The 129,832-nt window shown below is 48.0% G+C and overlaps 1 protein-coding gene across 1 annotated transcript; it reads right to left on the minus strand.

Moving 5' to 3' along the window:
- Positions 1-2,049: 2,049 nt before the first annotated feature.
- On the minus strand, positions 2,050-75,201 carry AMOTL1 (angiomotin like 1). The gene is made up of 14 exons (XM_075140130.1): positions 75,117-75,201; positions 72,562-72,612; positions 50,075-50,221; positions 46,798-47,677; positions 34,366-34,654; positions 28,773-28,917; positions 27,607-27,696; positions 20,823-20,968; positions 13,651-13,800; positions 10,886-11,076; positions 9,447-9,572; positions 7,364-7,590; positions 6,381-6,650; positions 2,050-5,071 (listed from the first exon to the last, which is right to left on the minus strand). Exons 1-14 carry the CDS (start codon positions 75,199-75,201, stop codon positions 4,968-4,970), a joined length of 2,901 nt encoding a protein of 966 aa, XP_074996231.1. The 3' UTR covers positions 2,050-4,967.
- Positions 75,202-129,832: the final 54,631 nt, after the last annotated feature.

Raw genomic sequence — 129,832 nt, forward strand, 5'->3', positions numbered from 1 at the left:
GGTCCATGTGCAGACGGTCTCTCAAGCCCCCATCACTGCAGGCTGCCAGCTGGGAAGGGCAGTCCGGCACAGATCCCACCGGGTACCACCGACCCGCCGGGCTCGCCCACCCCCACACTGTGCGTTTTCTGGGCGAGAAGCTCATCCGCTGCAGGGTACCCAAAAACCTGGCCAAGGGTGGTCCAGAAACACCGTGGGATGCTCAAATCAAGCCTGATTTGTTGGGTTGCATCCAGACCCCAGACTGGGGATCCCAGTGGCAAGTGGACGCTTGGCAGCATCCTTCCTGCTGGCGAGGGATGTCTGCACTTTGCGCATGTTTCACTGCAGCGTGCCTTAAGTCCAGCTCCAAGAAGTATTTAGTGATGCAAGAAGACACAGCTTTTCCCCCAGAACGCACCTCACCGCTGTTTGTACATTTGTTCCTACAATGTAGGGAGGAGAAAGCCCTGAATATGGTAACAAACCAGAGCAGAAGAGACGTCGCAGCTGTATCGTGCACTGAATCCAAGTGAATCCTGAAAAGGTCTCATCATTTTGGGTGGGACTTGACTCGTGATGTTTGAATGCCTCTAAATGGTAATTTTGTTAATATTTTTAGCTCTTCTGAGCTCTCTCCCTGTATGTGGTAGGTAAGGAGATCGCTGTCCAGTACTTACTTTTGGGAACATGCAGTCATCAGGGATTTTAACGTTTAAACAAATTGACTCTGAAGTTTGCTTCTTTCTACTGTTTTTTTCCCTGAGATTAATATGCAAAATTTACTTAACAGTGATGTTCTTTTTTGGCTGGAGCATCCACGGTGAAGACACAACCCAAAAATGAGATAAAACCCCACCTTGTTATACCTGAACACAGCTGGCCACAAGGCTTTCCCCAGCCTAATACTGGTTTTGCCTCTGTTGATTTCTTTTCTCCCATGGCCTTGAAAAACCAAGCTAAGCCCCAAACCTTACTGTCAAATCTTGACTTTAAGAAAGCTGAAAGCCACAATCTCAGTAATCACCAAATTTTTGTTCTTGGTGGTAAGAAGCCAGGGCACTAAAAATACTTCCAGCTGCCATGTCTTGAAGATGGAGTAATCAGATGGGTCAGGCCGACCTGTGCTCGCACAGGGAACACAAGGTGTTGGGATATTGGTGAAGCAAACCGCTGCTCGAGTTTCTGCAAACCCCCTGGGTCTTTGCTGACACACTCCTGCCCAAGAACAAGTTGTTTTTTTAATGTGTGTGAGGATTTGGGGAGAGGAGGTTGGGACAGGCAGAGCAGAGCGCATAGGGGAGAGATGCCCTTAGTGGCTTTCATGCCTTTCATGCCTGCAGCTCCCTGGGACCTGATTCAGGAATTTTCTAACAGACACTTTCAAGAGCATGTGAGAGCCTGCTGAGCAAACCTCCCTTCCTCACAGCCAGACACTTGGGTAACTTTTGCTCCCCTCCCCCAGTTCATTTCAGTTGCATAAGCAAACATACGAGCAGTATTTCCACCGGGCCGGAGCACTCCCTTTGCCCACACAACAACAGCTTGAAATGGGACCTGATCTTTATTCCTTACTGAGGACGTTACAGTAATTCAAGAATATATAGATCAAAAGGTATTTAGGTATCTCACTCACACTGATCCAACACCTGTCAAATAAAGAAGCCCCAGACCCTCAAGAACAACAACAACAACAAAATCAATGGGAATGTTATGCTTAGCGGGAATGTAGAGCTAAATGACCTTCAGATTTTCGCCAAAATGTCTCATTAAGTTTCCACCTCATTTCCTTCAGGTGAAGATGAGCTCGCTAAAATCCTGCTCTTCTTGCTTGGCAAAGCTCTCAGTTTGATCCTCTGCTTTGCAGACCCAATGATTTTGTGTCCACATACACCTACCGATGGCACCTGCTGTGGGGCCCTTCATTAACAGCTATGAGAAACAGAGGAGACGCAACCTTAAAATCCCCAAGGTATCACTTCTTAGTCTTAGCACGTTGTGTGCAAAGCTTAGAGAATTATTTTAAAAGTCCTTTCTTCTTGGGGACTGAATATATTCACACTGGAAAAGTGAGAAAAGAAACATGTTTATACATTTATTATATACAATATTAAGGCACAAGTTTAAACAGCAAAGAATAAGAAATCTTTGGCTGACCAACAATATCAATATTTGCTGTGGGTGACACAAAACGTTCTTCATTTTCCCCCCTATGTACAAATAACGCTCCAGCTGTACAACACTGTACACCAACTTCTCTATACAACCAACGACAATAAAAAATGACAGTATTTTACAACTAGTTACCAACGTTACCTGGAATGGCTACAGCACAGTTTCCCAAAACACAAAACAGTTCAAAGAGCTGGGAAAACCAGCACAAACGGAGTTGCACCGCTCTGCTGAGAGGGGCTGATTTATGGCAGTAGTGCTCCACGCAAGTCCTGCTAGTGCTCGGGCTGGGGGGAGACCCACTGGTCCTCCAGACCTTCCCTCCAGGAAAACTAACATCTCTTGAGTTCAACACAATTGAGGAGAATGAACCTTCGAGTTTATTTGAGCTGGGACTCCAAAAGCAAATGAGAGTTGCCTACACCGTAGTCTCTTAACAAACGGTTTCTTATATGTGACCATGAATCTGGGGCAGCATCGGTTGTAAACACACTTTGGGATACCAGAAACTGGAGGGACTGTGGTCTCCACGAGGAGGAGGAGTGCTGTACTCTAGCCAACTTGGAGAAGCTGAGCTGCACCACTACCAAACATAACTGAAAGCCACATCACACACGGTGATCTGACATTTGTGATGTGGCTGACACCTAGCTGTCTGCCTGTACACAAATTATTAAATAGTTTCATCAAAAGAAATAATACAGCCGGTAATAAAATGCTTATGGACTTCCAAGCACCTGGGTATCCTTATTTCTTGGAGAAAAATGATGAAATGAAATATTCCCCATTGTTTTACTCGTATCCCCTTGTTTTGTCTTCCTCCTGCCCTGCTCCCACCACAGACACTCGGGGAAGGGCCACAGAGGTGGGTCAGCGCTGCTGCCATGCGCAGGCCCGGCTTTTATGCAAACACTTACAATCTTTAAATTAACTTTAGAGAAAAAAAAATTATTTTACAAGGCATATATTAAGCTGCGTAACATCTTCCAAGGGTTTTACACATTTGGTTTCACAATGCAAAGCTGCTAATACTCGAAACACACAGTTCGCTTGCCCACACAACCTACCTACCACTACTTCGTTTAACAAGTGCAAAAATCAAAAGCGGGTGACACCGATATATGTCTAATTCTATGTACATGCAAAAATAAGTGCATAGGTTTAACATAGCAATTTTCTTTTTAAAAAAACAAGCATCAGCCAGGCAGTATTGAGCGCAGGGCTCTGGCCCCTGCAGGCATTGAGGTTGCAAGTACTTCAGTTTTCAGCGAAAGCAAAGTTTAAAGTGCCTGGTGTTTTCACAATCAAGTGCTCTGATCCGATACCTACAGGAAGGGGTGACCTTGAGCCAGCCCTGAGCACGCGATTACTTCCAGCATCCATCAATTTTCCATTCTAGGCAGCTTCACTTAAAATCCCATCACCCTTTTTCCCAAAGCCAAGTTCTTCCTAATGTCGTTACGGTGCACCACAAGGTTCAAGAACAGCAAAGCCACTACAAAAATACCTCCAAGAAGAAAACTGCCTGATCAGCATGTGCAATGCATGAAGAAAAGGGTACGCCATGATTAACACTGCTGGTGAGTTGGCTGTCTTACAAAGACAGTCGCCACTTCTTACAGAAATCAGGGACTAAGCTGAAAATGAGAAATGTTCCACCCTGGGTAAAACAAGGTGAAAAGAAACTGCAGCTCAGCACAGAAACCAGATGATGCTCATGCTTTGCTTTGCAGTTAAACTCTTCCCGGCCTGATCCTACACCCCTTAATGCCCAGCCCCATGTCAGCTTGAACGGCAGGTTTGTATGCTCAAGGAAGGTAGGATTTGGCTGTAGGTATTCAAAAATAAAGAAAAATCCTGTTCTTACCACAAACACACTGATGCTTCCACTACTATGAACCGTGCACAGTTAGAAGCATCTTCTGATCTCACATGCAAGCCCAGCTTAACTCCACTGGTAACGCTCCCATGTGACCCCTCTCTGAATGAGCTTCTGCACTGCACAACCCTTCGGGGAGCTGCCGGGATCTTCCACCGACTTTCCCTCCTGGAACCTTCCCATCCTTACAAAAGGGATTGCTTCAGCAGGGTCCTCCTCCCCCCGCTCTACTTTCATCCTCCATGGGAATTCCAGCCAACAACTGCTCCTACCAAAAACAGAAGTCCCAGCAAGCTCTGAGGTTGCAAGACACGAATATTTGCACTGTAAATCCAGCTCCAAGAGCAACACTTGTCCAGCCAGTAAAGAGGCACCTGACCTGCCTGCCCAGGAAAACCACACCACTTCAAACAAATACTTACAAGAACCTGCTGTGTACATCTACGGACCGAATTTCACCGAAATTAAGCAGTGAATACTTTTGAGAAATGAATTGATATTGAGGGAGATGCAAGTTTCTCCTGGGTTATTCAGAAACTCGCTCAAAAGAGCCAGGATTTCACTCCCTGTTCTGGCTGCAGAGAGGCAGGAAAACAGAGTGGCAGTTTGCACCCAATCTGTAACTTCGCTACCTCCTCTTTACACCAGAAAATGCAGTTTCCTTTTCCCTCAACGATCCCCTTCTCACGCCACATTCTGTTTTCAACGCCCCTTTCTGCTCAGAAAATCCCAGACGTTCATTTCAACCATCATCTTCAGCACTCTTGACTTCTCGCCTGGTCCAAAGTCTCAACATATCAGACTCAAGCTTCGTTTCAGGCACAAACTTTCTCTATCTTTCTTCAAACTCTCAGGGTTAGTTTTTAAGGTTGGCACACCGAGGACCATCTTGGACCTGGCTGTATGCACACAAAACCCCAGAGACGCCATCCTCTGCTCAGATGAGGACTTCCATCATGTCCGTATCTGGAAACTCGGGCTTGTGGAGCAAGCTACTCACTCTGCCTTTGCTGTCGGACAGCTTCCCGTGGCTTGAGTTCTCTGCAACAAGAAGAAGGGAAAGTTGGTCTTCAGCTCAAACCCAACAGCAAATTGTTCAAAGCAAATATAAAACCTTTTTTTTGGGTGGTGGAGCACATCTTAACTGTACGTATGTCCTGCATACTGAAAGCCAAATTTGATCAGGAGGCCGAGAACATGTCATGCTGAATTCCCTGCACAATGAAATAGGTGTATTCGTGTCCACAGACCCCAAGGGCAGGCGAAAGGTGGTTTTTAAGAGATACAGACCAAAGTACCTCTTTAGCTGTGGCCCTAGAGAGAAACAGGCATTTGTGAAAGGTCTACATCACTCTACCAAGTTACTACTTGTCATCTGATCCACAGTATCTCTCCACACGTATGCTCCGATTCTGCATCAGGTACAAAATTTAGGAGTTTAAAACATCACGAAGGCAGTACACAAATAATCAGGTAGGTTGTTTAATCTAAAATGTATTACTTTGCCAGTGGGATGGGCTAAGAGAAGGTATATGGCCGATTATCACAATGTATGATACATGTTGTTAGGTGTTTATCTTCATCACCATAGTTCTCAAAAGTCAAATTCAGGGAGAAGGAGGACTCTAATTTCTTACAAGCAGCTTGAAAGGCTATTTTAAGAGTACCTGGAAACAAATTCCCATCTGGATTGCCCAAAACACAGTAATCCAGAGTTTCAAGGAATCAGTGATATTCAGCCCTATTAATGATACATGGCATATTTTTACAGGGAAGGCTTGCTTTCGAGACAAGATGGATGTGTAGGAAACTGGCATTTTCAAAACAATTTGTGTAAAATATATGTCTCCCTTGCTGCAAACCACCAGTTTCCACCTTCCAAAAATAATTAAAATTGTATTTCTTTACCTCCCCCCCCCAAATCTCCACTTTCTCCTTACTATTTGCCCCCAGGTTTCCTTTAAAAATTAGGCACAAGGTTAATGCCTCCACTAACCATGGTTTAAGTTGAAAAACAGAGAAGGGTCTAAGCACGTGAGCAGGTGTGGAGTGTTTTCAAGGTGTGAAACTCTGTAATTTTATCTCTGGCAGCATGAATAATTGCATTTGTTGGAAACTCTGCCTGCCGCAGGCAAGCGGAGCTTTACAGAAGCTGCCGAGCATGAAGCTCTGCAAAGCCAGACTAGGCAACCTTGGAAAGTTCTCTCCCCACAATTTTAGTTTCCCTGAAGAAACCTCCCCACCACCTTATAAATTGTGAAGGCATCAATGCTGGGGTGTCTCTGGGGATCCGCTGAGAGCCCTGGGGTGCTGGCATTTCGCACCAAAGTGGGGATCTGGCAGAGCTCACCCAGTTTCTCGCCGGCCACTCGTGTCCCTGGGGGCCGTGGGGACGGGCTGTGCGACGGGGTGGTACCCAGCCGTCCACGGCCGGGGAAGGAGGCGGCAGCAGGCCAGAAGAGCTCGGCGCTTTTGTCCGTCTGGGTGCTGCTGTCTTTGCTGCCCGTCTTCGTGTGGGAGGCCACCGGTGCTGGGACGGGCATGCAGGACAAGGAGGGCAGCGGAGGAGGCAGCGAGGGTCCTGGTGGGTGGTCATGGTGCTCCTTCCCCAAGAGCAGGCCTGAAAACACGTGGTGGTCAGTCACACCCCGGCTCAAACGTAAATGCTGTCCCCCTGTCCCACCCCAGAGCTACAAGGCACTGGTCTGGATATGTCTCCAGCCCTTTAGCTCAGCTTAGCTTTTCCCCTCGACACTGCCTGTTGTTCTTCTCCTGACATCTACATAGTACTTTCCTACAAATCAGCCTTTTGAGAGCAGCTGCCCTTTCCTGCATCCCCTTCTGCATGTCCTAGTGGTACCCCCAGCACTGCCTCACACACTCCATATACCCTGTTCCATGTGGCCCCAAACCACAGTCCTGCACTCACTTTCCCATTTAGCTGCCACATCACTCATGCACTCCTACCCAAAGGGATTCTCATCCTCTGGTTTAACCAGGCTTTTTTTCTAGCCCAAATTTGTTATTTACTCCTACAAAGTTGCAAACATCATCTGCTTGTTTCTGGTAGGCTTTCCCCCAACTATGGCTTTCTATAATCAGTGCAGAATGATTTTATATGATTAAAGATATAATTAAGATACAATGCAAGGTAAAAAAATGACTAATTTTTGACTTCAGCACAAGGACACATGTTCTTCCCATGGAAAGTGCTCTGGAAATGAGCCATCAGGGCAATGTGTGCCATGGCCAGGATCACTTTTGCTAAGCTCAAGCAGAAGGATTAGGATGAAGTGATGGATGAGCCAAAGCTTAAGCAGAAACTAAGCTCACCTATGCTTCCCTTCCAGATCTTCTCTTCCTTCTTCTCCTCAGCTATCTGGTTGCTGGTGAGTGAGGTCTGGCGCGAATGCGCACCCGTAGCAGCAGCAATGGAAGGGACGGACCGAGCTGGTCGCAGGCTGGCGCTGTCGGCTTTCCCAGGGTCCTTCCGTGACCGTTGCTGAAGGACCTTGATCATGGCATCCTTCTCAATTATTTTTGCATGGAGATTCTTTATTCTGCCAAAATATGAATGCCTTGCTTATGGGAATGGAATGGGCAGCTCTCCCCACCCTGGGCAGGATGGGTCTCGGGAATGTGCCCTGCTGCTCCGTCCCCTCTGGTTTTGAGTGACTTGGACGAGGCAGCTCCCACCAGCTCCTCTGAGGATAACCATGCACTTCGAAACAGGCAGTTTTTCTAGCTATTAAGCCAAAACTGGGAACTCTTTTCCGCAAGGTTAACTGAACACATCTATTGCTGTGGCTTTACCAACCCAGTGGAAGCAACAAGGGCAGTATCCTGACTGGGCTGCAGATTGCTCCCTTCATCAGAATACAGAGGCAATTTCCACCCCTGTAATACATTGGGGCCAAATCTGGAAACCCTCCTTTGGCAGGCCGAGTTAACCCCACGATTCGGGTCTGTCATCAGCTGGAGTAAAGACTTGCTGAAGCGAGCGGAAAGGTTCCCTTCTAATAGCTCTGCTGGGCTCTTGCTTCTCCCTCACCTGCAGAAACAATCAGCACACGGTGTGCAGAGCCGAGCAAAGCTCGCTACTTCTCTCATACAGACCCCAAAGACTCTCAAATCACAAAAAAATAGGATTATCTGAGACTTTTCTCCAGGAATGATTAACACCAAATCATACCGAAGACTACAAAACCACATTTAAAAAAAAATTATTGTACATGTACGATATGACAGCCAGATGATTATAGCTTGACTGTGATGTACAATACATAGTCCAATGCAGCTGCATTTTGTGAAGCAGTGAAAGCCAAAATGCCGCATCTGGAAAACGTATACGTACAAGGGAGATAGCTAGTAACTTCATGTTGGTGTTAGTTTTCATAATAAGATATCTAATTTGCAATGGAAACACAAGATCCTAATCTATCTTTAATGAAGCCAATGGCAAAATTCCATTACTTCACTGGAAGCAGGATTAGCTTGCATCTGTGAGTAGAAAACAAAAACCAAACCCAGTAAAAACAATCACTGATATTTTCCACAAGCAACAAATATATCTTTTTATAAAAGTGTCTGCAGACCAGTGTTTTTGTGGGGAAGCCAGCATTGAAGCACAGATTTTAAACAGTTTTTCAGTAAAAACCTAGAGGAATACACAAACTTTCTCAAAGGATTTTTACTCATCAAAAGGCCACTTCTCAACAGGAAAAAAGTCTGGATTAAAAATACTGCCCAGGTCTAATGCTGAACTACATGGCCACATGTCCACTTGTGTGCTGAAAATGGAGAAGTATCTGCAACAACGAACGTTACTCTCGCTGACTGGCTGTGCCCAAAAAAGTTTATTTTGTATCTTCTACACTTGTAAATTCATCTTTTTTAGTGGTGCTCGTGGTGCTAAATTTTGCAGGTTTGTTCCTAAATGCCAATGTGACCATCATCAACTTGGATGTGGGAAAATTAGTGTATCTAGAAAGAGCAATAAGCAGGCAAGGAGCGAAGAGCAAGGCAAAGGCAAGCCCTCGCATTGCTGATTACGTAGGAGCGGGATTACAACTTCAGCTTTTACGACCAGACGCTCTTGCTTCCAGAGGGGGATTTTCACCAAGATTAAACAAGCATTCAGCTTCCTCGCATGCCAACCTACTTTTAATAGTGTAAGAGCCTCTGTTTTGTAAGAAGGTCGTTTTTAGCACAGAGAAGGTTTAACGGGAAGGTAGGGAGGAAGTTATCTAATGACAGCAACTCTTTAATCCGTTTTAATGCAGAAGAGCAAAACTACGTCAAAGTGAAGCTAAGCCCATCCTTTGCAGGCGGGCATGAAGGAACAGAAGGCCATCCTGGTTTATGTGAACCCAGCCCAAACCCCACCACGAGCAGGTACGGCACAACGGCCCCTTACGTGTACTCCATGTCCTGGCAGCGCCGGTTGGCTTGCACAATCTCCTCCTCCTCTTGCCAGCCCCGCACCTCCAGCGCGCTCTCGCCGTAGCTGCCGTTGCGTGAGTGGCTCGGGGCTGAGGTGTCCCTGGCAAAGTGGTTCAACACGGTGAGTCGGGCTCCTGAGACTGCAAGGGCAGCTTTTGCAAGTGAGATTGATCCTTGCAAAGAAAACCCCAAACCCACATTCAAAGAGCAAGCTACTGATTGTTGCCTGTCAAGCAGACAGCTATCTTGTGTTGGGTTGCCTTGCTGCGGTCTACTCTTGGCTTGGGTTTAGTCATTAACGCCATTAAATAACCGGGCTGATGGAACAGAGAGCACGCTAAAATTGTGGGCGAACCCCATGGGGCTAACAACCGTCCTGGAGACAGGGTCAGACACCAGACGGACTCACTCACCGAGGAAATGGTCCCAAGTCAACAAGACTACATCACAAATAAGAAACAAAATTGCACACTCTGGAAGGTGAAAAATAGCACAGGAATTGCTGCCTAGACTGGAGCGCAAAAGAAACGGATCATCCTGAGTCGTGCACTCAACCGCATTTCAAAGGTAAATCTCATTTTAGGACATTTTCAGGGGATTTGGCTTCTAAGAAACTGCGGCGAGAAGTTAAATATCCCGTCCTCCTCGTTGCTGGAAAGCCTCACTGCAGTGCCTTATGTGCTTTTGGGCACCACGCTTTGACACAGGCAAACTGGAAACAGTCCAGTCAAATGGAAAGGGGTTTACATCAGGACATGTGAAAAATGGCTGAAGGAAGTAAGTTAGTTCAGCCCAGGGAAGATACAACAGGGGGGATATGTGTCTTCCAATATTTACAAGGCTGTTACAATGTTGACAGTGATCTGTTGTTCATCACATACACCTGGGAAGGACAAGAATCAATCGAGGTAATTTGCAGTAAAGAGGTTTAGCTTAGCGATCAGGAGAACCTTTTTATTTTGAAGCTTAATGAAGCGGTGAAACAGCGGACTTAGGCCACAAAATTTCCCTCAGTACAGGTTTTTAAAACTAGGTTAAACAAACACATTGCAGACCGTGGGACGGATGCAGCCATATACCAACAGTCCCTCCTTGCTCCGTCGGTGCGGCGGGGAGGAGTTGCCTTACCTATGCTGTGCAGTTTGGCAGCCCGAGACTTTACCATTGAGGCCATGGCTTGAAGTCTGGCACCTGGATTTGATAAACCTTTGGATCTGGTCAGAAGGGTAAATCCTGTCTTAACCGACTATTGTATCCCACTGGAATAACACCACGGAGAGGTGCATTAACCCTGGCAGTGCAACTCAGCAGGGAAAGGTACGCAAAATCCAGCCGTAAGAAAATATCCATTCCTTATTATTCCCCCATGCTTTCCGCTGCGAACAGAGCTGCCCGCTTGCAGCAACATCTTACCTCTCCGTTGCAGCTGTGGCTGCAGCATTCATGGCAAAGTGCCTGATCGTACTCTCCTCCAGGTACTTCTGCTCCCACTTGGTCATGTCGGCTTCCAGGGCCAGGATCCTCTCTTCCTTCTCCCGTACCAGCTCCATCAGGGCCGGGGCATTGTGCTCCGGGAGGCTGCTCGCCTGGTAGCTGCCCTGCCTCTGCCGGTGGAAACAGCGAGATATCACCTCCTGCCAAGTATGGGAGCTACTGGCTCTTTTTCCCCACGTCTTCTCTGGAGCTCACAGACATCCCCATGTGTTTTGACAGGGGCAAGGGGAAACCCCAGGCTAAACCCCTTACGGTGCAGGAGGACAGGCAGGTTGACCATGTGCGCAAGCCCAGCACACGCTTCTCCAGACCATGCTGACAGAAGCAGGGATTTGGTTGCTCCCTGGATGTGCAGGGATTTTGTGGGATACCCCAAGCCAAGGAAAAGGTAGGAAAAAAAGCTGATAGGAAAAAGAAGCAATGAAGCTTTAAAAGATACTCTTCTTGCTGGGACTTCATCACATGGCTGGGCAGTACTTGGTATGGACAGGCAGTTATTACCAGAGGGTTTATATATAAAAGCAGGAAAAAAAGTGACATGTAACCTAGCTACATGTAACCTATTTAAAACAGCAGCTGGGAAAATACTGACTGTTCTGCTGACTCCAGTAAAAAGGAGAAAAAAAAGCTCTTTTTTCTCTGTGATGAGAAAATATTTCAGTAGATATAACTTTGATAACTCAGAGAAGACAGCTCTGAAGTAAAAAGTTGGGGCATCTTGAAGCAACATGATTCGTTGCAGGGTTGTGGCTCATAAAACAAAAAGTATAGATAGTAAAAAAAGAAGTCTCCTCTCAAAGCTGATAGATGAGCTGTGAAGTCAGAGCATCTTTCTTCTAAAAACTTGCTAGAGGGAATTGGTGTAGGCATTTGAGAACTATGGCAACCCAAATTACAGTGGCTGATTACAGTGCCAAAAAAAAAAAATTAAAAATGAAGCAGTCTGTAAGTTACAGAGGAATTTTCTGCCAAAATGAGCAGATGTAGCCTGAATTTCCAAGACAAGGACTTTGTCGTTAGTCCATCCCAGTTACTTAATATATTGATTTGTCCCTATATTCCAGCCCAAAGAACAAAACCTTTTCGAGTTCTAGTTTTACCTTCACTTGAATTTCAATTGTATTTTCTCAAATGTTTTTTCATTTACACCAGCATTAGCATGTCATATCCATGTAACTTCTTTTTTAAATTGGAGGAGAGCCAGCTAAGGGACAATTGAGAAGAGTTACTGGAAGAAGACAGGAACAGCAAGCCCATGGTGGACAGGTCAAGAAAGACTTAACGTACTTATATGGCAGCAAGGAAGAGCCAAGACTTATGGGAAGGGTCTCCAGGGAGGAGCAGCGTCAGCGATGCCGTTGGAGGGCTGCTGGGGGACTTGCCCTGCCCTAGGTATGCCAGGGAGAAGGAGATGCTCTCAGGTCCAGCCACCTCATGACTCTGCAAACTGCTGATATTGCCCATAGACCTATTTTGCAGCCGCATCCTGCCAGCAGGATCAGACCCTCTACTTTGGTCTCCACTAATGGCTCATAAATAAGGTAGCAGATACATTTCTTGAGAGAGATATGAGTGGGGCCTTCAAGAGTTACAAGAGCATCATGCTTTGCTTATGTTGCTGGTTTTTCCCCAAGTGAAGGTTTGATACACTCAGCAAATCTGCTTGCTAGTGCCCGTGTATTCAGCACTCGGTGCTGGCTGTAACCTGTAAATCCTCCCTGAAATCTCCCCGTGCTTCTTTTCCCCCTTTTCACAGATGACTGGACTTTGGGACTTGGGGATGGAGGACAATGTGAGAGACCAAGTTATCTATGCAAAGAAATAACTGTGCATAACGCTATCCCTCTGAGGACACAGGGGACAGAAATGCAAAACTATACTTCTAGCCAGTCTGGACTGGACTGATTTGAAATAATTTATTGTCTGAAGATGATGACACCATCAGACTCGATGATCCTTATGGGTCCCTTCCAACTCAATATATTCAATGATTCTATGATTTGTCTCCAGATCTGTTATGGACAGAGGTTTCTGTGAACCAAGTACATCATATTTGTCCAGAATGAATATTGCCCTTGCTCCCACCTAATCCCACATCATCCCACCTTGCTTTTTCAATAAAAGATTGGCCAAATCTGTGGGCTAAATCTCACACCCACGTGTACTGCACCTTTCCTCTCCTCCTTTGGTGTGGAGCTGATCTTGCACAATCTGTGATTGCTGGAAGAACATTCTCCCCTGGCAGGTGTGGGGGGACACGTAGGGGCAGAGCCCTGCCTGCCCTTGAGCAGAGGAGCCAGGACCTTCCAGCCCTGCAGCAGGCAGGGCTCAGCCGCATCCAGCAGCCCCACTGTGGAGCTCCCCCATCCTCTGCTGAAAATCAGGAGTTAGAATCATAGAGTGGTTTAGGTTGGAAGCGACCTTCAAAGATCATCTAAGTCCAACCCCCCTGTCATGGGCAGGGACATCTTTCACTACATCAGGTGGCTCAAACCCCTGTCCAACCTGACCTTGAACACTTCCAACGATGGGGCATCCACAACCCCATCCAAAGGAAAGGCTTAGGTGGAAAGCCCAACGACCTGAACCCACAAGCACCTGGTAGGGCTGCAAGCGACCGTCCTTCTTTAAAAGCAACACCCAAGACCCTGTGCTGGGGTCCCGCATAGACCGCTCCGTCCTACCTGCTGCATCCGCAGCGAGTCCAGCTCCCGCTCCAGGCGCGTGCGCAGCCGCCGCTCCATCTGCTCCCTCTTCTCGCAGGCTGCCTGCAGCTGCGTCAGCGCCTGCTGCAGCTTCTCCACCTTCTCCACGTAGGCCTGCTTCCTGCGCAGCTGCGGGGGACAGGGTGTCAGCAGCACCGGGGGGCACCGCACACCCACCCTGGGCCACCAAGACCCCTGTGCACTTGTAAGTGTGCACTGGGTGCAAGCATGGCTTTGGCCACTTGCTTTGCAGAGTTTCTCCAGGAGAAGGATGGTGCCCCTTTGATGGGCAGGGAAAGGGCACAGCGGGCACCGCTGGGGCAGCTCTACCCCTTTTGGAGGGAATGCTGCCCCAATCTTCCACCCACTGGGGATCCGGTACCCATGAAACCCCCTGGCCATTTCTGAGCAAGAGCCGTCATGTCAGTGGATACTCTTTGGGCAAGCACACAGGCTGGCCTCAGCTAAGAGGAATCCCAGTGGATTTCATCTACTGGCGACACTTGGCACATTGTCTGCACCCAAACAGAGTCTCTTTTTTTCAACTCTGCGTATCTGTGCAATGCAGGTGGAACAAGCGGAGTCCCAGCAGCCAGAAGTGCTCCACCTGCTCTATCCTGCTCACGGGCTTGGCCATGCCAATGTACAGATGTGCTGGCAGCTAAAGGCGGGCCCTCCTTATGTATATAATGCAATTACTGAAGGGCTAAACAAGGATTTTGCAATACAGGGTTTTACGGCCAGAGATTGCTCAAGCAGCATACCCCAAAAGGAATTTGCAAGTGGACTGCAGATGTTCAGGGTGCTTAGTGGCTATCCCCACTTCTTCTGGCCTCCTACCATGCCACTAGGCACTCAGTGACACCACAGGGTATCGCGACTTGGGCTCATGGCAGGAGCTGGCACACTTGAAAGCCCTTGGGGAGAGGAGGCTGCAGACGCTGGACATGCTGGGCATCAGCTGTGCCGGGCACTGGTATGGGCATCAAAGCCCGTGCTGAAACCAGACCCCAGCCAAAATCTGGCACCGAGAAGGGGCGAGTTCACGGGGGGCTAGGCACACCTGGGTGTCTGCGAGCATTCCTCATCTCCGGGGAGCGTGGATGCTGACCCGAAAACTCACTCATGGGGCTGTGGCAGTGGGGTCTGCCTGCTCTCCCCAGGGGCTGCAGTCCCAACCTTGGGAAACCCAGTTCCCCTCTTCTCCCCCAACCTTTTGTTATGAATTTTCTCTTCATGAGCATGAATAAATTTCCCTTTCTAAAGATATCTGCCTTGTAGTAGAGAAAGCAACAGCGCACACAAACTGAAGCTGCGAACCCCAAAAGACCTCGATGAACTCAAAAGACCCTGAAACACCCTCGACTTAACTCCCTGACTCAGAAAGGGAGGGTGAATCGGTCTGAATGCTGGATGACACAGACTTTGCCAAGCCTCGGTCAGACCCCATCTGCAGCTTGGGGGTTAATAGGGGATGCTTGAGGTCATTGCCATGATCACCAAGATCCTCTTTAGGACTTCTGTTCTCCCTCATTTATTTGTACACCTGCTTGAGACCTGAAGTTTTTCAGAAGCAAAACAGGAGGCAGAAAAATACATTAACCCCAGTTGACACTGGGGAACTAGACAAATAAGAAAGGCTGTAGAGGTGCTGTGAGCTAGCAAGGCCAGGGCCAAAACAATATCCTAGTGCCTACCTCTTTTTTAAATACTTAAATCACTATTGAAATTAACTGCAATGATGTGGGTTATGATATAGGAGCTATGGCCACAAAATATCTGTGTCTAAATATATAGGGGATGTAGTGAGAAGTTTGCTGCCTTGTTCCTGGGCATGTGGAGCAAATAAACACCAGCACTGGGTCTCCCTGGCTCTGTGGGGCTCCTCTTCACCCAGAGTCCTCTGCTTAGCCCAGGACTCCCATGCTGCAAAGAAGTTTTTTTTTTTTACTTGTGTGATGCTGGATTCATCTAGGTCCCCTCCCACTGATTACAATGATAATAAAATCATTTTTTCTTGAAATTCCTCTTCTGCCACCCTAAATCCATCCATGTCATAGGTGAAGTGAAATACGGGCTTGTTCACAGCAAAAGCAAAACGTGGCCTAAACAAACCTCCCCAGCCAGCGCTGACGACTGGCAGCATGACCTCCCTAGCCCTGCTGTAATCCAGGCTAATGCTTACGGCTCCCAGGGCTTTCCATGAAAATTAATGAGATTATAATCCCCACTAGTCTCTGGCAGCAGCACAAAGATTGCATTCCTCAGGAGCTCACGACTTGGCAAGACAGACACAGCGGTGGCTTCTTGTTGAATGTGTTATTTCGGCAGTAGGAAGGTGCCTGTGCCACCTCCCAGCTGCGCCAGCGTGGACCGGAGAGGGGAAGGGTGCTCCCTGCTTGGCACTTGCTCCCCTGCACCCTGCTGGATGCTGGAGAGCCCATCTGTACCACAGCAGCCAGAATTTGGCTTTGCAGCAGCCCTCTAAGCCCCAGGGTTCACACGTTTGTGCATGAGTGCACCTCTGCCCATGTGGGTGAGGTGATGCACACGTGTCCACTGCCTTAGAAAACTATTTTGTTGGAGATATGCAACAAGACAGTTCTCACGTTCATAAATTTATAGGGAGGTTCTTGAGCCAATTCTGACTTTTCTGTCAGTGCAGTATGCATCCGTAAGGGAGGGGGACTGCAATCAGAAATACATGATACAAAGCTCCACTACCTCACAGACACACAGATTCAAAGAAAAAAAAGCTGGATGGCACCTGAAGAGTTACCAGTCCACCCTCCTGCTGCAAGGTAGGATCAACTCTACCTAAAACCTGGCGCATGTTTGTATAATCTGTTTACAAAACCCTGCAGGGGTAGGGACTCCACAACCTCCCCCTGCAAACTACTTGACAGCTTATTTTCCTATACTGCCAGAAAACTTTTACCCTAATGCCTAATCTGGCTTTCTCTTATGCAATTTAAGCAAATTACTTCTTGTTCTGTTTCCAAATTATGATCTACTAGAGCAAGAAGCATTTAATGAAACAATTCACATACTCAGAACATCAGCAAACTTGCCTGAACACTGCCCTTGTCCCAGGGATTAGGAAAATAAAGATGAAGAAGAGCTAAGGCTAAAAGGGGATGATCCAAGCAGATAAATCTGAGTAAAGATGAGTGGGTCTTGGAAAAATATCTGCACTAGAAACACAACTCCAGTTTGAGCTATAGAATATCTATTCTATAGATATGAGATTTGAGTTAAAGACTGTAAGAGATGGAGAATCCACTATCAGCCTAAGTAAGTTATTTCAGTGTTAATTACTCTAACTCTTTATTCCCGGCCCAATTTGCTCAGCTTCAGCCCCCAAACACTGCATCTTATTATTTCTTCTTACGTTAAAGAGCAACATTTAATCTGGCTGACAGCAATCCCTTCTTCATGCTCATGTGCATGGACTGGAGCTCAGCCACCTCTTCACTTTAATTGTTCACAGCAAAGAACAGCTTCTGGGCCAAATAAATTCTACAGCTGTTTTCTGAACCCTCTCCAATTATTCAGTCTTCTATCCAAAGCATGGACCAGACACACGATTCCAGCAGCAGTCTCCTAAATGACAAGTGGTGATAATACCATCTACATATTTTTGAATTAAATCCTTCTACTAGCAGGCACTCAGGATAATGTAGATTTACATAGTACGCTATCTTATGTTAATTCAACTTAGTAGCTACTGCTTATTTCTCAAGCCTTGATTTAAAAAGCTTTTAAACTTAATTACATTCTGGTGGTAGAAGAAATCTGCATGGATTTACAGAGCTCTGTAATAACAACAGTAATTTTCATTTGAGTGATTTTGTGTTTCCTTCAATATATTCCAAATTATACTAAAAATCCCTGGTTTAAGATGAAGGTTCAAAACTTCAACAATATCTGCTGCATATATGTCAGACTGAGCTCCAGAAACACTGGAGACTGTTGAAAAGGTGCTCTGATTTAGTGATGAAACAGGCCAAAAGCAAGGGAAAAGGAGCACAAGAGCTTGGGCACACGCTGGCAGCCACAGACCAACTGCACTTCACCCAAGCTGCATGACACTGCCCTGAACAATTAAAACACAGCAGCTGGGATAAAATTCATTTGAACTCCCCCTAGAACGAGAAAAGCAGCACTACCAGATCAATGTGGGTTTGCTCTGGCTGAGGGCTCTGACAGACAAATCTGGCAAATACCGCTGCATCACCCTCATATGTTGTCACCCCTGAGATCTACCATGCCCTATGTAAGAGGTTACCACCTGTGTAACATTTACCATGCCCTGATCAGGAGGTTACCACCTCTATAGTATCTACCATATGCTGGGCAGGTGGTTACCACCCCCGTAACATCTACCATGCGCTAGGCAGGAGGTTACCACCTCTGTAACATCTATCAAGCCCTAGGCAGGAGGTTACCACCTCCATAACATCTATCATGCCCTAGGTAGGAGGTTACCACATCTACCATGTCCCGGGCAGGAGATTAGCAGCTCTCTAGAGGGCAACATCTGCCCTCTTCTCAGCTCCACCAGTCCACCATGCAGGATCCTAGCTCCGATCCCCAGCAGAGGCATACTTCTGTTGGATGCCTAGATGACGAACCGGCAACTGCAAAGCTCTTAGAGACAGAGCCCTAAGGCCGCAAACATATTTACTACAACCCAGCAGGCGCAGGGTAGCTTCTTATACCACCTGCCTGGAAATCGGCATTTATGCTTCTGTTGCCTTCACTGGTGTGTATTCAGCAAGTCAATGTTACCTGCCAACACCACACTGACAGTCTGTGGAGCAGCCAGGAGCTAAACGTATTTTTTCCCATCCCCTGCGTGATGCCGCAACTGCAGGAGCAGGTGTTGCCACCTAAAACCGTTCCTTTATTCAGCCACTTTGTAATGAAATGCAAATAGAAAACCTCTGGTTGCCTTTAAGGCAAACAGTGTCAAGTGAATTATGTACAGATTAAAGGTACGCTAGCTCCTGCAGCTACCCCAGAGGGACTGCCCCAAATACACTGGGACAGTGAGCAGGCTTTAGTCTAACTAACAAAAGAGCAGTTAAACTTAATGCGATCCTCTTCTTGCTGCTAAGTGTACCCACTGGAGGCAATGGAGTTTTCAAGATGTTCCTAAATAGGAAGTCAGAATGGTCTAATGGTCAGGAACAAACCAGCAATGCCTTCAGCGCCTACATATAGCACCTGAAGTCTTCCAGACTCCAAGTAACCATTAGTTAGCCTAACGGGGGGTCTGTCAGGCTGGATACCCTGATAAAAAACATTCAAATATCACTGAAGTCAATTCACCCTTCATCTTCCAAGACAATGAACTGCACTTAAGTTACTTGCAGGTATTTGAGAAGAGACCTTCCCTGCTCCTCACAAGACCCCTTGCATCCGTGCACCCAGCGGGCTCCCATGGATTCCCCCCAGGCCAGCCCTGGGGAGGCTGCACGTAGGAAATGCAGCACCGAAGGGGAACAGACCTGCCCAAACTCATGCCAGCAGCCTGTGCCAGAGCACAAATCTCTACCCAAGCCTGCTAGGTGAGCATCCTTCCCCTCACCAACGGCCTGCCCGCTCAGATAGTAAAGATTATGTTTATTTTATTCCCCATAAAACATCCTTGCGCTTTGTTGGTCACGGGGCTAGAGATTTTAGGGCCAAAAAGTCCTGTTTTGACAGTCTTGCCTGATCTGCCAGAGTGCATAGAGTTTTGGTTAGTTATTAAATCCACACCTTTTGGTTGAAGGCCTTAAGGGACAAAATAAATTGAGATTCAGGGACCTCCAATAATGGAGAAGTGACATCACTCTTCGTTATAGTTAAAACTGAGCATTATTTCCACTTTGAATTTCATAGAATCAGAGCATCCTTTAGGTTGGAAAAGACCTTTAAGATCATCGAGTCCAACCATTGACCTAGGACTGCCAAGTCCACCACTAAACCATGTCCCTAAGCACCACATCTACACATCTTCTAAATACCTCCAAGGATGGTGACTCAACCACTTCCCTGCGCAGCCTGTTCCAATGCTTGATAATCCTTTTGGTGAAGAAATTTTTCCTAATATCCAATCTAAACCTCCCTTGGTGCACCTTGAGACCATTTCCTCTCGTCCTATCACTTGTTACTTGGGAGAAGAGACCGACCCCCACCTCACTACAACCTCCTTTCAGGTAGTTGTAGAGCGCGATGAGGCCTCCCCTCAGCCTCCTCTTCTCCAGGCTAAACAACCCCAGTTCCCTCAGCCGCTCCTCATAAGACTTGTGCTCCAGGTCCTTCACCAGCTTCATTGCCCTTCTCTGGACACGCTCCAGCACCTCAATGTCCTTCCTGTAGTGAGGGGCCCAAAACTGAACACAGTATGCGAGGTGCGGCCTCACCAGTGCCACATTTGTGCAACTCCAGCTTCCAGCTACTAGATGTTGTTCCGTACTTGTCTGTCAGTTTGAAGAGTCCTCTGTTCCTGGGATTTCTCTTCCCGTCTGAATACCTACTTTCACTACCAGCCTTATAGAAGCCTTAAAGACCTCTTGGCGGTTTTGCACAGATGGCACTTCTTGGATCTCATGGTATGATCATTTTTTTCCAGCTCTCACATAAAACCTGTAGTTCTTTGTAGCTCTAAATCCTGGAAGGTTTGCCTACAGCCAGATCAGCCAGTTCTTTTAAGACCACTGTTCAGATATGAAATTACAAAGCCCTGCACTGCTGTGCTGCTGTGCACATCTCAAAAGCCTCCTGGTATTCTTTGGGGAGAAATGGAATGCACCAACGTCACATTTGTGTCACACTCCCAAGTCAGTGAGTAGTCAGCTTTTTATTTGATGTTTCTGTTAAGTCCTACCATTACCTCAGCCACCAGCTAGCTGAGTTTGGTGTTGCTCCTGGTTACATGTTGAAGGCTCTGCTCTGAAAACATCTATGGTTGTGGTCTCCTTTGCTTGCTAGTTTGGCTCAGTACTGTATAACTACGTATTTTCTCTATAAGAGGGCCAGTGCAAGGGGAGCAGGAAGACCTGCCACACCATGGCTAGAAGAGATTCAGGGTTTGGATGAAGAAAGCCCTAACCATGAGCCACTGCTACCTTCAGAGTAGAGAAATGTTGCCCATGCCTCACCTCCTCTTCCAGTTTGATGACCTTGGCTTGTGCATTGTTTAGGGCCTGGTCGAGGATTTCGATGTGCCTCCGCTGGTCCTCGTTGGCAGAGCGCACAGCTGCCAGCTCCATCTCCAACTTCTCCTTCTCCTTCAAGTGCTCTTTGTCTGGAAGAAAGACAAGAACAAGAGCTGCTCCAGGAAGACAGCTCACAGGCCCTGGGCCACATGCCAGAGGTAAGCTGCCACATCCCTAGAAAAGCAAAAATTATGTGAAGCCGCAGCGAGTGGGGCCATTACAACACGGTGCTGAGACACAGCAGGCAAAGAGTTTCTACTGCCAATGCTCAGCCCCTCAATGCCCAGCCTTACGCGAGCGCCAGCAGCAGAAACGAGTTGCAGCCTGGGCTGCATCTGCACTAGCAGAGCTTGTGGAGCTGAGCACTGCCTCATAATTGTCCATTCTGCTGAACTACTAGCACGTTCCCCAGCAAAATTTTGCCTCGCGCCAGCTATTCCTTTTCCACGCAACATCCAGGCCCTGAAGAACATGTGAAGAAGCCAAATAATAAACACAGGTCTGTGCTGGACAGCTTGAAAACAGAAAGAGGGGAAAGCAATAAGGAAGAATATGATAGGAGGCATCTAACAGGCTTCCTCTGGCCATACAGAGAAAGGGGGGCTGCGGGAGGCATTACAACCCTGTGGGGGCTCTGGGTGACTTTCCAGTCCTCCTCTAAGGGTCCAGCGATCGGTGCTTCTCCCTTATTAAGCGCCTTAAAGCACCAGGAGCGAGACTATGTAGATAACCTCTGTGCTGAAAAATCACCCTTTTTTTGGATAAGATTTAAAATGACGTTAAAAAAAAACCTGCTTAAATTCAGTCAGCTTTGCTCACATTTTTTTCTTTGGTAACAAATTGCAGGCCCACCACTGACTTCGTTGGCAAGCTGCCTGGGGAAAGGCTCGGCTCCATCCACCTCTGCCCTGACAGTGCTGAGAAGCCATTTCAGGGAACAAGAGCATCAAGGGCCAATCACTGGATCCCCGAAATCAGACTGCGAACAGTTAATGATTGGAGGGAGCAGGGGATGGAGGTTTCATTCAGTGAAATCTGGGATTTCAAAATCTGGCCTTCGTTCTGAATGACAACAAAAATAGAGCACTTGGCAAGCCTCCAGGAAGGAAAATTTCCTCCAAAAATTAATTTGGCATCAATTAAACACTGTTTTGATTTTTTACTTTTTAAACACAGCATTACGGAATTTATTATTTTTTAACTGAAGTGAAAAGTTGCTCCAAAACCATCGAAACATGGAAAATCTGCCCCTAATATCCAGCCCATCCCACCCAAGCATGACCACTCAAGCTGGAAGCCCCACCATCATCCACCTCCCCCTGAGGAGGGTCAGGAAAATTCACATGGCCAAAGCCAGCCCATTTCAGACCTGAACTGCCCCCAGAAGGTCCTTATTCTTCCTTAATTACAGGCGGGATGAGAACAGGTTTCATTTACACACTACCGGTAGGTGCCTGCAGCCAGGTGAGATGTGTACAAGCTGAGCCATGTGGAACAAGGCGTGAGTGGCCAAGGTGAGCCCAAACCCACCTGGCCGTCTTCCCATTTACCCTAAAAGGAGGAATTCAGCACCTCACAAAAACATTCCCTTAGCAGCAACACTGGCACATTGGCCTCTACAAAACCCATGAGCAAAGCCCAGCGAGTGCTGGGCACATCGCGCCACCGACTGCCACCACAAGCCATCTTGGTATGACGTGGTCTTAATCTTCCCACGTCAGCAAGAAATTTTATATTGGACATGCAGGTCTCTTCCTTCAACACAAAGACATTTACTTCAATCAGATTCACCAGAAGGAACATTAATATCTATTGTACAGAAGTATAAATCTGGGCAAATTATCAAGCAATAATTTCATTAGAGGGTGAAGAAGCTGGAAGACGAATGCTATTTCAGCCCTGTAGCACTCCACCGTCTCATGCTGGGACCACACTTGCTGCACTCCAGCTTTGAAACCCATATTATAGGAGGAGAGCACATAGGAAAACAGGACTTGAGACCTTCACTTTCAACTTTCGTCTGAGGAACTCGAAGCACTCAGCTTGCTCTGCTGCACTACGTTTTCTATCCCCCCCTAAAAGGAGGACAAGATTATGCTGTACACAAAATGACCACTGAACCACTAGAAAGCTGACAAGAAAGATTTACTTAACAGCCCTCAACACTTCTCCATGCCAGTTTCTCCCTGCAGAATGCTGGAGGCACATTTTATAAGTACTTTCCTATATTGCATTAGTTTTTACTAAAGAAGGTCTTTGTTGAACATACCTTAAATTCTCTTCAAGTACATACAGGTATCCTTCAAGTCTAAAAATACTGTTTTACTGTGCTACACTTGCATGTACCTTCTGCCCAGGCATGTGCTTTTTACCTAACAGACTCCAGCTAATAACTATTTCTATTTTCTGGTGGGTCACTGCTACATCCCATTACAAGGTGGGTCACCAAAAGGCTTCTCTGCTGTAGTTTACAGTTGTAATCTCACAGCTTTCCACCACTGCCTCTGACTGTTGTACCTCAACACACTGAGGACATTACACCGATACTGTGGCTAGGTGGAAGAAAGGAGATAAAGCCAAAAGCCTGCTTCGGTGCTTTGCAAACAGGCTTTTTGAGTTTTCAAGCTGGGTAGGTACACCAAGAGCAGACAAGTCTTGACCCTATTTTGAAGCAGAAACATTAGACAGAAAGATACACTCAGTCTCTGCCACCTCTTCACTATACTCAGATGTGACCCCCAGCTTTTCACACAGACCTCGTGCTTAACAGAAGGCTCTGATCTGATCAGTCTTGAAAGAAAAATAAGAAATACGTTTTTAACGTACCATTTACCTATATCAGTTCAATGTGTGCCCTCAAAGCCACTCATAACTAAACACTACAGACCAAGATAACACAGGTCCACATAGTACGCTTCATGAGGAGCGGCTGCATTAACCTCTGTGTCCCAGCCAAATGCCAACACAGCTCATTGCAAACTTCTCCTCCTGCAGTTTTGCTCACAAATGGCACATTCCCAACAGCTCTCTGGAGTTTGGACCACGCCAGCCCCAAGAAAGGACTGAGGAGCTGCAGGAGGTCGTGCTCGAGGTCCCTGAGTCCATTTTCTCATGTGGTGATTAACAGGGATTCTGCAGTGGCATTAATAATTATGACAAACTGTAACATACTTAATAAAAGGTTCGGTACATGGTTACTTGTGGTCACTGACCTAAGCAGGGATGCAGAAAGGTTACATGCTCTGTTGTCAGAGGAAGTCACTGAATCTCAATTGAAACTCATGATGGCTTTTCTTACCCTACAAAGTATCGCAGGCAGCTTAAGCATGGTCTGATTTATAGCTAGGACATTTCCATTTGCATGTCACGAAGTACAAGTCAGGGGAGAATTTGATCTTCATGTGTTGAAAACTGAAATCGGATTTCCCATTCCCCTTCCCTTCAGAAGGCAGGGGGAAGTTACGCAGAACAGACGCATTTTTCTATATGACATCGTTTCTTCAGGATGCTGCTCCCTGCGCAGGTGCCCTTGGCTCTGGGTGCAGGGGGGCAGCGGCTCCCCACCACCCTGCATGCAGCTCACGGCTGTGAAATGAGGGCAAGGAGCTCCCCCTTTCACTTGCCCCTGAAACTTCTGCCTCTGCCCTGATTATTTCGTGTCTTAATACCAAATGGCTCTTAGTCTGCCCAAAACCCCACTCTCAAAAACATCTACTGTGAGCATTTTGTTTGGCTGGATTCATTCGATGGGAATATTTCTTGGCCTGGGATATTTGGGAGAGAGATATATGCACAAGTCGTATGCAGCACATCCACTGCATGCTCCCACAAAGCATGAGGCTCTACCAACACACTGCCAAAACTGTCTACGCATCCCCACTAATGGGTGCAGAGCCACGTGAATGGGGACAGACCTCCATCTGCCTCAGACACCTGAAAAAACAGCCCCTTGGAGGAACCCCTGCTTTGACAGAGTGTCTGTAAGTCCAGAAATCCCAGAAAAACACACAAAATTCTCAGACTCCACCAAAACAAATTTTTCCCATGATATGCTGTATCATAAGTTTTCTCTCTGCCTTGTGCCCTTGAAACCATCCTCAGCCTTCCTGCCTCTCCCTTTCCATAGAATCTCTCAGCCTCCTCCTGGCTGGCTCTTCTCCCACCTGTACGGGCTCATATGCTTTCATCGTATTCATGTCCTTCCTTAAAAGAACCTTTTTAACTGACAAAACTTCACATAATTATTATGAAACTAATAGGCTGTGAGTTCTCTCCTACCCCCGATACAACAGTAGCATTTTTCTTAGGCACAAATGCCTAGTACTTAATACTTTGAGGCACGCAGCCCGGCTTTGCCCATTATTTTATTACAAAAAATAAGAGTTTTTGTCATCTCCATCTCAGAGCGCACGACCCCTCTGCACTGTTGCACGGCTAATGGAGAGCTCTGAGAGGAACTGAGAAATGATCCCTGCACGTCCTGCCTTGCCAGACTTCTTTTGCAGGGATTGTTTCCTATTATTGGAGTTTTACCATAGTATTAATTCTGCATTTGCAGTATTACCAAGGACGAGTGTTAAAAAAACCTCAGGAGTTTTCTCTTTCCTTCTTCATCTTATCATGAGACTGGTTTAAAAATGATAACTTTTAGGAACCTGCTGATGTTGGAGTCTTTTTATCTAACTTGGGTTGGGGATGTTAAGGGTCATGTTTTCAGGCTGTTTTCCATAAATGTAGGGACTAGAAATCTGCTTTTGCTTTCCTAATGAAAACTAAGATTTGCATTTACTAATCTGACTTAATAAGCTACTACCCTTAGGAAAAAAAGCAAACACGAGCTTCACGACAAAATTGCAACAGCTGATGGGAGTGCATGTAAGCACCATTTTTTCTCTTCTTCTAAAAATGACTATTTCAGTCTCAGTAGACAAGTGTACACACGGCAGCTAAAACAAGCTGCACCCCTTCTCCTCTCAGTTTTCTGCCTGAGCACCCCATCAAAGGACATGAGGAGGATGCAGACCGTGCTTGCAAAACCCTCAGGTTGGCAGTGAGGTGCAACCCCAGTCATGGTCTGCCCCTGGGGAAGACTCACAAACATCTGCATACAAATGCAGTCAGCCGCAGAGGATTTCCAAGCAAAACCTTTTATGGGCTCTCAGAGGGGTGTTTTAGGCTGATACGCTGATATCGAGGTCATTACTGCATGTGCCCTAGCAGCCCAAAGAGCATGCCTGAAGAGGACCTGCTTTACATGTGCCCATTTTTCTATTCTTGGAAGCACTCTGCATCGCATTGGTAACATTTAGCTCTCTGGCCCAGCCAGGAGACACTCCAAGCATCCAGCCTGTCTTATGTGATAGGATACAAAAAGCTATATTTGTTCGTAAGCTGTGAACTGATAGCAATAATATGCTGAGTGCACAGCGCAAAGTTTTATTGCTAGATGTTTATCAGTAGAAGCACAGAGCGTGTTTATGAACTGGAAAATGACTCAAATTCAGTCCATCCTGGGGATTTAACTCCCCCTTGCAGCTACCAGCATATGGGAACACTGCCAGGCTGTCTCTATACGAAGACAGCAGACCTCAGTCTGCAATTTGCACTGTGCAACTTACCCCGTTTGAACTCTTCCCAAGGATGACAAGACTTACATAGCAATGCTATTTTCTTAACAGATCATCCCCTTGGATTCGCATCAGTACCTACACGCCCCTGTGATATCTGCTAATATGGTAATGCTAATATGGTCATGGAAAAGATCATTAGGTTCTCTTCTGGTTGTGCACGCATACACAATTATCAGTGAAGTTGCCGTGCTGGCATCGTCACTGCTGGTGGGACGTAGGAGAAGGCTCTCCTGCATCTGGAGCAGCTGGTGGACGTTGCAGGGCTGGCGGCAAGGCACGCTGAGTGGTATCAAACACCGCACTGCCCCAGTTCTGCACCTAAGGATTTGCAATTGCAGCTCATCTTCCAAGGTAGCTCTTCGTGCAATAAATAAAACAGAACACAGCATTTAGCTTCAATGGGTTTTAAGCCCACAAGGTACTGCACAGCTCCCAGGTGGTCAAGCCCTTCTGGAAGCATGCTGAAGATGCTCAGGATACATGAGAAGCCACGTGCTGTCATGCAGCATCCAGCTGCTCGGGTTTTGGTTTGGCTGGTCACATGGAGCCATCAGCACATGGCAGGGAAATGCTGCAGCACTGTGCTCCGTCATTATGGGAGCCCAAAACTTGACAGGAACGGATGTTTTTCATAGCAGTAGAAGTTGTAAAATCTTTGTCTCTTCCATCCTTTGTGAAAAGGAGGGTCCAGCTCTGCTCTGCCTCCTGTTAGTCAACCCCTGCCACTGACAACAAGTCAGCAGAAGTTGCTCTGGGCTTATCCCAGCCAAGAGAAGAATCTGGCTCCTCTAAAAAGCATGCACCTCCAGAGATGATCCCCGCAAGCAACACTTCACAATTTCAGATAAATATTTATCAAAAATAAGCTAAGTTGTGTTACCATTAACTCCCACTGGTTCTGGTGCTCAGAGAGAAAAAAAAACAGCCTAAGCAATCCAGTCTGCAGCTTAAATAAGAGTATGTGACGAATTAGCTGAGTAAAATCAAGCCATAAGGACAATAACAATTAATAGCAAAGTATTCACCTCCACTCCAGCACATACATATGTGTGCATATATATATATGCACCTTCAAAACAGATTAGCACAGTACTCACTCTGGGTGACATAAAGGCCCTCTGTTGACTTATCCTCATGCCCATCGAAGTCTCTGCTGGCTAGCTGCCTATTGGCTGTCTCCAGTCGTTCTGCAAAAAACAGGAAATACTTTAAGTATAAATATATGTATATAAAATTGTAAGCCAACCAAGAAAATAAGTTGCATGCCAGCAGAGCAGTATAAATAGACTCTCTGAGGGAGGACATTAAAATGGAGGCTGACACATACATAAAAGATGAGGCCTTTGACCTCTTCCATGAAGCTGTGTCGTTCAGATTTACAGAAACTGGGGGAAAAGCCTCTGCCATTCACGGCTGACGTGCCCCGGCAGTTCATCTCTCGCACTGTCCAAAATGCACAAGGCATTTGCAATCTGAATTACTCAGCTTTGCAAGGGGATGGGTGCCTTCCCACAGCAGAGTGCTGCCCCTGGTGCAGTGAGACACCCTGGGGGAAGGCAGCACCCAGCCCAGTGACACCAATCCTTGGGGATGCCCTGGGAAAAGAGCAGTTTTCTGCAGCCAAGGACAGCTTCCCCTGGGAAGGTCCTGCCTTCAGGTGCCTCCCTTCCCCAGAAAGACCATGTGACCCTCCTTGCACCATTGCAAAAAGCATGAGCCAGCTTGCAGAAGGCATCTCACTGCACAAGGAGGTACCAAAGTACCCCCATCAGGAACCTGGACAGGTAATAGCTACCCAACTTATCCTCCATTTGCTTTCTCAAAAAGATATACCTTCAATTTTATGTTTTTAATACAAAAAAGAGATACCCTTTGATACTTGCTACTGGTTCGTGAAGGCACTGAACTTTGAGATTTATGGATTGTACAACAGTGCTCTATATTGCAACTTGCTCTTCAGCTCATTAGAGCTGGACGAGACTTCGGGACTGGTGGCCTTGCTGTCAAATCAATATTTGCAAGTGCTAAACGCAAAGGCACCATCCGAAGCTGACTGTCATGTTTTGCCAGAAGGTTTCCTTGCCACCAGGGGGGTGACAGCAGTTTTGTCTTATGCCAATGAGCAGGGCCTGATTTCTCAAGATGTTTATCTAAAACATGTGTGAAGCTACTCCTCTAAAGCCTGCTACTCTGGAGCTTGTGAGAAGTGAAACACCATGTCAACTGGGGAAAAAAAAAAAACACACAAGCAAGTGTAACGTACCACGGAGATCCCTGTTGAAGTCATGAAGTCTCCTAATTTCTCCTTCGAGTTTGTTTCTCATTGCTTTGTCCAGAGACTCCCTCTTAGTGGTGGTCTTGACCAAGCCCTCATAAGCTTCTGAAATCCTCTGAATCTCTATTTCAAACTGAAAGGAGAGAGAGCTCCTGTTAAAGCCCGGCAGGAACATGTCCCGTCCCAGCATTTGCCCAGCATATTTTGATGGGGTGCAGGTGTCAGGGCAACGCTCACGCCGAGTGTCACACCAGCCACCAGCTCTACAACGACCAATCTCCCCGGCAGAGGATGGTGTGAAGTCCCCAGCGGTGCTGGAGGTTCCTGCAGTGGGGACTCCTGCAAACGCCCCGTGGGGCAGCTTGCTATGCCACAACACGACACCCCGCTGGCAGCTCCCAAAAAAGTTTGGGGTGGGCTTGACTTGATGTAACTGCTCAGTTGCCTTCGGTCTATGATCAAGGTGTCTGCTTTAATGCCATCCAAGAGGAGAAATGAAGGAAACGGTGTATTTGTGTGGGCTGTATTCTTTCCTAGAAAGGGTTGTAGGAGGCAAGATTTATTATTCTGCCAGATCCCTGATCCAAAACTTAGCTCTGAGCTCTATGTGCCACCAGAAGTGGTTTAGGCTCAGCTCTGACCTCATGTCCGTTTTAAATTACTGTGATTCATTCCCTTCCGTTCTTGACTGAAGACTGCTCTACACGAGAAGAAATTCTCTGTAACAGACCAAATCAATTGGTTTGGCTTTTCAATCTTCTTAACTTCATCTCCTTGAAAACTGGCAAACTGCAGGCAGGGCATGCAGAGGAAGCCCTTAGCAGTAAACTTGCATCTTAAGACCTGAGCCCAAAAAACTGACAGTAGGATAGTCCCAGGCAGAGTTTTGCAGTTCAGATCAATCCCATCCTACTCTTTTAATAAGCTAATGTCGTGTTAAGTGTTACAGCTTTGCTAAAATCATTGCTGCAGGAATGATCAACACCGATGCGGGAATCTGCTCCTGCATGCCTGGCTCTCGTGTTTGTAGAGAAAAGCTTGATAATGTGCACAGGCTGGAAAACCACGAGATATATATAGCCTCCCACATACCTTTCTAAATCTGGCACTTTTTTAGGCTCTTCAATTGTGGGTGGGATGGATTCGTGATTTGTGAAGCCAGGGTGCGAGCCCACCTCCACTTGCTGTGGAGGTACGTCCCTCTCCAGGGCCCATTAAGCTTTAGGTGTAATTTGCCAGCTGCAGCACTTGCAGAATAAAAACTGCAGGGACGCTGGAGCTGTCACCCTGCTGTCTGCGTAGGAACGGGTAGCCAGGCTCCAGCAGCCTGGACCTGTGCTTCCCGCGATGCTGGGGCAACTCTGTCTGGATACGGCCCATGGGCACATGGCACCTCCGAACCACGCACCGAGGAAAGCCCGGCAGAGCCATGATGGGGAAACCCAGTTACCTTTCCCGATTTCTGCTTTCAGCTCGCTCAGGCACAAAAGCTGAAACACATGGCAATGTGCAAAGCCCACAGCATGGCCCCGTGACACCAGCAGCTTTGGATTAGCACCTTGCTGGGTATCACATCACCTGTCTCACACCAGTGGTGATTTAACAGCTCGCCAGTATTTCACACACATACAAGCCGCTCCCCTACATGCATGACATTAAAAGGTACCATATGTAGATTTGTTCTCAGCTGACAATTCTCCGCAGCTCGAAGAAGAGGATGACCTCTTGAACCGGCCGTATCCCATGCTATGACACTCTTTCTTGGGCGAACTACAAACTTAGTTTATTCTGACTTTCTGTTTTGTTTTTTTAAAGCAGGAACTCCAGGAAGCCCCGTTACATTTTCCCTAACCACGTTTAGAAAAGCAGATCCTTCTTCCCCATCATGCTGATGCACGGCCAGACATCAAGCGTGTTCCCACCACGAGGACAGTACGCTCGGAGGAACGCTGCATAAATCCAAACCTGTTTGAAATTCAGACTGAACCTTACTGTGGCTCAAAAAAAGTCAGTGAGTTATTTTTTTCGTCATATGCATGGCAATGTAAGCTTGTACAAAGCCTCATCAAAAACTCTGAACTTTTTTGAGAAAATCACCTCAAGTACTGTGCGCAGTTCTGGGCCCCACAATTTAAGAAGGATCTTCAGGTCCTTGAATGCATCCAGAGGAGGGCAACAACGCTGGTGAAAGGGCTGGAAGGCATGTCCTGTGAGGAGCGGCTGAGGACACTGGGTTTGTCTAGTTTGGAGAAAAGGAGGCTGAGGGGTGACCTCATTGCTCTCTACAGCTTCCTGAGGAGGGGACATGGAGAGGGAGGTGCTGAGCTCTTCTCCCTGGGATCCAGTGATAGGACGCGTGGGAATGGTTCAAAGCTGCGCCAGGGGGAGTTTAGCCTGGACATTAGGAAGCCTTTCTTTACCGAGAGGGTGGTCAAACACTGGAACAGGCTTCCTAGAGAGGTGGTCGATGCCCCAAGCCTGTCAGTGTTCAAGAGACATTTGGGCAATGCCCTTAATAACATGCTTTAACTTGGTCAGCCCTGGATTGGTCAGGAGTTGGACTAAATGATCATTGTAGGTCCCTTCCAACTGAAATAGTCTATTTTACTCTATGACTATGACCTACAATCAAAAATCTGTTTCATGTGAATTTTCCAGAATAAAAATGACATGTAGATTAGTTACTCCGATAACAGCATAGTTTCAGCTACTTGATTCTGTTACAGCTTTTTCTTTAAATCTGTGTGACCTCCGCTAGCAAAAGTTTTCTCTTCCAATAAGCAGTTAGAGGTTATATTCAAGCTACCTCGCATTGCTCTCCTTGACCATTTAAGCAGATTGAGCTTCTCTCTCCTTGAAAGGAAGGTCTGGCTTAGCAAAAATAATTTTTAAAGCACTTTCCTGAATCCTTAACTACATGATCCCAAACATGCTCAGTTGGGTGCCCCGACACTCACCGGTTCCCGCGCCTCCCCTCTCCTGGGTAAGCCACTATCTGCAGGAGAAGATGCCTGCTCCAGAGAGCTCCTACTGCAGCGAAGCAGATTTGCCAACACGGCAGGGGGTTTCCACAGCCCAACAGTCCTGCCCAACACTGCTGCCTACTACAAGGGCTCTGCTCTGCCCGTTATCTGCCGTTATTTCCCAAAACACATCACCACACAAGTCTCCTGCAGCCCTGGAGGCAAAGACTTGCTGCAGGAAAAGAAAGAACCTCCATCAGCACTGAACAAAATTAAAGGAGAGCAGAAGAACAGCCATAAATTGTGTCGGCGTTTCTCAGCAGCTCTGGGATTTCCTTCCCCTTCTTCTACAGAGGGGAAAAAACAGTTCAGCCTCTTCTCTGCCTGGTAGCTCCTAGAGCCGACCCACTCAAACAACCCACACACACGGCATGGGGAAGAGCCAGCCCAGCCTGGCAATTAAACTTCAGCAAGGTAACAATGCCTAACAAAACAAAAAACAACAGAAAAAAAAAAAGAAAATACTGCTTTGCTTTTGCAAAAAAAGCTCAAAATTAAATGTGCACAACCCCTCTTCTCCCCCCAACTCATTTTAAGTAAGAAAACCAGACAACTCGTTAAACAGCACAGGGATTAATCACTGCCTTGTACCTCTCTGCAAAAAGTCTGTTCAGACACGACTAAGAATTTGACAACCCTCAGGGCTGATCTGTTCATACGAACACCCAGGGAACCCTCAACATCAAGCTGATTTTCTCTAATTTCTTCTCCTATTCTGTATTGAATAAAAGTGATGGGAGGGTGGCCCTACCTAGAATAAAATTGTTACTCACAGACAAACAAGAAGTACTCCTCGTGACCCTTCCACTTCCAACGAGAGGGAAGAGTTTTCACACCCAAAGTATGTAATTTAACTCACTGTCATGTTTTCAGAGGCGATGTTCAGCTGAAACTGTGGGAACAGAGGAGGACCTGCCCTGTCCTTGTGTTCAAACACAGAAAAAACAGCATGGGAGGGATACTCTATGTTAAGGCTTTGGTTCAGGACATTTTCCTGAAGAAAGAATGCACTTGAGCATGTGTTTCGCTTTAATACTCCGTTTACATTCCCCCAAAATCAATGGCACTCGAGTCCATGTTCTGTTGACTGAAGAGAGACTTCAGCCCGTGCTTGAATACCTTTCTGTTGGTGTCTGATGCAATCGACTTGCGGGGCATCCAAGATAAAGAGAGTGCCGCTTCCAAGAGTGTAAAAGGAAATCGGAGTATTTTTAGGGCATCGTACTCACATACCTTTTACTGAACAACGCAGCTTTTGTAAAATTAATAGCTGGAATATTTCTCTTTGCCCACGAAGGCCACAGGGAAGTCAGCGTTAAAATCTTTGCAGACGTCTTCACAAAGAGTTAATGTTGCTGCAAAAATTTCTCAACTAAGTTTAGGAAATTCTGTGAATAAACTCAACTCATCTGGTTGCAGAGGAGGAGGCTGAAAAGATGACAGCAGCTACAAAACAGGTCTTTTTTCTAACCTGTTTGAACAGATTGTCACAGATTTTTCCCAAAGCTGAGGCTGGGACATGGTCTCTCAGAGCTGCCTCTTCTCCTGTGACGGGTGTCTCCAAGAATATCCTGATCCCACACAGCACAGAAAAAATTGAGCTCCTATTTAGACTCCTAAATTCAGAGAGAAAAGACCTGCAGCCTAAGCCCATTTGTGCATAAGTGGTGGGAATATGTAAATGAAATAGCAGTGTAGAATCCTAAATAACTCATTTGGTCTGGGCCCTTGGGACCCAAAGCCAGCAGATCTGGGGAGCGACTCTGCATTGCCTTCAGTGAGCTCTCATTTTTAAGCAACTTCTACTTTGTTTGATTTGATTCTTCATCTTGTCGCCCCAGGCAGTGTGCAAGACATCGCCCTTCTCCACTGAAAATGGAGAGCTTGCATACAGAAAAGAGGGTGTAGAATCTCTTTGCAAAAGGGTTTTTGAGCAAAACCTTTACCAAGTGGTTCTTTCACATAAGGGGGTGGTGCGTTTTGAACCAATATGTTCAAAGGTGGGTGTCTAACATCAGCTCTTAGAAACCCAGTGAGCAGTCACTGAAAGCCGCTGAGACAACCAAGTTAATGCATTTCCAAACAACGGGCAACCCCACTGACAGCTGTTACACTTCTAAAAAGCGTGGAGTGCCACACGAGCTTATTGTGGTGGACAAGACCACTCAGGACAGATGTGGCCATGCTCTTCAAATGCTTCTCACCGGCAGCTCTACCGCCTGTGCAGACGGTGCAGGACCCCACTGCACCAGGAGCAGACTCTGCCTATGGGAGACTTCCAGGGAAAGCTCCAGTGAGGCCAGCACGGAAGGATGGAAGGGGAAAGTCCACAACTGAAAGACATGTGATGGGCTGCCCCATTGCGCTCTAAAGGCAGGAGAGCCCACAGGCCATGGGGCACAGGATTACACTTTTGGGAGACCACCATGGAGAGGTAATGGTTAGAGATGGCCACTGGTGTGTCCCCGTTGCAGTGACGTGGTATGAAGAACAGCTCGGGAGACCCAAATGCACCAAGACGGTCACCCTGCCCAGGCCCCATCCACCCCTCCACATACCTTCTGCAGCTTGTCTGCCTTCTCGTAGTACCCCTCCAGCTCCTGCCGCAGCACGTGGTTCTCCTCAGAGAGCATCTCCACCATCTGCTGCGCCCGCTCCACAATGGCGAAGGCGTCGGGCGTCAGCTGCTGGCCCGGCGGCGTCGGTGTCGGCGGCTGGGCAGCGGCGGGGGCCGGCAGCGGGGGCAAGGCGCCCGGGAGCAGAGGGCCGGTGGCGGCGGTGGCCTGTGAGGACATGGGGCTGTGCTGCTGGGCCGGCGGCGGCGGGAAGGGCGGCTGGCATTGTCGGCTGCGGGGAAGCACAGGCGGGGGAGGCGTTAGACCCGCGCGCCCTCGAAACGCGCGCAGGGGCTTTCGCCTAATGACTGCACGGTTTATTAATAGGGTTATAACTGTACGGTCGTGATTCCGGTCCTTAGTCACTCCTAAATACCAACAATCGCAGCAGGGACTGGGTAAATTGTCTCCTCGCCTGCGCTTGACAGTGATGTATACATCTGGCACGAACGGATAAAGGAAGCATTGACTCGAAAATGGCATTTTTGCCTAGGTGCGCAGCTAATATTTCAGCAGCCAGGCAGCCTCTCCCTGCCCCCCCTTGCCACAAACCCCACCACTGAGAAGCGTAAGCCAGCAGGCTCGAAGGAAACACAAGGGATGCATTACTCACCCCTCGAACACCGCTCCCTGCCTGGAGCGAGACCGGCTGATCGGCCGAACTGGGAGGCGAAAGGAAGTGATGTGAGCGAAGCAGCGTCCCCGAGCGGCTTTAGCGAGCGGCAAAGGGAAGGGCTGCTGCGGAGCTGCTGGAGGCACAGCCCCGGTTCAATCACGGCGAGCCACGAACGCCATCTTCCAGCGCGAGACCTCATTGTGTCACTCCCTGACTAAAGGCATCCATCACCCACCAGGCTCATGTCGGGGAAGGATAAGAAGCGAGCTGGCAGCGGACCTGCTTGTGGGGTAAGTTTTCTGACAGCGGGCGGCTCTTTAATCCACCCGAGTCACAATTTGCAATGGCTGGAGGATAATCCAGGAGGACATCTTAGCAGTGAGGGTAACCCTGCGGCTGGTGGCCAGGTGGGACCGGAGTCCCTCACTTCTGTCCTGCATTTCAGCCCTGCGAGCTCAAGAATGGAGACTGCCCCTGTTTCAAAAGGGGGAAATTCAGGCAGGGAGCAGCTCAAAGCTTGTCGGCACCGGACCCATCTCCATCCCTGCATCCACCGCACAGGCAGCCTCGGAGCCTTGGCCAGGGCGAGCGGACCCAGGCAGAGCCTCGCTGTGCACAGGGCGAGCCCAGAAGCCAAGGTCGCGAAATTTCTACACCGCGCTTGTCTAAGAGACTTAACCCAGACCATGCGGGACATCCGTGTCAGAGCCCAGTTGGGTTTGAAAATAAGCTGGCTGTTGGACCCCACCTGAAGTCTTCAATCAAGCATCTTCTGAAAGTTGTATTTTAGGTTAACCACAAGCTATTAGGCTTGCTGTAGCTATCGTTGCCTTTATTTCTGTACCCTACACAAGGCAGGAGACCTAACGAACAGATGTATTTACCCCATTTGGCCTCAAGGATCCATGAATGCTGGTTTTTAGACAGACAATTTTGTGCTATATAAATACATAATAAATATGATTACCATTGTCTTCAGCACCTACACGGTCTCTCAAAGCAGGGTTTTCAAAAGCTCTCAGCATTGGCCCAATTCTACTGACAATAACCCGTCACTGCCTTCAACTGCAGCAGAACAAGATGAAAAGCGAAGGCAATTTTAAAGCCCTGCCCTAAAAGTGAACAGCGCTGCTCTAATAAGCTTGTCCCCACCAAGCCACACAATGCCGAGGAAAGCCAGCAATTCAGCTGTATCTTCTGTCCAAACTAGAGGGAAAGCAAATGGGGTTCAGCCCCCCGGACGCAGCGCACACACAGCCCCGCGTTCCCGTCCCAGCTCTCTCATGCTTTGCCCGATGCATCCATTCTGGCAAGGAAAGGTATTGAAATGGAGCGGAGAGCAGCGATGAGCCTGTTCCCGAACACAAGCACCTGCTAACCTGCCCACCAGCACAGACCCTAGTCCAGGATCAGTCCTTGGGAGGAAGATCCCAGCCAAGCTTCATGCAGCCGTCATCGGGAAAGCCTGTGCTGAGCTCACCCTGGCCTTGAAATGGCTTTTACCTGCACAGCATAGACTTACTCTAAGGCTGTGTCTCCCCTGGTAAATTAAACATCCACGGAGGCAGCTCTGGAGCACAGCAGTCGGGCCATTCCCCACGGGCAGCTCCCAGGGCCAGGAGGGTTTGCTCTCAGCCCCAGGCATGTTACTTCTCTGGCAGAGCTGCAGCCTAATGACTAAGGACCTAAACATCTACTGAAAGTGGATAAAACTTTCCAAAGGACAGGAAGGCAGGGAGGTGCTGTCTGACACTTTATGTACGACCAACAAAATATATAGTAATTCATAGAGTCATAGACTGATTTGGGTTGGAAGGGACCTTTAAAGATCATCTAGGCCAACCACCCTGCCATGAGCAGGGCCATCTTTCACTAGATCAGGTTGCTCCAATCCGATCTTGAACATTTCCAATGATGAGGCATCCACAACTTCTCCGGGAAACCTGTTCCAGTGTCTCACCTCTCTCATTGTAAAAAAATGTATTCCATATATCCAATCTAAACAACCGTCTTTTAGTTTAAAACTGTTGCCCCTTGTCCTATCACCACAAACGCTGGTAAAAAGTCTCTCTCTCTCTTTCTCATAAGTCCCCTTTAACTATTGAAAGGCCGCAATAAGGTCTCCCGAAGCCTTCTCTTCTCCAGGCTGAACAACTCCAACTCTCTCACCTGCCTTCATAGGAGAGGTGTTCCAGCCCTCTGACCATTTTCATGGCCCTCCTCTGGACCTGCTGGAGCAGGTCTATGTCCTTCTTATGCTGGGGACCCTAGAGCTGGACACAGTACTCCAGGTGGGGTCTCACCAGAGCAGAGTAGAGGGGAAGAATCACCTCCCTCAACCTGATGGCCACGCGTCTTTCGACGCAGCCCAGGACGCGACTGGCTTTCTGGGCTGCAAGCGCACATTGCTGGCGCATGTCCAATTTCTTGTCCGTCGGTATCTCCAAATCCTTCTCGGCAGGGCTGCTCTCAATCTATTCATCCCCCAGCCTGTACTGATATTGGGGATTGCCCCGACCCAGGTGCAGGGCCTTGCACTTGGCCTTGTTGAGGTTTGCATGGGCCCACCTCTCTAGCCTGTCAAGGTCCCTCTGGATAGCATCCCTTCCCTCAAGCAAATCAACTGCACACACAGCTTGGTGTCACCCACAAACTTGCTGAGGGTCCATTCAACCCCGCTGTCTGTGTCACTGATGAAGACATTAAATAGTATTGGTCCCAGTAACGACCCTTGAGGGACACCACTTGTTACTGGTTTCTTTGGACACAGCCATCCAGCAAAGTCCTTATCCATCTAACAGTCCATCCATCAAACCCATATTTTTCCAATTTGGAGGCAAGGATGTTGGGGGGAACCATATCAAAGGCCTTATAGAAGTCTAGCCAGATGACATTTGTAGCTCTTTCCTCTTCCACTGATGCAGTCACTCCGTTGTAGAAGGCCACTAAATTAGTCAGGCTTGATTTGCCCTTGGTGAAGCCATGTTGGTTGTCTCTAATCACCTCTCTGTCTTCCATATGTTTTGACACAGCTCCCAGGAGGAACATCGTAAAGTTTTATGTCATGGCTGGTGAAGGTTCTGCCTGTGCTGGCTCTACTCATCCATCCCTGTGCCCCCACAGCAGAAATGCAACAGCACAGAGAAATAGGAAAAAGAAAAGTGCAGCAGCTACGCAAAAACACCCCTCACCGAACGCCACACTAGCTGAGGCCAAAAACCATCCCACTCTGCCAGAGGAGAGGATGCTACCACAGCTCTTTCCTCTGTGCTGACTGCAGTGATTTGCTGTGCTGCTCGACAGCGCCTTAGCAGGACGGGCGGCATTCCAACAGGAATTTAATTCAGGATGTTACACTGCCTTGCTCTCTTGCATTTGTCATCAGAAAGGAAAGGAGTGTGCACCCCCACCCCCAAGCTGACTTTCTAGCTGGTGTGTCTGCACTGTGGCCTTCAGACAGTGCTCAGCAAAGCCCAGGGCTGCAAAAAGAAGCAGTCACGACTTCCCCTGAAATCCCCTTAAAGGGGTGGGCCCAAGGTAGCCCCAGAGCACTGGGTTAAGATGCTGCTCCCTGCTCACCTGCCTTTGGAGTTTACTGCCCCTCCAGCTTCACCACTTCTGCCTGCTGCTGGGACCTCACAGCAGGATGCCCCGGGGGGTCACACTGACCTGGGGGCTCGTTTTACCTTCCTGAGACCAAAACCACATCTCTTAGCAGTACCTGGCAATTCAAGGCCATGCGAGCCAGAGAGCCCAGCACCGAGTTGCTCAGCACATCGCAAGGACAGCCCGCCATGGGCACAGCTCTCACACCATCCCCACAGTGCCCCTTTCTTTGGTGCCCCAGTGCGTAAAACCCAACAGGGGATCCCATGCCTGTCATGGGACTGGAATATTTTTTTTTCTCGAAAATCTGAACAATAAAGAACATCATGAGCAGTGGAGCAACGGATGTCGCTTATGATGCAAAAGATGCTCCAGGAGTGTGCGCAAACACAGCCAAGCACGCAGCACCTCCTCAGAGCTGCTGACAGCCGGTCTGCACTTGCGCGTTTTACCACAGTAATTAATTGAGCTAAGTGTGAGTTTGTTTGTCTTTACCAAAATAAAGGCCACAACTGATTTTACGCAAGTAAAAGCCCGGCTGTCTGGACACAGTTATACCACTACAAAGACACAGATTTGCTACAGGTACGGCTTTTCTCACTTCTTTATGGGAATAGCTTAGAGTAATATAATTAAATTGGTCTCTGAATCTAAACCAGTGGAGATACAGCAATTTTTCTTTTTCATAATGAAATAGTACATTCTTTGGTCATAGATACACCCTTTAAATACTTGCAGGAATTCCCAACGCTGTACTTCTGGGCAATCTCAAGCTCCCACCAATTTAACGTTTTCACATGCACTTTGGTCTGTCTAGCTTTACACTACAGAGGGAGGAGAGCTCCCTGGGATCTCCATTTTCTTGAATTACAAACCACTTGTTGAGCTACTAAAGATTTACACCCTGTAGCAGCAGCAGGCATCAGAGTCTCAATAGCTGAGGCCACAGGAGAGATTCTCCAAAGTGTTTTCCAGCTTGGAAACTAAACTGGCAAAACCGACATTGCATCTCTTGAAGCACGTCTGTTCAACAGAATGAACACGTTTCTGACTTTCCTTTTATTTGCTTGATCTGTCTCAATTTAATTCTGACTAAGCCTACTGCAAAATTTCCAAGTGTATATGCAATAAAATCAACACAGCATTTCATACTAACAAATCAACATTTGTAGAAATAGGAGAGTTATAAGATCAGCTTAGCTCACATCCAACTGCTCACGTAAAGCTCCAAAGAAATGAAGCAATCAGGATTATCCTGAGCTCCTTCGGACTTAGTAAAGAACGACATTCTCAAAATGCTTCTACTGTATTTTAAATGTTGATCTTACTCTACATTAGAGCAGGTTAAAATCTTCCAGCCAAACACATTTTCATCAAAAATCGTCCTTCTTAAAAGCATGAAACTGTGGAACATTATGAGTTTTGGGTATCTCTGCAACACTGCAGCTACAGTTCTATTGAAAACATGTTTTTTGTTGACATTATTGGAGAAGTAGGGCTCCTATATACTTCTGCAATATAATGCAAATAAGAAAAAAAGAAAAAATTAAGGAAACCAGCTTTTAGCATAGGGAGCACCATGCAAGCAGTAAGCCTTTCAAGAGCTAGGATGACCAGGCTGCACTCTCTCTTTTAAGTGATGTATAGCTTGCAATATATGTAATAGCTTGCTATATATAGCTTGCAATCCAGTGTCTTCAGCAAAATACTTGACCATGGACCTCACTTTCATGAGAAACCCCTCAGCAAGGCCCCCACGCCCCCAAATTTTGGCACGGTCTTAATACACCTCTTATACTGGCACGCCTGGGAGCAAGAATGACCAACATGGAGGAATTTGGGGGCGAATTTGTACCTGGATGTAGGAATAAGAAACCCTGAAAGGACAATTAACGATGAAGTCCACTTGCTGTTGACCACCAGGAAATCGTAAATACAGAAGAGCTATTGCTCGATAAAGCAGGGCAGTATAAGTAATGAAATGAAAATGCCTGTAAATGTTCTGGAAAGGAAAGTTCACCACTGCCCTGCTACAGGTACAATGCAGCTCTCCTCTATGTAGGGATGAAGAGTGGCCAGTGGAAGAAGGACTTTGTTTCCAACATACCATGGCATTTACAGTCATAATTAAAATGCTCTCCTCTAACCTGTTTAGCTCATCTTTCTCTGAATGCTCTGCCTTCTTTGCCTCTAGGGCAGACTGGCCTACCTCATCTCTCGAAGACTCTCCCAAGGGACTTCATCTCACAACTTCACACATCTACTGTGGATGCTCCAGCTGAGTCAGTAAAGAGAAAGAGACATTTCTGGGGTGCGGATCTTTGAAGCTGCCTTAGGCTTTTACCTTACAAGGAGAGTAAAAAGTCTGTGAAAGGTGTTTATTCCTGCCCATTGACCGGGATACTAACCTCAGACCAGGGTGTCTACCTGACTTCAGCTATCATTTCTGCAGTCATGAAGCAGACTTCAAATGCTATTCTTTGTAGCTGTGAATAACACAGAGGAATCAGTGTTGTCACCGTGTGCGAAAAAGACAGGATCCAGAGAAAGTCAGTAAGCCCAGTCTGGTGCTCATTACGCAAGAAAACACAGTTATAGACCCATCATTAAATGCTGATACAGCCAGAAATGGGAGAAGACTTTCCATAGCCAAGACATAGCCCTCATGGTATCCTCTGGCTTATGGAATCTGCAGCAATTTCAGCACCTTGTAAAGGCAAAGGTTTATTTCAAAAAACATTTTGCAGACTTGGACTCTCATTTCCAGAATTCACTATTTTGTTAGTGATGTTTGTTAGTGCTGGAAAGACTCGGCCCGGCTCCTTTGGAGGCGATTACATCAAAATTTGCAGGGCAAAATTATAACCTGAAAAGACACACGCTATATTAAACATATCCTCCATAGTTAAGAGAGGGACAGGATATCATATTTCTTCATAGGGATCCACACTCAGTATAAATACTTTCTAAAGCCCAGCTGATTTTCAGCAAAGGAAGAGGTGCGTTCCACAACCCCTGCACTCCTAGAGGAATCAACCGGGATAACAACACAGAAGGATAAGGAGAAATTACATGGGCATCACCCAAGCTGTGGGAACAGCTTAATTTCTCTTCCATTTATTTTAATGAAAGGCAGATTAGACCAGAAGGAGAGGATACAAAGCTCTTCTGCAGGACTGCCAGCACCCACGTCAGCTGGAAGCGCAGCCTCTGACCCACGCTCGTGCTTGGGCTATCCTTGCAGAGAAACGCCAGCAGAAGTCAACTTGGGTGGGACGTCCTTCGGCTTGGCCACACTGCCAGCACACCCGCCTGCTGGGGTGTCTCAGGGAGTAAAAGGAGCTCCTTGTAGTCCCTTCAGTGGCCACAGACATGTGGTTGAATGAGTAAATATCAACAGGTTGTCTGAAAACAGCAGTAATGTGTGTGTGGGGTTAATACACAGATAACCGGAGAAGCCACAGACTATTCCGGCAGTTAAATATAGGCTTCTACATCCAGGCAGGGTGGAATTTTATGAAGCACATAAAAAAATGGGATATCTTTAAAAACAGCTCAGATTTATTCTTCAGTTGCATACCGTCTTTTAAAATGCATGGATTAAATCAGAATTAAAAGATGCCTGCATGACTGACTTCTGCATGTAGCCATGAATAAAGTCCCCTCAACAAGCAGTGGTGTTTCCAGTTCAAGCTTCATTTGCATTATACATGCTTTTTATTAATGGTGCAGAGAAAGAAATCATTCTGGATAAAAGACACCAGGATCTGGCAAGGGCCACTGGAAGCAATGAAGAGGATTCATTGCAGTGAGTGATCCGGATCACTGCTTAAGCAGGCCATGGAGAAACACCATGGACTTGAGCAGATCCAAGTTCATCCACCCAGGAATAAATACGGCAAGCTACAGTAAAAGGGTGGGAAATCCTATCCTGGGCTGTGACTACCCTCACATGCCTGACCGGATAACAAGCTGGATGGGGAGCTCCCGGGGTGCCAATGTCTGAAACGGCAAGTGTTAATGAGCTACGTAAATGAGGAACATTAAGTCACATTGCAGAGGTGATATTATTTCTGATTAGCCTCTGGTTCAGCTGGTACTGCAATGGTGTCCAGGTCGGCTTTCCACAGTGAAAAAAAGGGGTTTTGACAACAGTGAAATAATTATGGGGCTCCAGGCTCCATCTGTTAAATGCATTAAAGGACCGATAGCACAGGGCTCCTCACTGTATCTGACAAAGATATTGCAAAATCCCAACTGGTAACTAGAAAATACAGGCTAAAACTAAGATGCAGATCTGTGCCAGAGATGGCAATTAGCTAGTGGAACAAGTCTGTAAAGGTCGTGATGGATTCTCCAGACGGAGAGTGTTATCATCACCAGGACTGAATGTTTTGCAAACTGGAATTAATACGCGGTGTTGTGCAAAAGACTAAATTAGATTATTTCCAAGCCCTTTTACCTGCCAAGCTGCGACTCTCTGAACATGCACCTAAGGAAAGTTAGCAAAGACACCATTCAGGAATAGCTGCACATCTAGGAAAGGAAAGGATTTCTAAAGATTATTACACTTGGCCAACTTAAAGCATTCAGAAGTCGTGAGTCAGGGCTCCAAGCATCATGCAATTGGCTTAAAAATACTAATATTTTAAACCAGGAACAAATACGGGTTCCTTTTTATTTGCCTTCTGGTTTTTTGGCCTTTTAAGCTTCAGGGTTCAAGCTCTGCTCTGCAATCATGATGTCCATAAAGTAGAGGTCACTAAGTCTGATTTATATAAATGCTGAGATGACCACAGCATCATATGACTCTAGGAGGTCTTCAGGACAATACCAAGTATCTTGAGATTTACAATGAAGCTGTGAGATCTCACCACGGTGATTATAAAGGCAGCCACGTGCAAAAAAAAAAAAAGCCAAACCAAAAAAGCAAGTTTAAGCAGCAGCTGCAGTTATCCCACCTCCTTCAACAGCTCCCTGCCAGCATTTGTGGGTTTCCGACCACGTTTCCCTCATCACAGAAGGAGTGGGGGGAAGTGGGGGATTGGTGACCCTACAGGTCTTTTCCATCCCTGGTATCTGTGGGTGCTTCCTCCGGACCAATGCAGCTCTGTGCTTCTCTCCTCTCTTTTCTGGAAGGCAGAAGCCTTTTGCACAGTCCCTGTCCAGAGGATGCCAGGATGGATGGGCTGGGGAACAGATACGGCCAGGACAGAGGGAAGGAGATGCTGGGATATATGAGATTCCCATCTGACCACAGGCAAAGCTCTGTTTCTATTAGCTTCTTTCCCAGGCCCTCCCAACGAGATGAAAGCTGGAATTTCTCACCTCGCTTGCTTCTCTAACAGAAAAAACAGCCTCTCCAAATCCTACTCTTCCATTAACCTTATGAAACCTGGTAATGTCCTACCTTGACTTCTCTTAGCAAGGTCCTCCATCCCAGCCACAGAGCTGGCTGCGAGCCTCCCCAGAGCCCAGGTAAGAGGGGAAGCAGTGAGCAAGAGCAGAGGCACAGGAAGGTTTGCGCTTGGGAGCGACCCGGCAGTGTAACACAGCCCCCCGCTCTCCTCCAGCAGTGCTCAGGGGCTACCGCCCAGACAAGTCCTCTAGCAGAGATAGGGCTGATGTCCCCAGACAGGTAACCTGCCTTAACTCTCTCCATAGAGAGGAATGTTGGGGGCAGAGGCCATTTTGTGAAATTGCATTTTAATCATGCTCATTCCAGACCTGGGCAAGCCCATCCTGTGATGCAGCCCGAGATGCACGCAGGGATGCACCAGGGCACAGCTGCGGCAGACAGAGAAATGGCAAGTGATGAGCACGCTGGGATTACTGCCACTTCCTAAAGGCTTTTGTCACCCAAATCTTCCCAGGTAACAAGGCCGTAAGGGGATCCTGCAGCCCATGGGGCTAGTTATAAACTGGGATATAGCGCAGGAGAAGAAACCAAACCAGTTCATCCCAATTAAGAACAAGTCTGGGTAATGTCAACAGTGAATATTTCAGTGTGCCCAAGCAAAGTGAAAAGTTGACATTCTTGCATCGAAAAATATCACAGAAAAAAGCCGCAGATGAGGATGAAGACCACTGCTTGCCCACATCTCCTGTGCAGCCAAACGTCCCCCCAGCCGCTGGCACTGTGCAAAGCAACGGCACAAGCTACAGTCTGCAAGTGAGCAACTGTCCTGCTAGTGCTATAATTACCGCCTAAAATGTAGCCGGCAGGAACACATAGGCAGGAAACATCCCCCAAAATCCAGGCACCGTGTGAAAGGTGCTAAGAAGGACCTGAAAATCCCCACCTGCACACCAGGACCCAGAACCGCCTTAGAGAAAGCACAAGAGAGACCATACCCCTTAGACCAAACCTAGCTTTGGTGAAACACCCCCCAGCTATGCCAACCTCCTAACCTACCCCGGAAACGCATGCGGGAGTAGCCAGCAGGAATATATGCAGACCGAGAGGTATTCAGGCCCTTGCTGAGCTGCAAGAAAGACACCACCCAAGATTTTTTAGTAAGGCTGCAAACCGCAGCAGCTCTGCTCTGCCACGCTGCCAGTCCTTTGCTGCACAACACATCCCCCCTGAACCTGCCAGGATGGACATTTCTCCACCATCATGCAAAGAAAACAGCACGCCGGGGGTAGCAGGCATCCCCTCTGCAGTGTGATTTGGGGGTTAAACCATGCTGTCTTACTGGGAATGAGCAGTAATCACCATCACAAGCCAGGGGGGTTTCTCCCTACAACCACTCGGGTGATCCAGCAGTGCCTTGGGATAAGGCTGGGGGCTGGCCTGCGCTGCCGGTGTGGAAAGCTGCACTGAAATCAAGGGGTTTCTCAGCATTAACCTTGCTGATCAGGCACCTGGACAAAGTTTTGAAACTGGTCCCAAAGGGTTTCCCACTTGACACCAGTGCCATTCCCGGTTAGCTGCAGCAGTGCATGCAGCACCCAGGTCCGCTCACTTACACGGACTCAGCAGAACAGACTCTGTGGGTATTGAATCAGCATTTTCCAAGAGTAATAAAATAACCCAAACCAGCTCTTTTCTGTGGGGATGAATCTGCTTGGTGCCGGAGACATTTGTTTGCACCGCGAATGGCTGCGGCAGAGCACGGCCCCAGCTGGACCCCGTTGCCCTTAAGTTCGTGTAGCTGTTTCTTAGCGTAAACAGAGATTTTCGCTGAGCTCTTAAAAATATCGTCTTGCTCTGAAAAAATTGCACAAACTCCGCACAGTGGTAGGCTGGTAATCAAAACACATGTGTAGCTGGAGGAAGGCCAGCGGTGCTCAGCACGGGTCCTCCGCTTGTCATAACTGCCTTGCAACATTCATCAAAGCCACGCTCCAAGTTCCTCCCCGGTTTTGACATGAAACCCGTCACTTTTGCAAACACAGAAAGGCAGAGCGTTCACCCCCTGATTTCACGCCTTACGAGTTTCGGAAAGGAAGAGATGGGTCAGCTGCGCCACCTTTTCTCTGTGCCTGTGCCGTGGCAAAATAAGTACATGCAACTTAAATCGACACCAACAAAATCTCTGGGGATTTTGGGGCCAGAAAAGACCTAGGGAGGCAGCTTGCAACATGATAACCACCCACAATCACACCAGACAACACCAGCCTTCCAGATCCAGCAAAATACTGTCCGGGCAGTCAAAGAGACGGGGATGAGACAGAGAAACGCTTGTATTTAGGTACAGCAAGGAAAAGGCAGCCCTCAGCGCATGGGCTCGCCTCTGAAGGCAGCAAACCTGCCTGGGCGCTGGGCAGGACCCGCGCCGCTTGCAGGGATCAGCTCGCAATGAGTAAACGCTCCGGATTATTTTTAATGCGCTTGGAATAAACCCGCGCTCGCGGGGAGGCCCGGCACGAGGGGCCCGGTACCGTGAAAGCCCCACACGAGCTCTCTTGGGAAGATTTAAGTAGGGCGTAAGCGGCGTATATGCTTTAAACAGCCCTCTTGGAGATGCCTCCACCAGCCATCCCGTGCGGGCCCGGCCGCGGGGGTGTGATGTCCCCACCGTGTGCCTGAGGCTGAAGCTCGCAGGGGCCACGTCTACGCGAGGCCCAAGCCCTGCAGAAGCTGGCTCCTCCAGGAGGGCAGGATCAGGCCCCTCCGGCAGACCCGCCCCCCCCTTGACGGCCATTACCTGCTGACCCCGTACTCCGGGGGTGGCTGGTAGCGGACGAGGGCCACCTCCGCCCGGGCGGGCTGCGGGGCGGCGTAGGAGGCCTTGAGGACATCCTGCGCCGGCTGCTCGCCGTAGAAGAGCCCATGCTCCTGAGTCTTGCTGCCAGGGGCCGCCGCCTTGCCTTTGTAGGGGTACTCGGGCGGCGGGCCCCGCGGGTCCGTGGCCTTGCCGGGCGGCGGGGCCGCCTTGAAGCCCTTCCCGGCCCCCGGGGCCGGGGGGTGCTGCTTGGCCCCGTTCCTCTCCAGCGAGAGCTGCATGATCCTCTCGCTCAGCGAGCGGACGTGGCCCTGCTTCAGCTCCTTCAGCGCCTCGTCCTTATGCGCCTGCCCGCTGTTGGCCCTGTTCACCGTCGGCCTCCCCTCCGTCCTGGACTTCTGGCCGGAGGCGCCATAAAAGCCCGGCGGGGCGGCAGTGGCCGGCGGCTGGCCTCGGAAAAACTGAGACTGGGCCTTGGCCTCCTCGTAGGTGGGGAGCTCCTCGGTGCCGTGCGGGGGCTGCGGGGCCCGGGGCTGCTTCTCCATCGCAGCACCGTCCCCCTGGTGCTCCTGCCCCTGCGGTTCCTGCCGCCCCGACGGCTGGACCATTGGCGGCTCTTCGGGCGCGAGGTTTTCTGCGGAAGAGAGAGTGCTGGCAGTGCTGTTGGAGGGGCCGGCGCTGCCCGTCGCCTGGTGCTGTATGGCCAGCAGGTTCATGTTCTCGCTGGGGTTGCCATACCTCAGCCGCTCCTGGATCAGGCGCTGCAGGACGGTGCCGGCTGCCACCTCCTCCGCCCCTCGCATCTCTGCCTCTGGGACCCGGCGGAAGCTGGGTGGGCGCAGGGTGCAGAGGGCCTCCTCGGCTGGGCAGGGGGAGAGAGAGGCGGCCATTAGCTCTGCTGCCCGGCAGGTCCGATCCCCCCCCTTTTTCCCCTCCTACACCGCACGGCTGTGACCCCGTGCCCAGGATGCATCCCTGGGGCAGTGCCCTGCCAGGGTACCCCTGGGAGCAGAGGGAACATGGCTGGAAGCCACCAAAGGAGGCAGGGCACTGCTCCCTGCTCATCCCCCCACCCCAGCTCATCCCTAATTCTGTCTGCAGTGACCCCTAAAAACATATTCCCGGCCCCTCCCTGGCCCTCCCCTCCATAATACTCCGTGCGTCCCATACCCACAGCTCTAAACTCCCTCCTGAGTCAATGGAGGGACACGCGATGTCACAGGGAAATTCAGCCTTTTCTAAAATACGAATAGAATAGACTAGACTATTTCAGCTGGAAGGGACCTACAAGGATCATCTCGTCCAACTGCCTGACCAATTCAGGGCTGACCAGAAGTTAAAGCATAGTATTAAGGGCATTGTTCAAATGCCTCATAAACACTGACAGGCTTGGGGCACCGACCACCTCTCTAGCAAGCCTGTTCCAGTGTTTGACCACCCCCCCGGGAGATGCCTTGCACGGCTTACAGAGGCAGCCTGCATGGCAATACTAAACAAGATGCTGCGTTTTTGATGGCCAAAGTCAGGTAAGTCAAATCCCCTCCTAAGTACCCTGCCTGCCACGACAAAATAAAATGCAGAATGTGTCGCAGAAACACTGTGAAATGACACGGAAAATAAAAGGGTCCTAAAAGTGAAATTAAAGAACAATCTGTGCTCTGGCATCTTCCCCTAAAACTGCAATTTCCTTCCTGGCCAATAACACTATTTCTAAGGGAGTCAATACTAACTTTTGCAATTTTGCTGGGTGAGTACAAGGAAGCCGTTATGGTCATAGATGTAATGCCAGCATTTTAAAAAGAGCACAGACAGATCAGCTACAGAACCCTAACACAGGCTACTGAAGTAACTCAGAGGCAATGGTACCATTTTTGCACCATATACACAGTGGAGCTGGAGCTAAGTATCTAATGGCATATAACCACGTCTGGGAGGCTGGGATCCTCCCTCCTGGGAGACGTCTGTCTGAACAGTGTCTGAGCTCAGAGGGGTGCTCCTGAAAGACCCCGGTGTGGACAAACGTGAGAATAAGCCCACAGCTCTGGACAGAGTCCTCCCATGTCCCTAGGCAAGAAGAAGGTGCCATTTTGAGTTCAGTTTTTTGAGGTCATTCTTGGCACTTTCTCTTCTGTTGTTTCCAATTCTCAGAGGAGTTCGTCAGAAGTACTTACATTTGGGTTTTGGCATTTGAAAGTAGTTAGAAAGCAAACTTTCTCTTGAGGTCTGGTATTTCCCTGAGGTTTCATCAGTTACTGCACATGATGTGGGATAACTTATATACAATCCGGATGCCAGAAGGAAAGAAAAGCCTTTGACTCTTAACTACGAGAATAGGTCATTTCCACTAACATTTCTGTGGCAAAGCCTTAAAGATAATTGTGGGGCTCGAGGGGGAGAGAAGATTCCCAGGCTGTTTCACTCCACGCCTGCCCTATGAGATACACCTCTCCTGCTTTCCCTGAGACAACGTTATCTGCCTACCAGCCTGACTCGCTGGGGTTGCAGCCTGGCCACCAGCTTTCAGAGGGTCTGTCAGCTCCCCGGGTCAGTGTTTGAGCCAACAAGATGCACAAACACGCACACCTCTATCTACCTGTCTGCACAACAGTCAAGTATCCATCTATCTTATATGCCCCTGCAGCTACAGCAACTTCTTATTGCTTTATTTGTGTTATCACAGCGCACAGAAGCCTCACCATACTGGTCCTCACCATACTGAGGACGTGCAATAAAATCTCCCTAGCGTACCAGAAAGCTCACAATCCAGGTTGTTAAACTACGCCTGAGATAAGGTTGCAGAAAGTGGAAAAAGCCAACGCTACATTGTCAGGGCAGCTCTTTATCATACACCACAAGGATTTTCACCCCCGCGTGAGACATCTGTTAGCATCCTTGTATTTGGGAGATTTAGTTGCCTACTGTTGAGGTCCACAAGGGTTGACCACAGTGAGCCTTCCACAGGGCGCCTGCAGTCCTGCTCCATCGGCAAAAAGCTATGGACCTTGGTCCAGCTGTGCAGTGAAGAGCAGCCATGTCCTGAAGGACAAGCGGAAACGTTGCATCCTCCACAAGCCCAGGTGACAAATGATGGTGGGTCATAACACTCAAGTCAAAGGCAATTCCCCCTTGACTCCACCAAGGATGAAAAGCTGGCCTTCAACTCTGTATTGTAAATGGTCTAACCTGCTCAATTTATGCTTCAAGAAAAACCTGGAAGTAAATGCGGCGGGTTCGTATAGAAGTGTGGCCACCCACTTACCAGCTTTTTCTTTGGCACTGATTGCTTCAGCTGTTAGCGGAGAAACTTCATGCCTGCCAGCAAACAACTGGTGATCCTGGTAAAGAAAGCCAGTGTCTTCCAGTACCTGGACTGGGCTGGTAGGCTTGTAACAAACAGATGTGGAGCCTGCAAGAAAGAATAAAGGGATATCAGTAAATAAACCACTTGAATGACAAAATATAAAGCCATGACTTAAGACAGAAGTCCAAAATGTTTTCTTGAGCGTGGTTAGGTGCCTGAGAAGCCCTGCTGATGCCACTGAGCCAACGATCTCTGTCATCTTCACCACCCAAATAACACATTAGCTCTGAGGAACAAGAGGCAGCCACCAAGTCATGTTCCACGCACCATGGCCTTTGAGGTCCCTAGACCAGATACAAAGCAAGGCTGGCACAGCCCAGCTTGCAAGAGCTGATGGTGACAAGCTCACAAATCGAGGCCCTGGGACATGAAGCCAACAGAGTAAAAGTGAAAGAGGGAGTGGGTAAAAAGAAGGAAAGAAGGATAAGTGAGGACCCAGCCACACATTCAATAGGGCTAAAGTCTGGGAAAGGCTTTACCACTAAATTCACTCATGAATAATAGTTCAGCAATACAGAAAATTGCTGAGACATAAAATACAGCCAACGCTATCAAGGGAGAGAGTTTATAAATCACTTTGTCCAGATGTTCTTAATATGGTAAGGAGACGTTGTAGCTTGAGAGCCATGGGAATGTGTCCGGCAGACCGACTGCACAGGAGCCGCATGCCTGAACTCCGGCATCCCACAGATATCGACGGCTGGACTGGTCCCCCAGCCCCTTTCACAATCAGTGAGCAGGAACAAGCTCTCCTGGCAAGCAACAAGGCTCATCCTAAATCTGCTCTCAGGGATGGCTTTCTCCGGCTTGTTTTAACAAGCTCCTACAAAATGCATCACAGCAGTGTTAAGACAGGAATGTCATCGGCTTGACCCCACAATTCAAGACAGGAATGACATTGGCATGACCCCACAATTCAAGAAAGACACAGACAGACTGGAGAGGGTCCAAATGAGGGCCACAAAGATAATCAAAGGACTATAGAACCTGGCCTATGAGGAAAGGCTGAAGGAATTGGGTCTTTTCTCCCTGGAGAAGAGAAGGCTCAGAGGGACACCTCATCACAGTGTTCCAGTATTTAAAGGGCAGCTACAAAGAGGACAGAGGCTCTCTCTTCATGAGGTGCCACACAGAGAAGACAAGGAGCAACGGGTAAAAGTTGCACCAAGAGAGGTTTTATCTTGACATAAGAAAGAAATTTTTCACAGTGAGAACCATCATTCACTGGAACAACCTCCTCAGTGACATGGCAGAGTCTCCGTGACTGGAGGTTTTCCAGATGAGATTGGACAGGGTGCTAGATGATCTCATCTAGGCTCCCCTTCCCATCGAAGGTTGAACCAGGTGTTTTTCGAGGTCCCTTCCAACCTGGGCTGTTCTATGATTCTATGATTTTCCGCTTCCTACTTATTTTTCTGAGCACTACCTCATTTTTGTAAAGAGAAGACTCTTTGAGGTTCAAACCTTGGAGGTGAGCATCTCCTGGCCCCTGGTACCCTCGTGCAGCGCGGACACAGCAGAACTGCTCTCCATTCACACCACCCATTGCCAGACATTTTAGACTAAGGGGCGGCCATTGACCTCTAGCACCAGCCACTGCCAAGGGACGTCGTCGGGTAGGAGGTGGAGGGCTCGCAGTGGCACTGGCAGGGCGTCCATCCATCCCATGGGAGCATCCGTCCATCCCAGTGGGGCAGGAAGCCCATGAGGACAGGAACCCACAGCACCCTGCTCTACAGGAAAAAACATCGGCCACGGATGGCCTGGACTTATTAATCCTGACTGCTTGGTTTGTGCTCGGCTAACTGCATGCCCACTCAGGGAGGTTGCTTTGCTCTCCTCCTTATGTACAGGTCATCGCTAACCCCATGCCCCTGCATGGAGCAGGGCAGAAGGAGGGTAGTGGAGGGCAGGATCCGGCCCATCTTCTTTACAGGCACGAAGATACTATTTTCTTCTGTGCCCAGAGGAGAGGAAATCGGCATTTCTGCAAAATGTTAATGAATTCATCACTTTACCATTCATATTATGCATGAATGTGTATGGCAGTTATCTATAATTAGAGAGGAAAAGGGAAAGGTTGCTCACTTGAGCAGATCTAAGCCGAATACGTTTGTGAAAATGAGCACGGTAGACTGGTCTGGAATTTGTGGTGATGCCGATACAGACCCAAGAAAAATCTCAAGAACCCTAATTTCCAACATTATTACCCTATTCCGGTACAGAATAACATTAAAGACACGTTTTACTGCTCCTCCACACGCACGGTCCTGCCTTGGAATCAGGAATTCTGTACGAAACAAGGGAGTTTTGAGCCCGGGCTCATTTCATGAATAAAAAGTGGATTGAGGTGAAACAAAGAAAATCCACACACCCAAGGAAGACAAGCAGTTTCAAGCATTAAAGGCAATCTGAACAACCAGCAACTACCAGCTTGGCCTCACCGTTCACCAAACAGAATTTAAAAGAAAGAAACTGTTACTAAAACTGTACATTCACCTTCTGCGTTTTGAGTCTGAAGGCGCCCTTGGGTCACGTTTTCAAATTTTCCAAGATGCAAAATGGAGAATAAAGCCTTGTTTTTTTCTGTGATAAGAGCAGAAATTCTCACCTAACCACTTGTTTTTGGGGGTTGTGGCCGTGGCCAAGCAATACTGTACTATAATGGCAAGGACTGGTAAATGCCAGAATCTGTCAAACTGCTCGGTTCCCGATCTCTGTTATATTGGAGTTGAAACCAAGTAGCTCTGACCCGGGCAGAAGCCACTGCACTTTGCAGTACCCATGTTGATGTTTTATGATCATAAAATGATGTAGTGATGTTTTATGACATTAAAAATGATGTAACGATGGTTTATGTTCATTCACGGTAGGTTTTAATAAAACATCAGCTGTAACTGGCACAGAAAGCCAGTTTAGGTGTAAAAGAGGTAACAATTGCTGAAAGATCAGTTGCTTGGTGCGTGGCTACAATCCAGATCATGGGCAATAACACAACACTTGGAAGCTTTGTAAAGCCTCACAAGCCATTTGGAGCAAGGCATGAGCCTTTTCTCTCTCCCCCTTGCTATTATTGGAGCCTCCCAAATCCCAGCTCCCCTCTCCGGAGGGAAAGGGTTTGCTACACCCATCTCTGCAGGGGTGCAAGGCACCCTTCCGATGCTCAGGCATCTGCTCCTTCCCCAAACCTCTCCATTATTCTACAACGCTCACCAAAAGAGTAAGTTCCATCCCTAAAACTGAACCCTGGTGCCAGAGCAACGGTGCCCAGAGGCCACGGGTAAGCAGCCGGATGAGGGCAACCTAGGATGGAGGCCATCACCCCTCCAAGGACGTGTCCCTGGGGAAGGGCTTTCTACCCACACCCAGCCCAAACGTCCCAAGCCACAAACCATGGGTGCTGCCCTGTGTTTTGTCGCTGCCAAGAAGAGCTGAACCCATCGCCTCCATAGGTGCCTCCGGGCAGCTGCCGGCTGGCTGTGCCCCCTCCTCTCCCCCTCCCAAAGCCAGCCCAGCCCCCTCGGCCCCAGCGTGCCAGCGTACAGCCCGATCCATAGACATCACCTCTTCAATTGCCATATATCTGGTGTCTCTTATAGCCAACTCTGTAAGACATAACCACATTTCTGGCCCGGTTCAGTCCTTGCTGAATTGGGCAGCTGCTCCAGGCCTTCATTTCTGCATCTCTACCGACTCTCCCACATCTAAGTGACTGCCTGACACCAATTCATTTGTTTTCCTTTTTTTTTTTTTAAAAAGATAAACATGTGTTACGCCGTACAGAAGCAGATGTATTATTCTAGAGGGTTACTACACAGCAGCACAATTCATTTGAAGATTCAGAACTATTTCAATGAATCACTTGCTAAGATTAACACCAGACAGTCAGCAAGGACCCAGAGACAGAGGAGCAACGCTTAAATATTTGCTGCTTCTGATGTGGTTTCAGTCTGGTTTTGAAAAGGATCTAAAGCAAAACCTCACAGGAAGCTCATTGCTGTGACATTACAGGAAAGCTACGGTTTTAGAGCAATAACAGCATCCCCAAGAAGCAAATTTCCTCCTCAAAAAAATAGTCAGAGAAGATGGTTTTCTTACAGCCAAACTGTAAACTGTACTACTACTCTTACCTTCAGAAAAACACCAAAAAATGCCTGTTGTGCAAAGTTTGCTGCTATTTAGAGGCAACACGTCGAGGCAGCGCCCAAGTGATGAGTTTCTGCATCACACCCCGCTGCCCGCCTGGGTACCGCTCTGCGGCTGCGGGCGGCACAGCCCGCGCTGCCGGCACATACGGCTCCTCCTCCACCACCCAAAAGCCACCCAGCCAAACAAAAACACAGAGCTGTCCTCCAAAAAATCCTCTCCCAATTTGTACCCTACTGACCAAGCGGTTCGAAAGAGGCCAAGGCATTTCAAATACCATCCAAAGCAATCATCTGAAATTAAAAAGTAAGTCAGGCGGCTTTACACTTTCCTATAAACTCTGCCGCGGTTTGTAAGGGAGGTCCAAAAATGACAGAACAAAAATGACATCGTTTCCAAGCCCACATCTGTCCTTCTGTCTCATAGCCAAGCCAGAAAGGAGTATAAATACCTTATTCCACATTTAAAATATTTTCTCTGCCCTGTCACTGCATAAAAATCTCAGGTCAACAAGAAAGGAAAATAATTATTTAGGGGAACCAACGAAAGGATGGTCGAAGCGCTCCAGGGTCCCAGGGGTTGCCCGAAGGCTGTGCCACAAATCCCCCAGGGTGGACCCACCAGTCCCTCCAATGGGTCACAGGGACCCTCCATCGAGGCTGGATGCCCCTCCATGTGCATCCTGGCCCATGAACCTTAGCTTCTCTCCCGATATCAGCCCAGTTTCGAGAGGGGGGATCGCTGTACCCCATCCACACAGCCGTGCTGCTCTCCCAAGCCTGGGAGGCAGATTTGAGTTTCCTTCAGCTCAGAAAAAAATTAACTCGCATGTCCCGTTTCTTGGTTTACCTACAAAAAGGAGACACCACTTCCAACAGCGTTGCAAAGGATGCTCTGGGTACCGCCAGCAGCTCTTCTCCAGCAGCACTGGGACTCCTTTGCAGCCCCAGCTCCCACGAAGAGCAGGGGCTCGGACACACGTTGGTGATTGTTTCCCATCAGCAGCTCCCTGGTTGTTGTGCAGATTTTCTAGGTCACGTCTGGGGTGGCTGCCTTACTTCTGCACCCCATAATTCTGCTTGGGAACCTCACATCTGCTGCCAGGGCTCCCGAGCCCCACAAGGACTGAACAAGGATCACTAATATTATTTTCACGGGAGCAGAGCAACATCTTGCAGGACAGAAATCCAACCCACATAACGAATACCAGATGTGAGTGAGCAGCACCTCTCCCTTCCCACATGAAAGCCGGGGATCTACCACATCTGAGCCGGGAGAAGCCTCACCCCTGTGCCTGGCAGGGTTCACCAGACCAAGCTCCCCCTCTGCAGCTCCCTGCTCTGGGGAAAAAAATCCTCATCCCAGTGTTAGCTCCAGGATCCATGTTGTGCTATTCCCTTGCTCGAGAAAAGCTCCTGGAGTCTCCCAGCTCGGGTACGGTCATTTCACTCTCCAAAAAGTGCATCGTCCAAGAAAGCACTAGCAAGACTAATGAGAAAAGGCGATGGAGGCAGCCAAACCCCATCTCTCCCAAAGAATCGTGCTAACACATCCAAATTTAACTGCCTACAAGGATGAACACTTTCCATGAAACTTCAGCTTCTCATGCTTATTTTCATATACGCTTCCCGTCAGCAAAAAACAAAGCGGACGAGCAAAAAAGCTATGAGCGAAGCAAAGCAAAGGCGCCTTGAAAGCAGCTCCTGAACCTGGCATGAGATCAGATGGATGCAGGAAAGAGCGGAGCCAAGTCTGCCTGCCCGGGAGATCCCCCGCGGATGCCCGTGCCTCCCCGCCTTCCCAATGGAAATCAGGTGCACGGGCATGTGGGGGCAAACGGCGCCCGTCACAGCTCTTTCATCTCAGATGGTTACAGGTTTTATAACTTTAGAATAATCCGCTGGTTTTTTTCCCCTTCCCAGGCTCACCCCCAGATGAGAGGCAGGATGCAGGCAAAGTATCTTCATCGCAGCTCCAGGTGCCCAGCAGTTACCTGGGCATCAGCCTGATGGAGGAAGGGATGCATGTTCCTTAGGTGGCCGTGCTAGGCTTTGCAGAATATGTGCATTTTAAAGACCTCCATACATTATGAGCTATACATTTGCCTCTGCAGCTATAACAGTGAGTCTACAATATGCAGCCAGCCTAAATTTATTCAAAGAATTGAATCAATAACTGAAATTTCTACTTTGATCAAAGTGCCAGTGGCACAATGACGACTCATGTCAGTGTTGCTGCTCCGAGATAAAAGCGTAAGTATTATTCAGAGCTGAAAGTAAGGGAAGAAACTCTTTGTAAAAGAGCGAAATACAAAGGCTGACATGGAGCTTGCGAGTGAGACAACAATTCTGCTACAGCCGCGCCACTTGTCAGCACAGCAAAGAGTCTGCAGACATTTTCACTATACCATAAATTCTGATTTCCAAGCCATAAAAAACTCCAAGATAAAAATTAATCATGCAAATTCTTAGGGAAGGATTTTTTTTTCCTCCACTACGGAAAAAAAAATAAATCATAAATCAACCAGCTACAATATACAGACAAGACACTTGCAAAGCAGGAGTTTAAGCTATGATTAACTTTGCTGTACTTACTGCCTTTAAAAACGATCACATTACAGAAAAGCATTGGCATGATCTGTGTCACTTGGATATTTAAGCCCTTCCATTAATTAACCAGAAGTGAAATAGGACCTAGGACTGTGGATCATTAAGTCTAGTTCCTCATTACTTCGAGCAACCATATTATAAAACTGCCTTCTTGAAGTGAATAAACAAGATCTGAAAAAGAGGATTTTTTTTTTTCACCCCATTTGGAGGTGGTTTCAGGATCCTCTTCCTCAGACACACACAAATATTCTTCTCAGTTCCTGCTCGCAGTCACTGACATGGCTCTTTATCCATCTATTTTTTTTGCCAGTGGTGTCCTTTAGGTTAAATAGCTTTCTCCCTGAGTCATTCCCACAAACTTGCAGCGTACAAAGGAGCCTGGGATAAGGACAGAACAAAAATAGTACAAAGACTGTACAGTACTCTCTAACTGAAAATGCAGGCATTGAACTCTATCGTATGGATCTTCAGATTTCTAGAGCTTTTCCTTTTTTTTTTTTTTTTTTTTTTAACACAGGCAACAAACCATAGGCTAAGGATCCACAGAGCTTCATTTGATCCGTGTGAAGAACTGCTCATGATAACCCTACACTGAGCAGAGCCTTTGCATTATTCTTAAGTGTCACGTCTAAAAGAAAAAGAAATTAAACTGTCTCCCCACCAGAATATATATTAAAATTATGAGCTTTCCGTTACTAAATCATTACACGCAATTTATATTCAGCCACTTCTAAAATGCAGAAATTTAATAAAGGTATTATACACAGAAGCGCTAACAAGATAATTGCCTTTAGTTCCTGCTCCCAGATGGCTGAGCTCAGATTTAGAATGGGGAAAATCACAATAACGGCCGATGGCGTGGAGCCATCACCTCGAAAACGGCCCCAAACCGATGCATGTTGCAGGCAGGGGGACATGTCCCAGGGGACGGGACGTGCCACTGGCGGGGACCCCCTGCCCAACCCAGGTAGCCATCCCGGGGGGTGTCCCCCCGAGAAGTGCTTCCCCACCTCTGCGGGATGCAGGAGCCCAGAGCAGGTCCCTGGGGGGGACCCCAGTGCCTCCTGCCCCCCAGGCACCTCGGGGGACCCATGTGCCATCCCTCAGCGTGGCAGGGACTTCACTGAAATATCTGCTCACAACATACACATTTAGGAGGGAGGGCAGAGGAATAACAGTTTTTTAATTATTGCAGTTGGCTTAGGTCTTAAGCGGAGAATGAATTTTATTAAAAGCATTTTCATTCATAAAATTATTCATTAAATTAAATCAAATCAAATTAAAGTAATAAAATAATTTCATTATTTTCCAGCCTGAGCCTTGACCACTGGAGTTAACTGTTGTCTAAAGCACACTTATATACGTGCTAACCAATATGGTCAGAGCAGATAATCCCAAGTATTGCTCAACTTAATCCCAGGCTATGTTTTCCTGAGATGTGGCATCCCCCTACAGATCACCCCACTCCTCGAACGGTGCTCCCTCGACACGTGCCGGCTGTCATCACCCGGCTCATGCAATAAGGACCCGCTACAACTTCAAGACGTGGTAGAGACGCGCGTGGGGAAAGGCACGGCCACACACTGCAGTGAGACACGCCGGGGCTGTGGCAAGGCCACCGAGAGGCAGTGACAAGCAGGCATGCCAGGAAATGCTGCAGGACCTGCTGCTGCATGCAGGACATACCTTACTGCGAGGCAAAACTCTGCTCTCACCCGCACTGGTCCAAATCCAGAGTAATTCCACCAGCTTCTACAGATTTACTCCAGATTTACACTCACAGCAGCATCCCTACTGAAAAAGTCACTTAAAGGAGCAAAAAAGAACAGATACACTTTCTAAATGCAACATTTCAATAGAAAAGTTGTCCTAACAATTTTTTTTTATAGAGATGATGTTGTTCTTGTTGTTATTACTATTATTTTCTATTCACTTCCATCTATTTCTACTTCTGCACTGAGCCGAAGGCAGGCTGTTCCATTTAAAAATTCAGGACACAAATGGGAACCAGATTACATCTATCCCAAAGCTGCCAAAAAGCAATTGCTGTATGAAACCAAAAATCCTCCTGGGATTTTTCCCAAATCCGCAAAATATTCCCGAGCACTAAAGTTTCCACTGGGACTATTACATTAGCAGATAGATAGTCTCTGTGCGAAAACCCGAGTACGCAGCCGTCCTCCTAAATGGTTTCCAGGACAAGGAGGCTGCGCAAGGCACGTACTCCCACCTTAGCACCGAATAATATTTATACCAGATCTGGCCTTTAAAGCAATTTATACACCTATCAGTGTTAAAAAATGGCACTGGGGACCATCAGGCTTTTGTTTCCTGAAGGAAAGCTGCAAAAAGCAGTAACATCTCCACATCACCTTGAAACCTCCACGTGCATCCCCAGACTCCAGCTGAGCCTGACCCTGCGGGCAGCCTCGCGCACATCCCTCCTGGAGCTGCTGCAGGGGTCCCTACAAACCCCCTTCGTGTGTCTGTGCTGGAGAAATGCAGTGCCTTCAGCTCTGCGCTGGAGAAATGCAGCGCCTTCAGCTCTGCGCTGGAGAAATGCAGTGCCTTCAGCTCTGCGCTGGTGGTTCCTCGCAGAGGAACTCTTGCAAGGAGCGCCAGAGCTGTCTCCGTGCATCAGTCCCTCCATCCAGGATGCCGATGTACGGTGGATTTGGTCCAGACTACAGTGCGGGGCCAGGACCCCGGGAACTGCCCCTACGTTCCTCCACGATGTCGCAGGAGCAGCACGTGCTTGGAAATGAAAAACAAGAGAGAGCAACCCCTGATCCTGCGGGCATCGGGGCTTCGGAGGGGCAGCACGTGCTTGTGTCGGTCGAAGCTGCCCTCCTCCAGCAGCCCAGAGCTTTCCAAAAGAAAAGGGAAAGCAAAGACCCCCTGCCAAATGCTGGCAAAGAGCAAAGGAGAGCAATGGACATCAGGACAGAGGAGGAGGATGGATATGCAGGTGATGGGGGGCTCCCACCAGCCCCACACAGCCTGGGGAAACTGGGGGGCCCAGCACCAGCAACGCTGGGGGGGCATCCCTCCCTATTTAACAGCCTAAAACCAGCCCCCCAGCTTCATCCCCCCACACCACTGCTCCAGTTGGGGCTGGGGATGCGGAAGGCTGGGCAGGATGCAGCCCCTCCACGCGGGGCCACAGCATGCACCCAGCACAACCCCAGAGAGGGTTTTATTATGGGCTCTCACCCACCCAATATCCCTTGCCCTCACCACTCGGGCATTTCTTGATAAGGTATTTATAGGACCCTTTTAAGAGCTTTTCTAGCCATTAGCAATGACTACATATATATAATATGTATCTAATAATTTATATAAAAATATAAATATGTGTAGTATACTTTATATATATGTAGTCATATATATCTACATATATTTTCATATACCTCTACATATATAAATACATAAAAATATATATCTACATATATTTATATATAGAAATCTACGTAAAAATATATATATATAAATATATATATAACTCCATGTACACCTGTGAGCAGGAACAGCATTGCCAGGTAGCCATGCGCAAGAAAAAATCAGGGAACTCCTCATCTTCAAGGCCAGCGCTCTCTCAGAAAGCTTTTTAGGCTTATTTTTGTACAAAACCGACAAAACCTCAGCTCAGGGTCGCCCGATAAGGGCCTTGCAGACGCCGCAGCAGAGAGATCTCGGTCTCCAGTGGCAGCCGCTCACCGCTCCCGGGACGTTCACACAGCACCAGGAAAGAGAAAAAAACCACTCTTCCCATCGAAAGAGGAAAAAGACCAAGCAGCGACTTTCCTGTGTTCAAAACGATGAATCACAAACCCTGGCAGGAGGATTCGAGTTAAATTCACGCGGGTTTTTTTTCTCCTCTTTCAATGCTTCTGTTTTTTTTTCTTTAAACAGGAGCTTATCTTCGTTCTCCCCGCAGGGGTAGAAGGTTAAATATAAAAGTTCCCTCTCACCATCCCCCTACAACAACAACGCGAGGAAACGCTCTCCCGGCGTGGGCCCTGCCCGCATTTCACCCTGCCCGCCGGCCCTGCCCTCCCCACGCACCCCGCGGCCACGCTCGCCCCGTCCTCGGCGGAGGAGCGGATGGGATCCGCCGTCGTCCCGCGGGTGCCCCCGGGGCGGCCCTCCGAGGCCTCCCGCCCCGCCGGTGGCAGGGCCGGGCCGGGCGGTGACAGCCTGGCGCCGGGGGACCCGCGAGGACGCGGCGATCGCTGCTGCGGAAACACGAGCGGCCGCGCCGGGTCCCGCTGGAAACGTTCCCGCTGCGGGCCCGGCCGCGGCTTCGCTCTTCCCGGGAAAGGCGGCGGCGGCAGCTGCCCGCTCCTCCTTCCAAGCGTACCACAGACCCCCGGCCGGGCCGGCGCCAGCCCCGGGCTCGCACGCCCGGCTGGTCCTGCCTTTTCGGAGCGGAGAAAACTCGCAGAAGTATTCGGGGAGGGCTCCGGGCGCCGAGAAACACGGAGCGCCCCGCGGCCGGCCGGGCTGGGCTGCTCGGCCCTAACGGTGCAGCGGGCCGGGGGAAGGATAAACTCGCCCCCGCGCCCGCAGCTCGTGGGGTTTCCACGCAGCCCGAGGGCAGCCGGGGGTGCTGGGTACAGGAGCCTGCTGAGGGCTGCCCGGGCCTTCCCGCATCCTCCCCGGGGAGCGGCGGGGCAAGTCCCGGGGGAGCGGCGGGGCAGGTCCCTGGGGAGCGGCGACCCCGGCCCGGTCCGGCACCCCACGCAGCGCCCGCTCCACGCACGGGTGGGTACGAGCAGGGACAGCCCGCACCGGCAGTTCCGTACACCCGAGCACGCACCCCCTACACGCCCCGGTGCAGTCCCCGGTACACACGTGGACAAAGGCACACGCACTCCCACGCACACGGGTGCACACAGACACACGGCTGCGCACACATGTAGGCACAGAGAGGCACACGCACTCGTGCGGTGCCCCACAGACACGCACACCGCGCGGACAGACGCACTCCCCGCCGCCGTTACCTCCGGCTCCGCGCCCCGCCGCCCCCGGCAGCACCTTGGCCATCCGCGCCGCTCCCCGCCGCCCCCAGGCGCGCACCGCCGGGCCGGGCGGGGCGGGGCGGGGCCGGCAGCACGGCGGGGGCGGGGCCAGGGCCCGGGGCGGGGCCAGCCGCTGGAGGCGGGGCGGGGGTGTGGCCAGGGGCGGGGCGGGGCCAGGCGCCCCCCGCCTCCCGAAGGAGGGGGGCGGCCACCGAGCACCGCCCGGGCAGTGCCCGGGGGTGGCTTGGCCGCCGGTGCCTCCGATCAAGGCTGCGGGGCTGGCACGCTTGGGGGCAGCCCGACCCCCCCCCCCAGGCTGGGCCACGGGCTTTGCGGGAGCTTTGCAAACGGAGCCACCGAAGACGCCTGGATGCGCCCAGGGGTGAGCCTGTGTGGCAGCACGGCCTCCCCACCTCATGCCTGGGGATGCTCGGGACATGAATCCCATCCTAGGTACCAACACAGGCTCCCCAGATCCCACGCCAAGCCTCGCAGGCAATGTGCAGTTGATAGGAGTTACCCCGAGTCCCAAGCCCGTACATTAACCCCAGGCATCCTCCCCGTCTCCCAGGGCTCTGGCTGCTTTCCCTGTGCCTGGAGGAGCTGGGGGGGAACAACTGGGCTGTATCTAGCCAGTGGGGAGCTGGGGCAGCCTCCCCATTCTTAAATGCAGCCCCTCTGTTCTTAAATGCAGCCCCCTTCCTCTGCTGCCCAGCTGCTTCATCATGCATTTTCACATGAGCAGCAAATGCACATATCCCTTGACATCAAGGGATTTATGGCTGATGCTGGACACAAGCACCGTGATAACAGGAACACAGGACCTTTGCCAGCTCAGGGTTTCTTTGCAGTTCAGGACACCAGCTCCATGGGATGCGTTTTCATTAGGGCTGGAGCCACTGCTTCGTCTCCCCAGCCCACCCCGGCCCTGTTGCTGAGGGTCTGGCATGTGGGACAGCATGGGAGATCTCCTTGGGTTTCATTCCCCTCCTCAGGGCCATGTGGGCATAAATTGGGTTCAGCAGTCCCTTTGCATCCTTTTCCCAGCACCGCCCCACAGGGCAGACCTTTTTTCGGATGACTGGTGCTGCCAGCATCTGCTTGGGCTTCCCCATTTCATTGCTCCAACCTCCTTCAGCCCAGCAAGGTGCCCAGTGGCACTGGGATTATCCATCTGATTTGCACCCATTTCTCCCAGCTCTTAACACGCAGACAAGCTTTTCAGGCCCCAAAGGGACTGATGGTGGCTTCTGAAATACTGTGCCGAAGGGGTAAAAGCAGGTGGAAATGCAGCGACAGGCTGAAGAGGAACGTGCCCAGTGCCACCGCAGCCCTGTAAAGGGGCATGGCAAGACGGGAGCTGGCCCAGTGCCATCGCCACAGGGCTGGATGGATGCAGCAGGGACTCCCAGCAGCTCCAGGCGCTGGGATTGTGCTGTGAATCACCGCAGTCTGAGGCATTGCTTTTTCAAATCACAAAGCCCATGTGCTTAGGTGCAAGACATGGGAAAACTATAGGATATGGGAAAGGGGCAAAGGAGGAAAAAATATTGGTGGTGAAATCAGGTTCCTCCGTTCCCGCATCTACACATCTCCCACGGCAGCAGTTACCCCAGAACTACATTTCCCATGTGAGCTGAGCATCCTCAGAGGTGCCCTTCCTGCCGTGCCGGTGTGCAAGGCGAGGGGACAGTCGGGTGCTGTCCCTGCGCCTGTCTCTCTGAAGCTTTGAAACTGAGGCAGCTATTAGCTGTCTCCCTCAGGTTACCTCACTCAGGCTGGGGTTACGCTCAGGCAGGAGAGCAGAGAATTGCAAATACGCTGCTCTTTGAGGGGGAGGCAAGGGAACCATCACATCCTTGGCCTCCTCAGGGGAAAAACCACAGGCTAGAGCTTAGGGTACCAAACTTGGACAAGAGAGGGATGTTCAGTTCCCTTGTCTCCTACAGATGCCCCGAGTATCTCAGAGCAAGTCAGGACCAAATTAAGGTTATTAAATGCTAAATTCTCTGCAAAATGATGGGGAATCTTGACGATAGATAGAGTTAAAACACCTCGGTCTCCTGGAGGAACCAGCCTTTGGTTTTTCAGATTGTATAGCGGCTCTCTCCTACCTCCCCTGGAGATAAATGTTGGCTTTGCTTATAAGCACAGGCAAACCATGGACCCGCTCAGCTGTAAATGAAGGTGAAATTTTGCCCTCGGCTTGTTAGGTGCCTGTTCACAGCGGTGGACGAAGTTGGATGAGGACACTGCTCGCCGAGCCCAGTTCAAAATGGCAATTCAAGCGCTACTTTTTGTCACGCTCCAACTTTATCATTTGGTTGGGCAAAATGGGACACATTATTTTGGTTATTCTGCTTCACAGCCTGTGTCATGAGGGACTGGGCGATTGCAGTGCGATCTGGCTGTACTACCCGCAGCCAAGCAGACCCAGCCTGTCCAAGGGCTTATTTTGTTTCTCATTCTGGCCCCACGGTCTATGCTCCCCTTTTACCTACTGCTGCGTGATGATCAGTGATGATTTCAGTGCCAGAAGAACAAATACATCAAGAAAAAAGATTATCTGCTGTCTTGTCTTTCAGTAGGATCGCAAGGACCTCATGAACCATGCTGTTACGTTTCCAAGGAAAACAGCTTTTTCTTCTGCCTAGGTAAAAGTGTCTTTTCTCTTTTCCCCCACATTATTCATCCTCTGGTGCATGTTTCCAAATGATTTTCAAAGTCTTTTTCCTGTTCAACTCCATTTTGATTTGATAAACTAAGGATGGCAGTTCTCTAATCCCTCCGTGGTTTGATACACCTGATAAGCGCTGGGGAGCCGTGTCTGCCCAGGAGGGCAAGGCAACCGCCGCTCAAGCTTCTCCACTTTGCAGCTCCACTAATTACATATATATATTTTAATACATATATATAAAAAAATATATTAAATATATTGTTCCCCCATTGAATTTTGGAATAGCTCCACTATTTTTAGATATATATTTACAGACATATTTTTTTATATATTTTTTATGTTGTTCCCCCACTGCATTTGGAGAAGGAAAGAAGTCCATCCTTCCACGTCTTTTGGTCCTAACCTGCTCAGCTGGGGACAAGTGCCACCACAACTCCAGTTGTCAGGTCAGCAGAGCGGAGCTGACAGTGCCATCTCACTTCACTACCTCCCTTCGGCTTCTCCCTGGTAACTACGGATCCAGGAGACATACATGATCCACAGGCGGGAAGCACATGTCTGTTACACCCTGCCGTGGAAAATAAATACCTCTCATGGATTTCCCACACATTTCAGCGAGCTGTGTGGGAAGGGAGAAGCATTTCTAGGTGCCTCCCCGGCTCGGCCATGCAGCCCCTCGGATCACTCAGCATCCCTGCGCCATCCTAAATCCCCCACGGCTGGGGAGGTCTGAGCGGTTGCTACTGCCAGATCCGGGGCTGGACCACCAAGGCCCTGCAGAAGAGACGCGGCCATCCCAAACCGCAAACGCACCCGGGTATTGACACTCATTACATTTGTACCCACCCATGTGTGTAATCCCACAGATTCCTAATGCTGCAAGCAAACAAATAATTGTCCCGCTCCGCCTGACACTGCGGCAACCCCAAATGCTGGCACGCAGTTTCACTTCTTGCTGTCGCTGCTGCTTTTAACGACAGCCGATGGGCAGCCAGAGAGTTACGGCCCCGTTAACACCACCGCTGGGGACGGCACAAATAACCACAGTGCGATGTTGAGACCACAGCGAGAGCTGAATCAAGAAATCAGAATACACTGTGTAGGAAGCTGCACCCAGGTGAAGGCACAAAGCCTTTGACATGAAAGATGCCCTTACCATTATCTCAGGTGGAGATAATCCTACCTCTTCTTGATAGTCACGGCCTTCACCTGCCCCGCAGAGACCCTTCCACCCATCCTCAGCATCCCCGAAGCATCTCTAACTACGGAGCAGAGGCAAATCCTCTTGCAGCACTGGAGCAGCGCTTTCTAAACCACATCTGCAGAAGGTTTTTAAGCAATCTTGCTACCAGGCAGGCAGTGAGCTCAGCGGCTTGGGGAGCCCCGAAGAAACCCATCCTGCTAAATTAATAGCCACTGCTAAGATTTCCACAACGACAACTGTGCATATTTATCAGGTCCCCTCTGATACCACTTAACAGGCAGCATTGTATTTCGAGGCAGCAGAAATATCTCCGCACATCTGTTTTTCCAGTTCTGCCAAAGAGCTTTCATTTTTCCCTAATAACTTGACCTGTTTGGTTTCTGGCAGAAGACGGCTAAGCAGAGCACTCGCTCTCTGGATTCACTCCAGTACGGGATGAGGTCAGGCCAACAACGAAAAAGAAACAGCTGGATGGCTACGAAGCAGTGGGAACAAACAGGGCAGGGACCAGGGCTTTTTCTTTCCTTCCCTTTTTATTTATCCAACGGGATTTCATTCCTGGGCATATTTATTCCCCCGGCAGACGGTATCACAAAAGCAGTGTTTCCTGGAAGCCGCCGTTGCGGGGAGCCTCCTGCAGCAGGCTGACCGTGCCCAGGGTGCAGGTATAAATAGCACAGGCAACTAATCCCTCCTCTGGTCGGCTGTCGGGAAATGTGAGGCACAGGTCCTAGGGGTTTCCATTGAGATACTGCATCTCCTACACAAGCATTTTAATCTTGATTTTGGCAAGGTGGGGTTCATACCCCACACTCCCACTTTATTTTTCCATTTCATCACATACTTATTAGCCTACCCAAGGCTTTCTGGGTTGGGGACTTTCACCTTGCATTTTTCATTCTTCTTTCTTTTTTCTGATATTCAGCTAAATCATCTTAAAGCAGCAAGCAGAAAAATTGCCAGTGAAGCAGGAAGGAGGTGGAAAAGAGGGGAGGGATGGGGGAATGGAAGACAGGGAGAAGACAGGCAAGCACAGGAGAGAGACAGCGAAGCAATCTGCACATGTTCCCTGTTCGGAGAGTTTCTCTCTCCCTTGACCTCACTTTCTCCACAGCCAGAAATTCCACCTCGGGACTTGCCAAGGAGACAATGCAGCATTCCTCTGCTGGGCCACAAAGCAAGTGTGAAATGTTCTGTTTTAATCATTTACAGAACAAAAGGAACACAACAGTCACTGTCTGATTCATATCTGCTGAGATCCACCAGCCAAAGCTGTGGGAGAGGAGAGACAGATGAAGAAAGGAAAGGAAGAGGAGGTGTGGGTTTGGTTTGTTTTTTTCTTCTGGTTAGTCACTGTGGACCTAAGGAAAGACAAGGACCACGTTGGATTATACCAAAGTTTAAGAGCCCCTGGTGTCCTCTCTCTGGCATGGCCTCTGGTAGATGACTGCAGAGAAAGTACAAGGAACAGTACAAGTACAAATGCTGTTTCCTCTAGTACGTGATCCCGTTTCCCTTCCTGAGCCAGACGCTGTAGCTGCATCATCAGGTTTGAGAGCCCTTCATAGACCTTTCTTCCATGATGTTTTTTAATCACTTTTTGAGCCCATTCATACTTTTGGCACCCTGGACATCCTGTGGCAGCGAGTTGCACAATGTAATTGTGTGCTGTCTGAAGACATACTTTCTTTGGGTTGTTTTAAGTCTTTCCTTATTTCACAGAATCACTGTGGTTGGAAGGGGCCTCTGGAGGTCATCTGGTCCAACCCCCCTGCTCAAGCAAGACCACCTAGAGCCAGTTGCGCAGGACCACGTGCAGATGGCTTTTGAATATCTCCAAGGATGGAGACTCCACCACCTCCCTGGGCAACCTGTGCCAGTGCTCAGTGACCCTCACTGTAAAACAAGTGTTTCTTGATGTTCAGAGGGAACCTCCTGTGTTTCAGTTTGTGCCCGTTGCTTCTGGTCCTGTCCCTGGGCACCAGTGAAAAGAGCCTGGCTCCGTCCTCTTTGCATCCTCCCTTCAGACATTTATAGACATTGATGAGATCCCCCAGAGCCTTCTCTTCCCCAGGCTGATGAGACCCAGCTCTCTCAGCCTTTTCGCACAGGAGAGATGCTCCAGTCCCTTCATCATCCTTGTGGCCCTTCACTGGACTATCTCCAGTATGTCCATCTCTCTCGCACTTATTTACTTCTATGCCTTTCATAATTCTTGTACTTCTACTGTATCCTCCTTCAAGCATCTCTTTTCCACATCATCAAGTTGTAGTTTACCGAGTGTCTGCTTTTGCAGAAGCTGCTCTGTCCCTCGGTCAGCTTTGCCTCCCTTGCTTGGTACTTCTCTAGGGAATCTCAGAAATGTCCTCACTGCTCAAGGTACAGGTGAGCCATGAACTGACTTACAGAACAGCAGACCACAGAGAGGTTTCCAAAGGTTGGGCATGGCAAGCAGAGCACCAGCCTTTAAAACAAGGAGAGAAAGAAAATTTAGGAAGTGATTTCCCAGTCATTGTTAATTCCATCCTTGGAAGCACTGGAACAACCAAAGGCTTTGCAAACATGTAGAAAAGGAGGATATGAGTAATAGCCAGCACAGATCCAGCAAGAAAAGAGCTGGTCAGACTCATCTAATCTTCTGCGATGAGGTAATAAACCTTGTAGATGAGGGGGGAGGTGCAGATGCCGTACATGTTGGTGTAGAAGTAAGGCTTGTGATACCGTGTCATACGGTATCACTACAAGCAAGAGAGGGACACCTGGCCTAGGAGAAAGTATGAATAGATGGCTGCATGACTGGTCAAAACCCTTCTTAGAGGTTAGTTACTCATGGCATGAGGCGAGGCAAAAAGCCTCTCGTAAATCTGGTACTGATCAGCATTTCCACCAAAGACTCAAAATCCAAGCACGGCTTTTTACATTTACAGTTGACAGCAGGCTGGGACAAGCTGCCAGAAAGCGGGACACAGGAATAGAGGTCAAGGCGGGCTTGATGAGCAGGAAAAAAAGGATGCGATCCAGTGATCCTCCATTGGGATCCTCCTCCAGCACCCACACAGACGAGAAACTCTCAGTCTGACCCATGGAAGGGCTTTTCCCTGCTTATGCCTGCCTTCAGCAGCACAATGCATAATTGGCTTAAATTACAGAAATTTAATTAAGGCACCAAGAAAACCCTTCCAGTGCAGTGAAGCACTGGGGTGGATTGCCTGGGAAGGCGGCTAGGACAGGTTGGTCCTCCATGTGGGGTGGTGGGTGAACAGGAGGCACTAGTCCTGCCCCCAGACAGAAGAGACCTGACCTCTTGAAGTCCTGCTCAGACCTGCTTTTCTGTGATTTTTATGGTGGTGATGTTTTGTCTCAGGATGTTTTTATTATAATATAACGCTGCTTTATTCTCTGCTCCTCTGCTAACAATGCCTGCTGTTCAGGTGGCTCGTTTGACCAGGGCTGAGTATTTTTGTCCTGGTATTCTCAGGCCCTGGTTACACGATCACTTCAACACAGCATAAATGTGAGCTGCTACTGGGACAGTCTTGTCCTCTCCCCCTCCAACATGTGCTTGCTCTTACCCCCTTGCTTGCCTGGCACCGCAGACCACGCAGCTGTGCATGACTCAGGTCAGGAGACTGATCCAGCTGAAAACTCACCAGCCGGGAGGGAGGCAAGAGGAGAGATCAGTTTTCCATTACTTGTTCTGCTATCTCACATCCTTTGTCTGTCTTGTCTACCTTGGATGGAGCAATCACGTCTTGTGCTGTGTTTGGAAAGCGGAGTGGAAACGTAAGGTGATACAAGCACTGGTTTGAATAATCTTTTCCAGACTGAGGGCTGCCTAGTACTGCTGTGCAGAGGAAAGCGGTGTCCGAGCAGCTCCTGCTGCCCCTCGGCTGGGAGTGGGGCTGTGCAGAAGCCCTGGGAGATGCCAGCCACCACCTCAGGAGGCAATGGATCACACTGGATGGCACAGACTATTTCCCCATTACACGAGGAAGATGCCAAGAAGCCGATTGCCCCATGTTGCAGCCCTGATGCCTGCCCCTCCGGGGTCCTGCCCCTTGACCAGGGGTCACCACGAGCCTCATTTTGCACATCTAAAACATCCGTCTAGCTGCTAATGCATTTCTTTGCTACACAGCTACAACCAACCAAATCTTGTCATTTGGGAGAGGGAGCTTGTTCTTTGTCACTGAATACATTTGTTAAGACTTGGAGGGTTTGCCAAGGTTATGAGAAACGGGCATGTGTCACTGAGGGAAGGCACCGGTCAAGGGATAAGATGAGGAAGATCAAGAAGAAAAGGAGCTGGTGGAAGTTGTTTCACAGAAAATGCATTTTAAAGTTACTTGACTTGTTTTAACAGCAATCGGGTAATGAATGAGGCAGCCAAGGGAAGGCTCTTGGCTTTATTCCCATTCCTTGTTAGACACTCCTCTGGGTGAACACGTCAGAGCAGTCTCTATCCTGACACCAAGTGGAGAGAGCTCACAAGGACTCCTTTAAAATACGATCAAGAGTATGAGACTGCCAGTGAGGACAGCTGCCGGCCCAGCCACCCATTCAAGCGCCAGTGAGGCATCATACAGTTTATAGACATTATTGTATTTATAGGAATTTTTTCAAGATCCTAGCTCTTAGCAGCAGAGGTTTAGAGCAGATATAGTTATACATTATAAAAATCACCGTTCTGGGCTCCTGCAGTTTTTACCCTCTTACCCCAAGTTTTCACCAGTGCTGCATGTGATGAGCAGCCTGGTGCGTGCATGTAGAGCATCCTTACTGGGGACAAGGTGGGTTTCCAGAGCAGTGGGGAAGTCGCAGAATCACAGACTGGTTGAGGTTGGCGGGGACCTCTGGAGATTATCTGGTCCAACCCCTCTGCTCAAGCAGACCCACCTAGAGCTGGTTGCCCAGAACCATGTACTTTGAATATCTCCATGGATGGAGAATTCATTGTCCTTAAAGTGAAGAGGAGGGTGCCTTTTCCTTGGGAGGAAGGGCCAGTGATTGGTCATTGGTTGAGTGCTCCCTCAGTAAATTTGCAGATGACACCAAGCTGGGCGGGAATGTTGATCTGCTCGAGGGTAGGAAGGCTCTGCAGAGGGACCTGGACAGGCTGGATCGATGGGCCGAGGCCAACTGTATGAGGTTCAACAAGGCCAAGTGCGGGTCCTGCACTTCGGCCACAACAACCCCAGGCAACGCTACAGGCTTGGGGAAGAGTGGCTGGAAAGCTGCTCAGAGGAAAAGGACCTGAGGGTGCTGGTTGACAGCCGGCTGAACACGAGCCGGCAGTGTGCCCAGGTGGCCAAGAAGGCCAACGGCATCCTGGCCTCTATCAGAAATAGTGTGGCCAGCAGGAGCAGGGAGGTGATCGTGCCCCTGTACTCGGCACTGGTGAGGCCGCACCTCGTGTTCAGTTTTGGGCCCCTCACTACAAGAAGGACATGGAGGTGCTGGAGCATGTCCAGAGGAGGGCAATGAAGCTGGTGAAGGGCCTGGAGCACAAGTCTTATGAGGAGCGGCTGAGGGAACTGGGGTTGTTTAGTCTGGAGAAGAGGAGGCTGAGGGGAGACCTCATCGCGCTCTACAACTACCTGAAAGGAGGTTGTAGCGAGGTGGGGGTTGGTCTCTTCTGCCAAGTAACTAGCGATAGGACGAGAGGAAATGGCCTCAAGTTGCGCCAAGGGAGGTTTAGATTGGACATTAGGAGAAATTTCTTTACTGAAAGAGTGGTTAAACATTGGAACAGGCTGCCCAGGGAAGTGGTTGAGTCACCAACCCTGGAAGTATTTAAAACACGTGTAGATGAGGTGCTTAGGGACGTGGTTTAGTGGGCTTGGTGGTGTTGGGTTGATGGTTGGACTCGATGATCTTAGAGGTCTTTTCCAACCTTAATGATTCTATGATTCTATATAAGGTGACAGGTATTGCAATGTGCGGGGGTGGTCCCACCATGCTGCTGAAGAGCAAGGAAAGGTGCACGGACCTGAGCCCGGCATCTCTTCCAACATATCTAATTCCTGCACTCCATCTCCAGCCTTCCCCCATTTTCTCAGGAGGGGTTGGGGGCTTGATTTCCCCCTTCCTGCACATCAGACCTCCTGCAGAAGCTTCCCAGTGTGCAGCTCAGGTCCTCACCCCCACCTTACCTTGAGCCCCTCTAACTCCTCCTGACCAACACATCTTTGACGTTGGCCCTGGGATTAAGGGGAGATCACTGCCAGATAGGGCTCCCCCATGGATTCATCCTCTGAAGCCTTCAGCTTCCCATGCCCATTTGAGGTTGTTTTCTCCCTGGGCGTCTTACTCTTCATTCTTGCTTTACACACCTCTACTTCTGCCTCCCGGGGGGAGAACTCCCCCCTCATTGAGTTGCAAGGCACCAGAAAGTCACAGAAGCTCTAGTGCCAGCCGTGGGCTAAACCTCAAACCCCCAGCCAAAAAGCAGCAGCATCTGAGAGCGCTCTGCACCAGAAAGGTGACAGCTTCTACCCCAGGGAAGAAAAATCCACATGAATTTCACACAGAAAGATACTAAACATCTAGCATCGAGCTGTCCCATCCCTCTGATGGATGGCATTCAAAAGCCACACAGAAAGGAGGCACCGGTGGTGATGAATTTATGCAGTGAAAAGCATTCAGCGGCTGCCCTGTGTTTTAAGTGATCTCCTAATTACTCTACATAGGAAAAAAGGAAGAGGGAAATGTATCAGGCATGGACTTACCCAGCTGATCCAGAGCAAAGAGAGCTGGGGCACCTTCGGAGAGCTCATTGTCTGAGGGAAGAAGAACAAATACTTGGAAAGGTCAGCTGGAGAGGGAAGTGGGGTGACAACGCTGTTTTAATCACACTGCAGATAAGCCCCTATTCAGCTTCCTTCCAGTTCACCCCTGACAGCCTTTACATGTGTGTTTCTTTTAATCCAGCTGTTACTGAAAAACCTTGGAGTCAGCTCAAGACGGAGACTTGGCAGGATGAACCCTTATCGCCCTCCAGCACTGCCAAAGAGCAAGAGCTCTGCTGCCCTGTCTCTGCCCACGCTGGGATCCCCTGGCCGTGCTCCCCTTTTCGGCCATGCCATGGCTCTCGGCTCCCTTTCCCCGGCTCACCTGGGGTCTCAGAGCATGGCCGAGCAAAGCTTTGCTGTGTGCTACGGTCTCCTCCACAATGGCAGCTGGGGTAGGTTTAACCAGCGGGAGCAGGAAAATGCTCCGGCTGGGATTTTTCAAAGGCTGAGCAAACCCTTGAATCATCTGATAATAATATTGCTGTAACGCAGTGCCTGTGGCAGGTTAGACCATGAGCTCTGGAAACTCCTGAGCCGGTGGCATCTCTCACCAAAAGCTCGTGGGATATTATTTTGGATCCCAAGCCCAATCCCACCACGAGCCCACCCATCCTCGCCTGCTCCCAGCTGTGGACCACAGCCCACAGGGATTCCTCACTGCCAGGACCTGCAGCCCCATAGGAGCACGTGGCTGAGTGTTAAATGCCATTTGTGCCTTGGAGTTAGTGGGGATTTCTTTATTTTCAAACATTTCTTTCAATGTCAAAATGCTGCTAAATTGCAGAAACTCAATGCAATTTAAAAAAAAAAATTGCAAAGAGTGGTTTTTTTCCTGTTGGTTGTTGGTTTTTTTCCTTTCAGGTTCATGGCATTTTTTCAATGCGTGAGTTAGACTAAAAAACCTTTTGGTCTGAAATCTGTGGGCTGCTTCTAGGGGGTTCAAGGAGGATGTTTAAGAAGGGCAGGTGCATGACACCATATAGTAATCCATACCTGTGACATTTCTAAGAGATCTTGCCCCCCACTATAAAATGCTGTTAGGCCCACCAGTTAGAAAAAGCTGTGAGCCACTAGTTTAGAATAGCAACAGGCTGTATACAAAACCAAAGGCCAATGTATTTAACTGGTTTGGATTTTTATAAACTCCTGATGGCAGCAACTCTGCCCTCCTCTGCATTACAGACCCAAGCAACAGCGGGATAACAGTGAAACGATAACACAGACCACGCACATGGCGAAGATTTTAGAAAAATAACAGAAGCAGAGATTGTCCTAAAGGGCAAAAAGGACAGACTGCAGCAAGGATCCCTGTGCTGGTCCCTTGGAGCTGCCCTGGGCTGGGTGCCTGCAGAAGCAGCAGATGTGCTATCATAAGGATGCCACCCAGTGGTGCTTGGCTGGGGAGATCGAACCCGGGGCTGCTGGGTTCAAAAGCATAAACCTCCTTATCTAATTCAACTCTCCTGGAAAAGGAGGCGATGCCGCATCTCGGACTGTCTCCTTCCCCTTCCCCAGGCATCTGGGCTATCAGCGGGAAGCTGAGGGAAGCAGACGGAGATAAGCGAAGCATTTTACCAAAGCAAAATGTTTCTGTTCCCAAGGTGCTGTCATCTGGAAGGCTGTGGGTTTATTTTGGATTTAGTCCGGAGCACAGCGTGTCCCAGCCAAAGAAGGAGCTTTGCCCAAGGAGGGGCAGCTTGTGCTGGCCCGGGGGACGGGGACCTCCAGTGACGAAGATGAGCTGGGGCTGAGCAGGGAGCACATGTGGCTGCGTCTGCCAAACGTTTGAACGGGGATTAAAAAGCAAATTAGAGCAGCTGGCTGGAAATTAGGTAGAGATGAATCAATAGAGCAAATAGTTCTGCTGGCTATTTCCCATTGCATCTGCCCTGAGCGCTTTCCTGAGATTGGCAATTTCTGGAGAGTGGTGGACCCCAGCCTTGGGCTGGGAGGTCTTGTGTCATGCTAAGGTGGGCTGAAACCTTGAATGGTCCTGCACAGAGAGCCCCAGCCGGGGCTGCCCTCGGCCCTCCTGTCACTGCTGTGACAGCATGTCTCCCTGGAGCCATCCTAAATTGTCCCATGCAAATATGATTGAAAAGAGAAGGAGGTATTTTACTAGCTCTCCTCCTCACTCCTCCCCAACCACTGTCATCTGCAGAGCCCTGCTTTGGAGAATGAGGGTGGTCACATCTAGCACAAGTGGCATATTAACTTGCCGAAAGGTGGGCGTTGGGGTTTTTTTTGGCAAAAGGCCACTCTAGAGAAGGAAGACAAGCCAAAGATCAAGTGCCTGTGTCAGTGTGCCAGCTCCTGGCAAGACACTGCAGTTTGGGTCAGACCTCCCACCTTCTTACTAAGTACTGCCTTGCTCTGGACATGGCCCAGCAAAACCCCTGGGACCACTGCAAGCACAGTGAAGGGCAGCAGCACATCGGGAAGGCTCCTAGCATATTCACTGGGTGGATTAAAAACCAGGAATCATGTCCTACCTCCTTTCACACAGGCAAAGGGATGGATCCCACCATGAGACAACCAGTTGGTTTCATCCAGCTTCCAGTTTTCACCAGGGTCCATCTCTGATTTGCAGCATCAAAGATCTGCGTGCAATGCCTCCTGCTGCTCTCTCTGGGGAATAACCAGAAGATATTCTGAGTGCCTGTTGTGGTCCGCAGCATGGCCAGCTGCTGAGAAGCTTCCCTCAGCAAAGGAAAATGTCTTGTTAATATTTCAGGAAAAAAAGGAAAAGAAAAAAATCGCATGGCTCACAGGGGACTATTGGACCAAGGAGCAGCTGACTCTGCCAAGCCTCGACTTATCACATTGACAAGTCTCCCTGCTGTGTCAAAAGGGCACCGATGCTTGGACCTCTTCCATTTTAATGTTGACAGTCTGACCAACACTGAGAAATTCCTAATCCCTCACAATATTTTCAGGGATAGGGTTTTATTTCTGAGCAAGGTGACGTGCCATGAGGGTGTCCATCGGGGATGAGTGTCTCGGCTCTACATGCCCAGCCTGACTGCACCCCGGGGTCCCGGCTGGCGAGGGCAGCGGTGCTGGCCCTTGCTCCCACATCCCAGCCCCTTCATGGACAGGAGTTACAGGCTGGGAGTTATCAGTTACGCATTACAAGCCGAGCTACCACTGGCCGCTTGGCTCTTGCAGCTCCCCAGCCCTGGGTGGTGGCTGTGAGCTTCCAGGGAAGGATGGAGATTATTGAGCAGTTAAAGCTGGAGCTCCTAACCCCAAAAACTCCCTTTCTGGTTTAGACATGGAATTATTTTCCTGTCTATCAGCCGTTCGGTGCTACCTACAGGTTTCCTGCAGCTGGGAGTCCATGGGAATATGTGGAGGCATTCCCCCCCCCCCCCCCCTTGGACCTGTGCATCCCTGGCGGGGTAAGCACACAGGGGCGTTTCATCCATCCCTAAATTTTCAGGATTACATGGATTTGGGAGGGAATAGAGTCCTTCCATTGTCAACAACCTCTATTTTATCACCAGTGTTGGGATGCAACAAAAAGTTACTGTAGATCTTTTTTGCCTCTGCGGGAAGATGCTGAAGAGGAGATGACAACAGGGACTTTCCTTAACGTTGTCTGAGACAAACCCGGACCCCAAATGGCACTGATGGTTTCATGGCTAGGTGAGTCCCCTGGGACCCGCCACACTGGAAGCTGTGCATCTCTACTCAGCCCCTGATTTTCACCATCATCTTTTGTAACTACTTGTTGTAATTTAATGTTGCCAGGGCCCTGAATTCAGGGCGCTCCTGGGAGGGACGGGCAAGTAGCAATGGAGGGACACCATCACACCAGCACCGTTTCCTTAGGAAACCAGGTAAAGAAAGAGACAGATGGGCCCTGTCCCCACGGGGAAGCGAAGCATGGCCGAGCCACACCATTGCATTTCCCAAGCACTGGCGCGCCCCAGCCACCATCCCATCAGGGGCAGATGCCGGAGCTGGGGGGTCTGCGGGAAGGGGAGCAGCCCCACATCGGCGTATCGCCCCAGTGGCTCCCGGCCCGAGCCCCTGCCCCAGTGCTGCCGGGTCTCACCAGGGTGAATCATGGCTGGGCCGGTGCTTCCCTGGCCGGCCAGACCTGCGAGAGGTCATTTCACCTGGTCTCTTGCTCAACATCTTAATTAAGTAGAATTAAATACTTGTGCGTATGTGTTTGCTGAGCAGCAAACAGGACCGGTCACTGCTGCATGCAGACAGAGCTTGACTGGGGTTTTTTGATGTAGCAAATTTACCTGAAGGGCAATTAATAGGTACCAAGACTCTGGGTGAATTTGGGTTGAATATGTAATGAGTTTTAGCTGAAAAAGAAAAAAAGTTCTGAGAAAAGCTGCAAGGCTCCATTTTGACATTTTTAAAATGAAACATTTTTTGTTGTTCTTTCAAATGATGTTTTTAGTTTGAAAGTGACCTAGTTTGCTTTTTCTTTTCTTTTTCTTCTTTTTGTAAGTTATGAAAAGCACTAAATAATCTCAAACCAGAATGTCTCATGCAATGCTTATGAAAAGAAATCAAAGAAGAAAAGAAACATTCTCCTTTAGGGGGTGACCCAAAACAAAAAGTATTTTCAATTTTTCCGTTCAGCCACTGAAATGAAAAACCTATTATTTGTACAGCTCCACTACTGAAAGGCATCTCGTCAATGTGTACTGCTGGCAATTTATTCTTTCCACCTGCCAAGGGAGAGGTTTGTCTGCAAGTTCAATAAAAGTCTAAGAGAGAAAGAACGAAAGGGCAATTTATCAACGTAGCGTAGCAGATAAAATGGCTTTTCCATATTCACTCGTTTCTCTGAAAGAAGAAAAAAGCAAACCTCCAGACTTCAGCTCTTTGCCCTCTGTCCCCTCTGTTCAGAATCATATAGATGTGAAATCGTATAGGCACAAGTCCTAAGACCCCGTCACACAGAGATTTAACTGCAAATGTAGAACTTCTGACTTTACCGAGGCGTAAGGTCCAACCAATATTAAAGAAAGCAAAAGCCAACGTTTATTGGGGACAATAATACTGGCAATGAGAAACACCTGAAAGATCATAAACCTCAGTCATCGCTGTAGCTTTGAGGCATCCATCCCTGCCCTTCACAGCAGAGCTCGGTGCCGGCAGAGGCTGGTGGTGTCAGGTCCTTGGGGCCAGCAACACAGGGTCAGGGATGGGTTTGTGGTCCCTGTCTCACCGCAGACCAGCCGTCGTGCCCACCCTCCGCTGCGGCTGCCCAGCAGGGCGGATGGGAGGGAAAGGGATGGGCACGAACACGGAGCAGGGCCCACTAGCTGCATTGACACTCATGCAATAGGCTTCTCACTAAAATGCAAAATGAAGAAAGAGGCATCGCCGCTCAGCCTGATGTCTCGCGAGGGCTGGGATTTATGCTGCAGCTGCTTGAAGTGCTCAGCCTTGTTGCAGTCAATACCTATGACTCCATCTTTTAAGAAGATGACAAATCAAATGTCAGGTCTTCCAAAGTGCCTGCACTTGGATCCTGGGTTCAGTCTTCATTTAGGGCAGGGGGAGCTCATTTTACATACCTACAGCTTCCACCAGTCCTCTAAGAAAAAACAAGATAAGAAAAGTCTTGACTCACATTCCTGCTATATGTCATATCCTGAAACAATATAAAAAAATGATGGGGGCTGAATGAATTAAGACCCCTTTCACTCCACAGCTTTCACTATACCTCAATAACACCACACGGATCACAAATCACTGTCCTTTTTTGGCCTAACCTGCAAATCTCTTCCAAACTGCAGAATAAAATAGTGTAATATTGGAATGACCATTTCAGCAATATTTTACAATCCCTCTAATCTGTAAGAAGTGGCTGTGGGAGGACAAGGCCCAGTTAAGCTCCTCTTCTGGAGCATTTCCAGTTTAAGACAATCTGCCACGCAGCTTCTCTGGGCACTCAGCAGCTGCACGGGGATTTTTTTTTTAGTACCATAAACTGCAGAATTCACACGGCCAGAACAGCACGAAAATAAAAGTTAATGACCTGAGAGTAACCCGGACAGACAAGAGATTAAAGCGTCAAAGCCTAAATGCTCCAGCACGCAAGGGCTTGATCTGGAGGACAAGAAGAAGCCGGCGGCGTTTGCCCAAGCACTGCTCTCAAAATTGGCTTCATCCACGTGGCTCACCAAAACCAAGCACTGCTGAGTGGAGATGCAGATGCTATATGAAGGATCTCCCATTTCTCTGAGCTGTCGTATCTCCTTGCATACGGTTCAACTTCAGAGCTCTAGCTGCATCCACCTACTTGACTGGGGGTAAAAATCAATGGCATCTTCCAGAACTCGCAGGCTCAGCTACTTCTCCTCTCCTCCACGAGGAATGAAGGAGGGCACAGTTTTGTGAGATGCTCAGTCCAGTCTGACCCGGGCATTGCTAAGGCTGGTGACCACCTAGGGCTGGTGACCACCTAGGGCTAGTGATAACCACACACCACCTTGCTGGTCCGAGCCCCCAGAGCAGCACACAGGAGCCCCTTGCACTTAATGATTTGTTTGTTTAGATGAACAACCATTCCAACCCCTTGTAGCACCTAAGAAGAACTCACTTGTGAAACCTTCTGAGCAGGATCTGGTCTGTGGGAGTCGGGCAGTGTGGGGTGCACACAGCTGGTCCCTGGGCAGCAGAGCAGCCCCAAGCCACACCATCACAGGGCTTGGTGACCAGGCCAGGGCGGGTGGCTGCAGATCCACCACCAGCGTGTCACAGCCCGGTGTAAAGGGGGAGTGAGCATCGGCAGGGACTGGGGCAAGAGAAAGGGCTACACAACAGCTGAGGTGGCCGCTGGCCACGGGAGGTCTGGTAGATGGGGCAGCAGGGAGGACACCGAGGAGAGCGGGGTTGGGAATCAGTTTGGTGAGGGAGGGTGGGACAGGGGAGACAAATCTCTGTTCCTGCTCACATTGAAAACCCTACAGCGGGGGCCAGCCGTTGCTAGTGTGTTTTCTATCAAGAAAGGGCACCGACCCTAACCTGTGCCTCGGAGCAGTTTGTGGAGTTTGGGGCAGATGTTCACCATGCCAAAGGATGAGGTGGGCAACAGAGGCAGGACTGAGGCTGAGGCAAGAAGCAGGGACTGAAGAAGGGAGCTTGGTCCAGCTGGAGAAGAGGGAGAGAGCTCAGGCAGACTGCGGGAGAAGGTCTTGGGCAGCAGTCTTGCAGCAGCCACGCATGGGATTAAACACCATGAGACAGATCCCTTTCCCTAGGATGTTTCCCAACACCCTGCAAAAGTACGGGGACAGTGACACAGCCTTCCTCTCGTCAGGCATGGGCTGGAAATGTCCAGCCCCGTGCTCACCAAAATGGTATATACATCCTTATGGTGCCTACACGGTAACCCAGATTCTTCCCACTCCCAATGAGTCCAGAGAAGTTAAAGCATCCCCTGACCCTCAGTTTTGCTCAGAGAAAAACTTTTCTGTGTCAAAAAGGCCACGTCTGCCAAATGTGGGAGCAATGCCGAAGTGAAGTCACATCGCTTGGGCAAGCAGCAGCTGCTCTTGGGCAGGCATCGCTGCCCTGCGAAGGCGTCGCCTTTCTGCACCCTCCTCTCCGCAGCTATTCATCTGCCCAAGGGCAACGCGAGCGGGAACGAGAAGGTCTGACCGAGCCTTACGGAGCTGAGCAGGGCAGGACCAGGCCTCGCGGGGGCACATCACAAACCCGTGTAACTGGGAGCACGATGGCCACAGCGAAGGGCACAAGGTGATAAACTGCTTCGCCCGTAACGCAGAGCTCAGCCTGACGGCTGCCTTTAATCACCCACTGCTGTTCTTTACTGCCTTGGATGTGCTCTCCCTTAATTAGCCCAAAAGGTGACTAATGAGCTATTTGTTAATGCCATCATTCAAAAAGCTCTATTTGTAGCTGGTCTGAAAGAGGTTTTTTTAAAAGCAGCGAGTTTCAGCCAGCTGGCACAGAGCATGATCACAAGTTAATTACATGATCTCATGGCAGTTATCTCGAACTAATACATCATTAATCTGATCTTACGACAGCTAAAGGAGAAGCCCAGAGCCAAGAAGCACTTGAAGGCTCCACAGTCTTCAGGACAGGAGCCCTTTTTATAAAAGCTGCGGGTTTACACACAGCAGGCACGTCAGGACAAGCTGCAAGTTGCATCGCTCCCCTCACCCTGACGAACAAAAACATTCAGGAGCTGGGAAACACATGATCTCCTCCAAAGGGAACCTTCCCAAAAGCACAACCGCCATCCCCCTGCCTCGGTTCAGGGCTGTGAGGATGGCCAGAGCAGGAAGGGGCTCGGGGCAGGCTCCCAGCATTGCATTAATAAGCATTTCTGATATGCCCTTTGTACAACGAAGTCCTTTTGGAGGACCTGTCCCAGTCTGGTCTCAGGGGAGATATTGGCAGGTGGGTAGTTTCAGGTCACCTGCACTGATGGGGACATGTGCTAGAAGCTCCTCTATATCCTCTCTATCCCTTTGGATATAAAGGTAGGAGGTAAATCAATAAATACATCCCTATTTACATGTCATGATTTCATTTGAATAGCTCATCCCTAGGTAGGGACAGGCATCTACACAGATACCCAGGAACCAGAACAAAAGCTTGAAAAGCTTTGAAAATACTAGCTTCAATTTCAGCCAAGCTCTTATCTCACTCCTGAGCTAGGGCGTCCCCCAACAGCCCCGAAGGAGCTCACAAGCCTGTCCCAGCCATCCCGCAGGCACGGCAGGATGCCAGGGGTCACCTCACAGCGCTCCAGGACCAACGCTCTGATGACAAGGTACAGGAGATGCTGGGTGCACATGTCGACCCAGATTTGGGGTGGTTTTAAGATCTGTAAGGTCCTCCAAGTTACCACATGGAATAAAATTTCTCTTTCTTACTTCTCTGGTTTTCTTCCAAAGTCAGCAAATTGAATTGCAACTCAACGATTCAAATGTTAAAGCACTTGAAGCAAAGCCTGCGTCTCCCTTTGTGTCTTTTGCAGAGCTGTCTGGGCTAAGCTAGTGATAGCAAACACCACCGCACCTCATTTCTGCCAGTTATCTTCACAGGCAATTAACTGCCAGGTTATTTTAGCCATAACAATCACTCATCCATTTAAGAGAAGATAATTTCTCTGTGCTGTTCCTGTGACCTCTCAGAAAGCACACGACTGCCTTTTTTTTTGCATTCATAGTGGAAAATGTTCCTGTTCCAGCCTCAGTTTGGACAAGCGCTTTCAAAAACAGGTAAAATAGAAATGGTAAATCTTACCTGACAAAACAGCCGTGATTTCTCTGGCGACAAAAAGCATCCGTGCCTCGGTGCTGCAAGACCAAAGCTTTCTTGGAGAGACTTTTGTCCTCTGTTGGGTAAGGGCTTCACGAAAACTATGCAGCCATTGCCTGGACTTGCTTTGGTTTGGGTAGGTAAGTCACGGGAATTCAGCTGCTCTTGCGTGTTCAAAGAGCTTCAAAATGCTCTACACCACCTATCGGCATTATGGTTCCCGCAAGTATGCGAGGTATGCGTTTGTCTTCCTGAGTCATATAATTATCTTTGGGAAAGTAACCTGTGGAAGCACAGCAGAGGAAAAAAAAACAACTGGCCATGTAAATCCCTCGACAGTCAGCAGTAGCCCTGCAAGGAGATCACCTCGAACAGAGGCTTTGCTAATTCATATGTCCCAAACGTCAAAGCTAACGGAGATGCTGGGCTGTCTGCTTTCGTTCCCGCCTTCCTCGGCAGTTTGCAGCAGCACACACGGGCAGTGCCGAGGAGAAGGAGCAGCACGGTCTCGAAAGCAGCCACAGTGCTGGAAGAGCTGATCTGAAGTTTGGTGGGTTGCACAGGTTATGGGCGGCCTCTGGCCAGGAGGAAAGGTAGGGTGAAATAGTCCCTGATGACTGCTGTTAATGGAGGCTGAGTCATCGGTGATATGGGCTGAAAAAATGATGTGATGCAGCAGTGTCTGGGCTAGTTACATCTTGATAAGGATGGCGGGTGTCTTCCTGGGTTTTCCGTTGAGTCAGAAGCACCTGGGGAAAGGTGACACCAGGAAAGGGATTTCTGCCATGATCAAATGCCACCTCAGGCAGTCTCAGAAGAGGAATAGATACTAAGAGAGAATGGGATACCACACAGGTGAGCTTCCCAGAGAAGCCCCTTGTACCAAGCATAAGGGAGGAAAGAAGGCTGAGAACGGAGAGCAAACAGTAAAGGGGGCCTTGATTACACCATCTTCTCGCAAGGAAGAATATGGGCTTACCACGGAGCGAATGGGTCCAGCAGATGTTCACACCCTGCAATGTTTTGTCAGAGTTGCCAGTTTTCCCAGATGACTTACAACAAGGACATCTCAGAAGTGAAGCTCCAATTCATGCATGACAGCAGCAGCTCACTTGAGTGTAGGCAGTCCACACACCTGAGGCAGATGTGAATGGATCTCGGTTTTTGCTCCATCTCCCAAAAGACCAGCTCTATCCATCATCTCTCTTGACAGCTTACGGTACTCAGGAGGTGATTTCAAAATTATGAGCTCAGCTGTGAAGGACTTCCAGCCGCCAGGTTAGACAGAAAACCTCATACCTGGGAGGCAAACAGCTCCCATTCCCAGGACCAGGAGGGCTTCGAGCACCCATGTGCACTGAATGACAAAGAGAAATGCGCTGTGCAGCCTTTGAGCCAACTCTGATCTGTGGCCTTTGCTCTTTCCAGCTGGCACTCGGTTTGATCACCCCATCCCGGCTTTGGCCAGTGTTGCCCGATGCCTCCGACAGTATCTGTCTGTGCTTGGCTCCTTCGTGTGGCGTGAGCAGGTTGGGACGCTGCCAGGCGTGAGGTGGGTTGCAGGCCGCCCGTGCATTTAGGAAGCCAGCGGATCCAGGAGCAGCAGACATCAGCCGGGGAGCAAAAACCCTCAAAGACCTTGTGTTCCCACACCTCCTCCAGAGGCATGTCTCCGCTCTGACCACAAAGGAAAAAGCATCCGAGCTCTTACCAAGAGGCGCTTTGGGGACTGCCAGCACGGTGCCAACTGGTGGCAGCCGGTGTGTGGGGTGGTGAAAGATTCAGGCTGTGCCACTGCCTGTGCGCAGGTGAGGAGCTGAGAGGAGCCCTGGCTGTACTGGCATGTCCCAAGGCCATCCTCACATTCCGGCTCACCCACCACAGCTGCAAAGCAGCAGGAGCAGCCCTGGCAGTGTCGAAGCTCTCCCACCAAGCCCCTGGGGTACTGGTGCCCCAGGACGCACCCCGAGGATGGGTATGCCCCAAGGCTTCAACTATGTAGTGGGAGACATTTGGAGAAACCACTCCGCTTGGGCAGAAGTCAACTGATGGATATATGTGCAATGGAGGCTTTGGATTAAGCTTGTTTTTTCAAAAAAAATCCTATATAGCAGACTTGTAATTACAGCTACACCGAGTCCTGATGGCTTTTCCAGGCCTGCTGACACGGGGCACGCTCTTAGCCCCCTCCCGGCATGTCCGTGCAGGGCTGCGGTCACCCTACCGTGGCACAGGCTCATTTGCTCCTGCACAAACATCCTGGGGAGCCAAAACCGCCTTCAGAAAGGTGAGCAGCCGGCGTCGTGTAACTCATGGTGCTCCACGGCTCTTACACTGTGAGTCATGAGCTCCCCGGCAGATTTACAGCCGGCAGCACCGATCTGCCCCGCAGACAAATGGCGCGGATGGTTGCAGCCCAAGCCAAGCTCCCGGGTGAGACAGGGCGAGGCGGCGATGAGCAGTCATTGCACAGCGTTGCATCGGCTGCAGAAGGGTTTACCACAAAGGGGGTGTCTCTCCTCTCTTCCGACCCTGTGCTGGGGACACGGGGTGGTGCTGGGTGTCATCAGCCTCCTGTTCCTTCTCCAGCCACATCGCCTGAGCCTTACACCCGGGTCCTCATGTCAAAACTCCCGTTCCTGTTCACCAGTTCTTCTGAACTGGTGGGGGAAAGGTCTTCACACCGGGGCCTGTCTTCTGCCAAACATCTGCCCAGCTGCAAGCACTGCACTCCCCCAAAAGAGCGGGGCGAATGGAGATGGACGGTCACACCAGGCAACGGGATGAGAAAGGCCATCTCACTGTGCTTGGCAAATTCTGCCTGAAAACAGATGCTTTTTCCTAGGAAAGCCTTTCTGGGCACCACCTCGCAGGGTGGCTCAGGGATGAGGTTGGGTGGGAGTTGCCCGTGTCCCGAACACTGGTGGGGTGCTGCACCACTGCCTCTCGAGCAGCAGCGGAGCTTCGTGGCTGAGGGCTGGTTTGTCCCCCGTCCCCGTACCCTGGGCACTGCCCCGCGCACATCATGCTCTCCACTCAGTAACACTGCTGGGTTACCTGCGCCGAGCGAGGGAGAGGAGGGAAGGGTGGCTGGTGGGAGGAAGAAGGTAAGTCCCGGGCCAGCTGCAGGCAGCGGGGAGACTCAGGTTACTTGTGGGCAGGCAGAGACGGGCAGCAGCTCTTGGGTACTCGGCAGTGGGAGAGTCAGAGCAGCGCTCTGTCTCACCGAGACCCTGACAGACACCACAACCATATTCATAATGATTTTCTCCCCGTGAAGGACAAGAGCAGGACGAGGAAGCTGCTTGGCTCAAAAACCTAAGTACATCACTCAGTGCAATTGAGGCTCAGGCCGGATCTCTGCTGACAGATGGGAAACGCTTTAGCTTTTTTTTTAAGCTGCAGCATTTTTCGGAGGACTAAGTTAAATTTACAGCGCTCTTTTCAGAGGAAGCTGGTTTTGGGGATGTCATTCTGTGTTAAACAAAATCAGAGCTCTGCAGGGAAAATTAAAGAGGGAATCCAACCGATATCTCATGGAACGGCTTCCCCAGGATCAGACAAGAGCAGAAAAGGGGCTGGTAAGGGGGTGGTGATGTCGGCGACTGTGAGAGGAGTTACATGGCAAAACCAGACCTCAGTAGCCCATGTAAAGGATGCCTTATCCTTCCCTCCTGATCTGGCTGCATATAGGGGATATGGCAACCCGCACCTGGTCTGGCTTCTAATTCGTCCTCCTTCAGTTCAGGGTTAACCCAGCACCTTTGCTCCCTGCGGCTCTCCCATGCATGGCTCTGACCTCCCCCAGTCCCGCATTTCACCATCCAAGGGCAAGCCCGCGCTCGCTCCCAGCTCAGCCGGCACCTGGCGTGCCTCTCCCCCGGCTGCGGGAGCGGGGCTGCCAGGCACCCCAGCCCCAGCTCCACCAGCAAAAGACGCCGGCGCTTGGGAGGTGATGGTGCGGGGCCCCCGGGTCCCAGCCGACCACCTACCTGGCCTTATGACATGCATGTTGGACAGACACACAGACGGATGCTCGTTGATGGTTTCACATGGGTGGAAGAGAGAAGACTCAAATCTTGCTTGGGTAGGCTGGGATATTGTTGTGGTTTAACCCCAGCAGGCAACTAAGCCCCACACAGCCGCTTGCTCACTCCCACCCGGTGGGATAGGGGAGAGAATCGAAAGAGAAAAAGTGAGAAAACTCCTGGGTTGAGATAAAGACAGTTTAATAGGGAAAGCAAAAGCCGCACACACAAGCAAAGCAAAACAAGGAATTCCTTCCCTACTTCCCATTGTCAGGCAGGTGTTCAGCCATCTCCAGGAAAGCAGGGCTCCATCGCACGTAACGGTGACTTGGGAAGACAAACACCATCACTCCGAACGTCCCCCCTTCCTTCTTCTTCACCCAGTTTTATATGCTCAGCATGACGTCATATGGTGTGGAATAGCCCATTGGCCAGCTGGGGTCAGCTGTCCCAGCCGTGTCCCCTCCCAGTTTCTTGTGCACCCCCAGCCTCCTCGCTGGTGGGGTGGGGTGAGGAGCAGAAGAGTCCTTGACTCTGCGTAAGCACTGCTCAGCAGTAATCAAAACCTCCCTGTGTTATCAACACTGTTTCCAGCACAAATCCAAAACACAGCCCCATACCAGCTGCTATGAAGAAATTTAACTCTATCCCAGCCAAAACCAGCACAGATATTTACAGAGCAGACCAAGTGGGACCTTGAGATGACAGTAAGCCACAAGCCTGCACGTGTCTACCACGTAAAAAGGAGAGTGAAAGACTTGCTGTCTCCCTCCTCCTTTCTCCAAAAGAAATAAATCTCCTTACCCCCAAGAGTCCAGAGCAAATTTATGGGGGTATGATCTCTGCCCCCAGGGTCAGTCATGGCACAGACACCTAATGTCTTGCCACTGGGGTCAAAGAAATGCATCCATCAGCCACTTTCTCCCGATTTTCTCCTGGCTGCCCACCCTTCCCTGCAAACTGTGCAGGGAGATGCTGCAGTCACCTCCCACCCCGCATCCTCTGCGGGTCCCTCCTCTAATTGCAGGAGGACCTGGATGCATTCAGGTCTCAGCCCTGCCTGATGCAGGGTCCCCTCTGCCCGCTGGCATGGGAGGAGCCAGGCTGCTCCCTGGCATGAGTGTGGCACAATTATAAGCCCCCATCACGAATTATGCTGAGCAAGGGCTTGGCCACCAGTCTCAGACGTGGCACGGTGGGAGATGAGTCTCTGTCACCAAGCCCCAGCCTCACTCTCTTCAGTTCTTGCGAAAAAATAGAGAAGACCTTGATTTTGCTCCACATCAGAGCTGAAACTTCTAAATATCTCATAAACCGAAAGCTGAAACTTCTAAATATCTCATAAAAGAGAAATGCCATTTTCCAGCCAGGTCTACTTGCTGCTTAAGAAAACAAAAGTCTCTCCACCCTAAAAATATCAGCATTGCAGTGGTGTTTGTTCCAGCTGAAATGTGAAGGACACCAGCTCCTCTCCTCCTTTCACATTACTGCTTGAGTATTCTTTAGGCTTGCGTTTTGTAGCAATAAGGGGCTTTTGATTTGTGCACTATTTAAACCCTCAGCAAGGAACCAAAGTAACAATTATCCACCCCACGGTCTGGTGATTCACGGGGGACTCTGACAAACCCAGTGATGCCATGCAACCGGTATGAGGTATCCGTGAAGAACAACCATAAAGAAAGTCTGCTCAGCTTAATTATGGAAGACAGCGTCTAACAGGATGTATCCAACTGCATCCCAGAGACTGAGACACCGGGTGATTTAATCATCCCTTGAGGTAATACACAGCCAATTATTACTTTCACACTGAAAATATTCATTCACATTACTGAAAAATTCATCAGCAATCCAACATCAGTGGGTAGCACTTCTCAAATGGAAACAGCTCCAGGTGTGGGGCAAAGAGAGACCTCCTCAGGTCAGCCATGTTCTCCCTGTTGACTTCAAGAGATGATGGACCAGACCCCCCAGTTGCAACAAAGTGAGTGTATGGGGATAGCTCCGTCTTTTTACTGTATGATACACAGTAACTGCCCTACAGTTCTTAATAGCCAAGAAGACACCTCCTTTAACACCAACATGTTTGTGATGCTGCCAACAAACTAAACAGCTTTCCTGTGGCTTTACCAGGCTGCTCACCGTAGCGGCCAGTCCTACCCACTGTGGTCACTGTGATTCTCCAATCAGAGACAACTTGGACATGAACTCTTTTCAGAGGTTTGGGGATTTTTTTCCTACCACTCATAAATGAAGGATAAGCTTTAAATTCTATTAAATACATTAAATTTTCTCCCCCCAGTCAAATTCTCCCCCAAAGAAAACAACTGCTCTCAAGCCTTTTTCTGTTCTTTCTGCAACCCACATTCAGGAAGCATGCCCGGTGGGTCTGAGCAAATTGGGGGCACCTTCTTCTAGGGCATGGAGCAATCCCATGGCTCCTCCCCAAAAGATGGTGTGACAGAGGCTGCTCTTTCCTTTTTCCCTCCTCCCAATAACTACTTACCCCAAGCTCGCCATCACTACAGCTCAAAGAAACCCGCTGGCGCTCCTTGATTCCCTCCCTATCTCAGTTCCTTCCCTCCCTACTGAGCAGGCAGGGTCCTCTGCAAAGCCACCTTCTGCCCTCCTATGGGGACAGTGAACCACATCGGTTGTACAGCTTGGGTTATCTGAAAAGCCAAGAATTAGGCTTTTCCTCCAAGATTTTTATCATGAAGGATGACACATTGCATATGTGCCCTGGATGGGAACTGAAGGAGACCAAATCTACCTCTTTTTCCCCATGAGCAAGCTATAACAGCTCATTCTTGGCTGTCTGCGGCTTGGGCTGTGCCGGTGGGGTTTCCACTGCTGTTTTTTTCCCAGGCACTGGAGCCTGCACGCCAGCCTCCACAGTTTTCGAAAGGGCTGACATTTGTGTCAGCAGTGGCCAGGATACATGGAGGGCCCGGGGCTGCTCCCTGCCCATGGAAGAGCCTCGTCCACCTGACGTTGCACACAAGGGGGTCAGCAGCAGCTCCCGCAGCCCCTGCGCCCACCCCGCTGCCTCCCAATTGCCAGGGAAATTGATATTTCCCTGGAAAATATCAATTAATCCTTTTTTTTTTTTCCCTCATTTCGGGAATCTACCACTTTCAACAAAACTTCTGCCAGGAAAAGTTTCTCAGGCTGGAATTTTTAGTCCACGTGTGGAAAAGCTGCCTGGGAGGCACCGGCAGCTAGCGGTTAGGGCAGGGCGACAGTGGGACCGCAGATGGCCTGTTTCAAACGCGGATCTCAGACCTGAGCTTCCCACGTCCTTAACCCCTTGCTTACAGTCTCGGGCTCTAACTCTTTTCCCAACGAAATCAATAAATCAAAAAATATAAAGATGAGATTGGGTCCTCCTGAGAAGTTGGGGAAAGAGGATAAAGCTAGAAAAGACATTCTTCCCAGCCATAGCTGAGGCTGTTTTACTCCCAGGGAATGTTCTCCACATGTTTCCCATGAAGTCTGCGTGTCCTGAGCCAAGATTGCACCATCCACACTGTGGCTGCTCTCTGCCACTTGGCTCTGGGAGATGAGAAGGGCTACAGGCTTCGGCGGGTGTGTAACAGCCTGCGGCCAGACGGAAATGCGGAGGTGATGGTTGTCCTGTGCTCACTCGGCTCAAGCCTTCTGCCCACCCATGTCCTGCCCAGGCAGCAAAACACCACACGTGGCTCTGACGGCTTTTCCCTAATAGCACCAAACGAGTCCATCCTCACAAATGACACCTTCATGTCAAAACTCCCATTTCTCTCAGCTTGTCCTGCTCACCAGTTCTTCTAAACTGGTGGGGGAAAGGTCTTCACACTGGGGCCTGTCTTCTGCTAAACATCTGCCCAGCTGCAAGCACCGTGCTCCCCCAAAAGAGAGGGGCGAATGGAGACATTACTTGGTGTGATGTAATGAGGTGAGGTAATGAGATGAGAAAGGCCATCCCACTGTGACTGGCAAATTCTGCCTGAAAACAGACGCTTTTTCCTAGGAAAGCCCTTCTGGGCACCACCTCGCAGGGCGGCTCAGGGATGAGGTTGGGCGGGAGCTTGTCGGTGTCCTGAACGCTGGTGGGGTGCTGCACCGCTGCCTCTCGGGGGCAGGAAGGGAAGGCGGGGGTGAATGGGGGGCTGCCACCCTCCCAGCATTTTTATGCAATGAGCCCTTTGTTTCCCTTGTTTTCCTTTACCAGCACCCAAAGTGGAAACAGTCATCTGCAGCCCCATCCAACATTTTGTTTTGAACAAAAGTTTCTCTTTCCTTTGCAGTTTTTATGACAAAACCACCAGCAACAACAAAAGTAACATCCATATAAATCCACACTGGAGTGGGTTTTCTTTCCTCCTCCAATTTGTCAATTCAGCAGCCAAACCAAACGCAGCCGTCCCCACGCCTGCTCTCCGGGCACCGCTGGATCAATAAATAACACCGCTCCGTTGCCAGCTTACCTTGAGAGGTCTCTCCTTACCCCGTTGGCCGTATCCAGTGCTCCTGCGGCAAGTTTGCCCAGCCCCAGTGTCTCCTTGCCCCCCAGCTCTGGTGCTGCTCCACCTGCACAGCGATGGCTCAGGGGTCTGTGTTATGAAAAGAGGCATCGGGCAGCATTGCTTGGGATGATATTCAAATCTACGTGGTGGTGGAGTTATTCCTGGCTCATGTCGGCGTGAGTGGGCGCAGGACTCGGTGCAGGGAGCTGACAGGAGCCTTTGACATCACTGGTTAAATTTAGGGGTTTAGCACAGTCCTAAAATGGTCTGGAGGAAAGCTACCGCCAGGCTGGCAGGAGAGAGACAGCACCCTGCAACCACCTCCCGCCCCAAGCACCACCTCCTGCCCCCGCCCCAAGGCAGGGCATGGAGTCAGGAGTTTCTGCACCAGCTCCACTGCTATGCCGTGTCACCCCTTCAAAAATAACCCCCCAGAAAGGTGCTCCATGCTTTGCTGCGGCACAAAAGCAAACAGCCTCCCTGGGCTTGCCCGTGGCGGGGCCATGGGGACCCCTCCTGAAATCACACAGCCCCATGGAGCTGCTGCTCCTGCTCCGCTGGTCGGGGCGGAAGGCTGCAGGGTGACGAAGATGCCCCCCACATAGCGGTGATGTGGGGAGGTGACACTGAGCAGTTCCCAGCCCACAGACTCCCCCAAGAGCCTCCTGCAGCCACCATGTCCCCTCTCCAGGGGATGCTGCAGCTCTCACCGACCAGCCCAGCCCCGAGAGGAGTGTACCTCCAAAGGAAAGGAAGGGAAAACAGTCACAAAAGAGGCAGCTCCCCCCAAAAAATGAAGAGGAAACTCCACAATCCAAGAAGAGTCTCTGAATCCCAAGTCTATCTGCCGTTTGTAGAGGTGGGTGGAAGCTGTAGGTGTGTAATTGCAATTCAGGTTGGTTTTGACAACCTCAGTACCTACAGAAAATGGCTTCTCTAGTTTATGGTCTCTATCTTGGATGTTTTGGTTTTTTCTCTTGATTCCTTGTTGATTCTTCCAAAGCCCTCTCTATTCCTTGTGTGAAGAACATCCCAGGAAGCTATTGCAATAATACCCTTGAGTTTTCACATACCTTCAGTATGGAGGTCGTGGGAACCCACGTTCGACATGACCAGAAGAAGCATCTCTCTGTTTCTGAGCGTAGTGTCTTGTATGAGCACTGCCTTGTTTTGCTGCAGTCGTGTGGCACCTGAATAATAGAGACTGGAGCATTTCTGGTGCAAGGCAAGAGCCATCTGTTTGCTTTCCTCAAGGAATAGCTCTGCAGCCACCAAACAGCTGGTGAAACGGCAGCCATGGGAAGCAGCTAATTCCAAGCCAGACCATGATAACAAGATAACCCTTAACTGCTTTCTCAGGACTTGTCCCTAGCCCGTGCCAATACCAAAAGACAGTGGAGCCGAGAAGGACTCAAGTCCAGCCTCTTGTTTCTGACATTAATGATGCCTAAGAGTACACTACTGTAATCTGGCTGACAAGTTGTAGAGCTTATTATTAGTATAATGGATTTTTTTTTCAGATTTTAATCAAATTTATTGGATATGTGGAAGGGCTGCTAACAATATGTCCAAATTTCTCTGTCTTGAGGAAAATCATCACCATAGCTTCAGCTTGTGAAGGTCTTCCGTGCCCATGGGATGTGGGAAGCTCAAGTTCAAGGTTCCCCCCCACCAAACCCAGATGGGTTCTTATCAGCACTGCACAGGGGAATAATATGCTCCCTACATCAGGGGTTGATGTGTTTCTCAAAAATCTGGAATCATTTTCATTGCAGAATTCAAATACTTTCCACAGAAAAGCCCATGTTTCACTCTTGGGGTACAAACACCTGACATCTTCAAGGATCAGGTACCATCACTTTCATTTTCTTTCCAATGTTGCTACTTGTGCATTCTAAACATTAATTTACCTATTTCACAACCACCTTTCACTGTGTGTAACTGCTGAGGTTGTTTGCTGCAATTTGACTCTCCAGCTGATGAGCAAGACGCAGTGTTGTTCTCAGATCAATCATTCTTCTGCCCTCTTTTGTTCCTCCTTTGATTAACGTGTTCTCTTTGATGCCACTTACGCTCACGTTGCAAGCGCCTTCATCTTCCCACCTCCCGCTGCAGTCACTGAAGGTCATCAGTCATTTCCACCGGCCCAATTACCTCTGCAGAAGAGGACCTGATTCTACCTCACAGCTTTCATGTTGAAGTGCTTGAACGTAATGAGCTTGCTGGTGATTAGCATGGATCCAAGCACTTGTTGTTATTAAATAACTCGAGGTTATTTACATAAAAAGTACTCATTACGTTATACTAGAACCAGAAGATGGCTGGAGCAGAGCTCCTGGGTCATCATACTCCATTGCTGTCTGCCACAAGGAATCGCATCATGAGATTGAGCTAAACCAACCAAGGTATCTCTCACAGCTAGTTTCATCCTCTATATCTGTTTTTCCTATTAGAAGGATATACTCACCTTCTGATGGTTAAAGACGTTCTTCTCATTTCCAATCTAAATACATTCATGGGCAGTTTATGTCCATTTGTTCTTAAGCCTATGTTCTCTTTTAGTTTAAATAGTTCAGCCCCATCCCCTATTTTTAAAAGAGCAGTCATAACCCATATATACAGCACTAAGTTGTATTATACATTTTGGCTGGTATATACTGGCCCCCTAAGGCTGTGACATGCAAACATTCATGTTCTTAATTTTATTTTAACATGTAGGCCAATTAAAATTAAAGGGACTACTCAGAAATAAATGAAGCATAACTTTGCAGGAACATTGGTTGTGTAATTAACTGCATCTATGTGTATTCTGCATCTGAAAAGTCTGTCTGCTTTTCAAAAGGATTATAATATGTATTTTCTGTCAATAGAAACAAATATGCTTTAATTTGTCTTCTTTCATTATGAAATTACAGAGCTCTATGACAAATTAATACAATTACTTAGGTTTAAAAGATGTTACAAGCATATCTAAAGCTGTAGCGCTGTCTCAATAATCTTGTGTTAAGAGTAATACAAAAGCAAACCCCAAACCCTTCATCCAGCAAGATGTAGAAGAGGGCAAAGGATACGCAACTTTAACAATGACAGTTCCTCATTGCTCAGTATGCAGCGCTCTGTCATTTCTGATCGCTATATATGGATTTTGCATGCAATTTAATAATAAAAAGCTAGGAAAACTTTGGCCAAGTTAACACCACATCATCCATAAAAGTAGAGCATACACCATTTTTACCTACACATAGGTTAACGTGTAGCTAACAAAAATGCATTTATTGAGTGATAGGGCAACCAGCACCTCCCACCAGCTTCACTACACAGTACCTGGGCACAAAACTGAATTGTTATGCCACATGCCAATGAGCTTTTGATACAGAAATACCTATTTCAGATAAAACTGCTTTGCTTTTTTTACCAACATAAATCCCTAACTCTGAGTGCAGAAGCACAGACTCAGCCTGGAATATATGGCAACATGAATTACACATGGTAATTACATATGGTGCAGTATGGCAGCTTCTCCCACCGACCAACCCAGTGCTTTCAGTGGAGAAAATTAGTCTTTCTTGTGCAACCATCCTCATCTCTTTGCTGTTCAACCTGTATGCTGGAGTGTAAAGTGAGCTTCAGCAGCTCCTTCCATGTCAGTCCATTTGACTTCTCTCTGTGTGTGTATATCTATCTATCTATCTATATATATATAGGGCTAGACAGCCAGCTCCCAGGTAGACACCTCGACTCAGATGTCAACCCTGTGAAGCTGCATCCAACACTGCGCGAATAGCCTGGTTGAACAGTCTTTGAAGTCCCATCCTCAGAGTACTCTGGGAGTCACGCTCCTTATTTCATCCGAGATTGGAGAACTTGTGGGATTTTATTTGTGCAGCTTTGGGCTAACCTCCACTGCGCTTCTGTCGAGCGCTTCCAGCAGTACATCTGCAACTACCAAATCAATCCCAGCTTCTCACCTGCTAGCAAACCCCTGTATTTCTAGCTCATAAAATACTTTCTCTATTCCCAAAAGGCCTTTTTTTCTTATTTTTAAGCAGTTTTTGTTAACAGTGCCCTGCCTTAACAGAAGGCAGTGAGCATTTCTAGAGGATGATTCAGCCAACCGGCCTGCTAGCTCTCTTAAAACGGATGAATCTCCCTCCAGCGGTGCCCATTCTTCTCTGCTGATGACAAAGCAAGCCAATGCAACTACTTCTGACTTGGATATCCGATTTCTGAATGTCCTAAAGAGGGGAGATGATTCCCACTCAAAACAGATCTACAACTGTGGACTACTTTCAAAGCTTTCTAATCTGGAAGGGGTACACGGATGGGATTAGCTTCACTTGATTTAAGCTGTAAAATTCATCCCACGTGCCTACTTTCAGGATGACATGAATCACACCAAATTCCTGACTTGGGATGGGCTGAATCACCCTCAAAAGCTGCGTCTCCCTCTCACTTCACTGACACCAGCACTCAAATGACCCATTTAGATGAGCCATAGCTGGTAGAAAGCGGCCACTCCCTGCAGTCCCTGTGCTTGAGGAGTTATAGGGCTGGAGCTGGGGCCCCTACAGGCAGCTTTGGATTGTGTTTAAAAGTCAGGATCTTCTAAATTCTTTCCATTTCTTAAACTTCAGGTAGATTTCCATCTTGTGCCCACTGACATATTTGCAAAGCTAAATTAGGCATGTGTGTGCCCCTCCCATGCCTGCTAGGTAAAGCATGCTGATGAGCTCTGAGGGTTTTCCCAGGAAAAGATGGCATTCTGCAAATCTCATTTTCTCCTGGAGATTTAGATGCGCTGTGTTTTCCCTTTGGGTATTTCCTCAGTCTGTTTTTACTGCTGGTGTGCTCAGGCAGACCGACGTGTCGGTGAGCGTGGCAGAGGGATGCTCCATGCCGTGGATCATCTGCACAAGGCAGCAGCTGGCTCCAGAGAGAAACGCTTCCCTCGAGCCTGGTGTGGTAGAAAAATGATGTTCCTTTGCCTGCCATTAAACCAAAGTATCACATTTCAGTTGAGTCACCCACAAATCTCTAAAGAAGCAAGTGGGAGACTGTGGCTGTTCTCTGGACTGCAATTAGCAGAAGGTAATTTTAATAAACCTGAAGTCATCTGCTGCTGACCGATAGGGTGGAAGACAGCATTTCTTTCTGTAGCACAGCTGTGTCTCTGTCTGTCTGACACGTGCATTTTGTCCTCTTTCTCCATTCTCCAGTCCTTTTCCTTGCATTATCTTTTAAATCACTTTACAGTGATTTCAGTTTCAGTTCAGAGACACTTCACACTTTCTCAGCTTCAGAATTGACTTTTTCTTTACAGCTCCATGTCTGCAGGGACTGTACCGGTTTTTCCAGCTGCTTTACTTCGGAGCTTCATTAAGGGCTGCTTCAAAGGCAGGAGCTGCAGCTTTGTAGCTCGGCTGCAAACAGATGACCTCCTCCGGTGAGACCGCACGGGCGAGTGCCATGCTTTGAGAAGCACAACCTCCTGCATCTGCTGGCCGGGACCTGCCTGCAGATGTCCTCAGCCCACTTAAACCGAAACACGTCAGATTGGCAAAGTTCTACTGTTCAACCCATTTAAATCTGAATAAACTAAAAATTGGTGTGGACCCTCAAATTACATTAGAGCCGCTCTTGTCAGAGGTATGTGCACCAGGGTTGCGCCAGTTTAATGAAACCAGTGCAATGCTGCACGTTTAAGCAGATACATCTTTCAGTTTAGCACTGAACTTTTGACATGACATAGCTGGGTCCATACTCAGTTTAACAGAGTCAAAAACAGATCACTCATGTAAAATTTTGAGTAAATATCATGGGTCTCATTCTCTTCTGGCTTACTCTAGTAGATATAATGCAGGTGTTACTCCATTAACTCCAGTCACGCTTCTTCTAAACCTGATGGGGAAGAGAGAAGGACTCGCACATGTTTTGTTTCTTGTCTGGTTGTAGTTACGATTGCTAAAGCAAAATTGGTTTGTGTTTTGATTTCCCAGAACTCATAAAAAGAAAGTGGGCAGCTGAGATCGGCGTGATGAGTTAGACAGGCAAATCGTTCGGGAATGATGTCGAACATGAAGAATAATTTTGTATTATTATGATATTCATTGCGCTCTGGAGAATCTGAGATGGAAACCTGGAGAAATCAGCCTGAATTCCTCTACCCTGCTGCTCTATAGAGAGAGGAAAAATTCCCACTGACCAGAAATGGGCATGAAAAAAACATTTTTTTATTAAGTGTCTCTACACTTGCTGCTTTTGGAAGTAGAAAACATTTTACCTCAAGCGCTCATACGTGCAAAAAACCACAAGCAGAAAGCCAACACGGCATGTTCTAATACAAAATGAAATATGAAATTTTAAGGAACCTTAAGCTTCTGAGGAGTAAATGTTAAATCTACATATAATTCAAAATATATTGGCTAAATTAGATGCTGGATTCAAACCTGTCCTGAATAAAACCATCCTCACATTCAGTTTTTTGGCATTATTTATTCTCTGTGGTTGAAAAAAAAGGCTTTTGGAATTTTACTATTATTAACCAATTTACCACATGGGGAAACCTGCTGTCAGAAGCAGAGTGGCTGCCGTGCCCGTGCACGCACGCAGCTCCCACAGCCCAGAGCTGAAGGGCTCCATCCAGGCAGGAGCTTGCTGGGGCCAGCTCTTGTCCTGGGACTGCCAGGGCAGAGTCCAGAGCCACGCGTGGGCCTTCAGGCCGTGGATAAAATGCAAGGTGAGATCTTGCAAGGTGACATTCATCTCCTGGTCCTCGCCACCTCTGCGAGTTAGCCGTTTGCTGTAAAAGTGGGTTCTTTCAATAAAAATGTAAAGTATTGATGCTTGGAGGTCCCATAGTTTTCCTTGATCCACAAATCATTATGCTGCAATGTTATCAGGGAAGGAAAACATTGAGTCAAACCCAGTTTTATCTTGTTAAACTCCCACTCACTCTTATTTTGAAATGAAGTTACGTATTTTGAAAGGAATTCTTTTGAAAAGTATTTGAAAAGAAAGCACACAAGTGCGAGTATCGCCTTTGCATGAAGTATATGTGTTTAATAGCCCCATCACATTGATTTAAAGAACTTCTGATCCAACTGGGTATGGCAAGATACTAAGAACTGAAATGAATTTGGATATTGAGAGATTTCTTACTGATATATTAATGAAGACAGGTATTCCTTGGCCTTGACAGTTGTCCCCACCCTCAAATAAACAAACCCATGCGATCCTTTTCCCTTCGCTCCTTCTTGAAAATAATTTCCAGAAAGTTTTCTTACTGTTTAAGGGTATGTCAGCTGTTCACGTGCCAGTATTTAAACTCAGAGTCACGTATGGCTCAGTTCTCCTATAACCACCTTGTGGATAAGAGCTGGGGAAGAGCTTGGCCCAGCGTGTGGATAAAATACAGGGAGGTTGTCAAATACAGGAAACGGCTACTGCAAAAACAGCAGGGGTGGGTGGACAAACACTGGAGGCCAGCATTAGCCAAACCATCTATAAATGAAACAACCAACTTGTTAGCCTCCTAATATTTGGAATATAAACCGGAAATCCGCAAAATACTGCCATGTGAAATGCGTGACCTGATCTTTTTAGCTCCTTGGACTCGTCACCTGAATAGCAATGCTTATAGTACATAAAATTCAAACCACAGTAGGAGCGTTACTTAGAGCCGTATTTGCACGGCCAAGCGCTGCGCTTTCGATGTGGAAATAGTTTGGACAGAAACGCACTGGTGTCCAGCAAGACTGGACTTGAAATGTATAAACTCTCTGCAAAAAAGTCTTAATCCTAGTTCATCATTACAAATTACGTCTTTTGGGAGCCAAACCCGCACTGCAGCCACTGCCTGAGCACAGTCCTCCTTCAAGTAACCGTGGCGGGGAGACAGCGAGAATATAATGACTCTGTTGAGTTGCACAAGCTGAGCCCAGAGCAAGGCCCGGAGCATTTCCTCCATTTCCAGCCCACGTGTCAGTGTGTTTTAATGTCTTCATCTGTTCCTACGCTGCGCTGCATCGACATTAGGGTTCATTTTCCAAACCATCTGTGCCAATGCCTGTTTCCTTACCAAGATGACCTCGGTATCAAGATTAACAACAGAATGAGCTCAGAAAAACGTTCAGCATAATATATTTTTAGTAATTCAACATTTATATCATGTAGCAAAAATACTCCTATGATGCAATGAAACTTTATTTCTTAAAGAACCATTTGAAATCTCTTGTAAACAGACAGTAAAAAAATTCTGTAAATGGAGAAGTGACCTTGAAAAGGAACCCAGAAGTTCCTGCAGAGTAAGACATGGTTTATTTGTACCCACGTCTTAAGGCATTAGTGAGGGGTTTGCTCCTGGACAGCAGAATGTGAATTTAAATATCATAATTCCTGATGCTGTGCTATACCAGGCACACAAAGTCCTCAGCTGTCCTAATTCAGAGAACAGATTATTCCTCATTTCAAATACAAACCCAAATATTTTCCCCTCTCTAATGCAAAGGAGAGTTGGAGCAAGACTGTATTGGCAGCCTTGAAATTCCAGTGAGATTTCTCAAAATCATTTTTATGGTGTGAAGTTATTCCCTTCACTAGACAGAGAAGCCAGTCGGGCAGCTCCAGGCTTGGCTCCCTGTGGCTGCTCGTCCCCCCATTTGTGGCCATGGGGTGCTCACAAGTCAACCAGACCCTGTGAAAGAAGCATTTGAGAAAAGTAAATGGTCATTTCTTATCTGCACCACTGCTTTTTTTTCTTTTTTCTGAGAGACAAGCCCCAGAGAAATACCATTCCTGTACACAGTGCTGTTGCAGGATGGCTCTCCCCATCGCTGGTGGGCATGGGCCGCCCAAGGTCACGCTCTGCATGTTCAGCCAGAGTCTCAATTTCACTATGAATATTGTATTTTGGGGGATGTGATATATATAGTTGGTGGAAGGAAAGCCATTTTTTACCATTTTTGGACTAAATATGCATAAAGCTCCTTAAAAGTCAGCTGAGGAGCAGGCATGACATCTTCAGGACTCTTCTTTCCACCAACACAACAATTGGATGTCCCCAGAGGCTGCTGCTTCTCCCTTCCCAAGCCCTTCCTCATCCCACTCAGGCTAAGCTGGTGGGTGTCAGTCACCTGCGCTGCCTGCTTCTGCCCACGCAACTGCCCTGCCTTCCTCATCCATCTGCCCCCACCAGGCTCAAAAGCAGGGCTTTGTTGTGGTTCCTGCTGTGATGTCCTGCTGAGATGACGTGGAGTGATGTCTGGTGAGACGCCTGCTCTTATGCCTGCTGAGATGCACTGGTAGGATGCCTGCGGTGATGCCTGCTGTGCTACCTACTGGGCTGATACTTGGTGGGATGTCTGCTGTGATGTGCATTAAGACGCCACGGTGGGATGCCTGCTTTGATGCCTTCTACTCTTAGTCATCTTTCAAAACAAGTGAGACCAAGCATTTAAATCTTTGTAATTTTTTTTCTTTTGCCAGAATGCATGTGTGTGTGTGCTGTGTGAAGATATGCAAATATATTTAAATATTTGTTTTTACAGGCTCTGTCTTATTCTGGAAGGAATGGTCCCAGACGGCCCAGGCTCCAAAGCCGTGCTTCCAGCCAGCCCTCGCCAAGGCTTTCAGTCTCCCCTGAATGCTAGCAGGGGAAGAGCTGCTATTAGCTGTTAGACCCTCTCCTGCAACCACCAGTGATGCTCTTCACAGCCAGCAGCCCTGACACAGGCACACTAACAACACGTTCAGACCACAAGCACGTTTAGCAGTTTTTCAGCAGCTGCAAGCTTTTTGGGAAGACTTTGCAGTACACCCCATGCCCCTGAGGACTTCCAGGCAGCTCCGGCAAGGGAAAGGCTTCCCTGTGCCCAGTGCCAGGCTGGGCAGACCATCCCGTCCCATACCCCAGATGAATTCTATTCACCAGAAACCGCATGGAGAAAGTTGCTCATCTTGCTTAGCTCCCCCAAGGCTCCCCTGGACCCTTTGGGCATCAGAAAGGAGCTTCTGCGCAGGCAGCACTGCTCGTGCCCGCTGAACCCGCGCTGCAGGAGCTGGAAGAGCATTTTGTGCACATGAGCACTAAATTGCTCAGATGCAGAGGCTGCATACGCAGTGAATGGTGACGGTGTCACACACATCGAGTGCCTCTGTCTCTGCTGTCAGCTCCACATTCACCTCCCCTGTCTCCTGACTCATAGCTCAGATACCTGTATGAGATGTGTGGCAACCCTCTTGTTTATATTCTAGGAAAGTCTTTCTTCTCCGGGACACTTTCAATTCTGACTTCGAATGTTACGAAATATCCAAATGCAGACTTCTTCCGTGTATGATTTCAGAATATATTACCTGTTGCAATACCTATTTAATATAGTTTCTTGGCTATTAAGGTTATTACTACACTTCACTCTAGAATTGTGTTGGCAGCAACGCAGAACTGCTGTGAGAAACTGTGGAATCAGATTTATGTGAATTACTTTAAGAGAAAGTCGACAGTTGTATTTTTCTCTTCCAGGAGGGACATGTATTAGGAATTACCTTTAAAATCTAAGACTACATAGGTGAAATTGGTCTATACGCAATCTCTTCTATTTTTAATGAACTGTGATCATCCTAAAGCAATAAAAAAGTTAACATGGATTGCTATGCACCCTTTGCAATGTAACTAATGACTCTGTCAGCAAGTTCCATACTGGAATTTTAATATATATCTGTAATTTTAAAAATATGAGAATTTCTGTAAAATAGGTAAGGCAAGGCAAGTTTTATTAGGTGAAGAAATGCTAAAAATAGTCATGCAATTCTTCATTCAGTCCAGGTACATGGCCTGGTTTTGAATTGAACATTTTCTCAAAACGCTGAGGTACCCTCTGAACAACGTTACCCCCCCTTAGCTTGGCTCTCTTCACTGGGCTGTATGCAGATGCCAAACATTTGCTCAGCCCAATGTAAATCCCTCCTTGCCATTCAGGGTGCATGCAAGGAACCAAGGGATGCATTTCTCCCAGACCACAGCTGTGACATTTTGGGTCTTGAAACAACAGAGAAGACAAAAGCACACATATCCAGGTATACATATATTATCTTTCCTAACTGTAAGCGATATTAAGGCTCAGATTTATCTCACTTAAAGATGCACGTGAAGCAGCTAAGTCCTAGGATCCTGTCCCACCCTTGGATCCCTACACAGACACTGCGTGAGCTGAGCACTACTGAAGATGGGCTCAGTCCTTGTAAGATCTGGTTTCCTTCCTGGAGCTACATGGTCTTCTTCACTGTCTAATGGTGGAGCCCACAGCGATCACACATCTCGTGTAGCTATCTGAGCTATGTGTCAGGAGATGGGGAGGTGAACGTGGTGCTAACAGCAGGCAGAGGCACTCTCTGTGTGACACCGTGACCCTTCACTGCGAATGCAGCCTCCGTGCCCAAGCAATTTGTTGGGCTTGGGAGGAGAAAGACATCCACTGGTATAAAAGTAGGCAGTGTCTCTCTACATCCAATTTCCTTATAGAAATAAGAAACATTAAACCTTTAAAGTTTTTACATATATATTTTTTCTGGGGAAAAAAGTCCTCACAGAGCAGGTAAGCGCTGAACCTGCTCAGGGTCCTAGAGTGTGAAAAGGAAAAGAACGAATCTCATATGTCTGTCCCTGTGCTGAATCCTGTGGTGACATTTAGCAGCTGTGGAACCTCAACACCCATAGCCGTCTCTGGCTGATTTTACTATCAGGATAAAGAACAGAATGGGTGCATAATGTATGTGAGATTATCCACTGTTACGTATGACATTTAAGGCATTCTCATAATTTAAGGTGATGCCATGCTCTCAGTTTATTAGAAATCACTTCTCTGTGCTCACTAATAATGACGGGGGTTGCATGCAGATTAAAGAAGAAAATGTCTTCACGTTTCTCCACCAGCATGGAAGGTGGCGATAGGTAACATAGAGCGGGTGGCCTGGGAGGTCTGATTCCCAGTTAGGGCTCTATTCCTGGCTCCCACAACTTCCAGATGAGTCATTTCTCATGACTCTGCTTATCCATCTGTGCTTCTCAATACCCATTCACACCTCAGCTGGCAGTACCCTGACTGTTAGCTGATGATTATTGTGACAATAGTTAATGCTAGGTTGATTAAAATTTAAATATACTTTCCTAAATTAAAAAACGTCTTGAAAAGATGGTGCCCAGGGCTGCAGAGACCAGTGTTAGCATCAGGAATTATGTTCAGTGTACTGCTGGTCCTCAGCACACGCTTTTAAAATCAAACCATTACCTTACTATTGCTCATTCTTCTCATAAAAATGCTGGGCAGCCAATTAGTTAATATTTAAATGTATTTAAACCTCATGATGAAAACTGCTCTATAAAGTGGAGTACGTCATGAGTGCTGGTTAAATATGCAGAGGACAAAGTGTGTGCATTTTCTACTGTGAGCTCACATTAAGTTGGCATTATTTGAAATATAGAATCATAGAATCGTAGAATCATAGAACCATTAAGGTTGGAAAAGACTTCTAAGATTATCGAGTCCAACCCAGGTTAAGCCTGTGACTGTCAATTGGTTGCAACACAGTAATGTCCAGCGCTTTTCATCAAAAGCGCTTCACATTTTGTTAATTATGCAAAGATGAGTAATGAAATGCTGCATTTTAGTGAGTCATTATCCGTATATGACAGTTACAGAAAGTGAAGCAGAGAAAGCTAGACCATCCATGCTACCAAGTCATGGGAACTAAGTATAACTTAAGCTGGTTTTCGATGATGGAAGTATTTACACTCTTACAGCAAGACCAAGTATTTTGCTGAACCTCTGTCCAAGTGACTGCACAGAGCGTCAGAGACAAAACTGTGGTTTTGTGCCAGGCTCCCGAGTGCAGCTTTGTGTGCCTTCCCGGGTCGCACTGGTCCAGGGGACGAGTCCAGCACTAGCCGCTCGGGTTCACCCATTCGACCAACTCAGCTTGCATCATGTGGGGCATGGGACTCACCCAAGTGCATTTTCCTTTAAGGCAGCTCATATCTGTCAGATAAATATTTGATTTAAAGATGGTTCATAGTGGAAGACTGATCATGACCCACAGCAATTTTTTCCAAAAATCAAATATCTTATTAAAATGATTTATTAATGATAATAATGAACTCTCTTCTAAATCTATCTAGCTTTGATTTCAGCCACTGGATTTTGCTGTGACTTTATCCGATACACTGAAAAGTCCATAATCAAATTTGTTCCTCAAATAAACAGCTACAGGGATCAAAGCTGACTCTCAATATTCACTTTGTTAAGCTAAGTAGATGAGCTCGTTAAGAGTCTCACGACAAAGGCAGTTTTCCCAATACTTCATTAAATCTGTGACTCACCTCTAAACTGTCCCAGTGTTAAACGGTTACCAAAACCATCGCAGCTCAAGAATTATCACAACTCTGCCAAATGGGGAGGTACAATAACTCATCTATTACTACTTAATATTTTCCTGCCTGCTTGCATTTCCATAGTACAAGAGGAAAACTCAGGCTGGAAGGGACCTGAGGAGATCGGCTCCAAGATCAGCCCCAGCTGCTCAGAGCTTCACTCAGTTGGGTCTTGAAAGCCTCCAAGGAGGAGGCTGCACAGCCTCTCTGGGCACCTGGCATGGGTGTCCTCATGGGGAAAGAGCTTCTCCTATTTGAACCTCTCATATTTAAGCTTGTGCCTGTTGCCTGTTGTCCTCCTGCCCTGCACCGCCGTGCAGAGCCTGGCTCCGGCTCCTCCATGCCCACCCCGTAGGCACTGGGGCTGCCCTTGGGTCCCCCCCCAAAGCCACACGCTTTCGGGCAGGAGCAAAGCCTCATGCTGTATAACCAGGCTCACCATATGAGTCACTACCTCCTGTTCTTCAGCGAGAATTTGGCCATGGCCAGAGGTAATTTGGGCTGTTCAGCATCCGCACGCTGTCCTCCCTCCTCTTTTACCCATTTCCTGAAGTTTGGGTCCGCTGTGAGTGTTACCAGTAAGGATTTTGCCATCTTCCAGTTCAGTGATGATCTGATTTGTCTGAGGCGGTCCAAGCAGAAATTAAACCTCAGACTGCCCTAATAAGGAAGGCAGACACGGCGATAATAGCGGCTGTGTTAGCAAAGCCTTACCTCATGATGCTGGAATTAGGGTGGGCCACCAACCCCATTACCCAGCCTTCTGCGTTGACAGGGTCTTTACCAGCATCAATCACCAGGAGTGATGTGAACTGTGAAATAATGTATTTAAATTTGGAGTGATTTAGAGATAAACTGGTTTTGATGAGCTGCTAATGCATTATTACATTTTATACATTATGATTTTTATAATGCCTGATGCCACTTCCTGCGCCTTGCACAATCCCTGTGTGCTGTTAGAGGGTTTGAAGAAAATAATTGGTTTTATGGCTATAACCGAGGTGGGAATCCGGCCCATACTGGACGTGGTCCATGACATCCCCATGCACAGAAGTCAAACCAAACGGGCAGATTTCAATAATGAGGCCAATAATGAGTGATGGGTCACTTCAAATCAAATGGTGTGACCCAATTATACTGGTGTTTGAACTTCCACAATGCTGACAAACCTTTTTTTGATAAGTAAGAAGGCAAGAAAAACAGTAAAGAAAGCCAGATTTATTGTTGATGTGTCAATAACATAAGGGCAAACTTTTCCTTTTCCTATTACACCAACAAAATGTACAATATTTTCCAAATAATTGTCTAATTGTCTAACTAAGCATCTGCTTATTTTTGAAGACCGAGAAACATTTTAATGGATGGCTAATTCACCCTCAAATGACCAATTAGAAAAGGAGATAGAATTAATTTCTGATCTATTGACGAATGGAAAAAGCTAATTAGTTTTATAGTATTCTCTCATGTCAGCTACTTCACCGCCCCCCCCAGCCCCTCTGGCTTCAGGCTCTGCAGTGCCAAAGCGCCGGCAGGACACACGGTGTCCCCAGGGGACGGGCACCTGGCGCTGGTTATGGTACTGTACCAGGGTCAAGTCTACCTGTTAAAACCTCCTACACCACCTGGCAGATCACCACGCCTCTGGGACCTACGTGAAGAAAAGGCTAAAATATTTCCAGCATGCAGTTTGCAGAGGAAGAGTTTGTCTCTGATGGGTCTTCCTACTTGCGCAGGAGGACAGTGTCCCCGGCCAGGTGGTCCTGAGGGTAACAGTCCCTGCTCTCTGCTCTGGCCCCTGGCACATGCCCCTTCCTACCCTTTATGTTGATAGTCTCAGATGCCTTCAGTTTTATTATTCAAGCAATATTATAACTAGATCCACATATAAATTCCACAGCACCCACATCCCTCCCCAGGAGGCATGGAGGTGATGGAGCAGTGTTCCACTTCCACACATCTCCTCATGCTTGAGGATTTTCCACTTTTTTAAACACGTACACAGTTTTTTCCATGAAACGGGAAGAATTTATGAAGTCTAACTTAGTTGTCCTGCAAACTTCTTTTTTATACAAGACGACAGCTGGAAATGAGATCCATGTAACAGAGCTGAAGATATCTGCCTAAATGGACCGTGCTGCATAAACCGGTGACTCAGGTCCAGGCCAAATCCTGCCAGGATGAAATGAGCTGAAGCACTGGAGGATGAGACCCCTGTGACGGCAACACTACCAGGGCAGGGAGCAAATGCAGCACACTTACTTTAGCCCAGTTCTGGGGGAAAAAAAACAAGTATACTTCATTAGAATATGTGCAGCAGGACATGGTGTTCCCCAAGCTGCCACCTTGGGGGAGGTGGGACCTCCCTACTACACTTCCACCCTGCTCCCTCCACAGCCTCTTCATGCCTACCCTAAAAAAATAAAGAAATGACCACCCCTTGCACAAATATGCCTGATATAACTTTCAACCAGCTCGTCCAAATACCAGTGACAGCCTAACTATGGGAGCAAAGCCTCCAGTGCAGGTTGCAGGGCAAAATGCAGCCCCCCTCTCTTGCAGTCACTCTGGTACCAATATCCAAACTAACTGCTTTAAGGTTGTCCAGGACAACCAGGGGATCAGGCCCAGCCACCATGGGTTCATGGAAGGCAGGTCCTGCTTGACCAACCTGATCTCCTTCTATGACCAGGTGACCCACCTCGCGGATGAGGGAAAAGCTGTGGATGTGGTCTACCTGGACTTCAGAAAGGCCTTTGACACTGTCTCCCACGACATTCTCCTAGAGAAGCTGGCGGCTCACGGCTTAGACAGGTACACTCTTCACTGGGTAAAAAACTGGCTGGACGGCCGAGCCCAGAGAGTTGTGGTCAACGGAGTTAAATCCAGTTGGCGGCCGGTCACGAGCGGTGTTCCCCAGGGCTCAGTACTGGGGCCGGTCCTGTTCAATATCTTCATCAATGATCTGGACGAGGGGATCGAGTGCTCTCTCAGTAAGTTTGCAGATGACACCAAGCTGGTCGGGAGTGTTGATCTGCTGGAGGGTAGGAAGGCTCTGCAGAGGGACCTGGACAGGCTGGATCGATGGGCCGAGGCCAACTGTATGAGGTTCAACAAGGCCAAGTGCCGGGTCCTGCACTTCGGCCACAACAACCCCAGGCAACGCTACAGGCTTGGGGAAGAGTGGCTGGAAAGCTGCCCAGAGGAAAAGGACCTGGGGGTGCTGGTTGACAGCCGGCTGAACATGAGCCGGCAGTGTGCCCAGGTGGCCAAGAAGGCCAACGGCATCCTGGCCTCTATCAGAAATAGTGTGGCCAGCAGGAGTAGGGAGGTGATCGTGCCCCTGTACTCGGCACTGGTGAGGCCGCACCTCGCATACTGTGTTCAGTTTTGGGCCCCTCACTACAAGAAGGACATGGAGGTGCTGGAGCGTGTCCAGAGGAGGGCAACGAAGCTGGTGAAGGGCCTGGAGCACAAGTCTTATGAGGAGCGGCTGAGGGAACTGGGGTTGTTCAGCCTAGAGAAGAGGAGGCTGAGGGGAGACCTCATCACGCTCTACAACTACCTGAAAGGAGGTTGTAGTGAGGTGGGTGTTGGTCTCTTCTGCCAAGTAACTAGTGATAGGACAAGAGGAAATGGCCTCAAGGTGCGCCAGGGGAGGTTTAGATTGGACATTAGGAAAAATTTCTTTACTGAAAGAGTGGTTAAACATTGGAACAGGCTGCCCAGGGAAGTGGTTGAGTCACCATCCCTGGAAGTAATTAAAAGATGTGTAGATGAGGCGCTTAGGGACATGGTGTAGTGGGCATGGTGTGTTGAGTTGATAGTTGGACTTAGAGGTCTTTTCCAACCTTAATGATTCTATGATTCTATGATTCTACCTCTGAGCTGTCAAGGCTTGATTCCTTCTCCATCTCCCCTCCCTAAGGGCCAGAAGTCAGGCTGCATCTTCTTCAAATGCAGTACAAATGGGTGCCTGAGTCAATAAAAGGCAGTAACCCCAGCTGTGCATCAAAATTCACGTGCTGCTGCCTTGCCCGTGGGAACGCCACCCAGCACTCGGGCGCTTGTCATCTGAACAAAAACACGTGCAGTAAACACATTCAGCTGGGCACTGACTGAGTTTGCTGCTCATCTTCTGGAATGAGGACCAGTCGCCAGTGTGATACCACATCTATCAAATATAATACTCAAAAATCTGCCAGGTTTTTTTTTTTTTAAACCTGATTTTTTGGGGTAACTAGTTCTTAAAAGGAATAAATTGCTTCCAGAATGAGTGTATAAAGGATGCTGCAGTAATACCTGCATGCTGTAGCGTGCCCAACAGCAGATTCTTGGCGTGGCAGCAGTCACTTTGGCCACTCTGACCCTGGAAACTAGGGCTCTGCAGACATACACACCTTGTTCAAACATCGACCTCCTTGAACGGGTCCAGAAGAGGGCCACGAAGATGATCAGGGGGCTGGAGCATCTCCCCTGTGAGGACAGGCTGAGAGAGTTGGGGTTGTTTAGTCTGGAGAAGAGAAGGCTCTGGGGGGACCTTATAGCAGCTTTCCAGCACCTGAAGGGGGCCTACAGGAAAGATGGGGAGGGAGACTTTATCAGGGAGTGTAGTGATAGGACAAGGGGTAATAGTTTTAAACTGAAAGAGGGTAGATTTAGATTGGACATAAGGAAGAAATGTTTTATAATGATGGTGGTGAGGCACTGGAACAGGTTGCCCAGAGAAGTTGTGGATGCCCCATCCCTGGAAGTGTTCAAGGTCAGGTTGGATGGGGCTTTGAGCAACCTGATCTAGTGGAAGATGCCCCTGCCCATGGCAGGGGGCTTGGACTAGATGATCTTTAAAGGTCCCTTCCAACCCAAACCATTCTATTATTCTATGATTCTATGATTCTATGGTTAAAAGCAGCTAACAACCCCAAGTCAGCCCAGCTCTAGCAGGAGCTGAATCTGGGAAACATGCTCGGTAACAAGCACCAGCAAAGCAGAGAGATGCCAGTGCAGCAGCTGTGGGTGCAGGACCTGCGTGAGCACCCGTCCAGCACTGGCTCCACAGGTATGTCCCTGCGGCTGTGACAGCACCGAGCTCTGCACCCACCCCTGCCATCTCGGCTCTCCTCTGATCATGGATGTTATTTTTCAAGGAAACCCTGGTATCATACAGCTACGTAAAATCCCTGGGGCATTTCACAGAGCCACTCGCGGTCACCTTGCAGAAGGAAGAGGATGGCCGGGCAGCCAGCTCCGAACTGCCCATCGGCATCACAGCCAAGGAGCACCCAATCTCTGCACCCACCTCCCACGCAGCGGGAATGAACGGCATGTTCAGAGAAGAGCGGGCAAGTGAATCGGGGAGCGAAGACTCACATCACAGCTCCAGCTCAAAAGACCAAGCTGTCAAACGTGGTAATTCAATGAAACTGTGTTTCAAGATAACTCCAGTTACCTTCTCACTGGGGGATGCCTGCAGATGGACAGTGCAGTGTTCCCCGAGGACGGGGAGCTCATAGCTGGAACAAAACCTGCCCTCCAGCCTGCATGCTCCCGTCCCGATGGAGACAAGGAAGAGGTGCCAGTGGCTGGCTTGGGGATGGAGCCAGATCCACTGCTCTCCAGCAACTCTCTGCAGCTGAGCACTTCATTGGAGAAAGTCTCCAGTGCACATAAAGCCACGAACTCTAGGTTGGGAAACTCAAAAGTGGAGTGTTAGATCTTGTTTTCCTTTCCTGTTTCATTTCTTTTCCACTTTTATTTGTTTTCCTATTTCCAAACACGTGGTAGGAGTTCAGGCTGCCAAAAAAGATAAGATGATCAGGACCAGTCAGGTCTCACTCCTGCGCAAGGCAGCTCTGGCCGAGCTCTGAGTGCAGGGGAATTGGGGCATGAAGACACTGTCACCTGCAGATGCTGTCACCCTTGCCATGTCACTGAAAATGTGCACACAGGCCAGGGACCTCCCCCGCAGGCAGCAGGGCTCAGATCACCCAGTTTTGGGCAGGGAAAGCATTTAGCCGTGCGGATGGGAGCTGTACTGTGCAGCTTGCCCTCAGAGGCAGGGGGAACCCTGGCCCCTTTTATCTATTAGCCCTGGTGCAGCCCAGCTCGCTCCTGGGAACCCAAAATAATCACAAAAATGGGTATTGCCTATTTCGTTATCAGAAGACAAGACAGACTGAGGATGTTGTCACTACCTTACCGCCTACTGATGCCACTCATTCACCTCCCCACGCTTCCAAAATTAGCACAGAGTCTCTTCAAACCTCAGGGGAACCACACAGCCAAGTCACCACATTGCAGAGCGCCTGATGCACCATACCCCAGGGGTGACCAGCTCCTTGTCTACGCACAGGCGAGACGGTCTGCACCTTAAAAGCTGTATTTAACTTTGTCTTAAAATATGTAATTCACCGCTATTATTGCAGAGGGGGTTTGAGTGCAGCACACAATGCAGGACCACACTGCAGGTCAGGTCACTGTAACTGAACCTGCTGTTGCCCATCCATTTAACAACGCTGCCTGCCCACACGTGCATCACCCAGCCCGACACCTGGAGCTGTGGGGAACGCTGATTTGAGCTACGGGGTTTCACAGTTCACAGCTCGGACAGATGAAGGGCACTCACAAACAGCTGCAATGCCTCGACGGGCAGGCAGGCAATTATTAAGCTGCAGCACCTACTTCTGACTTCATGACATCTCTAGCCCAGCAGTAACTGCCCCAAACAGCTTAAAATCTAAAGCAGCTCTGGGCACGTGAAGTCAAACATCTCAGCAGTCCTGGGGAAGAGACGCGAAGAGGAAGAAGTGCCCCATACCAGCTACCTGAGGCTGCTACTTGTCTGTTATGAAAATGCAGCTTAATAGCTATGGTAGAGAGGAAGCATCTTGGGAGAGAAGATCTAAAGGAAGAGAGGACTGGTCCCTTTTTTCACTGATGTGCACTGGAACTGCTGCTCACTCAGTGGGGAGCACACTGAAAGCAAACACAGCACTGGAGAGAGAAGCAGGCTGAGAGAAGAAGCTGCCTTCATTTGTCTTTCATCAATTTTGTGGACTTTTTTTTATTTTAAAAGCATGTGAAAGGTCTTTTCATATTGCTGGATGAAATAGGCACACGAATGCAAGTAGTAACTATTACCCTTGGCTGTGATAAAGCACCGAGACTGGCAAACCCTGCTAAGCAAACCGAGGCACCTCTAAGAAACCTCACGTGTTGGGGTATTTCATATGAAACCCCGCTGCACTCTTGGCTCCTTTCAGACGGTTTCAGACAGCTCTGCAAGCTCTGCTCTTCTGCAGAAATGCAACAGCAGCTAGCTGCCCAGAAGATGCACTTCACTGCCCTTTGACAGATCATAGCACTAACTTAGCAAAGGTTAAGAAAATCCACAAAAACAACCAAGTCATTAAAGAAAAAAAAACTCATCAGAAAAGACAGCTTCATAAACAATCTCCTCCCACAGAAAACATGAACTTGATCTTTGAGGAAACTTAATCAAGAGGAAATCCAGCGTCATTCCCTGAAGACCAGCAGCTCTAGCAGTTAAGAGAGGGAGATGATATTTTTTTTTTTTCAGCACTTAATCTAACTGCATGAGCAAACAGCAGCAGGGTGGTGGTGGTAGTGACCCACATCTGAACAGGGCTGTGCAGGGCAACTGTGTCTCATGGTGCATCGATAAATGCCAAGCAAGAAAGCATTCCCCCACTTCCCCCCGCCATTCAAGGGAGGATTTCACAGCATTGCCCGTCTTTGAAAAGCATCACCTGCACGTCTGGATCCCTTCAGTGATGAGTGGTGTCCCTCGGGGGTCTGTATTGGGACCAGTACTGTTTCATATCTTCATCAACAACATAGGCAGTGGGATCGAGTGCACCCTCAGCAAGTTTGCAGATGACACCAAGCTGAGTGGTGCAGTCGACACGCTTGAGGGATGGGATGACATCCAGAGGGACCTGGACAAGCTCGAGAAGTGGGCCCATGTGAACCTCATGAGGTTCACCAAGACCAAGTGCAAGGTCCTGCACATGGGTTGAGGCAACCCCCAGTATCAATACAGGCTGGGGGATGAAGGGGTTGAGAGCAGCCCTGCCGAGAAGGACTTGGGGGTACTGGTGGATGAAAAGCTGGACATGAGCTGGCAATGTGCGCTCGGAGCCCAGAAGGCCAACCGTATCCTGGGCTGCATCAAAAGCAGCGTGGCCAGCAGGTCGAGGGAGGGGATTCTGTGCCTCTACTCTGCTCTGGTGAGACCCCACCTGCAGTACTGCATCCAGCTCTGGAGCCCTCAGCACAGGAAAGACGTGGACCTGTTGGAGTGAGTCCAGATGAGGGCCACAAAAATGATCAGAGGAGTGGAATGCCTTTCCTCATGAGGGTGGTGAAACAGTGGAACAGGTTGCCCAGAGAGATGGTAGATGCCCCATCCCTGGAAACATTCAAGGTCAGGCTGGATGAGGCTCTGAGCAATCTGATCTAGCTGAAGATGTCCCTGCCCATGGCAGGGGCATTGGACTAGATGATCTTTAAAGGCCCCTTCCAACCTAAACCATTCTATGATTCTATGACAACCCCAAGTCCATGTCTGGAATGAGGAGCAAGGAGCTGACGGGTGCACAGGTTTGACAGGTACTAAGAGCTCGGGAACAATTTTCCTATAGCTGTGTAAGTAATTAATATTAAATGACAGAAAGGAAGCTCCTTCTTCCAAAGGAAAGCCAAAATACATGAGTAATATCTGGAAAAAACGGGAAAAAGAATCATTTTGCACAGCAAGGTGGGAGTGCGCCCTGGAGCAGGTTTGGGAAGTGTGAAGAGGGCTTTGGCAGCACGGGGGGGGCTCTGATGGCACCAACGCGGTGGCTTCCTACCTCATTCAGCTCCTCCACCTGTGGCTTGGGACCACAAGATTTCCTCAGACCCAAACTTGACAGCCTGTGCCAGCTCACTGTGGCATTCGAGTGAGTATGGCTCTGATACCTGTTACTTCAAGGAATTTAGGTTCAAGCCTTTCTTCCTTTCTTATTATTAAGACACGCAGCTGACTCTTTCACATCGACAACTTACAATGAAATTTCCCAATATGGATCAATCATTTCACATTAAAATGTGCTGCACTCCCTACGCACGATGCTGATAGCTAAACGTCTGCATGGAAGGGTCACCTCCTGCAGCCAAGGAACGTGTATTCATAGGAACGTACGCTGCAGATACAAACTGTACAACATTAAATAGCAATCCCTTACAGCCGTTCAAAGACCATCTCTTTTTTTCTTTATAAGTGAGATGAGGACATAGCTGGTCTTTCTCCAGTAGCAGGCTTTTGTCCCGGGGGGTTTGAAAGCCCAGATGTGTTACCACAAAGAACGCTTGATGGGCAGTCTCAGACTGTGGAGACACATAGAAATACACAATTTATGGTGAAAATTAGGTTTTGTGACCTTACTCTCTGCTCTTTTATTAAGATTTCTCAGCTGGGAGAGCTTGTCCACTCAAAGAAATTTGGCAGAGAAGCTGCATGGCCAGATCTCCAATATAAACAAGCCCCTGTTTCTGCAGAAGCATTTTATTTGATATAAAAGACAAGAATTTAAGTACACACTAACAAAATCCAGAAAGAAACAGCTATCAAATAAGCAAACTCCAGTTTTCAAAGAATCTGGTTGTATTTCGCTCTATTCCTCGAGAAAAATAACCCAATACTAGCTGATTAGATTGGGTGGCATTTACCAATGATGTGACCCCCTCCAAAGAAAAGACGTTCTTAGGATATTGCCTATTTTATCAGCTAGTCCCGTGAGAGTGCAGAACAAGCAAGAAGAGGTAACCAAGACTCACAGTGCTGTAACACCATCTAGGGGACTTAGTCACGTCTCGGCTCATGAGAGGCATGTGCCGCTGGCAGCCCAGCGCTAGGTGAGAGGGGCACTGCTTTTAAATAAAATAGCACTGTTTCCCTGCCTTTTCCACATGATTTGTCACACAGCTCTTAAACCCTCCTATTTTTACCTGCACTACATCTCTCTCACCCTTTTTTTTCAGTTTGCATCTAATTTTACCATGTATTGTGCTACTCTAGTCTTCATTTTCCCTGCCTGTTGCCACCAATAAGTACTAATTATATATATTAACCTAAGTATGTGCTATACAAAATCAAATACTTTAAGAGGCATTAGACTAGTTAAACATAATTGAAACAAAAATTATTTTAGAAAGCTGGTAAACCCATAAATGCAGAACAATTTGCTACAACAAGAAAAAGTAAAATCAAACCTGACTTTGGAAAATGAATGTTCAGCTTCTGTTCACATCAAGATTAGCACCGAGGAGCACAGTGCATCTCCCTCTTCTTTCTGTTCATCCCAGACTTTACTGAGTGCGGCTACAGCCAAAGTCCTCAATTCATACGATGCATGGGCACTCTGGGTCTCACTATTTCTGAAAAAGGTAGAATCATAGAATGGTTTGAGTTGGAAGGGACCTTTAAAGGTCATCTAGTCCAACCCCCCTGTCATGGGCAGGGACACCTTCCACTAGACCAGGTTGCTCAAAGCCCCGTCCAACCTGGCCTTGAACATGCCTAATGATGGGGCATCCACAACTTCTCTGGGCAACCTGTACCAGCGTCTCACCACCCTAAGTGTAAAAGAAATTCTTCCTTACATCCAATCTAAATTGACCCTCTTCATTTTAATACTGCTGCCTCCTCTCCTGTGGCTACAGGCCTCAGTAAAAAATCTCTCTCCATCTTTCTCATAAGCCCCCTTTAAGCATTGAAAAGCTCCCTGGAACCTTCTCTTCTCCAAGCTGAACAACCCCAACTCTCTCAGCTTTTCCTCATAGGAGAGGTGTTCCAGCCCTCTGACCATTTTCATGGCCCTGCTCTGGACCTGCTCTAACAGGTCCATAGGACACTAGTCCTAAAGTATAATATTTTATTAACTGTTATTAAAAGTAATCTCAAACATAGTATTTATCTGGTGGAGAAGAATCATTGAATCCTAGAATCATAGAATGGTTTGGGTTGGAAAAGACCTTTAAAGGTCATCTAGTCCAACGCCCCTGCCATGGGCAGGGACATCTTCAACTAGATCAGGTTGCTCAGAGCCCCGTCCAACCTGACCTTGAATGTTTCCAGGGATGGGGCATCTACCACCTCTCTGGGCAGCCTGTGCCAGTGTTTCACCACCCTCATCGTAAAAATTTCTTCCTTATATCTAGTCTGAAGATACACAACCATGATCATTAAATATATAAGAGGCAGAAGAAAATCTCTTTCTGTATCCACAGGAAAAAGGGAAAAAAGTCAATTGGCTTAACTGGCAGCAGGAGAAATTCAAGGCTTGTTTCAGGTGTCAAGTGCTGTTTGAGATGCCCTGGAGTGTCCAAAACTCTAGTGGGCAGATCAGGCACAGGATCCACAGGACAATGCACCTCTCTGGAGCAGTAGCTGTCAATCAGGTAGGGTGTCCCTAGAGCCCCCACATGATATGGGATGTCACCAGTGTGGGTAGCTGATCCAAGCACTTCTGTGGACCTCGGTTGCATTTGAGACATGCCAGGACAATCCTGCCTGGTTTCCCTTGCTGAACCAGATCTCCTGCAAGGTCCTGTGTCAGACCGACAGCCACGCGCAGACACCTGCGGATGCTCCAGGCAGTTTCCAAAAGTAAGGTGGATTGAGCAGAGTGTTTGTGTAGGTCAGCGAAATTACCATAAGTTGGACAAGCGTATGTCAAAAACAAGTTCCTTCCAACCTTACTCATAACACACATCTCGGCAATAAAAATAAATAAATAAATAAAAGAATAGCCATGCGTTATGTTTCCATGTGCATCAATCCCAACATTAGAAATCTTGGTCGTGCTTATAATACATGGAACATCATTATTTCCAGAAACCAGCAACATTCAGATTTCCTGTTCTTACCCACAAAACAGCTGCACTACCAGGTTTTTTTCCCTACATTTCTTTCCCTTCAGTTAGGGGTACTGCTGATGGGAACAAGAATTTCTATCAAGAATCTGGAATATCCAAAACACCATAACAAAATGCTGGGGTTTGGTATGGTGGTGGGAATTTTGTTTTCAAATAAAACTCATCAATAAAGCTGATTTGCAGCAAGAAAAAATGAACAAAGTCTTTTGAAACTCTAAAGTTTCATTAAAAATATCAAATTCCTGTATAACAAGAGCAAGATGGGAAAAAAAGGAAACACAGAAGTGGGCTTGAAAATTGCTAGAAAATTGCCACCATCTCTGAGGGAGGAGAGTTTCTCTCCAATCTGCTATTTGGAGAGTTTCTTCAAAACCTTCCCACATACCACACAGCAGAAGATGACTTATCAGAAGATATTGAAAATGGGAAAACCAGTGGTCAGAATGATGACAATACATGAAACGTCAATGGGTAGCTCAGCTCAGAAAGTGAGACAGGATAGTTAAACAAAATTATCCTAAAGAGAAATCCCTTAGGTGTAAAATAGATTAATTTGGGACTAAATTTAAAATTGCCTCTATTAAGTTGCATAGTGTTTTTTAGGGCCAAAAAAAAAATCACAAATCAAGGTCATTGATGAGTAGCTTCCTTTAATTCCATTTACTGAGCTACGCTGGCCATGCCTTGAGGATGTGTGAGGAACCAAAGCATCTCAGACACCTCAGCAAGCCCACATGCAAGCAGGAGGAGCAGCGGGCTGCTGGACCCGTGCCTCCGTACCAGAAATCAGCCAACGCTGTGTCAGGAAGCCCTGCCTGGGGAGCAGAGGCTGGTTACCACCATGGTACAGCACCCCATCACAGCTCTGAAGTCTTCTTCTACCGTGGAGATGAGGCCACCTAAGCAAAGTGCCTGCACGCCAGCTGAAGACAGCCGTGTACTGTAACAATATCAATGTGGCACCATTTTACGGTATGCGGTAGAGCTCTGATTTATCATAGTCCTACAGTTTTTTTACTTCTAAAAATATCCTGAGATATTTCAAGTGCATAAAAACAAGTGTACAAAAACAGAAGACAGGCAGTCCTGACAATTAAAGCTTACGTGCCTTATAACACAAACAGTAAAAAAAGTTAATTCAATTAAGCACATTCAAAATTTGCCCAGTTGTTATGAAACACAGCCAGCTCTGGAGAGGAGAAAAACAGTTGGGAAAAACTGCCACATTATAAATTTCGGCAGGAGAGTAGATGGTGCATGGGGGCATTTTGGCCAATAGCATCACGACACACTCAGGCCCAGAAAGTGTAATTTTTAAGGCGCTTACAAAGCAGATAAGCCATAATTTTTTAATTTTTCTTGCAAAACATGTATGCAAAATTGCATGCCTATTTATCTACCTTGGCAGGGTTAGAAGTTTCTAGCTTTTGTGATGCAAAAAGGGCAGCACCACCAGGTGCTTCAGCTTTTCCATGGAATTCCTCAAGGTTGTAAAGCCAAGCAAGTAGCAGGCACCCTGAATCCAATTTTGAGTCTATCATTACGTGGATTGATACAACCGCAGCATCCTTGGCAAACCTTAACTACAGAGGCTTGTGTCCACTTTCCCTGCAATTCCACTACAGAAGTCAGTTTTAAATGAAAAATTTAGTTTTAAGACATTGTTGATAGTAATATCTTAGTTCTTATTGATTTGTGACGACAGCATCTGGTGAAGTATAAGACGATATAAGAAGCCTGAAGTGAGAACAAAAAAATTAATTTTCCACTATCCACATGTATTACCTTACAGAAATTATGAAGATAGCAAAAATAAGGGAAGAAATAGAAAAAATTAACCCTAAACCTACAAGTAAATATGGGAAATAGACACTGACTTAACCTTCAGGGGTCTTCTGAAGGACTATGGAAACAAGACTCAGAATCAAAAACCATCTGCACTGAAAGCAAATCCAAAGGGCCCTGCAAATCTCTGTCACGGGAGGCAGACGCCTGTAAAACGCTTATGGTCACGTTGTTAAAATGTAACAGAGAAATGGGGCTGAACTGAAGGGTCCAATACAAAACTCAAATTCCGGCTGATCCGCGTTGTAACGCGCAGCACATCCTTACACTGCGCTGATTTTTCATCGCCCCAAACATAACGGCCCTGCTGAAGCATAACAGCACCTTTTGAGTAAAAATACTGCTTTGCATTTCGGCATCATCCTACAGCAAAGCTCTCACGTAGCGGTGGGTTACATCAGCCAACACCCCTCCTGAAGCGCCATGCCATAATCCCCTGAGCAGGGACCAGGACAGGCACAGAGGGGCCATCCCATCCAAACACCTCACACCTCACAGGCAGCAGCAGCAAACAGCCTGATGTGCTTCCTTACAAGATCCCATTTCACCCCACGGTGATTTTTAGAGGTATCTTCCTGCAAAGATCTAAACCGAAATGTCCTTCAGCTAACTGCTGGTGGTAGCAATGGGCCCTACGTTTTCATCCTGCACAATATCGATATGAAAAAAATGGTAGTATTTCCAAAAATTACCAAATAATTTGAGCAGATTTAAGACCTATTACAAGAGATAGGAACAAAGGAATATGGACAGCGCTGAGAGGGAGACAAGCTGAAGGAAAGGAAGGAGAGAGCAGCGAGAGCAGGAGCAGGTGCTGTGCATGCCAGCAGCCGTGGAACGTAACCTCATTTCTTCAGCGCCGCCTTCAGACCTTCTCTAAACAGGTATTTTTCATCCCCCCTTCCCTGTGCTGGTGTAAAAGCAAGGGGACAAACGGCAGCAGGCATCTGCTTTTAAGGAGCAAGGAGGTTGCTGACGGGCTAAGAGCGCCGGGGTGCCTGATGAATTTGGGAAGCGCGTGGTATTTGCCAGGGAGAGGTGGGTGACGCACGGGGGACCACCTTGGTGCTGTGCATCTGAATAATCCTGGTACCTCGTTCTTAATTCTGAGCAATGCTAGGATACTGCCAAGACCACATGCGGCTGTGGGGTTTTTAAAAAAAATTATATTTAAATGTGTATTTTACATTTGTATTTTAAAAATACAAAGAATATTTTCTCAAAAAAATAGAAAGCCTTCTCTACTATTTTTTTTAGCAGGATTTCACCCTGGTTAGATTTACTAATCCCTTTGAATCAAAAAAATTGCAAATATGCTTGACAGAACTGCCTCGTCAGGAGGTGAAGCCAAGGAGTTGAAGCATGCAAAGAAAATTGGGATGTCAAAAACCAAACATCTCAAAATACGCTTTTGGTAGAGGGAAAATCCTATCCATGTTCTGAGCCCCTTCTCAGAGGTAATGACTACCTAAAACCGGAGATGAGCACTTTGCACAAGCATGCTTTTGTATTTCCACGTGCTGATTTAAAGCTTCAGCCTTATGAGCCACTCACAGCAAAACCAGCGAGGTCCCTTCCTTCCAGTGCTCAGCCACTGTCCAAATCACATCCCAGAAATGCAGAGTAATGCAATAAAAAAAAATTATTCTACCTGCTTTATGATCTCTGATATCTGATATTGTCTTTACGGTATTTATTTCTCAATCCTGAACCTTACAGTGAGCCTTCCTCCCCCTCTCTGACATTGTGAATCCGATCTCCCCTGCAGTGTGCAAAAAGTGCATGGAGAAAATGGAAATACGGAGAAAAGCCTAAAATTATTCATTCTTAATGAGTCCAGTGGGATCGATGAAGTTTAGATGCAGCCAGTATTGCAGTCTTCTGTTTTTCCTGGTTTTGCAAAATGAATAGCAAATCTGAAGGTTCAATATAGTTAATTGTTTTTCATTTGGCCAGCAGAGTACACAGCATCAGAATGCAAAATTAATCTTACTAAACTTGTCCCAATCAGTTTAATGACTAGTATGGCATTATCATCTATTAATTCTTGTTTCAAAAATGTAAAAGATAAATTATTTTACAAAACAAAAACAGTGCTTTATTTTTATACACATTGAAATTAATTTATTCACAGCATCCTGTGCCTAACACTCATAAATACCAATACCTTTGGCCAGAAAATGATACATTACACCAACCTCATAATATGTTTTAATAAAAGCATTATTATCTCTACTAAGACAATATCAGAAAAAAAGCAAATAACAAAACAGAGGAAAGAAAAGATGGTCCCTGCCCAATGAGCTTATAATGTAGTTGACCACCAATCTGCTTAAGCAAAGCAGGGTGGCTGGTTGCACGCTCACATTTTGGAGTCAGGTTTGATGTTCCCCTGCGGTCAGCCCTGGTGGAAGCTCCTTTCTCAGGTTGCAAAGGCCGAGCAGCCACCGGTTCAGCACCTCTGCGGTGATCTTGCAAGATGCTGTTAATCCATCCGTGAAACCACAGATAACAACTGGCCACATCCGTGCTGCACAATGCATGCCCTTCTGCCAGCACCATCCAGCATGTTTCACCTTGTGTTTTTTCCCCGGCGTAGCTCCTCCGGGACGCAGCCTGGTCTGTGGCATCGCAGAGGGATGCTGATGCTGCGGACACCTCATCTCTGCAGTGGTCCCCAATTGCGAGGGGAGCCCAGAGGGATGGAAAGGAGCCCTCCAAGCAACTTCATCGCACTTCAGCACAGATGTCTAAAATAGGTCAGAAGAAGAGAGTTGGAGAAATGCTGTTTCTTCTACTGGGGCTGGGAGGCTTGCCGCAGGCAATGCGATGGGCAAGGAGAGCCCCAGCACCCTCACACCACCCACTGCACACAAGCGCTGCCAGAGCTCCCACCTCCGGAAACAACGACTCTGGAGATCTTTGGGGGGGTTACTTTACAATTTTTTTTACTCTCCAGATGATATATTATTATATAAAGTAATTTAATTTTGTGCTTAGTTTTGGCATAACAGATCTGGTGCCTTCTGGTTTACGAACAGCTTTTTCTAACCAAGTGTAACTGTGAAACTAAATTAAGGAAGAGTAGTACAACAAAAATGGTTACAAGAGACACCTGCATCTGAGAGGGTCATTTTAGGCTCCTTTTATAGTCACTGCACAGAAACAGGCCATGATTCATCTCATCCTAAAAATAACTGGCTAGAGAGGCATGGTTAAATTATGCTAAAAGATGATAAATATCCTTCTTTTGTGCAGCACAGACAAACCACAACATTCATTGTATATTCAGTACAGTAATGTCTTTCAATAGTTACAAGAAAAGTGAGTCTCCCCCAAAATAATACAGCTATTTTCATTTTTTGCAGTTAGAGGAATGTAGAGTGGACCTTTTCACTGACTAATAGACGCGTTACTGACTAATAGAAGAGAGTGAATTAGGACCACAGTACCAGGGAGAAACAGGGGAACAGGGCTGGCTCTGCTGTCACCTTCTGCTAATACACATAAGCATCGATTCCCTCCTCCCGTCCGGACTCTCACACTCTAACTATAGATACAAGACACTAAAGAAACAATGCACAAGAACATCAATGCCCAGCTTTACCCTGCTCTTCACTGCTTTGTACAGTTATGGCAGGGAACGTGCTCCCGCAGCAGCTCTGGCAGGTGCCAGCAGAGTGGATTTTACAGACTGAGGTTGGAGGTCTGTTCCTCACCTCCTGAAACCAAAATGACTCAAATCTAGTAACATCCACAGCCTGCCATCATCCTCATCTCTGTTGTTGGGCTTTTAAGGATGACTGAACAAACTGAGCTCGGTACTGAAAGGTTGCTGTTAATGTGACATCTTCTTTCTTATTTTAGGTTTCAAGAAGTCTGGATGGCTTCTTTTTTGACAGATGCAATCATTATGTTGTCAACAGAGGTGGGACGCCGACAGCCATAGACGGGTCGAGTCCTTTGTTCTTCTTACTCTTAACGCACAGATAACATGAAGGACTGCAAAATACAAGATATCAGCTATACTATTAGAGAACTGATAAGCAACTGAAGTGTATTTATCGATACCCACAGAGGAAATGAGCCATATTGTTTGGCTTTTAATAGGAACCATTCAGTTTTGAAGAGCATGCACTCTCCAGCTGTCCTCACTGGTGTGACAGTGAGAAGAAAAGCAATTCTGCTGCTAGTCCACAAGCAAAGTAAAGTGTTTTCCAAACAAAGAAAATTAGTATTTCTATTTAGAAAAACCAGGACAAACACTCATGCAGTTAACTGCATGTACAGTTGTCTCTATTTAGGAGCTTAGCACTTTAATTACACCAAAAATATTGGAAGCTAGATGAAGATTTGACAAAAACTAAACAGTTGTCGAACCTTTTGATCTTAGTCTAAGGAAAACAGGTTGTCAGTGAACAGCAATCTGATTATTTGCTCCTTATCTGACCTGAGGAAGGGCAGTGGAACAAAGAAACCAGTGTTCAGGTGAGTCCTGGCCTTGGGTGAGAGCCACCTGGCAATGCCTCGGCGTGGTGAGGTCTGAGATAACCTACCTCATTCATCTCAGTTTTTTTATATTTTACCTCAATTATATCCGTCTACCTGACTGATGGGACTCAGCTGCCACTTGTAATGTAAGTACATAACAAAACAGAAGTAGTATGATAGCCTGACCCGCTCCTGGAGAAAGAGGAGTGTTGGGCGTAACTAGGCATTTTTCCAACCGTGTTTTTTTCCATGCAGACTTTGTCTCAGCTATCTGTGCTTACCTTACACTGGGACTGGATCACAGTAACAGAAGATAATGCGTAGCCAGGCCAGAAAACTGCTCCAAAATAAGGCCAACGGTATGAAAACCAGGTAAACTGAGATCTAGGGTGGTCCCCAAACTTTTCCCAAGGTGAGCCCATGGGTCTGAATTTCACTTCTGTAATTGAATTTCACCTGTGTCTTTGACCCTTCTGTTCTAGGAGACACTGATCGTTTCAAGTTATGGATAAAATCCAAGATGCTCACTTTAACTCAAAATGTCCAGAATGGTTTTGGGGCCTGGTATAGGCTACCAAAGAAACTATGCCTCTTCTTGTCTTATTTAAAATTGGCCGTAGCTTTTGAGCTAGAAGCCTACCCTTCCTATAAAAGAAGGACATTGCCAGCAGTGAGTTTCTTTAGCTAGTACATGTGTTCATCTTCAGGGCACTTTTCTCTCCAAAGCTGGGCTGAGGATTAAGGAAAGTTGTTCTTTACTACATAGGTCAAGTTTCTTCTCTTCGCTTTAGCCCATTATTTTAAGGATTTACTCTGATACCCATGCATGGGAGATCAAATTAATTCTGTATGAAGAGAATAGGGAACACCATCTTCAGAGATGAAGAAAATCACTTCATTTTACCCGAACATATGTAGTAGCCTGGCCAAGAATGGGTGACGATGGCCACCGGCACCGAGCAGCTCGCTGCATCGCTGTTTGCTCCAAGCAGCAATGGCCCGCTGTCCTGATCCAGCACCTCCTCTTCCCCATGGCCCCCGAGATCGTACGTGCTTTGCTGTGTGCAGACATAATCACATTCTCTATTGCCAGAATGTGTCCCTGCGGTGGCAAACGAAATGTAGCAGATGATGGGTAGAGCATCAGGTCATGGAAAATCTTGGTGTGTTCCCTGAAAATCTGAATACGATGAGACAGGACCATCACACACCTCTCTTATATACAGGCTCTATCTAAGTGGTGAAGAATAGAAACCTGTCTTCTGCTCTGGGGCTGTGGACTTCTCTGCCACTTTGAGCTTCTTTGCTTTATTAGTTTGAAGGAAAATTCCCTAAAATTTTGCTAAAAATCTATACTGATATATATTACTCCTGTTAAGAGTCAGCTTGAGATATCAAAGAAAAGCTGCCTTTCAAAGGCAAGACAAAGCTTATTTTACAGCCCAGAATCCCACAATATTGTATTTGCGATGTGAAGTACTTTGACTACATTTTTTATCCGATTCAAAGTTTACCTAAAATACTTTGCCACATGTCCTTTCTAGGACATCCTACCTGAAAATAGCAGAGCAAGTGGTTTTACTATTTTTATTCCACAGTACCAGCTTCTTGACACAGCCAAGATTCTTGTGTTGTAGACCCTCCGAAATGCAAATCCATGAGGTCATGCTCGCTGCAAACAAAGGCACACAACGCAGTATTATTTCCTGCAGATCCTGTTCTGTTCGTGCTGTAACGTGTGCGATTGCAAAGATCAAAGAGATGCAAAGCACCGGGAGTACACAAACGTATTACTAAATTAATGCAACGTAAACAGTGCACACGGAAAGAACAGTTTGACCTTATTTCACTTTCTGCTACTTTCAGAACAAACACCACATCAGCCTGATTACTCTGGTTAGTATTGCAGCGGTCCTATTGCTGTGTCCCCTGTGATAATTTTGGTGGCTATGTAGGCAAATACAGCACTTACACGTAGCATGATACACCAAGAAAGTCTCTGGAGAGATTTCCCTCGTGCTTTGGTGAGTCTTGGGTGAATAGATGCCTCTAACTTAACCAAGTCAAGCTTATGGGGAAGTGCTGGCACAAAGGTGACGTTCCCATCTCTACCGTGCCACGAGGTTCCTCTCAAAGGCAAAATGCAGGGGATAGGGATGAGGATGGGATGGGGATGAGGATGGTAGCATGCACTGCACTGCCAGGAGAGAAGCAAGAACTCCCGTGAGAGCCTCAGCTTAGCAAAGATGCCCATGGCTTATCCTGGCAGAGGTCACGGATCCAGGATTCTTTCATACAGTGCCCTTTTCTTTTTTTTTTTGACTGCCGTGCACTCCGGCAGTCTCTAGCATCAGCTTCTTCGTACTACCATAGTAGCTTTTTCTCCGTAGCTCTCAAAGCACTTTATTAATGGGGAAAAATATCTCACAGTCCCCCTAGGAAACAAGGTTAATATTAGGTCCATTTACAAACAGAAGGCTTCTTTGCAGCTTATTGTGATCAAAGTGAGGGGAAAATAAGAACAAGGAATGATCTGGGAAGATCCATTGTTGTGTTCCTGGGGGGAAGGAGCCAGCTCTCCCAAACCCACCAGCACCCCACCACCATTAATTACTACCATCTCTGAGCCCAGATAAGAACGGATCATAAGCTACATCTATCTATTTCGAGTACAGTTTTATGTGAAGGATGATTGTGAGCGTGCACACAGATCTGCAGCGTAAGGCTGAGTGGAGACCCTCCCCACTGCAATTCACACGCGGGGTCACCGACTGAAGGAGGAGATTAAGTGCAGGGAAGGTATCTATCCTAGAAATTAGCACTGCTGTCTCCAGGAAAGTCAGACAAGAATGACTTCCAACAAGTTAGAAATATGTAAGACTTCAGAAGAAGATGAAATCTACTTGTGCCTCCTGGACTGTTCCTTACAGGAGACTCTCTATACAGCTGGTTTGTCTTCTACGCTGCTGCTTCTATGCTTTTTGTGACTTGAACGAATATGCTGCTTTTCTGCTTTAAAGGATGTTTTAAATTAATAGGTACTTGACTTGCATTCTACCTCAATCTGGTTTGGGATAAGAATGATTTCTCGGTTACTGGCTAATGATGAGGCACTTCTCACACAAATCATGGAGGATCTGTATCCCAGAATACCAGGACACTTGAACAAAAGCCCTAGCTCCCAGCACTTTCTCCAGTGGAACAAAAGGACAAAAAAAGACTGCCTTATATAAATTGCAGAGACTAGTTTGAGAGCTGTTATCATAACACAAGAGCAGGAAAAAATGCATAACTGGCATAGTGAGAGGATCACACCTGGATCCTGTGAGTTCCCAAGGAGCTTGTCCCACCCGGGGAGGCAGCAAGAAGATCCACCTTGTTGCACCGGGAGGGACAGGAGACACGGATGAAGCTCTTTCCACTCCATTGGGCAGCTGGAATAAGTCCAAGGATGAAATGAAATAGTTTCAAGAAGATGGTGTCCCCTTCTGCACCAGCTGTGCATGGATAGCATGTCCGTATACCCTCATGGCTTGAAGAAAATGAATTCCTGTTATTATCAACACAAGCACATAGCACAAGTTGCCTTTTGAGGAGACAATGAAATATCTAGAATATGGTCCTAAGAGTCAAGGCCAGGAAAGATGCCATGGCTGGTCACAGGACTTTGAAACCCCTCAGATACCTCTCTCATGTTTTATACCAGACTTTGTGGAGGCTGAAGCAAAGATAAATTTCTGTGACATTTTCACTAAAGCCATACATTCTTTTAGCTTAATGCTAATGCTGAGTTTTCATCATATAAACCAAGTAACCCAAGATGCAATTGAACTTATTTTCTTTTAGCAGAATAGAGAAGTACCTGTAAAATCAGATGATTGACAGCCCTGGAAATTAAACAGAGTAGATGTTTCTTATCCTGCTCTGGTAAAACCAGACGGGTGAGATGCCACCAAAACGACTGCATACTTTTCCTTTGATCCAGCAGTAGCATTTCAGAAGGATCAATATAGGAGGCTTTAATATACCGTAAACACCATGAGAAACAAGATGAATCCAGGAGGCACAATGTGGTCAGACCCCTCAGTGAGAACAATGCCAGTGTTCCCTTGTGGTGAGGTCTTGGGCCAGATTCAGGCTCCAAACAAGCAACCCGATACTTTCTGTTCTGTTACGGACCAGTCAGTGACCCAGGCCATATGCCTTCAGGATTTACAAGTGCATAGGTATATACAGATTGCAAGTCCCAGGGAGGACTTCAGTCTTCCTAAGAACACCCTGGTGAATGCAGTAGGATGTGCAGAGACAGGACTTGAAGTGGGTGCTTCCAAGCTAAATACAGATTCCCACAGATGTGCAAATCAGGTTTAATTTCAGTATCAAGTGAAATGCCAAGTCCTTCCAGGTCCAAGTCTTAATGGTATAGCAGTCTGCTTTGACCGTGGGATCTTTGATGCTGAAGTATCTTGCAGCAAACTCACACATTTGTAAAATATAGAAATTATATCCATATTGCTCTTTCATAACAAACTTCAAATTAAAGCCAGTAGGTAAGCCAGTAGGGAATCAACATATGCATCCATATGACACATTAAAGCTATAAATACATAAGTACTGGTTAGGATCTCTGGTTTTACCTGAAGAGCAGCAAAAATGAGTTTGCAAGTGCAGAACCTCATAACCTCCACCTTGCCAGAGATGGACCTGCCATCCAGCCTAAAAAGTGATCACAGGGTACTGATGAAATTTGTTGTCCACTTCTCACTTGTATTCTGTCAAGCAAACCCTGCCATATGAGAGCATATGGGCTGTCATCCAGTCTGTCTTGAAGCTGAAAGGCTGTCGTGGTTTAACCCCAATCGTCAACCAAGCACCACCCAGCCGCTCACTCACTCTCCTCCCCCGGTGGGATGGGGGAGAGAATCTGAAAAGCAAAAGTAAGAAAACTTGTGGGTTGAGATAAGAACAGTTTAATAACTGGAAAAAAAAAAAATTGTAATGAAAAAGAAAACAACAAGAGAGAGAGAGAGGAACAAAACCCAGGAAAAACAAGTGATGCAACTGCTCACCACCCGCCGACCGATGCCAGCCAGTCCCCGAGCAGCGATCGCTGCTCCCCATCCAACTCCCCCTGGTTTTATACTGAGCATGACGTCATCTGCTATGGATATCCCTTTGGTCAGTTGGGGTCAGCTGTCCCGGCTGTGTCTCCTCCCAACTTCTTGTGCACCCCCAGCCTACTCGCTGGTGGGGTGGGGTAAGAAGCAGAAAAGGCCTTGACTCTGTGTAACCACTGCTCAGCAGTAATGAAAACATCTCTGTATTATCAAGACTGTTTCCAGCACAAATCCAAAACATAGCCCCATACTAGCTATTATGAAGAAAATTAACTCTATCCCGGCCAAAACCAGCACAAAGGATCAGATTTAAACTTCTAACTGGAAGTGACAGTAGAATCATTGAACACAAGACAGCAGGTTCAGTCCCAAAGTTGCCTTTTATTTATGTACCTTCACATAAACCATTTGAAATTATCCTCTTCATTCTTAACTCTTAACCTAAGGGTTATAAAGGGATAGTTTCATCTGAACTGATGAAATCTGTTCTATTTCTTTGCTCATTTGCACATATTTTTGCAGCAACCTTGAAGCTGCTAGACCATAGCAGATATGCAAAAGCAGCAGAGCACGGTACACCAGTGCAGTAATTGTGCTCTCCCAGCATGATTTAAAACACTGATCCCAATCTAGACCAAGAGAGATGCACATGACATAGAGAAGTTTATATATTTTTAAAAGTCTTGCTCACATCGCCAGCTTCCTAGCATATAGTGTGGTCTAGACTGATAATAAGCAGGAATTTCCACTCTATACAATCCAAAATCACCTGTGAGATCCACGGGATATGTGTATGTTGACAGAACAATACAAGCAGCATGTGGCTGACCAATATCCCAAGCAGCCAGATTTTTTTTTGGCAGCCTGCACATCCTTTAGCAGTTAACATCAGGAAAAAAAGCAAACTACTTTCTCTTTGGACAATGTAACACTCTGCCTTCTTAAAGTAGCCCTTGTTAAATAAATTACATCATTCATGAGTAGGCAAACAGGAGAGATGGCTTAAACAATAGAGTCTTTCTGAGGTATCTAATGCCTCGTAAAGGGTGTATCTAGAGATATCTGTGCTTAATTGTGGGCTTGATTAAGGATGTGGGGCCATTTATCAAACATATATAAAATTATACATGTTCCTTTTCCGGGTTAGGTAAAGGTGGCCCACTGTCGTGGTTTAACCTGGCAGGCAGCCAAACACCACGCAGCCGCTCGCTCGTTCCCCTCCCCCCAGTGGGACAGGGAGAGAATTGGAAGGGTAAGAGTGAGGAAAACTCGTGGGTTGAGATAAAGACAGTTTAATAGAACAGAAAAGGAAGGGAAAATAATAATAATAATAATAATGATGATGATGATAGAATATACAAAATGAGTGATGCACAATACAATTGCTCACCACCCACACTGACCAATAACCAAGTGGCGATCACTACTTCCTGGAACACGCCTACCATTCATATACTGAGCATGACGTCATATGGTATGGAATACCCGACTGGCCAGTTGGGCCAGCTGTTCCAGCTATGCTCCCTCCCAACCTCTCGTGCGCTTGGTAGAGCATGGAAGCTGAATGTCTTTGACTAGCAAGGTACTTAGCAACGACTGAAAACATCAGTGTTACTAAATCCAAAACACAGCACTAGGAAGAAATTTAACTCTATCCCAGCCGAAACCAGGACACCCATCCCCCTAGGTAAAGACCAGTGATTAATGTCTAAGCAGGATAGATAACACGTCATGATTCCGAGTCCCTTGGTGTCCCTAGATACTATCAGTGCCCTACCATGTCTTTTGCCCTCTGGCCTTTTGGCACCACCACTCCTGGGGGTCTGGCTCCCATCTTAGATAGATAGAAAGAAAGGATGAGTTTATTTACAATTCATTAGCTCATACAATTACAATTCATATAATTCATTAATATCTTAACAAGTTTGTGCTTGACTAGCAAACATATGTACAATATCTACTGAAGTAAATAGCACCCGATTCAATAAACAACGAGCAACCTTTTCCTGTTGGGAACTGGAGAGTCCTAGTTCTGCGAACAACTCATTGTTGCCTTGATACCACTTGCCATATACTCCTATAGGAAATCCAATAAATTTAATAGTAGTGGCATTCATCTGTTCTTGAACTTGATCTTTAAGATGTTGGTATTTCTTTACTTTCTCCACCACTGCATCTGCCAAAGATGTTAATTTACTCTCACACTTAACTGTGATGTCTACTACAAGGGCCTGATCTCCGTTAATGAATATCAGGTCTGGTTTGTATAATTCATCTTGTTCGTCTTTCAGCAGCGGCTCCTGGAATACTACCCAATCTTTCTTTTTGGCTTCATCCACCAACAATTCACATGGTTGGTTATGACTTTTAATCCTAGTGTCTTGCACTGCGGGGCAGTATCCAATAATATGCGAGCAGGTCTCATCCTCTGCCTGACAATGCCAACAAGATTTAATCTGAATCTCTTGTCCGCCCCTTGCCAAAAATTCCCTTGTGGGGTAGATATTAGCTCTTAGCTGTAACGCTGTGATGAGCTTTCTGTGGGGAACGCCTCTGTAATACTCAATCCAGTTGTTACCGATTTTATCC

This window comes from Calonectris borealis, chromosome 1 (assembly GCF_964195595.1).
Source record: "Calonectris borealis chromosome 1, bCalBor7.hap1.2, whole genome shotgun sequence".
Lineage (NCBI taxonomy): Eukaryota > Metazoa > Chordata > Aves > Procellariiformes > Procellariidae > Calonectris > Calonectris borealis.

What these genes read in the sequence shown, in the direction of transcription:
- AMOTL1 (XM_075140130.1), bottom strand. Translation starts at nt 75,201, where the DNA reads ATGGACCCTGGTGAAAACTGGAAGCTGGATGAAACCAACTGGTTGTCT. An exon ending in GCCACAGCTGCAACGGAGAG is followed by an intron (nt 9,573 to 10,885) that starts GTAAGATGTTGC and finishes CCACTTTGCCAG; the next exon opens with GGACACCTCAGCCCCGAGCC. An exon ending in TGCCAGGACATGGAGTACAC is followed by an intron (nt 7,591 to 9,446) that starts GTAAGGGGCCGT and finishes ATATTTTGGCAG; the next exon opens with AATAAAGAATCTCCATGCAA.